The 142,164-nt window shown below is 50.0% G+C and overlaps 1 protein-coding gene across 7 annotated transcripts; it reads left to right on the top strand.

Moving 5' to 3' along the window:
• The first annotated feature begins 74,258 nt into the window (after nucleotides 1-74,258).
• Nucleotides 74,259-141,854, top strand: Nfasc (neurofascin). 7 transcript variants are annotated; one of them, XM_077802298.1, is made up of 30 exons: nucleotides 74,259-74,349; nucleotides 79,380-79,397; nucleotides 80,119-80,224; nucleotides 81,965-82,161; nucleotides 82,537-82,659; nucleotides 85,698-85,868; nucleotides 96,207-96,318; nucleotides 96,727-96,911; nucleotides 98,259-98,390; nucleotides 101,191-101,334; nucleotides 101,925-102,036; nucleotides 102,399-102,565; nucleotides 103,014-103,161; nucleotides 104,094-104,218; nucleotides 105,104-105,148; nucleotides 106,369-106,470; nucleotides 107,107-107,304; nucleotides 108,280-108,350; nucleotides 109,654-109,876; nucleotides 111,615-111,730; nucleotides 113,816-114,020; nucleotides 115,097-115,219; nucleotides 116,284-116,457; nucleotides 118,715-118,729; nucleotides 123,731-123,964; nucleotides 127,583-127,699; nucleotides 129,049-129,201; nucleotides 136,080-136,211; nucleotides 138,394-138,463; nucleotides 141,623-141,854. In XM_077802298.1, exons 1-30 carry the CDS (start codon nucleotides 74,259-74,261, stop codon nucleotides 141,852-141,854), a joined length of 4,041 nt encoding a protein of 1,346 aa, XP_077658424.1. The 7 variants fall into 7 exon arrangements, with proteins under 7 accessions (XP_077658424.1, XP_026243198.2, XP_026243199.2 ...); XM_026387413.2 differs by lacking the exons at nucleotides 111,615-111,730; nucleotides 113,816-114,020; XM_026387414.2 differs by lacking the exons at nucleotides 79,380-79,397; nucleotides 123,731-123,964; nucleotides 127,583-127,699; nucleotides 129,049-129,201 and adding an exon at nucleotides 90,144-90,194.
• Nucleotides 141,855-142,164: the final 310 nt, after the last annotated feature.

Here is a 142,164-nt window from a genome sequence, read left to right as displayed (position 1 = left end):
AGCACTTCAACGTATGAGTCTGAGGAGGACACAACTCAGCCCGGACTTGGTGACTAGAATAGCAAGCCTGCGTAATTATGAAGGTGGGGGGTGCCTGGAGGAGGCCTCGTGATTCTGCTGGACTCCTGCTGGGCCTTGGAGTCACTCTTTCAGGCCAATTCCGAACAGGTGGAGTGAGGGGGAGACTAATGATGGCAGCAAAGAGAGCACTGGGGGCTTCGGGAGGCAGGAGGAGAAGCAGTGTCCATGATCAATAATTTATTCCTGGGTACCATGCAGGAGGGCGTTGCCATGGCAACAGGTCTGCCTGGCAGTTACCTCTCAGAGCTGCCTCTCCTTGCTTGGCTCCGTCTCCCTCTCTCCCCCTTCCTTACTTTCTATTTGACACTTCCCTTCCCCCTCATTTTTCTTGTGTGTCTTAGGAGTCATTTCGTGGAGTTGAGCCTTCCTGCATCTGGCCTGACCTCACTGTATCTGCTTGGTGCAGAGACTGTTGGAGGGGGTGAGGGAGCCATAGCAGCTCCTTTATTGCCAGGGCCATGACCCTCGTTCCTTTTTCTTGGAAGTCTTAAGTGAGAGGTCCTCTCACTGGCTTTCCAACTGCCAGGCCTCTTGCCTTAGCACAAGCATTTAGGATGCTTCTTTTTCTTACACCCTGTCCGGTGATGGCCTTTAACAACTTGGTGGCATTAACTTATAACCATGCTGTGCTCACTGGCAGGTGCCCCTGAGCTCTGAGGGATCCCTCAAGCAGGACATCATCCCTTTGTCCTCCCTGCGACTGCCCATCACTAGCTGCAGCAATAGGTATTTCATTCCTTCCTCCTGGCTCTGAAAATGCTAGAGGCTGGTGGCTCATCCAAAGCTCCATGTCCCCCATCACACCATAGTGAGCAACAGGGGCAAGGAGTCTGCCCTCAGGGTCCCACAATAGGGGCCCAGGAAATATCTGTGCTCCATTGTGAAATAAATGAATAAATGGTCAGGAGCAAACTCTCTCCAGGGGGTCTCCCTTTGCAGAGGCTGGATCTTTAGTCCAACTGCTGCACTGATTGAGACCATTCAATTTTTAAAATTATTTTTCCTCCACATTAAAACTAACTGCTCCCTTGATTCACTGGCTGTCACAACCAATAAGGGATATAGACCTATAATAACCATTTCAGTCTTAATGTTATTAGTCTTGTAATTGCTGCTGTGGGTCTTGTCTCCTCTCTGAGTTGGTAAATCCTCAAGCACAGAGATTAGGAAGCATACCCCTAAGCTAGAGGCTGCCAAGGGGCTGATGGTTTAGACCAGACTCAGCTGCCTGCCTGGTGTGTTCACTTCCTAATAAAGCCTCCAGCTGGGGATGGAGATATGCCCAGGAGCATCTGTGAGCATCCCTAGGGAGGTGGGGAAAGAAGGGAGGAGGTGGCCAGCAGAGGAGTGAGGCCGGGTGGCCCTCATGACAAGCAGCTGCTGGTGAAGGGAAAGGGCCGCTCCTTCCCTGTCCCTTCCCACAGGCTCACTCCCTGATGGCCTAAAAGAGACAACAGTGTGGCTGTGACCCGATGGCCGTGGTGCTACAGGCAGGGACTAGGGTAGAAAGAACACCAGCTGTAATAGAAACGTCCCCCTCTGGCCCATCCCAGGCCCTTTTCCTGCCTCTTCCCACAGGGGATCTTTTCCCATACATGGCCTCCCTCGTTCTCATCAAAAAGGGCCAGAGCACATGGGCTGCTTGTCACTGACCTGTGGCCTGTGTTCCCAGCCCTGCCCTCCAGCTATGCCACTTGTGAGGGTCTCAGTGCTGTTACCTTTGAGAGCTGCCAACCAGGGCCAGCTGCTGCCCTCCTCATACCAAAGCTTTCCTGCCAGAATTTAGAATACATTATTTCCTCCCCTGGTACTGAGGATTTAACCCAGAAGCTCTCTACCACCAAGCTACATCCCTAATCTTTCTAATTTAATAAGCTTATTTATTTATTTTACTTTGACACAGGGTCTTGCTAAGTTGCTGAGGCTGGCCTCAAACTTGCAATCCTCCTGCTTCAGACTCCCCAAGTACCTGGGATTATACAGGTGTGCACCACCCCACCTAGCCAGCACAGAATAATGTCCACTTCTTTATTCTGTCTCCTTCCTTCCTTCCTTCCTTCCTTCCTTCCTTCCTTCCTTCCTTCCTTCCTTCCTTCCTTCCTCTGTATCTCTCTTCCTCTCCCCCCTTTCCTCCTTCCTTCCTTCTTTCTTTTTATAATAAATGCACATAGCATAGAATCTACATTTTTACCCTTTTTCTTTTTCTTTTTTTTTTTTGGCAGAGCTTAGGGTCAAACTCAGGTCATTTGATCATGTTAGACAAATTCTCTACTACTGAGCTACACCCCCAGCCTTAACTATTTTAAAATGCACAATTCAGGGGTATTCAGTACATTCCTAGTGTACTAAATGTGTAACCATTACCACAGTTTAGTTCTGGAACACATTCATTGCCCCCAAAGGAAACCCCCTACCAATTAAGCAGTCATTCCCATTCTCCTTTCTCAGCCCCAGACAACCGCTAATCTGCCCTGTCTCTGTGGACTTGTCTATTCTGGATAATTCCTATCAATGGAATCCTACAGTATGTGACCATTTATGTCTGATTTCTTACACCTATTATAATGTTCTCAAGGTTTAGCCACATGATAGTAGGCATCCACACTCCATTCCTTTCTACGGAGGAACAACATTCAGTTATCTATACAGACAGGTTGTCTATCCATTCATCGGCTGAGGGACCACTTGGGCTGTTTCTACAGGGCTATTGTGAATAGTGCTGCTATGAACATTTTTGTGCACAAGCTTTTGTCCCAACAGCTATTTTCGGTGCTTTTGGGTATATATCTAGGAATGGCATGGCTGGGTCATGTGGTCATTCAACCCTGAATGTATAGAGGAATTGCCAGATTCGGGCCACTTTATTTCATGTGTGGTCACTGCCTTCTTTGGAGTGAGTGGGCAGCCCGCTCCCTGTGCCCACTCCAGGCTCATGACCTTAAGCAGCTACTGTAGGGAGGTTTCTGGTTCTTAGTCCCGGATCAAGACAGAGTGACACGGGTGGACAGAACAAGGGACTGTAGTGATAGCAACAGGGTGATTTCTCATTCTTTTTTGTGACACTATCATGTCACCCAGATGGGTGCTATCTCCCAAAGCCACACCCTCTGGGGGCTGCACGTGTGTTCCTTTGATGACACTTGTGCTTAGAACCTTGTTTCATCCTCCCTCAGAGGAGCCCAGAGCTCTTTCCTTGATGATCATTCTTTGCTTTTGACACTAACCATATTCCCATGGGCAGCACCTCCATCTTTCCTGTTCTTAGTTCTGTCTTTCAACTTAATAAAAAAAAATATCACATCTACCTTGATAGAATAAAAATTTGCCACCATGGGGGCCCATCAAAAGAATACACTGCAGGCTTTGAAGGCCGTTGGAAAAGAGGAGATGCAGAAGTGTTCCAAGTCGGACGGGCGCATTGTTGGAATGTGTGTACAGCCTCCCGAGGGGACCTCTTTGAACGAGACAGCGCTCATTTAAATGTATAAATTCTGGTGTGTTCATTTAAAAGATCAGTCAGAAGGCTTTATAGGCATCCAATGAAACGCCAATGTGAATGGTTATTGAATTATGTATGCCTTCAGGAAATCCAAGAAAGATTTTTAGTTTGGGAGTTTTAGAAAGACGAAGTCTAAATTATCACCTGGAAGTGTGGAAGGATGGTTGACACAAAATAGCATCCACAACTGCTGGAGGGGAGCGGTCAGTGAAGAGCCCACGGGTGTATAAGAAGCATCCCCATCTTCCTAAGGTTTGGGTCACTGAGGAAGGGACCATGGAGGGAACATTACGGTTTTTGCTGATCCCCATCTTTGTGGGTGCTGTGTGAGGAGAAGAGTGGCTGATGACAAGTATAGGTGGCGCCTTGGTGAGTTGTTTCAATTTGGAAGCAGGGGAGACCAGGGTTTGAACCCAGAGGTGCTTAACTACTGGGCCACATCCCCAGTCCTTTTTATATTTTATTTTGAGACAGGATCTCTCAAAGTTGCTTAAGTCCTCATTAAGTTGCTTAGGACCTTGCTAAGTTGCTAACCTGTCCTTGAACTTGTGGTCCTCCTGCCTCAGCCTCCCAAGTCTCTGGGCTTGCAGGTGTACACCACCAGACCAGCTTAAGTTTTAAAAATTTCAAAATAGCGTGTCTCTTGCCATAGCCTAGGTTAAATATTTTGGTGAGCTTTGGAAGTCTGGCAAAGAAGCCTTGGGCAGAGCACCGGGGCCAAAGTACCAGGTATATTTTTGACCCAATGGTTGATGGTGATTTTCCTTCTCATTCAAAACACCAAAGTCATCAGTGATGGGCGTAGAAATACAGAACTCTAGAGAGAGGAGCAGGGAAAGTAAGGGGCCCGAGAAGTTCATTCTGGTTCTTAACACATTTCAGAGGCACATCGGAGGCTGGTGACACTGTCCCCATTTTACAACCAGGCCTGAAAGTGGATGACAAGGTCAGGGGAATTTCAGAGCCAAGAATAGATGCCCCTCCACTCCGTCACCACAGTAACTCACTCCAGGGCTTGAAGACCTCAGGGGAAAAGGCACTTCTGAAACTGTTTCATGTCTTTGTCTCATTTATCCCGGCAATCATTTATTCAGGGTCAGATATTGACAGCTTAGCAAAGCAGGGAGGATGCTGCAGCTTTTTTGAATTTTTTATTGCACATATGTGTGTGTGTGTGTGTGTTCATAAAAAAATACCTATATAATGCATATATATGGTATATATGTAGTACATATAATTTATATATTTTATACATATTATTGGCTTTATATATTTTTAAGTGGTATATACATTTCATATATACCATATGTATAATATATATACATATGTATATATATATTTATATATATATAAACATATAAAAGAATTTTGGCCTTTTAAAAAAAATTTTAAATTTTTTATTTGCAGGGGTGCTTACTGTCACCTTTGGTCTATTTCCAAAATGTTTCCATCACCCCAAATAGAAACTCTATTAACTTTGTTAAACCAGTAAGCAATAACCACCCTTTCTCTGCCCCTCCCAGCCCTTAGTAGTCTCTAATCTACTGTCCTCTATGAATTTGCCTGTTCTTTGTCCCTTTGTGCCCAATTTCTTCCACTTAGCATAATGTTCTCTATATTGTCCATCTATATTGTAGCATGTATCAGAACTCCATTTCTTTTTATGACAATAATATCCCATCATGTGGATATACAACACTGTGTTTATCTCTCATCTGAAAAGGACGCTTGGGTTTTTTCATGTTTGCGTTATTGTGAATAATGTCGCAATGAACGTCGGCATTTAAGCATCTGAATCTTTGTTTTTAATTCTTTGGGGTATATCCCTAGGAGTGACATTGCTGAGTCATATAGTCATTCTGCATATCACTTTCCAAGGAGCTACCCACTTTTTTCACAGCGGCTGAGTTGTTTTACGTTCCCATTTACAGTGTGGAGGGATCCTGTTGTGGTTTGGATAGGAAGTGTCCCCAAAGACTCTTGTGTTGAAGCCTTGGTATCCAAAGTTTGGGTCATGAGAACCCCCGACCTCATCAATAGATGGATCCATGGAGGGATTCATAATTGGATGGCATTAGTGGGAGGTAGTAGAAACTGGAAGAGGTGGGACCTAAAAGGAAGCCCGTCCCTGGAGGTATGCCAGTAGAGGGTTTATCTTGTCATTGGCCCTTCTTGTTCTTTCTCTGCCTCCTTCCTGCCACGAAATGAGCAATTCCTCCTCCATGTCCTTCTGCCACAAAGTTCTGCCTCATTTCAGGCCCAAAGCCCTGGAGCCAGCCTACTGTGGGCTAGATCCTTGGAAACTGAGCCAAAGTGAGTCTTTCCTCGTCTAAGCTGTTTTTCTCAGGTCTTTTGTCCCAGATATGAAAAGTGGATGAGCATGCTCATGGTTCTCTACGTCCTCGCCAGCACTTGTTATTTTCTGTTTTGTTGATTAAAGCCATCTTAGTAGGTGCTTTGAAGTGATAGCTCATTGTGGTTTTGATTTGCATTTAGTTAGTGATGTTGAACATATTTCTCGTGTTTCTCGATCATTTGTATGTCTTCCTAGTGGAGATGCCTATTTGAGTCCTTTGTGCATTTTTAAACTGGATTGGTGTATGTGTTGTTGCCAAGTTTCATGAGCTCTTTATATAGTCTTTATATTAGACCCTTATGAGTATTTTCTCCCATTCTGTAGGTTGTCTTTTTTCTTTCTAAATAATACCTTTTGACAATAGTGGTAAATTTTGATGAAATCCCATCTATTTTTTCTCTTACTGCATGCTTTGGTGTCACATTTAAGAATCTCCTACCAAACTCAAAGACATAAAGATTTATCTTTAGTTGTATCCTAAGAGTTTTGTTGTTTTAGCTCTTACATTTAGGTTATTGACCCATTTTAACCTTGTTTACGGTGTGAGGTATGTAGTGTAGGATCCAACTTCATTTTTTTTTTGCAGGTGAAAATCCAGTTGTCCCAGCACCATTTGTTGAAGAAACGGTTCTCTCTCCATTGAATGAACTTGGCAGTCTTGTCAAAAATCAATCAACTATAGATGTGTGGGTTTGTTTATAGACTCTTTGTTCTATTCCATTGGTCTAGATGTTTATCATTATGCCATTATCACACCTATTTGAATTTCCAGAGCTTTGTAACTTTTGAAATCAGGAAATGTGAATTTCTGACTTTGTTCTGTTTTGACTATTTGAGCTGCTTGCAATTTTACTTGAATTTGTGAACAGTTGTTCTCAATCAGGCCTTTTTACTAATGTAAGCCCTGATTTCTGTTGGGTAAATACTCAGGGACAAAACTACAGGGCCACAGGATTCGGGTGTGCTCAGCTTTGGTTCACATTGTCAGCTTTACAAAGTGATTGTGCCGGTCCACTCCTTCACCTGCACTCTGTGAGAGTTCAGGGTGATGAACCACCTCCTTATCATCATTTGGTAGGTAGCCCTCCTGTAAAATCTTAGCCTTTCTGGTAGGTTGTACTAAAGTTAGGACAAGGTGCATCTTCACGGTGCTAAAGCTCAGCCCTCCTAAAAGAACTTTGGACATGGAGCATGGGCATAGTGGTGGCAGAGAGAATGACCAAGGGTTGCTAAAGGAAAACAGCTAAGTGGACACAGCCTGGGCAGGAGTTGGGTGTGAATTCTGCTGTGGATGGGCCTTTGGAGCCATGCTGAGCTTTTGAGAGAGGTCAGTTCTTAGGTAACCGAGCTTCATGAAGATGGAGAAGCTGTGGAGCTGTTCTATTTGACCTTGAGGAGCCTCCTTCAGAATCAGATCCTGAGTCCAGAAGGGGCAAAAGACTTTCCCCAGCTCTTCAGCACACCAGGGCTGGCATCTCTCAGCCTATGTCTTATACTTGCCAGTTCTAAAGGATCCAGGACAATGGTTGCCCTTTCCATTTCCAGCTTGCCGTGTAGCCAAACTCAAGTCTAATAGGTCAGTAAGCATTTATTGCAAGCCTCTGTGTACAGACATCAGACAAGGAACCTGGGGTGCTGCAAAAGATGAGTCCCTAAGTCTATGTTCTGCATCTTACTCTAGCATGTAGGTAGGAAATATTTGCACGTATTATTGCAACAAAGGAACGGAATCTGGGCTTAGTGAGGGATATACCAAATAGGCTTAGGGAGCCAGGGGTGGGAGAAGGCAGGTCCAGCCGGAGGCTTGGGTGGCTGGCTTCCTGGAGGAATAGCAGGGCACAGGGGAACTGGATTTTATTTTGCAACTAGGGAGATACTGCAGGGTCTGTGGAAGATGCATGCAGTATTGCTCCCAAGTGGACAATGGGGAGGCCATAAGACTGCCCTGTCTTCCCCAGCTTCTGCTTCTACACACACACACACACACACACACACACACACACACACACACATAGGGAAACACAGAGATACAGTGCATGGATCAAGATAGAGGTGCAGCCAGACACGGTGGCTCATGCCTGTAATCTAGGCTGCGACAGGAGGATCGCAGGTTCAAAGCCAGCCTTTCAGCAAAAGCGCGGGACTAAGCAACTCAGTGAGAACCTGTCTGTAAATAAAATACAAAATAGGGCTGGGGATGTGGCCCAGTGGTTGAGTGCCCCTGAGTTCAATCCCTGGTACCTACCCCCTCAAAAAAAGGTAGATGTGTATACTCACAGACGTACATACATGAACTAGAACAAAAAAAAACATATTGAGACCAGGAGGAGACCCAATATCAAAACACACATTTATATGTAAGAACTCACCACGTACATACACACACACACACACACACACACACACACACACACACCATATCAACCTGTAAACCCTACAGTACACCCACCTACATACCCACTGAGACAGACCCACATACTAAGATAGCTCCACACACTGAGCGGGGGATTTGCGCACTTGATATAGGTGAGCACATACCTATATCAAGACAGACACCCTGGAACACAGGTACATAACACCCACAAGCCAGGCAGGTGCCCAGAGATACTTCACACATACAGAATAGGCTCACACTCCCTGGGCACACACACGGTAACTAAAGGCCCTCCCCAGAGATACCCACACACTTGCCTTCCATAGACTCACAGTTGCACGCTCACACGTAGGCATAACCACAGACCCACACAGAGTCACACCCAACAAAGCAGGGACAGGCCCAGGTGGGTGCCTCCCTGGCCTTGGCTGCCCTAGGGACTCTTCATCTGTCCTCGAAGGCTTACTTCCAAATGACTTGACTCTCGACAGCTGCTGCCCGGGCTGCACAAGCCTGGGTCTTGGTCCTGGACAGGCCCTCTGTGTGGCTGTCGCCCACCTGCCCCTCAGTGCAGCGATCTCTGTGGCTCTGACAGGGTCCCCTAGCTTCTGCTAAATACTTCTGACAGATTCCTTCCTGACTGCAAGTGCCTTATTGGAACCAAATTCACTTCCACACTGGGCAGTACCCACCGGATATTCGCCCTGACATGAGCAGTAACTAGTGGACATGGTTGGATGGAGGGCCTCTGGCTTGCCCAGCCCACCTGTCCCCTCTGTCCCTGCAGGCAGTCATTGCACTGCTGCTGTGTTCTGGAGTGGCAGGGCAAGTGGGCTGGACTTGGCCCAGCAGACCCAGTAGGCAAGGACCTGAAGGGGGCCTGGCTGGCAGGGGTGTGATCCTGCGGGGTGGGGAGTGGCAGGGAGCGTGACTCTGCTGCCTGACGATGGCACTCCCACAGGCCCTCCAGCTGTCATCAAGGCCATTCTGTATTGGTGCCTGCTGTCCTCCGCCAATGTGACCCACATCGAGGCCAGCCCTGACAGCTCTCTCTTTCCCTGCTACATTCCCCCACCCTGGCTGCCACCTCTGCCTGCTCTGGTCCCTCACTGGAGAGTCAGGCTCCCTGGGTTGAGACCGGGCTGCATCTACAGGTGGGTGGAGCCACTGCCTCTGTGAGGAGAGGAGCCAGGGGAAGTGCCCAGCAGGGGACTGAGCTGAGCTCCAGAGGACAGGAACAGAGTGGGGAGCGCAGCAGCAGCTGCCCTCTGGGTCTCCCCTACTCCTGGGCCATCCAGATGCCTGTCTGGATGCCTGTCTGGTTTTCTCAGACTCCCACCTCTTTTTAGTCCTCTGTAGTGTGGGCTGATTCTCTCCATTAGCCCTCTGCCCTGCTGCTGTGGAGGAGGGGCAGCCTCTGCATGGACCGGACTCTGCCCCCAGCCTGGGGTGCCCTCTGTCCCAGCTCTGAAGCTGAGGGCCAACCCTTGCTCTCTGGTGTGCCTTTCTTCACTGTGCTGACCCCACATGGCCACTAGCATGTCCATTGGAGGCAAGAGCCATGGGTGGGGGTAAGTCGGGGCTGAGGGAGCTGGGGCCAGTGTGCTGGGCTGTTGACCTGATGCTCAGCAGGGGCCAACAGTGGGCCTTGGTGGACAGAGAGGCTACAACATATGAGCTCTTGGCTCTGCCACATCTGGAGTCAAGAGCCATCCTGCCATCTCTGCTGCCCTGTACACAGACCCCTGTAGACACGTTTTCTTATTAACAAAAGCAACTTATACTCCTAGCAAATTTAGAAAATGTAAACACAACAGAAAATGCAAATAATTCATAATTTCATTACTCAGTCATTCTGTTTTTGTAGTCTGCTTTTCTTTTTGGTGGATGTACTGGGAATTGAACTCAGGGGCACTCAACTACTGAGCCACATCCCCCAGCCCTATTTTGTATTTTATTTAGAGACAGGGTCTCACTGAGTTGCTGAGAGCCTCGCTTTTGCTGAGGTTGGTTTTGAACTTGCGATCCTCCTGCCTCAACCTCCCAAGCCACTGGGATTATAGAAGAGTCTGCTTATTTTTTAATCGTCCATTTTATTAAAATATTTTTCTATTATTTCACCATTTTTATAACTATATTTCATTGCTTATGATAGTAAGAATTTAAACTGGTTTTTGTTTTTTTTGTTTGTTTGTTTGTTTTTTTAGCATTTACAGTATCAGGTACTGTCATTTATTGAGTCCTTGTAATGTCAGATGCTGTGATTGTCCCAACCATATAAATAAGGAAACTGAGGCACAGAGAGACTAAGTAACTTGCCCAAGGTAATGCAGCCAATAACAGGCAGAGCCGAATTTTGACCCTAGGTCCTCTGACTCCAGAACTCATAATTCCCAGTCTGTTTTCTGTCAAACCAGGGATGTAACACAGTTTGTTTTCATTTCTCCTACTCATAGATGTTTAGTTTTTTTTTACTATTGTAAAAAATACACTTAGCCCTCCATCTCTGTGGGTTCTGCCTGTATAGATTCAATCAATATTTAGAAAAAAAAGATGTTTGTTCTGAACTTGTCCACACTTTTTCTTGCCATCATTCTCTAAACAATACAGTATAATAACTATTTACATAGCATTTGCTTATACTTCTATTAGGTAGTGTAAGTAATCTAGAGATAATTTGAAGGAGGGTGCACATGGGTCATTTGCAAATGCTGCGCCATTTTACATGGGAGCCTTGAGCATCCGTGGATGTTGGTATCCTCGGGAGGCCCTGGAGCCATTCCCCATGGATCCTAAGGCACCTATGCCATCTGATGAACATTGGTGTGACTTAAGTATTTTGATTGTCTTTGATTGTATGCCCTTTGTTCCGTAAATTCAATTTCTAGAAGTGGGTCTTTGATTGTTTATTGAAGACCCACAACTAGAGATTGAATTTACGGACCAGAGGGCATACAAATTTTTAAGACATTTAAATGTTCTTGCCGACTTCTCCAGGCTGGTGTTAGGAAGCTGTGCTCCCACCAGCAAGTGAGGAGGGAGTCCCAGGGCCACTGAAGTTTGCTCCTCAGAAAGGAGATGGGACGGGAGCAAACAGAAGCAGGTCTCTGAGGGGCGGTGTCAGGGACAGAGCTACATTGCCACTAGATCAGGACAGGTGAGAGGTGGCCATGCCCCGCTATCATCAAATGTGTGATGGGCTGTCGAGTGGAGGAGATGCTGGTTCCCAGACCCTCAAGCAGATGTGGACCAGTGGAGCTGTGCAGAGCTAGCACACAGCCCTGGACAGGACAGGGAGGGTATTGATAACTGTTCCATGACAAATGCCATCCCTGGCTTGGGGTCGTGCAGGACATGTGTGTGGGGGACGGCCGATGCCACCCCTGCCACACTCTGCTCCCCCACAAAACATTACGTCTCTGAGTCTTAACTGGGGGGTCTGCTCCCCACCCTACCCTCGCCTTGGGGAGCCTGGCCCAGCCTGGTACCTCTCTCCATCAATCCCCTCAGAGCCTGAGGAGCACAGCCTGGCTGTGTCACAGGCCACACAACTCCTCCATTATGCATGAGGGGGACCCAGCGGTGAGTGAGAGCTAGGCAGAGGGAGGGGACGGGGGCCATGACTCAACCAGCGTATTGTGTGGCCTTCCATTCACACGCTCGCTGGCTTGCAGAGGACAGAGGACGTGGTGGGCTTGAGATAATAAAGCCCTGTTTATGCCCCCGAGGGCTGGGGAGGTGGCAAGTGGGGGCTGCCAAGGCGCAGGGAGACCAAGGATGGTTTTGAATCCACACAGGGCAGGGCTGCTGCCTATGCGCTGGGGTGGCATCCAGGGCAGAGGCTCTGGCTGGAATTGTGCTTGGGGCTATGTCTGCCTGTTGGGATGACCTGGGGCCTGAGAAATGCCAGCTTTCCATCCCCACCTGTCCCCAAGGAGGACGCCTGAGGAGACCCTGGGCCTCCGGAGAGAGGTAGGATGCTAAGCTCTCGTCGGCCTCTTGCCTCCTGACCCCTCCCTTCCTGCTCCTGCTTTGGCCTTGAGAGGCTCTGAAGTGGTGCGTCAGGATTGTGCACGGTGCCCTGAGCACACTGCAGGTGTATTATGTCTGAGGTCTGCAAGAAGCTGCCAAGCCCGCTGGGGGTGAATCTGGGGTCTGCAGCAGGCAGGCTGGAAGGCAGAGAGGTGGTGATATTCCACAGAGCAGGGACCTTAGGAGGAGTGTCCCAAGCCCTGCTGTGGGTGGCAGGGGAGCTTGGTCTAAGGGATGTCTGAAAAGCCGAGAGTGCGCTGCTGGAGGGAGCTTCCAGGCTGTGTATCTGATCACAGAGATTCTATTGGCCCTGGGCCTTGTTCTTTCCTGGGCCACCGCCTCAGTTCCTCTCCTTCAGCCCTTTCCTGTGGGTTCCCCCATCCCAAACCGGCCCCTCCTCCCACCAAGCCTGTCTGGCTCAGTCTTGAATGTCAGACTAGAAATACCCAAGCTGCTGGTTGGGAGGGGGTGAGAATGGTCCTTTCCGCCCTCACCTGGCATCTGGGCATGGAGAGCAGGTTCAGGTTCTGGTTCTGGGGAGTTTTGATCCCTGTCACTTAGTGCTGAACCAGGACAAGGTGACACCAGTGTCCATCCAAGGCTGGGTTGCCTGCCTCTAAGGAGATGTGTGCTGCTTTGGCTGTGAGATGGGAAAGGGCCAGAGACTAGTAGAGGGGACAGTCTCTTCCGTCCATCTCATAAGCTTCCGAAGGCAGGAGTTTGGATATAGCCACTTTAAAGTTTTGTTTGAGTTAGAAACTCAGTGACCCCATTTAAGGCATTAGGGCCAAAATGGCCTGACCTGAGGGTATTGGAGGAATACTGCATGCCTGGCTCAGACTAGAGGGTTCACTTCCTCAAAGACAGGCTGATTCTCCCCGCCCCCCGGGAGGCAGAGTGTCTGAAACTTCGAGCATCACCTCTCTGCACACAGAGCAGGGATCCAGGCCTCCCTGAGCACAGCACCCGGGCCTCTGTGCATCGGATGTCGGGGAGCCCTGCACAGGATGCAGGGACCCTGGGGCCACTGCTTTCCACCTAGAGAGGACGCAGGGATGGGTCGCACGGGGGGGCAGGTTGTGTGTGGTCAACCCTGCTGCAGGCATCCTGGAGGACACCTGGCCTGGAAGAAGGGCCCGGCTGCCTCCACCGCACCTCTCAAGGGACCCTATAGCTCTGTTGAAACTTTGTCAGTGGCTGTGCGCAGTTCCTGGAAATCCCAGGGACGAGACACAGGCCCTCTCCATGGAGGCAGGCCGCGTTGTTGTGGTCCGCGCACAGTCCTCTCTCTGAGGCTGATGCTCCTGGCGCACCAGGAGATATTGGTAAGAGGACCCTCCCCGAGATGGCAATGCCATCACAGCCGTGACAACAGTGGCCTCTGTTCATTGAGGGCTTCACCATGACAAGTCTGCTTTGTCCTCACAGAGACGCCCAATGACCTGCGCCACCCTTGTTTTAGAATCGAGGAAGCAGATGCAGAGAACTTAGCTTGCTGTCTGGTGTCGTACGACTGGGCTGGGTCTCTGCCCAGGCCCAAGAGTTTTGGCTATGCTGCCTTGCAGGACAAGGTGACAAAGTAGATTATTTTGGTGGCCATAGGAAGTCAGGTGCAAGGAAATACTTGCTGCTGGTGAGGGTCTGTGTGGAATGTTCTTCCTTAGAGATCTTTGAGAGGGAGCTTGCCGTTCCGCAGAGGGCTGTCCGGCAGCCTGTGCTCTGGATTGATGACTACTTGAGGGACTTTCTTGGGATTATGGCAGCTTTGTTTCCTGGACTCGAGACCAGCAGCAGCCTGCCCACTGACAGATGCCAGGCTGCAGCAAGCACCAGGGCACAGTCCCCCAGCAGCTTCCAGGCACCCCTGGCTGGGATTTGGGGTCCTGAGGAAAGGCCAGGAAGGCTGGATGTTTCCCCGGGGTCCGAGACCCCAGAGACCGAACACTCCTGGAGAGCTTGGGAGTAGCCTGTGGACATTTCACTTCTGCCCTTGAGTCAAATATGCCTGTTCACCAGAAAGAAGCTCCTGCCGGGGCGTCTGTTTCTTGCTTCTCACCAGAGTTCCGCATGCTGTGTTCTTGTGTGCGTGAGACTCAGGCGTCTCTAGTTGAAGTCTGCCAGGGACAGCTGCTGGGGGAGCTCCAAGCTGAGGCCGTGGAGGCCCCAGAAAGAGCCCCTCCCTGGGACCAGTGAGCCACCTGGGCTGCTCGGGGGCTTCTTCCCCCTCTGCCACCCGATCTGCAGCATGGCAGTGGCCCTGAGAAGGGTGGGCCTGGGTTGTGTTGGGGGACTTTCTCTCCTCCTCTGAGGATCTGAAGCAAGGAGTGAGAGCAGCCAGCACCCAGGAAGTCGCAGAGCATGGTAGTCAGGCGGATGCGGGGTGCCCCAGGCGGCCTGGGTTCCTGTCCCAGTTCCACTCCCAGCGGAGCGCCCTCCCAGTTGCTCATCGATCAGTTGTGACCTTACTAGCTTCTGCCTCTTGAATTTTGTGACAGCCACTGAACGAATCCATGAAATCACTAGTGCAGGGTGAGGAGGGAGAGCTTCTGTCCAGGCCCATGCGGCCACTGGGTTCTCTTTCCCTCAGCCCCAAACCTTCTCACACTGGGCACAGGCCCCCAGGGTGGAGGTGTTCTTGCTGTGCACCCACACTGTCACACGCAGCTTGGCTGGGCTTAGGTGAGACAGCACCACAGTCTCCTCCCTGCTTCCTGCTGCCACCCTTTAGTGCCTGTGCTGGGCCACATGCTCAGGGAACTGTTTTGCTGCATCCTGGGCTGCCTTTGATCCCATTTTGGGTCTTCAGAGGTGAGAGTTCTGGTCCCTGTCTTTGTCACAGCTCAGCAGTACTCAGCTGCCTGAGGTCCTGGTTTATTGCACCCCCTCTCTGCTCTGTGACAGGCTCTCCAGGGCACTGCCCCCAGTCCCTGCACTTCCAGCTCACCATTCTGGATCCACCCCCGGCTCTGCCCCGCATCCTCCCTTTCTCTGCCAGCACCCTTCTCCCGGTACCACCTCCGCCTCCCCCCTGGTCTGAATGTCATCGCAGTCTGCAATTCTCAGGGATTCTGGCAGCCTTTGCACGCCTCAAGCAAACTTCTCTTGACATTTAAAAGTACTTAAGGGCCCACATTTGCATCTCAGTGCAGACAGAGCATCCTCTGGTAGATTTCTGGTGTGGACACAGCAAGCTGTCCGTCTGGTACAGGAAACTGAAAGGAGTCCTCATGGTGGGATCAGCCCCTCACTTATAATCACTTCTGGAAAAGGAGAAGTAACTTCCCACATCGGTCTAGACTGAGTGAGGTCAGAGTGAGAGGGTGGGGTGCCAGGGGGTACCGTGATGCTTGCCGGCTGTCCCTAGTCACTGCTCCATTCTTTTGATATATGTCCTCATTTAGTGCCTTTGAAAACCTGATGAGGCAGATACCACAATCCTCCTTTTATAGCTGGCGAAGCAGAGAGGTTACGTGACTTGCCCTTAAGTATAAGAGTCAGGATTTGGGGCCTATATTTCCCTGGAACAAGTCTCTGTTTAGAAAGTGGGTTGAACAGGGGGTGTTGGTTTGGACACCTAATTTTTTTTTTTAATTGTACTAGGGATAGAACTCAGGGAACTCAACCACTGAGCCACATCCCCAGCCCTGTTTTGTATTTTATTTTGAAGCAGAGTCTTGCTGAGTTACTTAGGGCCTTGCTAAGTTGCTGAGGATGGCTTTGAACTTGCCATCCTCCTGCCTCAGCCTCCTGAGCCTCTGAGATTACAGGTGTGCACCAGATACCTGAAATTCTATTATTCTGGAACTGGATTTCTCTCTTTTTTCACTTTTTTTTTTTCTTGCAGTGCTGGGGATGGAACCTGGGGCCTCCCACATGCTAGGCAAGAGCCCTACCACTGAGCTACACCTCCCCACCCCCCAGCTGGATTTCTGAGTGTATGCACACCCAAGCTTCAGGTTCATGTTCCTTCTTCCAAACTCCCCCTCCTGTGTCCCTGGCCTCTCTCCCACAGCAGAGCCTGAAGGGAAGAGGGAAACAACAGCCTCAGCTGCTTCAGCCCCAGCTTAGACCCAGAGTGTGAGGAACTGCCCCCTGCCTCCCAGATCTCACACGTGCCTGAGCGGTAGAAAGGGAAGGAAGGACAGAGTAAGGAGTCTGGAGGTGTCTGAGTAACACACTATTAGACATTTAAAGTGTTCCCTTTCCTTAAAAACAGGCTGTGAGGGAACATTCTGCAGAATGTCTGCAGATCATCAGGGAGGCCCGGGAGCTCAAGACCTGTGTGCTGCAGCCAGGAAGCTCCCTTTCTCTGGCTGGTCTTTCTCCAGCTCTCCCCAGCCCCACGCCCTCTGCTCCCCTGCTGGGGCCTCTGTGTAGGGGAAGATGCTGTCTGTGACATGGTGACATGGTAATGGGTTTAAACACTTCCAGGAGCCACTGGTAGGTACCAGCCCCCTGTTCCTTCCTCCACAAATCCCCAGCCAAGACAGGATGTTATTAACTAATTTTTGAAGGAACATTTGGGACTCCGACTTCCATCAGAGTGAAGGTTCTCGTGGAATCTTTGTTTGCCTCGCTCTGCAATCCTGGGGTTGGTGAGAAGTGAGGGAAGAGGGGTCTGCAGCTCTCTTGTAGGCAGCACAGAGTTTCCTGGTAAATGTCCAGCCCTTGGGGGCATAGGTTGTCTTCTTCCTGAGCCCTTCATATCTGCCTCTTAAGTTACTGGTTTAGCATGTGACTCTCCTGTCCCATTTCTTAAGGAGTTTGTTAGTTTGTTTTCCTTTTAACTTCTAAAATAACCTGTATTGTGGTATAATTTACATTCAGTACCTATTTTAAGGGTGCAGTCAGGTGAGTTTTTGCAAATGTATACACCCCTGTGACTACTCCTACAATGAAGACAGTCTGCATTTCCACTGCCCCCTAAAGTCCTCTCATCCTATTTGCATCCAGTCCCCCTCCCGCCAGCCTCTAGACCCAGGCAACCTCTGAAGGGCTTTCTGCCTCTGTAGATTTGGTTTTCCACCTAAAGGGAACCATAGAGTATACAGTCTGGTTTTTGTGTCACTTCTGGACACTTCTGATAAGCTTCAGGGGAGAATAACAGTTTGGGGGGGACCTACAGTATAACTCCTGCAGGCAGATCCTCCATCTCTGCATCTTTTGGAACACTCTCTGCCCTTATCTATAAACATGGTATACCTTGGGTTTGTGGCAAGAGAAAGATCCCGTCCTCCACCCACTTCAGCCAAGAGCCTAGGGAAACTGTGGGAAGAGGAGAATTGAGGAAGTGTTGGCCTGTGGTTGAGGGACTCAAGGTATGGCGGATTGCACTGTCAACCATGAAGTGCAGGTAGGGTTTCAGGAGGGAAACCCTGTGGGAGCACAGAGGTGATTTTTTGTTGCTTGCTGCTGCCATCCTTGGCATCCAGGTGGGTGTGAGAGCTGCTCTCCTGGCACTGTTTACCTTGGAGTTCTGTGGTCCTATTGAGGAACTCAACTCCAGAGAACAGCCCTGGGTAGGGTGGCAGAGCTAACTGGCACCCTGAAAAGGTCAGCTCTTCACATGTTGGTCAGACCCAGCCTGAGACAGCGAGATGAATGTTCTAGCCAGCAGGGAGGTGTCAGAGGCCATGCAGCAGGGAGCTTGGGTGTTGCAGGTCCTGGATGGAGACCGGGGCTCAGGTCTGGAGCTCTGCCTCTCCTTGGGTGGGTGGGAGGGGCAATAGACAAGACTGATTCTGACATGGCAGGGTGATCCTAGGTAATAGCTTGGTAAAGAAGGACATGGAACTAAGGACTTGCTGCCGTCTGCCTAACCTTTCTAGGACCTATTTGACCCCTCGCTATGAGGGAGCATATTTTGAGGGTATTCTCAGCTCTTGGGGAAATGGAATGTAAATTGAAGCCAAGATGCTGTTATTATGTGGTTTTAAATTTTCTTCTTTTTGTTAGTATTACTATTTCATTGTGATAAAATATACCCAACATATGATTTACCATTTTAACTTCTTTTCTTCTTCCTTCCTTCCTTCCTTCCTTCCTTTCTTTCTTTTTTTCTTTCTTTCTTTCTTTCTCCCCCTATCATCTTTTGTTGTTGTTGTTGTGTTGTTTTCCTTTTGTGGTCCTAGGGACAAAACTCAGCATCTTGCATATACGAGAAATGTGCTCTACCACAGAGCTACATCCCCAATCATTTTTTCTTTTTTCTTTTTGGTACTACCAGAGATTGGACCCAGGGGCACTTAACCACTGAGCCACATCTCCAGCCCATTTTATTTTTTACTTGGATACAGTGTCTCACTAAGTTGCTTAGGACCTTACTAAATTGCTAAGGCTGGCTTTGAACTCGTAATCCTTCTGCCTCAGTCTCCCGAGCCACTGGTATTACAGGTGTGCACCACCACACCTGACACATCCCCAATTCTTTGATTTTTTTTTTCTTTTGAGATAGGTTCTCACTAAGTTGCCCAAGCTGAGCTCAGACTTGCAATCCTCCTGCTTTAGAGTCCTGAACTTTTGGGATTACAATTGCGCATCACCACACCTGGTTCATTTTAACCATTTTAAAGCATACAGTTCCTTGACATTAAGTACATTCATGCTGCCATATAACTATCACCACTACCTACTTCCAGAACTTTTCATCCCAAACTGAAACTGTGCCCATTGAATACTAACTCCCCATTCTTCCCTCCTGCCAGCCCCTGAGAACCACCATTCTTTATTCTTCCTCCATGACTTTAACTACTTTAAGAACCTCAGATAAGTGTGGAATCACGTGATACTTGTCTTTTTGTGCCTGGTTTATTTCACTTGGCAAAATGTTGTCAAGCTTCATCGTATTTCAAGAAGTATCAGGAGTTTATTTCTTTTAAGGCTGAGTAATGTTCCATTATATGTCTGTAGCAAATTTGGTGTACCTGTATATTGGTTGATGGACATTTGGGTTGCTTCCTCCTTGGGGTGATGATGAGTGATGCTCCTCTTGTACACAGTGACACCCATGCATCTGTTCAGGCACTGTGGTATTTAAATGCTCAGCACCTCCTAGCAGGTCCTCCTGCTTAAACCTGCTGTTGCCCAAGGGCCTGGAGGGGTTTGCTTGCCTGCTCCTGGTCTGCTCCCTGCCTCTGTGGCAAATGATGTGTTCCAAATACCTCACTGTGGATGGATACCGGTTTCCCAGGCAATGGAGGTTTGCCTATCTCTAGAAGTGGTTTTTTGTTTTTTGTTTTTTTTTTCTTTCAGTGTGTCTTAGTTACTCTTGGCCAGCAGCTGACTCCCGGAGTCTGATTCCAATAAGCCTCTTTAATACAAAAATACAATAGAACATCTTTGTTCACCAAGGAAAGGAACAAAATGAAATTTTATCAAGCGTCTTCTATGTGTTAGTTCAAGATATTATGCTAATTCGGGGCTGAGGTTGTGGCTCAGTGGTAGAGCACTTGCCTAGCATGTATAAGGCAGTGGGTTTGATCCCTGGCACCACATAAAAATGAAAACAAATAAATAAAGGTATTGTGTCCATCTGCAACTAAAAAAAAATTAAAGATATTATGCTAATTCCATAAGAGACACCTTCTTTTGTATGGAAGCCATGTGAGGAGGGCCAGAACCTGTTTTAAGGGTAGAAGAACTGAGCAGAGTCTCAGAGAGGTTAAGTTACTTGCCCAGGCTCACACAGGCCAACACTCTCTACTCTACCTTTCACTTCTGAAACTTCAAAGGCAAATTTTTCTTTTACGATGGAAATCCAGCCTAGAGTTTCCTCTGATTTGAAAAGAAAAACCCTTTGGGCCCCTTTGTCCTAGTTCTGGTAAAATTATAATTAAGGTTTTATTTTTCAGCATCTACAAAGGTTGACAGAACAGCATGAACCCCCCCTGTGCACATCACCCAGCTTCTTGGCCACCCTTGTTCCCTTTCTCAGGTTCTTCTCTTTGATCTGGGGTCCTCCTGACTCCCGTGGCAGGCAGCCGTTGGTGCTTTCTGGAGGAGGGAAGGGGAATGGCAGGTCTGGGCATCCTGGAGCTGACTCCTCCCAGCTGGAAGGGTGTTAATTGCCATGGGTTGGAGTCCCCTGGGGGTTCATTATGGGCTGCTGAACACCATTCAGGAGGAGGGGAGGGGGACCTGTCTTTGGAAAGGCCTGGCCAGCGCTGGTGGGGTGGTCTGCAGGGAGACTGCCTTTCCTAGAGCATTTTCTTCCTGCAGTTTGATTTTATTGGAGATTCTCTGGAGTGGAAGGAGGTCATGTGAGGATAACCTTCCCCTCCGGGGAGCTTCGCTGCACCAGGCTGGTCTTGGGGCAGAAGCGGGTACAGACCAGTGGGAATCAAGCCTGAGGTCTGCAGCTCGATCAATTGATTTACTTTTTAATTTTTAAATCAAATTTTAAAATATCTACAGTGTGCAAGGCACTGAGTGCGGGGAATGCGAGGTGGTGTCTGCTCTCACAAACTCTGTGGCCCACAAAAGTCATTGCTGATAACAACCAACTTCATGTACATTTGACCATTGGCTCATTTATATCTTCTCCTCCCCCCCCCATTAACCCCGCAAAATAATCTGTAAGGTAGGTATACAGCAAGCCCCACTCTACAGATGAGGAAACTGGGGCTCAGGGGGGCCCTCTGCACCCTGCAGAGCCAGCAGGACGGGGGGCCCTTGGCTTTGTGCTCGCCTATGCAGAACCTGAAGTGTGGGGCGGAGGCCCTAGGGGTGGAAGGTAGAGGTGACAGGCCAGCCTCTTAAGTCTCGGGAATGCGCTTTTGGAAAAGCCCCAGCAGATGTGCTTCCTCACAGCATTTGGGAGCAGCCAAGTGGCACATTTTTCTCTTGACATTATAGAGGACTGTCGGGTCCATTTTTATTTCGCAAATAGGGCGGTTCTTCTTCTTCTTCTTTTTTTAGTCATAGATGGACACAATATCTTTATTTATTTATTTTTGTGTGGTGCTGAGGATGGAGCCCAGGGCTTCATGGGTGAGAGGCAAGTGCTCCACCCCTGACCCCAGCCCCAGCCCAGGGCGGCTCTTTGGGAAGGGAGAAGGAACGAAGACAAGGACTCGAGGTTCTTTCCTGAGACTGCAAAAGGGGACAGAGAAAAGGGAATCTTGCTGAAGAGGGTCAGCTGTTGGTTCTGTGTTTATTTCAAGGAAAATTTAGCATCTTCGAGGGAGAAGGGGGCTGCAGTAAGGAGGCAGTGTCCAAGTGTGAGGGAGGGTCAGTTTCTGGTCTGGTTTGACCTTGTCCAGGGAGCAGATGGTTTGGGCTTCTATGGGGCGGGAGCAGCAGGGGGTGCTGTCCTTCTCATTCTGGGGGAAGCAGGTGTGCCATGCCCAGTACCTGCAGGAGGCCTGGGTAGTGAGTTTGACATATTTTCTAGTAGAAAGTAGACCCAGCTGTGTGTCGGTAGCAGGGGGAGTAAATGGCTTATGTTAAAGCAAACACCTGAGCCTCTTTTGTTAAAGCAAATATCTGAGCTGGTCCCAGGCCACCCCTCATCCTTGCTCATGTGGAAGAGGTATACCTGTGCAGACCATAGGGTTAAACTTAGCGGGCTCTTCCTGCCCAGGCTAAAAGGTTTGGGATGACAGTCCCAGGAGTGGCTGGGCTCTCTGAGGTGTGGAAGAAAAGGAGTGTTTATTGTTGGCATTTAATTTTTTTAATTTTAATTTTTAATATATTTCAAAAATAAAAGCTTGAGTTTTTCATGGTGAGATGGGGGTGAGGTTCAGTCTGGCTCAAACACAGGGCAACAGAACCTCTCTGGTCCCTCCCAGCTGTGAGATTTGGGTTCGGGTTGTTTTCCTGCTGGTTCTCGCCTCCGAGTTCCCAGGTATCGTAAAAGCAAGCTTTTGCGCAAGAGCGACTTCAGAGAGAAGCCAGGAGAAGGTCCCGGGTTTTAATTGACGCCCGTGTCCATGTGCACCTTGCTGACCCAGAGAGGAAACAGATGAAGGTGGACCAGGACACTGCTTTCAGGAATTGCGGGCTTCCCACACCAGCTGGAGAGATGCTGTCTCTTCACAGAATGAGCCGACACAGAGAGAGCGGCCCTCCCGCCCGTCTCCTGGGACAGCAAGGCACAAATGCTGGTTGCTATGGATACGGGCAACTGAGGCTCCCCTGGGGCAGTGGCAGTGGTTGGGGTGGAGGCTGCGGGTGGAGGCGGCAGGCTGTTTGTTGCACTGATGCGGGGCCTGGTGTCAGAGTGTCCCCCACGTTCCCCACAACAGAGCCTCAGCATGGGGGCGGAGACCAGCTTTGGCTGTGCTCCCTCTGAGTCCCCGGGACCCCAGGTTGACCAGCCCATGCCTGAGTCCAGACACCCTGGGGTGTGTGCACCTGGGCAGGTCACACCTGTGCAGAGCCACTGGGCATTGAGTTGGGACAGTGCAGTCCAGGATAGGGAAGCTTGTCCAGTGGTGGCAAAAGCGACCCTTGTCCTCTTCTGATTTTGGAGCCTGCCAGAGCTGATGCTAGCAGTTCCCGGGAGCTCATCTCTAGGCTGGAGGTGCTCCCAGTTCTGTGAGTGGGCCCTGTCCTGGATGCTGAAGGAAGGGGTCAAAAGGTAGAAATCGATGTCGCTCATGTCCTCAGGGAGCTGCTGTATGAGAGAGGACACAGCCCTGCCCTCAACGAGCTCCCAGTCTGATGGGGAAACCAGGGCACCTGAAAGTCACAGACAAGGCAGGCCGGGGAAGGGAAACACAGTCTTGGCGTGACCAGACCTCCGGCTCCCAGGCCTCCTCCGGGCATGCCTGAGCCCAGTGCACAACCCAGTGTCAGCAAGATTCTGCTGAGTCAGCAAGACCCCCCCCCTCCTGCCCCCCAATATCTGACCAGGTCCTCATCCCCTGGGTGATGTCACACTACCTTGGCCAGACTTCAGCAAGAATCCACTTAGGTGGGTTTAAGCCAGGATCTCACTCACCCCTGAGAAAGCCCCTTAGTAATTTCCATCCACTGCCGCCCCCACCCTGCCTCTTGACTATAAATTCCCACCTAACCCGGGTGATTAGAGGTTGAGCTCAGTCTCTCCCACTGCAAAGTCTCATGCTTACCACAGTGGTCCTGAATGAAATCTGTCTTGCTGTGCTTTAACAGGGAGGGTTGAGTCATTTTTTTCCTTGGCATTTTACATGCTCCCATTCAGGCTCCCTTCTGTACAGCCTCCCTCTGTACAGCCTCCCTCTGTACAGCCTCCCTTCTGTACAGCCTCCCTTCCTGCTTCCCATAAAATCAGACGCATGCGCATAGTGCACGAGGCACTGTGTGCCCAGCCCTTCCCACTCATTATTCTCATCTCCCATGCTCTTCCTCCAAGTTCCCCCTGTCCTGCCACCCTGGTCCTTGGCCTTTCCCTCGATATTCCAACCTTGGGGCCTTCCCTGGCTACTCTGTGTGGAGCTGTTTTTCCCGTGACCTCCCAGGTCACCCCTTGATCTGACCCAGGTCTCTGTTTTGATGTTGTTCCCAACCACCCCACCTAAAACCAACCCTTTCTTCTTGCACGCCTTGCTTCTCTTTTCTGGCTTTGTATTTCTTCTAGCACTTTCCATGGGGCCTGCACTTATCATTTACTCTCCATCTCCCCCAACTGGAAGGTGAGCTCCCTGGTGCCGAGACAATGTCTTCTTCACCCCCAATCCCACTGCCAAGAGCTATTTGTTGAATGAATGACAACCTCTGTGGTCCCGTGCCTCTCACTGAATTCCGGGAGAATGTTTACAATCTGCTTTTCTGTTGTTTTCCCTTTATAAAGATAAAACTGCTCATTTTCAATTCTAATTTGCAAGTGAAAGACATTTTTTCATAGAAATGCATTTGGGTTTAAGACAGTGTCTCTCACACTGGGGTATCTGACCCCTGGGGGGGGTTCTCAAATAGGCTCATGGGAATTTGGGAGATTTTCTTTTCCTTTTGGAAGATGTCTATATGTCAGTCAAGTTTGGGAAATCAGCAGAGAGCTGTTGGCAATCACACACACAAGGGCTGGAGTGGGACGCACGGGAGGTGGTCTCCAGAGGCCTTTCTGGAAGCAGTTCTTGAACAGTAGTTAGATGGAGGGGTGGGGCTTAACACAAGACAGGGGAGCAGAGGGCCTGGTTGGTGTGAAGTTGGAAGCCACGTGGGGCAAGCCCTCGTGGGCCATGGGGCAGCATGTGCCTGGTTGAGATGGAGCTGAACTCTTAGAGAACAAGGTGAAGCAGTTAAGTTGAGGGCACTTCATGCCCTGAAAGCCTGAATTTGAGTGACAGCTGCAAAGGGCTGGGAGTGCACGGGAGCAGTGACCCATAAACTCTGCTTTCTGGCCCCTTCGCCATCGCATCTCATTGAAGTCATGGTGGCTCCTCTAGGGAGCACCGGCCCCCCTCCTGTGGCCTGTGCAGCTGGGGCATGGAGCATGTGTGGGTACGGGAGTCAGCTGGCAGGTGGAAGATGACCCAGGCCTCCGGAGGATGGTCCCCGGCTCAGCAGCTTGCAGTTCTTTGTTTAGCTGGGAACCCACTAGGTCAGAGGTCAGTGTTTTCCATGGAAGACTGTCAGAGCTTGCCGGTGGCTGAGGGGGAGCAGGGTCAGGTTCCTGGGGAGCAGGCCTGGGTAAGGTCCTATCTCTGGCATCAGCTCTCCACTGTCTGCAGCCTGGCGGGTGCCAGCAGCACGTGATGACTGCTGCCACAGCAGCTTCCACAGCCTGTCACAGAGCAGCAGACCTGTGAAGCCGGGAAGCCCTTTATAAGGCACGGAGAGCCCTCCATGCAGGGATGAGGTGCTGAAGGCTGAGAGTTACAGGAAAGCTGGGACCCAGCCCGTCTGTGCTGATGCCCAACCTGTTATTTCCTCTATCTCTTGGCCAGGAGAGAGGACCCAGGTGACATTGAGATGTGGCAACAATATTCAGCACGCTGGGTTCCTGTTCTGCACCTCACTTGCAAATGCTAAGCTCTGATTTTGGAAGTTGAAATAAATTCATCCTGCTCTCTGCTGGAGTGAGCAGAAGATCCGTGTTTGAACTTCTTAACTTTGGGAGTGAGCAGTACTAGGATCAGTCCTATGAAGAGCTCTGCTTTGGGACTTAATAGCTGTCCTATTAAGAGCTTTTCTGCTTGAAAAGACTCTTTACTTAACTTTTTTTTTTTTTTTTTTTTTTTTGCTGGGGTTATTGATCCTAAGGGTCCTTTATCACTAAGCCACATCCCCAGCCCTTTTTATTTTGAGACAGGGTCTCATAAAATTGTTGAGGCTGGCCTCAGACTTGTAATCCTCCTGCCTCAGTCTCCCAAGTCTCTGAGATTATAAGTGTGCACCACTATGCCCAGCTTTACTTAACTTTTTTTAGCCTCAAGTTTGAAAGATAAAGTTAATTGCACACAGTGCTGATATGAGCTGAACTGAGGTGGCACACATCAGTTGTGCATTCATCTGAATGTCCAGCACACAGTAGGTGTACATGATGATGTCATCATTGTCCTCGAAACCACATGACAGCTACATGCCTACACTGTATCTAGTGCTTTGTTGGATGCTATGGAAAATCAAGAGAAGTCACATATATCATTGAACACTCAGTCTCAATTCTTTTTTCCTTTTTATTTATTTTTTCTTTTTTTTTTTTTTTTAGAGGATACTGGGGATTGAACTCAGGGGCACTTGACCACTGAGCCACATCCCCAGCCCTATTTTGTATTTTATTTACAGACAGGGTCTCACTGAGTTGCTTAGTGCCTCACTTTTGCTGAGGCTGCCTTTGAACTTGCCATCCTCCTGCCTCAGCCTCCCAAGCTGCTGGGATTACAGGTGTGCACCACCACACCTGGCTTAATTCTTTAAAAAAAAAAAATAAATAAATAAATATATATATATATATATATATATATACACACACACATTATATATATATATATATATATATATATATATATATATATATATATAAAATTGTAGATGGACACAATACCTTTATTTTATTTATTTTTATGTGATGTTGAGGATTGAACCCAGGGCCTCATACGTGCTAGGCAAGTGCTCTACCACTCAATTCTTGAGGGAGAATTATACAGGAAAGAGAGGCAGTGAAAACTCATGTGTGCCTGGAGATTCAGGCCCTATGGGATTGGGGGAGAAGCCCATAAAGTGATGACTTTAAAGGCCTTCAGAGGAGTGAGGGTGGGATTAGCAAAATACCTTGATATATTATCAAACGAACACTTTAGAGTAACACGGTGGAGCCATCAGGAAGTACCCCAGCCAGGCCAGCCAGGAGTTCCAAGTGGCCAGCAGCCCAGAGAACAGAGCCTTTGCTCTCGCCCGCCTCTTTCCCCTGGGCACAGTCCCCCGGGCACCTCCTTCCCAAAGACCAGAAAGTCTGCATGGCTTGATGGAGAAAGAATCTTCCAGTCTCTTTGCTCTTGCTGGACTCTGTGGGATGCTAGAAATATTTCAACCCACCAAAGGAGAAAGAATTGACCAGGGCTGGTGCCAAAATATTCAGTAAATTTAAAAGAGTCTTTTGTTTTATGAAGAAGGTGGCAGGGCCGGGAGCCTCATGTCTTCTGACTTGACATCACAGCCTGGCGGGTGGGGCCTTCTACTGGTCTTGTCCCCCCCCTCCCAGTTCAAAGGCAGTGAGCCGAATCAGGATTTTTTTTTTTTTTTTTTTTTTTTTTTTGGTACTGGGGATTTGAGCCCAGGAGTCCTCAACCACTGAGCCACAACCCCAGTCCTTTTTATTTTTTATTTTGAGACAGGTTCTCGTTAAATTGCTTAGGGCCTCGCTAAACTTGCCGAGGCTGGCTTTGAACTTGCCATCCTCCTGCCTCAGCCTCCTGAGCATCTGGGATTACTGGAGTGTGCCACTCATGCCCAGCTCAGGATTCTTTAAGTGAATTTCTGGCTCCCTGTATGAGTTCTGTAACCCTAACCACATTCCTCTGTCCCTCCAGCCTTGGTTGCTTGACCTGTAGAATGGCGAGACAGTTCCTCTCCCATTTAAGAGCTAGTTTCTATTCCCTGAGAATGACCTGCAGCGCCACTGTCAGCTCTCAGTTCTGAATCTCAGGGAAGCAAGTGCTGCCTCTTTCCAGATGGGCCTCTGAGATGTCACACATAGAATTTTGTCATTATACAAAACACATTTGAGAGGTGCTTTGGAAATTGCCTTTGAGCCTGCCGCACATTCTTAGAATCTCCTCAATGACGGGCAATCTTCTTCCTTTTAGAGAGAATTTGATTTCTGGAAGCCCAATCAGGACAGTAAGTCTAGGATCAAGCGGAAGAAGAGAGCTTTAGTTCCAAACAAATGAAGCTGATTTTATTCAGCCTTGATACTGACTCAGAAGTAGGTGGCAGATCGAATTTCAAAAGTGTTTTGAGCAATAAGTGCATCATGAGGACAACAGGTGGAAGGCTATTACAAATCCTAAGAACAGCACTCAGTTGGGAATATTATGAGTTTTTTGAAGTTGATTTGCTACTTTATATTTGCACCTGATTTTTTTTAAAAAGTAATGATCTTCCATATTTCTATTCATTTGCTAATGCATTTGTTTGATGCTTTTAGGATTTTGTACTATTTATTTTCTTCAGATTGTGGCTTACCCAAATCACTATTAGTTCTAAAAACATAAAATGTTCTATCTCAGCAGTTGTATCATGGAATTCCACTTGTGAAGGCCAGATTGCTGGCCCACACACAGAGTTTCTGATTGAGCAAGTCTGGAATGGGGCTCAATCATTTGCATTTTTCATATGCCCCCCAGGTGCTGCTTCAGGACCGTATTTTGGGCTAATTGAGAGGGGCTTTGTTCATCAGTCCAACCCCTTGTACAGATGAGTAAACTGAGGTCCAGAGAGAAGTGACACCTTAACTTAGTGTCATATAACTAGTTAGCCGAAAATCTGGAACTAGAACCCAGGGATTGGTGTGTGTGCTTCTAAAAATGATCACTTCTTAGCCGAATGTGGTGGTGCACATCTGTAATTCTAGCAATTGGGAGGCTGAGGCAGGAGGATCACAAGTTCAGGGCCAACCTCAGCAGTTTAGCAAGGCCCTAAGCAACTTGGTGAGAACCTGTCTCAAAATAAAAGTAAACAGGGCTGGGGATGTGGCTCGGTGGTTGAGGCTCTTGGGTTCAACCCTCAGTCCTAAATGAATAAATAAAATGGACATTTCTTTTTTGGAGACTAGTTAGTCTGACTTTAGAGTTTTATTTATTTATTTATTCATTTATTTATTTATTTTTGGTGCTGGGGATTGAACCCAGGGCCTTGTGCATGTGAGGCAAGCACTCTACCAACTGAGCTATATCCCCATCCCCCAACTAGAGGTTTTTAAGAGTTTGCAGGCCCTTTGTGATTCCAAATGATGTGTCCCGTTATCCTCCCCCTTTCGATTATTTTTTCATCACAGGAAGAGCTTCTCTTTGATTTGCTTTGTTTTAAAGTTATGGCAAAATAGTTGGGCACAGTGGTGCATGCCTGTCATCCCAGCAACGCAGGAGGCTGAAACAGGAGGATTGTTAATTCGAAGCCAGCCACCAGCAACTTAGCAAGGCCCTAAGCAACTTAGTAAGACCTTGTTTCAAAATAGAAAATAAAAAAACAAAATATATACAATCTAAAATGTGCCACTTGAACCATCTTAAGTGTGCAGGTCATGGCACTCAGTACATTGACAGTGTCATATACCTTTACACAAGGATCCCCACCATCCATCTCCAGAACTTTCTCAACTTCCCAAACTGACACTCTATTCATGAAACACTAACTCCCAATTCCCTCTCTCCCTGGCTACCAATTCTCCTTTCCATCTATGAATCTGGCTGCTCCAGGGACCTCATGTAGGTGGAGTCCTATAGCATGTGTCCTTCCTGTGACTGGTTTATTCCACTTGCATAGTATCTCCAAGATCTATCCATGCCACAGCCTGTATAATTACTTCATTTCTTCCCATTGCCAAATAACATTCCCTTGTAATGAATATGTGATATTTTGTTCATCCATTCGTGGATCAGTGGATATCTGGGTTGTTCCCACCTTTGGGCTCATGTGAAAAATGCTGCCTTGAACACAGAGGCACACATGTCTCTTGATTGTCTATCCAAAAGTGGGTATTGTTGGATCAGATGGTAATTCTCTTTTTTAAAATTTTTGTTGTTTTTTTTTTTTTTGAGGAGCCTAATTTTCTTTTGATTCTGGAAGTTTAAGCTTGGAAATATGGATCTGTTATTAACAGATTAATGGGTAAACAGCCTGGAGAGTCTGGCTCCCATGCACCTGGAGGTAGGGTTGGAAAGGTAGTCTTCTGTCCCAAGGCCTCGTGACCAAGTGACCCCGTTATCCACGGTTCACTACCAGAGGTCGCAAATGGTCTCTTGGGTTTTCTTCTGACTTCCCTCTCACTGGTGTCCATTCACATTTGTGTCCCTCTTTGCCCTCAGCATTCATCTGTCTGTACCCCTGTCTGCCAAATCTACCCAGGCTCTGGACTCCCCTCACTGTGGTGCAGAGCAGAGCCGGACACCAAGGGCTCCCACTCGTCACACCGGTCAGAAGACAACACGACAAGGAATTTAGTTTCAAGAACTAATTGGCTTTTATTTGGGATTTAGACTTGGGCAGTATTTCATTCTTTAAAAGAGAACGAGTTTCCCCTTGAGCCAAGGAGAGGAGGTCAACATGTTAGGCAGAAAATGGCTATAAAGAAAGCAAGAAGAGAACAAAAAGCAGATTGGTTGTTTCAAAGTTACTGTCCTTGCAGGGTTAAAACAGAGGGCATGTCCTTGTTACACTGACTCAGGTTGACTGGAATCTCCTGATTGATTGATTGATTGATTGATTGATTTTTCTTTTTCTTTTTTTGTAACCGTTTCTACCTTAGTGCATGCAAGTGACTCCATCCTGTGTGATCCGGTCTGCTGGGCTAGTGTAGGAGGCTAGACCAAAACAACAGCTTCCTATAAGCTTTAATGCATCTTAACTTCTTCAGATAAGATGGTTGTAATCTGTGGTAGCTGCATGCCAGGTGGTGATGGTGGTGGTGCTGGTGGTGCTGGTGGTGGGTGGCAAACCTCACATCCGGTGGAAATTAAGAAGTAAGAATTAATGACTAAGATAAAGGGTGGGGGTGCTGTCAGGCAGGGGCCTAGGGCTGCGCATTTTGCAAAAATAACCTGTCGGTGGATTGGTTTTCACCACAACTCAACTGTCTTTGGGGTTATGTCACCTCCAAATATTCTTATGCTGCCCCAGAATAAGAGGGGACAATTGGGAAGCCCAGCAACTTCTGCTTTGGAATGAGCGTCAGCTCAAGGTTTGGAGCACATGTCCTCCTGGGGATCCACCCAGGTCTGGCTGAGAGTTCCCAGAGATTGAGGGCATGACTCCAGGATTCATCAGAGCACTGGGGACTGAAGGTGAAGGCTAAGAGGGACCAGCCTCTGGATTTGTCATCTCACAGTTCCAGCCCAAGTCTGCAAAAACCCAAGGTCTCTTGAGCAACTCCAGGGGATATTATAAAACTTCAAAACTAAAAGTATTGTCTTTTTTTTTAGGGGGGAGGGTTATTGGGTATTGAACTCAGGGGCACTCGACCACTGAGCCACACCCCCAGCCCTATTTTTGTATTTTATTTAGAGACAGGGTCTCACTGAGCTGCTTAGGGCCTTGCTAGGTTGCTGAGGCTGGCTTTGAACTCACGATCCTCCTGCCTTAGCCTCCTGAGCCACTGAGATTACGGGTGTGCGCCATCGCATCCAGCAAAAGTATTGTCTTTTAAGTTTAAGGAAAATTATAATTATATAGCATTCTCTTCCTGGTTGATTTACAAAAATCACTATCAGTGAAGTTAAGCCAGTAGCAACCAAACGCAGAAATTCCAGAAAGCTTGTATCATCACTTTCTCTGATGCTCAGGATCTGTTAGCCAGGTAGAGAAGTTGCTTCTATATATATAAAAATACACACATATATGTATATATACACACACACACACATATATATATATATATGCATGTGTTATATACATATACTAATGCATGCATATACGTATACATTTTTTAAGGCAGCCTGATACCCATTATGGATGTCATGAGAAATTATTCTTTCAATCTGGTACAAGTGCTGCTTTACCCAGGATATCAAAGGACAAAGGCAGCAGATATGGTGATTAATCTGCAGAATCTCTGTTGGCTTGGAGTAGCATTCCATCGTTTTATTTTGTGGCAGCAGATGGTACTGCCCTTCTGGATAGAGTCTGATGGTTTACCATTCAGGTTTACCCACACCGCCTCCCACATGGCAAATGACGTCGAAGATGTGGGACTTTGTTTTTTTTTTTCTTCCTCCCAGGCCATTTTCCCCTGAAGAAGGCCATTCAGGCACCTGCCCCCCACCTGCATCACCCCTGGTTTCCTGCCTCCAGTGACACACTGGAGGCTTCTAGCGGTTCCCAGATCCCAGGAGCAACCAGGGAAGGCATGTGTAGCGGTGGTAATTGGCGATATTTATCTGGGGGCTGGGAGCTGTCATCAGTCTTCAGAGAACAAATTTGTAGAATCCATTAACGTCAATGCCTGCTGTTCATTGTAACCAGACCCCACCTTATCTGGGCGTCCTGCTACTGCTTAAAAGGCTAATTCCCCTCTGGCAGTGACTTCCCCTTCCCCCTGGCTCTGTGTGTAAAAATGAGAGGATGTTGATTTCCTCGAGGCTGTAAAAGAGGCAGCAAATGGGACCAGCAAGGGCTTCCTGTGCAGCCCCCTCTCTGAGAGCTGCCCTCAGATGTGTGCTCAGGGGTAGGCAGAGCACCTAGGAAAAATGGCTGACTCGGGTGGGTAAGGCCTACAGGAAGAGTTCCTCATGGTTTTCAATCCCCTGGGATGGAGGCCACCAGGTGCCTCCTTGGTAACATCCCCCCTTCCTCCCACCAGTCATTCAAGTAGTGTTCACTGAGCGTGTGCAGGCGCTGGAAGCAGCGTGGGGTCCAGAGCTGTGTGAGACCTAGCGTGTGCCTTCACAAGGCCCCAGCGTGACTGAGGAGACTAGACTATTCTCTGTGCGCGTGGAAGGCAGGTCTAGAGCAGGCAGCCTCTGCATTTCAGAGGCGAAGTGAGCTGTGAACCTCTTGCTCCTAAGCTAGCTTGAAGAAATATTAGGAGAGGGCAGAAGAGGGAGAATTTTAAGTAGCTTAAGTAAAGGAAGTTGAGCTAAATGATGCCTGTGTCCCTGGAAAGCAAGGGGCAGTGTCCTAGGTAGGGTGTAGAGGGCATGAAGGTGGCATGCATCCCCCCTTGCCAGGTCTGGTGCCCTGGTGGTGGGCCAGGAGAGGGGAATGGGCAGGGAAAACCAGGAGTTTGGGTCTCCACTGAAGCCGTTAGACTTAAGATGCCCAAAGCCCTCTTTGAGGGCAGAGCATGAAGATCCCTTCTGGGTCACGGGTTGCTTGACATCTTGGTCTGGAGTCCCTAGAAAGCAGAGCCTCGGGCACAGGGTGACGTGCTGCAGCTCTCTCAGGAAGCACAGTTCCAGAGAATAGAGTGAAGTAAGAGGCAAGGGACGCAGGGAGGGCGGATGAGCCGCCCGAGGATGCACTGCAGACCTGGTCACCTCTGGGTACTAAGCCCAACCCATGGCTGAGGCTTTCAGGGCTGTAAAAATGGTCATTGCTCAGAATGGTCCATCGACCTTTCCCCTTGGTCAAAGGTTCATCCACAGAGCCTCAATTTCTCTGCATTTCTGGGTTGCACATGCCTGGGCTTCCTGAATAGGACCCGCTTGGTCCCACCCCTCAGTCAGAATGAAGCCCTTGGGCTGGAAACAGGAGGTACAGGAAGTGAGCACAAGTCCAGGCACTTTTGGGTGATGCCTGTGTGAAGTGTGCATCTTGCACAAAACTGGCCGCCGCCGCCGCAGGGTCTGGGGCTGGAGGAAAGGGCCCACAGCCCTGGAGACACAAGGCTGAGAGGCTCTGAGTGGCGCATGAGCACACAGCTGCATCCCGCAGTGGACAGGAGTCAGAAGAGATTCTCTTTCAATATCATCAAGAATGTGGGGCCCAGCGTGGGGATGGGCAGGTTGGCCCAGAAAGCATTATTGGTCATCCTAGGGACGCTTAGAAGCCTGCTCAAATGCCTGGTAAAGCCAGGGCAAGGCAAGATGCCCAGGCTGGAAATAACAACAGTGGCACTGACCTGCTGCGGCCCAACATCTGGCCAAACTGAGCCAGTCCACAGGGACACCTGATGCCATCCATTATCTCCTCCTGTCCTGGCCTTCATAGAGCCTGTACCTAGCCCTGACCCAGGGGGAAAGGCTCTGGGGGTTCCTCTGCTGCTACTGGGTAACAAGGATGTGCCTTGTGCCCTGTAAGCTGTGACTTTTTTTTTTTTCATTGAGTAAATTAACAAGTCCCATAGCAAATAACAGATAAGGACAGAACGGGGCCCAGGGTTGGGCAATTGACGTCGAAGATGTGGGACTTTGTTGATGTTGAATGAAAGCGAATGCTCCCATAACTAGCTGTGCATTCATGGACTGCTTCTCTTTGAACAGTTAACCCCTTCCTTTCCTGACTCTTAGGAGCTCCGGTTCTTTAGTGAATGATGGCACTGGCTAGGACTGTTTTAGTTAATTTCTATTGTTGTGTCTCAAGCCACCCCAAAGTATAGTGACAACCGTATTGTTTATTTACAATTCTATAGGTCACTAATTTAAGCTGCGCTCAGTTGCAGGATTCTTCTGATGGTCATGCCACGAGTCACTCATAAAGCTCTGATCTGGTGGCTCAAAAACAGGGGTAGTCTAAGCTGGTCTTCTGGCATGCATTGCTATCAGCTGGTTGACCTGGGACTGTTCTGTCCAGTACAGTAGCCACTAGCCAGCTGATGTGACTCCTGAGCATTTGAAGTGTGACTGGACTCATAAGAAGTACTATAAATGTAAACTACATCTTTTGAAGACTTAGTAACTATGTCTAATGTAAACTCCCGATAATTTTTATGTACTGATGGTACATTGAAATGATAACGCTTTGAATATGGGGTTAAATAAAACCTACTACTAAAATAATATCATATTTCTCCTTTACTCTTTATATATGAGTGTTAGAAATGTCAAATTGCGTTTAAGGCTTGTATTATCATGTTTCTATTGGACAGTCACCTGGCTGGGCTGAAGCACACCCACTGGGCCTTTGCCCCCAATATGTGGTTTTTCAGGTTCCTATAGGAGAGCCATGTGGAGATTGTTAATAGGAACCCCAAAATATGGATTTAATTGTGGGAGACAAGGAAGGACATTAAAAATCAATAGGGGAGCGATTACTGAGTGGTTGAAGCCATTGGTGGCAGTAAGGCTGTGCAGGGCAGCTACAGAGACTAAGAAGAGGAAATAACTGAGAGGCCCCAGGAAGAAGCTACACTGGAAATGCAGGAGAAGCAGCAGAACCTACAAAGAAGACCAAGAAGCGCCCCAGCAGCAGGGCCTGGGACTCAATCTGTAATTGTGAAAAGGAAGGAGGAGGAGAGATTCCATAGTGGGCAAGGCATCATTCACCATTTTGCTCCCCCAGAGGGCTTTGTACACAGAAGATCCACCCTCAGTGTTTGGTGTTAGTTGGATTAAGTTGCACTGTGTGTTCTGCACTGAGCAGAGCTGATCCGGCAGCATTGCTTCGCAGCCGCTCCAGAAGTTGGAGACTGTTTTCCCCTCTGTCCAGCTTCTCCCCCTTTCCCTCTCTTATTCACTAAGTCCTATATACAGCAGGAATTGTGAAGCCCGGTGAAATATTGCAGGGTCTTGGTAAAAGCCGGTGTGGGTTTGTTCACCATTTCCTTCTTACCTGCCTTCAGACAACTAACAGAATTGGCTTCAGTAAAAAGACACTAATTACCTCTCATAACAAGCCGTCTGAAGGTAGCTGGTTCCAGGTTGGGGGCAGGAACTGTGTTCTAAAGGAACCAGCCTCTTTTTGCATTTCCTTTTTGGTATCTTTATCTTGTCAACTCCTTAGTCCCCAGACTGATCACCTCATTGTATGAGATGGCTGCCATATTCCAAGTATCGTGTCCTACAGTAGTCAAGCTCCTGGTGGAAATAAAATGCCAGGCCTCTGCTCTGTCTTTGACAGAGATAACAATATTTGTCTGAAGTTCCCCTAGCTGACTTCCTCTTGCTTCATTAGCCAACTTAACCATATGCCCATCCCTACATCAACAACTAGCAAAAGGAGATGATATTACCATGCTTGATTTGGCCGAATCATGACTCATGTCTTGGGAGCTGGAGGAAGAAGATCCACCTTCCCTGAGTATGGTGGCACCAGAGGTGGGCGGAGGTGGGGAAAGAGCCCTATAACCCAGGGAAGAGGAAGGGACTATTTGTTGGGAAAGAAACCAATGATGTCTTCCATGTCCAATTTTTTGGTTTTGTTTTGGTCCTTGTAATTTAGGTTTGAAAATCTTCAGTTCATAGTATTTACTATGAATCGAGAGCAGCTACTTTGCCACTGAGGTAGATAACTGCTCAGATTTTAAAATACCGAACAGACCCTTCTCCCCACCACCTCTTGGTGGCCTCTGTCATTCCGAGGGACTCTTTTCCACATTGGGGTGCTGAACTAGCCCTCTGGGTTCTGCTCAGTTCTAATCTAGTGTTGTGGCCAGTTCCCTCATCCTCTTGGGTGATGCTCTAACCCTGACTTAGAAAATCCTATATTCCCATCGTCTTCGTTGTGTTTGTTCTTTGCCTTTGCAATTCTGGGCTCCCCTTCTCTGCAAAATGCTTGCCATCTATTCTCCTTTCTATTTCATTCGATCTCCCTTAGTCTTGGTTTCCACGGTCCATCTCAGTGTCATGTCAAGCTTGTTGGCTTGTTTTCTTCCCACGCCATTCACTCTCTTCCATATCATTCCTTGAATTTCTTGGTTTGCAGGAGTCACCTGCTCACTTCTGCTGACTATATCCAGTTTGGACACAGTCCTTGTCCCAAACTCCAGTGATTTCCCATGGCCTGTTGCAAACAGTCTCTAGCCTTCCAGAAGGGCATTTGCCAGGCTCATAACAGTGCTGCCTCTGGAGGGGACTCCTGTGTGCAGGAGAGTGTGGAGAGGCTCATTTGCTTCTTCTACGTCACCCCCGCCTTTCCTGCAAGAATGCATTCTGTATTATTTGCATAATTTAAAAAAGGAAAAAAACCCTCTGTCCTGGCTTTCAGAGCTTCCCAGTCCTTTCCAGTGCTCTCCATCCAAACCAGGTCCTTCCCAAGACCAGCCTGGGTTGTTGCTCAAGCCACACCCCCTTGTAAAATGACTGATGCCTTCTTTCTTAGCCTCTCTACTGCCTCCTCAAGCATTCGGGACCCTGGCTGTCCACCGCCACTCCTCCCCGGAAGCCTCCCCAAGGCTCGTCCTCCTCTGCTTTCTGTGGTGCATCAATCAGGCTCCGGCTGTCCTTTATGCTGATGGCCTCTGCTTCTCGGGAGCTGCCGAGTAAAGGACGTGACTTGGTTCTTGCTGCCTTTGTCCTTTAGCCTCGACTTTGGCTGATGACACTCAGCATGGCTCACGTGATCATGATGATGGGCAGACAGAATTCCAGCTCACAGAGATGGGCTTTCAGATGCACTTCCTAGAAATGCGCTGACTGGAACCTGGACCCCTTGAGCCGTCCAGTTGGCTTCCAGATGTCTGTCCCCTGGTAGTGGCTCTGATACTGCAGCCTTGGGACATCACCTCAGTGCCACATGGTTATTTTTCTTTTGTTAAATACTGAAGACCCCATGTTTGAACTTGAGCATGGATGTTCTCAACCCCTTTTGTGGGAGCAGCTCTCCGGACCCCGTAGCCACCTGGTCGGAGTGTGCGACGCCTCCCCAGGTTTCTGCTTTCCTCTCTCAGCTTTTGGAGGTTGAGGATGAAGGACACGGGTTCCGCAGATGGGACAGATGTCCTGGAACCAGCCCAATCTCTCGGTCCCCTTGTGATGATTTTGTTTAGAAGCTTCTGAGCAGCACACGGCCCTGCCCGCTGTGTGGCCTGGAAGCCATAGCACCGAGTAGGCCAAGGGAACAATATGGAGGAGGGGGACAGGGGCGGGGGCAGTGGTAATCCTGAATGCAGAGAGGCTGCTGCAGAGTTGGTGGGAGGGGAACATTGCAGCCCCCACATGTGGCTGCTGCTTGTTGGGTTTAGTAATTGTGTTCTGAGCAGCATTCAGACTGGCATTTAGACGGGTTTAGAATGTGAATTCTTGCAGGGGAGGCAGCCAGCACAATCCTGCTTTGTTCCAGTTCTTTGAGGACTAAGGAAATAATTTTTAAAACAATAACCCTCCTTCCTGGCCTGTCACTTGTTTTCTCTGAGTTTTGCTCAGTAACTCTTTGGTCTCTGGTTTTTTTTTTTTTTTTTTTTTTTTTGTGTGTGTGTGTGTGTGCTTAGATCCTGTGCTACTGGCCCTAGCTAGGAGTTGGTAGAGGAAGGATTTAGCCTGTAAGAAAGGATGGCGATGGGTTAATCATGCCATTCCTTGTGTGATGTGTCTTCGTACAGAGCCATGCACCAGAGCCCCTTGTTTGTCCCTTTATTCTCCATTTAGCAACTACTTCTGAGGTCTTGGTTTAGTGACCAAGACCTGATATCAAAACAAAATAATCAGTTGCTAATATGGGGTGGAAAAGAAGTAGAAGACATGAGTCTTCCTTGAAGAAGCCTTGATTAGGATATATTATTTTTATTAATGGCCACTGACACTGTTTATTGATTTCCTATTGCTATCTATTTCCAGATAGATATTGCTCAGGTGAATTATCAAATATTTCTTGGGTACTTCTCATCCGGGTACTGTGCTAGGGGTTTGGACAGGGCAAAGAGCTGCCAGGGCCTCCAGGCTGTCAGGAAAGACCCATAACATTAACAGAGATGGTGGGTGTCTGAGGGAACTTGCACCCTCAAGGATGCTCCTGACAGCAGCAACATGTCACCTGGAGCTTGTTGGAAATACTAAAGTGGGGCCCCACCCAGACTTCCAAATCAGAACCTGCTGCATTTTAATGAGGTCAAGGCTGACTCTTGTCCACCTATTGAAGTTTGGGAAGCTCTGGTGAGCAGAGTGGGATTTAGCCAGGCCTAGGTGAGCCCACTCTCAGGAAGTGAGTTTTAAATTGAGATGTGAAGAATGCGTAGGGGCCAGCAGGAAAGGCGAGGACAGGTGGAGGGTGGGGTAACAGCAGAGGCAGGGCTGGCTGGGAAAAAGCTTTGTAAAACCAGGGTGAAGACTTTAGATCCAGGGTGTGGAGGATGGATTGAACAGATAGGTTGCAGTTTGCCCAAGGTCACCCAGCTATGAATTTACTAATAAATTAATAAGAGCTAGAATGTTATACCCATGTATCTAATTCCAAAGCTTATTTTCTGAATCATTACATTAAGGTCATTAAGAAGACAAAACATATACATGATATCATTTTAAGTACATCTCTATTAGGATTTGAAGAATCTTATTATAACATGGCTTAAATAATTCAAAATAATTAAATTTGGAATAAAATGATAAAACCCATGAACTGAGAGGAGATACAAACCCCCCCTTTTTGGTGGGGAGGGTACCAGGGATTGAATCCAGGGCCACTTAACCACTGAGCCACATCCCTAGCACTTTTTGTATTTTGTTCAGAAACTTAGGAAACAAATTCTCTCTGATTTGCTTATTAGCACCTCGCTAAATTGCTGAGACTGGCTTTGAACTCGTGATCCTCCTGCCTCAGCCTCCTGAGCTGCCGGGATTACAGGCTTACACCATCTGCCGGGCTCTATAAATCCCATTCTAGCATGGATTTCCTTCCTAAGTTTCTCAGGAGATATGGTATGAAATACTTACTGTAAGGTATCTAGCTAGTTCTTGTTATCTAAAAAATAGATTCCTTTCTAAGCAAGAACCTTATTATTTTTCCTGTTATTACACAGGAAGAAGAAGCATGAAATGGTTAATGTGAGGGCAGAGTGCTTGGTGATTAACCCAGGGCTGTTTCCTCTTGCTGGCTCTGGGTGAGGCAAGCCCCGGTGCCCTTCCTTTCTGTGTGCCCTGGCACGGGCAGGTATGGGTACCAGTGCCCATGGGCTAGAGGGCAGGGATCCCGAGTACCTGTGTCCTGCATGTCTCAGTGCAGAGATGCAAGCACCTGCTCAGACACTCGAACTGAGATGCCCCTGCCAGATCACCTCCCAGGAGATTCACCAGGTCCCACACGGTTCACAGACTTCTAAGAGGTCCACTTGGCTAGTGTGGCCACTGCAGGGGAGGGATGAAAGGACACCTCTATCTTTAGTGTTGGAGGGGGTTCAAAGAGGAAATAGGAGCTTTGGGGCTCAGGGCATTCCCACAATATTGGAGAGTATGACCTTTGATCTTGGAGAGCTTCCAGCCTGATGGCATCTCTGCCTTCAGACAGCTCAGTGTGACAGGGGAGGCCCAGCTCTGCTGCATGAAGACCAGGCTGAAGGGCAGAATCAGACCTGCTCTGGAAGCTCCCAGGCTGACGGGAGAGACAGAAAGCACACACAGAATAAGAAAAAAAAGCACAAATATCAAAAAACAATATAAGCCAGGTACGGTGGTGCATGCCTATAATCCCAGCGACTCGGGAGGCTGAGGCAAGAGGATTGCGAGTTTAAAGCCAGCCTCAGCAATGGTGAGGTGCTAAGCAACTCAGTGAGACCCTGTCTCTAAATAAAATACAAAACAGGGCTGGGAGGTGGCTCAGTGGTCAAGTGTCCGTCCCTCAGTTCAATCCCCAGTACCAAAACAAACAAACAAAGCCACAGGACTCCTGGCTCTACACTGCCATCACAGGACTTTGGAACTAACCATTTGCTTCTTCCCTTTTCTGGTGAGGAAAAGCAGGCAGTGCTCACTCCATCTGCAGAATTAGAGACCCGTGGGGACAGTGGAGTCCGAGGCGACCCTGCTCTTCATGGTCGTGGTTTATCTGCCCAGGGTTTATTTTTGGTTGCCAGAGGGAAGCGGAGGCTGCAGCAGCCCTCGGGCTTCTTTCCCTCATCCGAGGCCAGCTTTGTTCCCGGCTCTGTTCCAACTTGGACTCCAAGGCACAGCCAAGGCGGGTCACCAGGGAGCAGCACATCTGCCAGGGCCCACCTCTGGAGAACAGCTGGGCCTTCCAGAGCACAGTGGGGCATAGAGTGTATTTGTCTGGTCTCGGTAAAAATGCCCTCCCTCCTCCATGCCTCCTCTGGCCACCATTGACAGCTGATGTCAGGACAAGAGAGAAAGACAACTTGAGGTCTGTTCAAAGGGTGGTGGACTAACCACGACCTTGGTGATTAGTGTCACACATGAGTTACATGTCACCTTGAGTGAGTCCTCCACTTTGCCATTAGAATCAAACTAAAGGAAGGCACAGAAGAAAGGTCACAGGATCTGACAAAGGTTCAGCTCTTGAATCCAGGGCTCCGGGCTGTGTGGCCTTGGGTAAGGTGAGATCCCGTTTGCCCTCGGAGAAAGGATTTTTTTTTTTTTTTAATCACTTGAGGGTTGGGGCTGTAGCTCAGTGGCAGAGGGCCTGCCTAGCATGTGTGAGGGCCTGGTTCGATCTTCAGCCCTGAATAAAAATAAATAAATAAAATAAAGGTATTGTGTCCATCTACAACTATAAGTTGATTTTTGAAAAATCACGTGAGCTTTGGTTTTCTCACTTGTAAGCTGAGAATGATGATACCACACCGACTGCTTACGAGGTCGGTTCTGGAGAATATGTTGGAAGGCTTTGAAAACTGGCGAGCATTTAGCAATGATGCCAGTTTTGAAGCGGGGAGGGACACCCCTTCCTGTCCTCCTCACATGGCGTGGCACCGATCATATTGAAAACAGGATCAGAGGCAAAAACAAGACATTTATTAGAATGAGATTTCACACTAGCCCAAATAGATAGCCTGTCTGAGCCTGAGCAATAGAAATAGCTAATTCACGATCCATACTGTGCTTGGCCAAGGAGAATAAAGGATAAATGGAAATCCAGAGCACGGGTTCAGAGAACTCAGAGTCTACTGGGAGAAATCAGACCTTGGAATGGTGACATTAATACACAATATTAACGGCTACATTTCAAACCCGGGGACCAGGGGAGCCTGGATGGAGGAAACACTGTGTTACAGCTGCCGATGTAAAATGTCCTCATTTATTTAACAAATATTTGGGGACCACCTTCTCTAGGCTTCGCATTTTTCTAGATGTCAGGGATGTAGCAGTAAACAAAACAGATGAAAAAAAATCCCTGTCTTGATTAGAGCTTATATTTTAATGGGGAAAGTCAAAGAGTCAGTAAGGGATATAAATTAAATATGGGGCACATTAGGTAAGTGCTCAGGAGTTAGGAGACAAAGCAGGTGGGGGATGGGGAGTGTTGGGGGGAAAGGATTTCTGATTTCAGAGAGAGTGGCCTGGGAAAGGGACATGGGGACAAAGGGCTGAGGGAGAAAAATGACACAGCAGGCCAGAGGTTTGCTAGGACCCCTGGAAAGCAGCAGTCAAGGGAGAGAGGAGACGGCAGATCCCTCTCAAGGTAGAGGCCGATGATTCGCTGATGGCTGGGGTGTAAGGTGTGAGGGAAAGAGAGAGGTCAGAGAAGACACTCAGGTTTGTCATGGGCTAAAGCAGGACAATCTTTAAGTGTGGTGGGGCAGGGAGAAGGTGACCTTTAGACTTCCTAGATGTAGAGGCCTGTTAGAAACACAACTGGAAGCTGGGCACAGTGGCTCATGCCTATAATCCCAGAGGCTGAGGAGGCTGAGGCAGGAGGATCACATGTCCAAAGCCAGCCTCAGTAACTTAGCAAGACCCTAAGCAACTCAGCGAGACCCTGTCTCTAAAAAATATATATATAAAGGGCTGGGGATGTGGCTCAGTGGTTAAGCGCCCTTGGGTTCAATCCCTGGTACTCCCCGCCCCCCCCCAAAAAAAAAGAAAGAAACAACTGGAGATGTCAAGCAGGCAGTTAGATATGAATCTGAAGCTCAGGGAAGAGATCTGGGCTAGAGATTCAAAATTGGGAGTTTGCAGCATAGAAAACGTATTCAATTCTAAGACACTCAATGAGATCACCAGAAGATGTGCATAGAAAATTGTGCCTAGAAAAAAGGAGAGATCCTAGGATGGAGCTGGGCACTCCATCATCAGAAGTTGGGGACAAAAGCCAGGTGTGGCAGTACACACCTGCAATCCCAGCGACTTGGGAGGCTGAAGCAGGCAGCTCACAAGTTGGACGCCAGCCTCAGCAACTTAGCAAGATCCTATCTCAAAATAAAAAAGAAAAAGTGGTGGGCCAGGTATGTTGGCACACACCTGTAATACCAGCAGCTCAGGAAGCTAAGGCAAGAGGATCGAAAGTTCAAAGCCAGCTTCAGCATCAGTGAGGTGCTAAGCAACTCAGTGAGATCCTGTCTCTAAATAAAACACAACAAAGGGCTGGGGATGTGGCTAGTGGTCAAGCGTCCCTGAGTTCAATCCTGAGTACCCTAAATAAATACATAGATAATAAAAAGGGCTGGGGATGTGGCTCAGTGGTAAGACACCTCTGGAAGCAACCCTTAATACAAAAAAAAGAAAGAGAGAGAGAGAGAGAGAGAGAGAGAGAGAAAGGGAAGGAAGGAAGGAAGGAAGGAAGGAAGGAAGGAAGGAAGGAAGGAAGGAAGGAAGGAAGGAAGGAAGGAAGGAAGAAGTTGGGAAGAAGAGAAAGAACCAGAAGAACCAGTATGGAGATTGAGAAGGAAACGAGGGAGTAGGAAATCCAGGAGATTGTGGTACCCCAGATGCCAAGTGAGGAAAATGCTTTAAAGAGGACGGAGTGATCATTTGTGTTAGATCAACAAAGATGAGAACTAAGAATCTCTGTTCACCACTGGATTGAGCACATGGAGGTCATTGGTGAGGGCTATGGTTTGGAAATTTGTCCCCTCCAGAACTCATGTTGAGATTCAATTGCCGGAATGGCGTACTGAGAGGTGGGGCTAATGGGAGGCCTTTAGGTCACAAGGGCTCCACCCTCAAAAATGCATCAATCCTGTTATCACAGGAGTATCTTGGTTATAAAAGGGACGAGTTTCCCCCTCCATCTGCTTTAGATGCTTTTTCTGCATGCGGTGCCCTCTGCCATGTCATGAGGAGCAAGAAGGCCCTCTCCAGATGCAGCCTTCCATCTTGGACTTCCCAGCATCCAGAACCCCAAGAAATAAATTTTGTTTCTTTAAAAATTACCCAGTGGTCTTTTGTTATAGCAGCAGAAATGGACTAAGACTTTGATAAAAAGCCACTTTGGGTCGAGTTGTGGACAGTGGTAGGGAATGTTGATTGGAATGGGTTTAAAAAGGGTTTGGAGGGGCTGGGGTTGTGGCTCAGCGGTAGAGTGTTTGCCCAGCATGTGCGAGGCCCTGGGTTCTATCCTCAACACCACATAAAAATAAAATAAAGATATTGTGTCCATCTACAATTAAAAAATAGAATATTTTAAAAAAGGTTTGGAGAAAATAAAGTAGAGGTCAGAAACATGGGCAACTCTTGTAAGGTGTTTTCTTGTAAGGAGAGAGAAGTAGGCAGCAGCCCGAAAGGAGGGTTAGGCTGGGAGAAATCACAGCCTGCCTGTAAGCTGATAGGAAATACCCAGCACTGGAGGATGAGGCAGGAGGAGGAGAAGGCTGGATTTCCTCAGTGGGGACAGTCTGGGCTCAGCCTACCAAACAGGAGGAACTGCAAATACCATTCTCACAGCACATTGACAAAGTTTTTGAGGACCAGGTTTGTTTCTCTGTTTCAGTGACTTTAAACTAATTTGACTAGCTGGTTCTCAAGTTCTTCCAGAGGTTTTGACCAAATTGAACACTCTACACACTACTGATAATGATTTACTTGGTTGCATAAGTAAGAAAAAATGGGGGATAGGAAAGAGATAGAAATGGCTCCGATTACCTTGTTTCTCATTCTCTTATTACCTTTTGTCCCAAAATAGGGGGATGATAGTGGTGTATTAGTCAACTTTCTGTATTATTACAAACACCATAAAAATCAGTTTATAAAGAAAAGACTAATTTTGACTCACAGTTTTGAAGGTTTTGATCCATGATCTTTTGGCCCCATAGCTTTAGGGCCTGTGGCGAACAGCCCATTGTGGAAGAGTAAAATCATTCACCCCATGACTAGGAAGAATGAGGGAGAGGAAGGGGCATGCCCCCAATGACCTGAAAACTCCCACTAGGCCCCACCTCTTAAAGGCTCCACCACCTCCCTAGAATGCCAAGCTGGGGACCAAGCCTTTCACACATAGGCCTTTGGGGAACATTCTAGATTCAAACTCTAGCACTTGCTTTGTGTGGATGTGGCTGGGGCAGGTGAGGCCTTAATACCTCCCTTGAACAGTGACTTACCTGCCATAAGCTTGTCCTGTGGAGGAAATCTAAGAGGCAAGGTGTTTCCTAGGGCTTAGCCTTTGTAGGGTGTTCCCCAGAGTCCCTCCTGTCCATCAGTTTGTGACCGTCCCCAGGACTGTTCCATCTGAAGCAGAAGCTCATCTGTTACTGGACCCTTCCCCATCTCAGATCCTAGGTAGGACTGAGGGCCCCATGCTATGATCTGCCTGCTTAGCTTCCTGGAGAGCGGCGTGTTAAGTCAAAACATTCTCTGCCTGGTCCTCTTGACCAGTGCAAACGTGCCTCTGATTCATGGTATACATTAAAACAAAGACACATTGAACATGTGCAACATGGTTGTACACCTTCTCCCCCAAGGCATTACAGGCATGCCCCCCACCTAGCCCAGCTATTTATATATTTTTGAAATGATCACAAAGGGAACTTTTTAAAGAAGTCCCTATGCACTCTGCTCATATTTATATCTTCCATGGGGCCTGGCACCAACTACTAGTTGAAATTTTGCCAGACTGTGGTAAGCTCAGTTTCAGCTTGGTTCAAAAGGAGCATGAGCTTTGGGGACAGCTGTTTGATATGTGGCCCTGCCACATATATACCGAGAAACCTATCACTAGGCTTCTGATGTGTGAAATCAGGATGACGACATCTCCCTCGTAGCAATGTCATAAGGATGAGAAGGGACCGCTGGCGTAGGAATGCATGTTTGCAAATATTCAGTTTTTAGGGGGTAATGTGAAACATTTTCCAAAGTGGTCACACCTTTAGAAATATGTAAAAAAAAAAAAAAAAAAAAAAAAAACTTGGTTCTTCGTCCTCTTTCAGCAGTTGGTATCATCAACTGGAGTGATTTTTGCCAATGGAATGAATGTAAGTTGGTATCTTGTTATGGTCTTGATTGGCGTTTGCCAGACCACAGATATGCATTAGCCATAGGAATATTCCTGCTTGTCTCCTGCCTGTATTTCATACACGCACTCACACACAGAGGGGTGTTTAACCACATTCCCAGCCCTTTTTTATGTTTTATTTAGAGACAGCGTCACACTGAGTTGCTTAGGGCCTCACTAAGTTATTGAGGCTGGCTTTGAACTCATGATCCTCCTGCCTCAGCCTCCAGAGCCTCTGGGATTACAGGCATGCCCCCCACCTAGCCCAGCTATTTATATATTCTTGATAGCAATTCTTTATCAGGTGTGTAAATATTCAATCCCTTCTCCCAGGTTTGTGTTTTTGTTTATTTTCTTTTGGGTTTTTGTTTGGTTTGTTGGTTGGGATTTTTTGTTTTGTTTTGTTGGTTGGTTGGTTTTGGTTTTGGTATGCAGTTAACCTGGGGAGCTTCACTACTGAAGTACACTTTTTTTTCCCTTTGAGACAGGGTCTTGCTCAGTTGCTTAGGGCCTTGCTAAATTGCTCAGGCTGGCCTTGAACTTGGAATTCTCCTGGTTCAGCCTCCCAAGTCACTGAGATTACAGGTGGGTGCCTGGCTCTTCTCCCAGGTTTTAGCTTGTATTTTCATATACCTTAAGGTGCTTTTTCCCCCCAAGTCAAGTTTATTGAGTTTTACAGAATAAGATTCACCTTTGCTAGATGTACATTCCCTTGCATTTTGTAAAACACACATCTTTATGTGGCCATAACATAACAAAGATATAGAACATTTCCATTATTCCAAAAAGTTCTTGTGTGTCCCCTTTTGGTTAATCCTGTCCCTCAATCCCAGCCCTGGGAGCCATGGATCTCTGTTCTGCCTCGGGAGTTCCCTTTTTCTAAAAAGTCGTATGAATAAAATGTCACAAGATGTGGTCTTTTGAGACTGGCTTCTTTTACTTATCACAATGCATTCAAGATGCCTCTGCCTTGCTACATATATTAATAAATAATATGCTGAACATATTTATCCACTTGCCATTGGTGGCTTGTTATAAGGAAACCTGCTATAAACATTCATATGAGGGATTTTGTGTGGATGTGTATTTTTATTTCTCTTGGGTAAACACCTAGGGGAAGGATTGCTCAGTCATATGTTTAACTTTCTAAGAAATTGCCAAACCGTTGGCCAAGGTGAACGTACCTTTTCTCATTCCCACCAGCAATGTGCGAAAGGTCAAGTTGCTCTGCATCCCCACCAGGACTTGGTGTTGTGTAGTTTGTTTATTTGTTGTTGGTTTTAAGATTTCTTTTTAATATTTATTTTTTAGTTGTAGGTGGACACAATACCTTTATTTTATTTTTCCGTGGTGCTGAGGATCGAACCCAGTGCCTCACACATGCTAGGCCACAAGCCCAGCCCCTTAAGATATTTTCACAGGTACCTAATGGTATTTCAGTGTGGTGTTAAATCAATGTCCCCGATGACAAATGTTGAGCATCTTTCTTTTGGATTAATTTGCCATATATATGTCATCTTTGGTAAAGTGTCCGTTTAGCTCTTCGGCTTGTTTTTTTTAATTGGATTGTTTGTTTTCTTATTATTCAGTTGAAAATTCTTTTTTTGTGGTGGGGGAGGGGACCAGAGATTGAGCCCAGAGGCATTTAATGACTGAGCCACATCCCCAGCCCTTTTTATATTTTATTTTGAGACAGGATCTTGCTGAGTTCCTTAGGGCCTTGCTGAGTTGCTGAGGCTGGCTTTGAACTTGCACAATCCTCCGCCACATCCTCCTGAGCTACCGGGATCACAAGCATACGCCACATGCCTGCCGAGAATTCTTTATATATTTTGAGACCAGCCCTGGATCAGATTTATGTTTTTTTCATAAATTTTCTCCCAGGCCTTAGCTTGTCTTTTCATCCTCTTAGCAGTGTCTTCTGAACAGCCATCTGGCTCCCCAGCCTCTATGGCCACTCGACCCTCTACCTGTGTGGCAGGCAGAGCCTCCGGTGCTTGGGTCAGGTTCCCCAGGTCACCAGTAACCATCCTGGGCCTCTTGTGGAGCTATCTCTTCTCCACATTGTTCACTGTCCTATTTGAACTGGTCTAATTTTGCTCAAGCTGTGGATAAGAGGGGCTGCTCACATCTGTCCTGAACTTCCAAAGAGAATAGCCATATTCCCTGCATTTGGAAAGCGTTTCTCTCTCGTTAATGGCTTCTGAATGGAGGTCCAGCTGTGCTGAATTAACAATGTCCCATTTTTAACTGAGGGCTTATTTTTTTTAATGCTAGGCAGGCATTCTGCCACTGAGCCACATCCCCAGCCCTTTTTATTTTTTATTTTGAGACAGGGTCTCGCTAAGCTGCTGAAGCTGGCTTTGAACTTGCCATCTTCATGCCTCAGCCTCCCTAGTTGCTGTGATTATAGATGTGCACAAGTTTGCAGGTCTTCTGGAGGGAACATTCTTTTGTTTTGTTTTGTGTTGTTTAAATTTTTATTTATTTTAATTAGGTATATATGACAGCAGAATGCATTTTGATTCATTATATACAATTACAGCACAGCTTTTCATTTCTCTGGTTGTATATGATGTAGTGTCACACCATATGTGCAGCCATAAATGTACCTAGGGTAATGATGTCCACCTCATCTCACCATCTTTCCTGCACCCCCCTTTGCCCCATCAAAGTTCCTCCATTTTTTCCATGTCCCCCCATTATGGATTAGCATCCATGTATCAGAGAGAACATTCGACCTTTGGTTTTTTGGGATTGGCTTACTTAGCTTAGCATCATATTCTCCAACTCCATCCATTTACCTGAAAATGCCATGATTTTATTCTCTTTCAATGCTGAGTAATATTCCATTGTGTATATATGTCATAGTTTCTTTTATCCATTCATCTATTGGAGGGCATCAAGGTTGCTTCCACAGTTTAGCTATTTTGAATTGAGCTGCTATAAACATTGTGTTACAATAGTATGCTGATTTTAACTCCTTTGGGTATAGTCAGGAACATTCTTTTTTTAATATTTTTTAGCTGTTATTGACACAATACCTTTATTTTACTTATTTATTTATATGTGGTGCTGAGGATCGAACCCAGGGCCTCGCACATGCTAGGCGAACGCTCTACCACTGAGTCACAACCCCAGCCCTTAGGCAGGAACATTTTTAAAGAAGACAAAACCAATTCAAAAACGACAATGATTTAAATGGTATGTCGGTGCCAGCATGAAGAAATAAAGAGATGAGTGGGAGACTCTACCTTCCATCTTGAGTGAATCTCTGTGGGGACTTAGGCTCCTCCTCTGCCTCCCCTTCTCTTCCTCTCCCTCTTCCTTTCCTCTTCCTATGGATCTCAAATTGCTCTAGCACAGAAGGGATTAAGTATATGCTAAAGATGGCGTCTAAAACCAGAAGGTAAAAGGTGAATTCTTCAACAGATGGTGTTGGGAAAGCCATTTTATATAACATTAGGTTCCTCCCTCACATGATTTCAAAGGAAGGTCCAACCGGGCAGGGCGGTGCACACCTGTAATCCCAGTGAGTCTAGAGGCTGAGGCAGGAAGACCTCAAGTTCAAAGCCAGCCTTAGCAACTTAGTGAGACCCTAAGCAACTTAGCAAGGAAATCCTGTCTCAAATTAAAAAAAAAAAAAAAAAAGAAAGAAAGAAAAACAGGCTGGGGATGTGGCTCAGTGGTTAAGCATCCCTGGATTCAATCCCTGGTGGAAAAAAAAAAAAGTAAATTCCAGATAAATAAAACATTAAATCATTGAAAATTAAACATGGAAATAGTTAAAGATAGTATTGAAAGAAGAAGGCACAAAACAGTGTGATAAAAGAAAAGATTCACTCAACAAGGAAAAAACATTTTGCATGGTAGAAACACATTTTTTAAAAAGCCAAGATAATTTCTTTAATAAGCAGCAAGTTGCTTTAAACTGATAAGAATAAACCAGCTACTCAATAGAGAAACTAGCAAAGAAGAAGAAGAATTCAAAGAAAATGAAAATGTTCAACCTCACTCACAGAAAGAGAACCGCAAGAGAGATGTGGATCCGATTGTCAGGGAAAGAAAAGAAAGAAATAAACTAGCGGTGGTGCACACCTGTGATCCCAGCGACTCGGGAGGCGGAGGCAGGAGGATCAAAGCCAGCCTCAGCAATGGTGAGGCGCTAAGCCATTCAGTGAGACCCTGTCTCTAAATAAAATACAAAAAAGGGCCAGGGTATGGCTCAATGGTCAAGTGCCCCTGAGTTCAATCCCCAGTACCAAAAAAAAAAGAAAAAAGAAAAGAAAGAGAGAGAGAGAGAGAGAGAGAGAGAGAGAGAGAGAGAGAGAGAGAAAGAAAGAAAGAAACTAGTAACACAGCATTTTGGAGAAGAAGAAACAGAAACTCTTATACATCTCTATGGGACTGCAAGTTGTCACACATTCATGGAAAGCAATTTGGCCACATTTTTTTTTTTGATCCAAAAATTCTGTATCCAAGAATTTATCCTAAAAATAATCTTGCAAATATAGAAATCACATTTCTCCAAAGATATATGTTACAGAAATTTCCCATATCATATGATTATTTTGAAAAACCTAAATTTCTATCAGTAGAGGATTGAACAAATAAATGATGATATGTTGTTAGGTTGGAGTATTATGCAGCTGTTTAAAATAGTAAAACAATTTTATATGATGAAATATAGAAAGATATCTAAGATATTTGTTAACTGAAAAAAGCAAGCAGGAGAAATGTGTATTCTATTATTTTTTTTTTCTTCTTTTTAATCTGTGTACACATAGACTCACTCTGGAAGGATACACAAGAAACTGTTAACAATGGTTGGCTGGGGACAGGGCCTGATTGGGACTTAGGAAACTGGGGCCAAGGTTGAGAGGGAGATTTACTTATAAATATACTTTTACTGTATACTCCTTTGTATCTGAGTTCCCTGTCAGGTGGAGGGATTTGCTATTCAAGACTAAGGTGATGCACAATTGTAACCCCAGCAGCGTGGGAAGCATAGGCAGGAGGATTGTGAGTTCAAAACCAGTCCCAGCAAAAGCAAGGCCCTAACAAAATCAGTAAGACCCTGTCTCTAATAAAATATATATATATATATATATATATATGGCTGGGGAATGTGGCTCAGAGGTCAAGTGTCCCTAAGTTCAACCCCCAGTACCCTCCTCCCCAAAAAAATAAATAAGTAAAACAATTTCTTAAATAGTTAAGGATCCTAATGAGAGAGGAACACTGATAGGATGATCTTTGTTCCCTGAGCATAGACAGAATGTCCAGGGAAGAAGGCACATGAATCAGAAGTCAGGATTTTGTACTTGTTGAGAAGCATACACTTGGGGAATCATGGAATCTCAAGGTGAGAAAGTGCTAGAGATCCCCTAGACCCGCTTTTATTCTGTGGGAGATATGATCAGAGGGATCCCCCAATCAGAGAACCTGTTGCTGAGAGATCTACAAAGAACCACCGCACCCTGCCCTCCAAGAAGATGTGAACAATGGAGAGAGCTGTTCTGGGGCGGGCAGCAGCTCCTTCCTGTCCTCATCTGACATGCTGTGCTCTCTCTTGCTGCTGGGAGCATCTTTCCTGCCCTCCTGCAGCGGGGAAGAAGCCCATAGGCATCCGCTGCCTGTTGTTCCTTCTGCCTTCTGTAATCTGGGGTGGTGCACCCAGCACAGGAGGCCAAGTCTCCCCCCTTCTGTGACCCAAACCCTCTCCTCCGGCAGCCTGCAGGATATCAGGTGTCTTCCGGGTCCCTGCTCTCCCCAGAGTATCAGGTGTCCTTCCTGCAACCCGCCTGTCCCTAGGTCAGGTGGAGAACCTGTTCCCTGATTCTAAGTCTTGCTTCTCATTTGACCCTGAAGCCCCATGAATGAGGATAAAAGCCTTGGTGGTGAGTGTCATCTCACCCAGCTCTAAGGATTTGCTGTCTGTCTGTCTGTCTTAAAATCACAGCTCTCATTGGATCCTGACACCAATCCCATAGAGGGTGGATCGGATCTCTGGTTTTCAAGGGGCAGTGAAATGTTTGTACAGAGATTTGTTTTCCAAGTACTTTCCTATATGTTACCTCATTGCAGCCCCCTGAGACCATCATATGGGCCAGGAACGCTTTATTAACCCCGGATGCAAATGAGGACACGGAGCAGGCAGCTGTGGAATACGGCCTTTAGGGTGAGGGTCTGTGCACCTGAGTCCTGACTCCATGGTGCTTCACACCTCTTTCCTCCAGTGCAAAGTACACACAACAACATCCATATCATCTGTCATACTTGGATCACTGTTAGGATTAAATGACTGTGATTTGGAATCATTTCAAGAACTGGCATTCTAATGATTGCATTTTCCTTGAGCTGTTCTGTCACTTTAAACTGTTTTATTTTAGAAATATTTTACAAAAGAGGAGCAAATAATGCAACTAAACCAATGTATCCATCACCCTCTTCAGCAATTATTAATACAAAGCCAGGTATACCCCTACTTACCCACCCACTTCTTTTCCTTTATTGTATTGTACCAGGGATTGAACCCGGGGGCGGGGGGGGGGGCCGCTTAACCACTGAACCACATCCCCAGCCCTTTTTATTTTTTATTTAGAGACAGGGCCTCACTAAGTTGCTGAGGCTGGCTTTGAATTCACCATCCTCCAGCCTCAGCCTCCTGAGCTGTGGGGATTTACAGGCATGTGTGTGCCATTATGCCTGGCTCTTCTTTTCCTTTCCTTACCAGTTTTCAAAATAGTAAGGCATTACCCTAACATCCCTGCAAGGTGACTAATGATTTATTCAGAATTGTTTTTAATATTGTTAGGAATTCATAGCATTAGACACATTTGCTATATCTCAGTCTATGATAGTTAATATCCTCATCGATGTTGCCCTTGACCGGGGAAGCCCCGTGACTTCTGAGTCCTTTTGACAGGACACTTGTAGGCTTGGACGCCTCGTTTGCTTTTTTGGTATGACGAGGTATCCTGGGCTGATCTTGTACATTTACTCTTTTAAATTTGAAATCAGCCACTTCCCCAGGAGCCTTTCTAGAGCCCATAATCTGGTGGCCACCGTTCATACGAATGTGGTCCTTGTTTCTAAAGCTTACAGTGAGTATTTAGGACAAGAATAAAACACACAGAGTCCACAGGGATGCTCCCAGTTCACAGTCAGGACCTCACCTCATGCACCCTGCGTTTGTATCTCAACCAGAACATTTTGTTTCTGAGACACACTCATATTATTAGTCATTTGCTATACCCCACAGAGACACATACAAGTCTTAGAATAATAACTGTGATATCATAGTACCACCAGTAATGTAAAATTTTAGATGTGATATGGGAATTGAACCCAGTGGCACTGTACCACTGAGCTACACCCCCAGCCCTTTTTATTTTTTAATTTGAGCAGGACCTCACTAAATTGTTGAGGTGGGCCTCCAACTTGGCAGTCCTCCGGCCTCAGCCTCCCAAGTTGCCAGGATTACAATCGTGCACCACCACACCTGGCTTAATAATATAATTACTGAAAACAGTTTAGGGTTTTCTGGGAAAATGATGGGTGCGTTCTTTTTATCCTTTGGGTACATCTACTTAATAAGGATAATCAAAGTTACCATGTTATAATTTCTCCACGTAGAGCCTGCCTACCAATTGAACTCATAGGTCATTTGTCTCAATTTATTTTTAATTTTAGGGACTTTACAAAAAAAAATTTTTTTTTGGTACCAGAGATTGAACCCAGGGGCTCCTAACCACTGAGCACATCCCTAGCCTTTTTTGTATTTTATTTTGAGACAGGGTTTTGCTGAGTTGCTTAGCGTTCGCTAGATTGCTGAGATTGGCTTTGAACTCACGATCCTCCCCCCTTAACCTCCCGTATCTCTGGGATTACAGTCATGCACCACTGCACCCGGGGGACTTTACAAAAATTTTAATTGTATTTTATAACTATGTCGAGTATTTGTCTATTCCAGAGTCACACAAGAAAGGGTATTCCAAGTCCAACTTCTACCCCTGCCCCTTCATATAATTCCCCTCCTTTAGCTTACGCTTGAGCCTCTTATTGTCTTTTAAAAAATGTGAGCATACACATATATACTTTAAAATTTTTGTATTTGTTTTAATTAGTTACACATGACAATAGAATGCACTTTGATATGTTGCATATAATGGAGTATAATTTCTCCTTCTTCTGGTTATACATGATGTAGACTCCCACCAGTCCTATAGTCATATGTACACAGGATAATAATGTCATTTTACTATCCTTCCTCTCCGCATACGTCCTCCTCTCCCTTTACCCCCCTCTACCTAATCTAAAGTAATTCTAGTCTTCCCTAGCCCTGCCTCCTTACTGTGAATTAGCATCTGCTTATCAGAGAACACATTCAGTCTTTGGATTTTATGGGATTGGCTTAGCATGACATTCTCCAGCTCCATCCATTTATTGGCAAATGCCATAATTTCATTCCTCTATAAGGCTGAGTAATATTCCATCACATATATGTATGTCACATTTTTAAATCTATTTATCTGTTGAAGGTCATCTAGGTTGATTCCATAGTTTAGCTATTGTGAGTTGAACTGCTATAAACATTGATGTGGCTGTGTCACTGTAGCATGCTGATTTTAAGTCCTTTGAGTATAAAGAGTGGAATAACTGGGTCAAATGGTGGTTCCATTTCAAGTTTTCCAAGGAATCTCCTTACTGCTTTCCAGATTGGCTGCACCAATTTTCAGTTCCACCAGCAATGTATGAGTGTACCTTTCCCCCCCGCACATTCTCACCAACATTTATTGTTCTTTATATTCTTGATAATTGCCATTCTGACTGGGGTGAGATGAAATCTTAGAGTAGTTTTGATTTACATTTCTCTAATTGCTAAAGATGTTGAACATTTTTTCATATATTTGTTGATTGATTGTATTTCTTCTTTTGTTAAATGTCTGTTCAGTTCCTTAGCCCATTATTGATTGGGTTATTTGGGTTTTGGGTGTTAAGTTTTTTGAGTTTTATACTGGAGATTAGTGCTCTATCTGAGGTGCATGTGGTAAAGATTTTCTCCCATCCTGTAGGCTCTCTCATCCATTATTGATTGTTTCCTTTTCTGAGAAGAAGCTTTGTAGTTTGAATCTGTCCCATTTATTGATTCTTGATTTTACTTCTTGTGCTTTAGGAGTCTTGTTTAAAAAGTCAGATCCTATGCCAACATGGTGAAGATTTGTGCCTGCTTTAACTTCTATTAGGCACAGGGTCTCTAGTCTAGTGCCTAAGTCTTTGATCCACTTTGAGGTGGGTTTCATGGAGGGTGAGAGATAGAGGATTAATTTATTTGCTACATGTAGATTTCCAGTTTTCCCAGCACCATTTATTGAATAGGCTTTCTTTTCTCCAGTGAATGTTTTTGGTGCCTTTTTCTAGTATGAGATAACTGTATTTATGTGCATTTGTCTCTGTGTCTTCTATTTTGTACCATTGGTCTACATGTCCATTTTGGTGCCAATACCATGCCGTTTTTGTTACTATGACTCTGTGGTAGAGTTTAAGATCTGGTGTTGTGATGCCTCCTGCTTTACTCTTCTTGCTAAGGATGGCTTTGGCTATTCTGAGTCTTTTATTTTTCCAAATGAATTTCATGTTTGCTTTTCCTAGTTCTATGCAGAACGTTGTTGGGATTTTAACTGGAATTGCATTAAATCTGTATAACACTTTGGGTAGTATGGCCATTTTGACAATATTGATTCTGCCTCTCTAAGATCATGGGAGACCTTTCCATCCTCTAAGGTCTTCTTCAATTTCTTTCTTTCGTGTTCTTTAGTTTTCATTGTAGGGGTTTTTACCTTTTTTGTTAGATTGATTCCCAAGTATTTTTTTAAGGTATTGTGAATGGGGAAGTTTTCCCAATTTCTCTTTCACATATATTTTTGCTTTCCTTCCCCTTTTCTTAAATAAATGGTAGCATGTTACACACACTTTTTTTCCTATTGAATTTTTTCAACTAATAGCCCTGGAGATCACAGCACAGGCTTATAGGATGTATTTCTAATATATCTCTAGAACTGAGACTGCCAAGCCAAAAATGCTTATTTATTGATTGCTTGATTGATTGATTGATGCTAGGGATAGAACCCAGGGCCTTGTGCTTGCAAGGCAAGCACTAGCTGAGCTATATCCCCAGCCCACTGCATATGTATTTTGATAGATAATTGCCACATTCCCCTCACTCTGGTGAATTTCACTATTTTGTGCAGACACACTTTTATGCAAAGCACATAATTAAAGGAGATCTATTGTCTGCACTAAAGGCTAAATGATTGCTCATTTAAACCTTGTGGGACTTGAATCCCCCAAATGCTCATTAATGACTGACCTGCTCTGCCAAACTTTATCCCCATTTTACAACAAAGAAACTGAGACACACAGAGACCAGTGACCCACCATGAGTGACATAGCAACCTTCAAATTAAAGTCCACATCTCCTGACCCTGAACTCAGATCTCCTTTTAGTGTGTTATACATTTGTTTATGGTGAACTGGGTTTGCTTATCTGGAGATGGGGCTGGGAGGAACAGTAGTTCTTCTAAGGAAGTTAAGAAGTTAATGAGATAATTACAGGTGAATTCTCCCTTGGGTGTGGGACAGATTCTTCAAGATATGGCTGAATTGCTTTAAGTGAACAGGACATCAGTAATGAGTCTGTGGGGTGAGGGCGCTAAGACAGGATTTTATGGATGGGAGAGTCAGTCACCCCCTCCCCCAAACCAATATGTTTAAGCACCTTGCTGAACCTGCCTGGTTCTTGCAGAGTTCTTTGAGCTTGGAGCAAAGATGCTGTTATGCTGTGCAAAAATTTACAAATGGACATGAAGGAGATGTCATTTTCCTGTTGAATGAACAAAGCTGCAAAACACAAAATCTTTTTTTTTTTTTTTTCGTTTTTTCCCCTTTTCCTGGAGTAACCCAGGGCTTCTCCTCTGTGCTTGCAGGTTGACTGACTTATGTGCACCCTGGGACACTGGAGTGTGCTTTCCCTCCACAGCCTGGAGCCGAGCCTCCTCCGGTGTTGCAAGGCGGGGGCTGAATGAGGCAGAGGAGGTGAGTGGGACCCCAGCCTGGGGTGGGGGTGGCTGCCAAGATGTGCGCCTCAAGCCCTTCTCTTTGATGACTGAAGGCTGTTTGCCTGGCCCCAGAAATCTTCTGAGGGATCTCCTTCCATCTCCCAGAGTCAGAAGCCCAGGCCCTCCCTGGAGGAGGCTGCAGCTGAGGAAGCACTGGCTCCTCCCCCAGCAGGTGCAGTCAGCCAGCGTTAGTGTCCCCATGTCCCCGCTGTCCACCTCAGTTGAAAAATTAGCCACTGGCTTTGTTTGTGACCTGCATCCCCCCCCACCAAGCCTGGGCCTCCACAACCGGGGAGCCTCCTGAGTGACAGCCCTGGCAGATGGGGCACGGTCCAAGAACACCCCCTCTGGGCGGGGCATTGGGCCCTGGCAGATGGACAGCTGCCCAGGGTGCAGGAAGCAGCCAGGCCCACATCACGGAGCCGCACCCTGCATCCTAGCCTGCATTGTTCCATTCTGGGGTAGAATTCCCTCCTGCTCCAGCAGCTCCTGCCTTGCTCAGGCAGGATGCAGGGAGGCAGGCAAGACGCAAGGGCTGCAATTTTATCAGAAGAGTAACTGGGGGTAGACACAAGCTGGGTGCCTGGAGGCTCGGGGATGGGAGAGTCTGGCCTGGAGGCCGGGATCCTCTTTTTCTTGAAGTTTGAGCATCTCTGCCTCATTGTGGTGTCTGGTGTTTTCCAAGAAAAAAGTTGGAATGGAACTGGGGAAGCAAGTAGAGTTTAAAAAGAAGAGGTAGCATGCCCTGGAGACACCAGTTTGGGATCTGAACAGGTTGTCCAGCCCCATTTGCTGTGTGACCTCTGAAAGCTTCTTAATCACTCTGGGTCTCTCAGTTCCTGGCTGACACAATGGAAATAGTAATGGAAGAGCCCTACACAATGTCCTGCATATAGTAGGTGTTCAATAAACCAAAGTTTTTAGTAATCATATCAACAGTAGACCTTGTATCAGGGTCGTCTCTCTATGGGCCTTTTCAGGGCAAAGCCTTGTCACAGAGCAGTGCCAGGTTTCAGGAACCCCCTGAGAGATTCATCTGACCGTGGTTTTTCACCCTGTCAGTGTTACTATATATCATACTTGAACATGCAGATAGTTGAGGGGGAGGTTACTATATGTGGAGGACTCTGATCACAAAAGCGGTGTGCCGGTTTATTGAAATGGGCACTTTGTATATGTAAAACCGAATGGGGACAGACCCCAGGTTTGCCACAGAATCAGGGAGTTAGTCCAGCTTCGCGCCACCAGGCCCCTCTCCCTGTATTTTTTCACAGACCTGTCCTATCCCCACCCTCCCCGGGCCCATGTAGTATGCTGGGTGGCCCAACCAGGCCCCGCACTGGGAAGCTGCGCCCCCTGTCTCTGATGACAGGCACTGCACGTCCACAGGAACACTTCCCACCTAACCTGCACAGAGCTCAGATCCTTGTCCTTTGTGTGGCAGGTCCATTTCCGTTAGCCATGTCTCCTAGCGCTCATCCAGATTCTGGGAGGTGAGCAAGGCTGGTGTTGTGCCATTTGATGGACCAGCAAACTGAGGCCCCAAGAAGTTATTCCCCCAAGCTCCACAAAGCTAAGGAGCATGAGAGCCGCCGGGAGAACTCTGATGCCCTGAGCAGAGGGATGTTTTTCTCTTGCTGTGACATCACATGGCCACATGGCCACCTCTAGCGTGGGGTGCCCCATAAGAAGGGGAGCATCCATCAGAGCCTTTTGGACACATGGAGGAACCTAAGACCAGACAAAGAGGGCAGAGAACATTTGCAGGCAGGGACAGCTGGCCACTGAGGGAGCAAGGGGTTATGGGAGAAGGGAAGCTCTTCTAGGTTTCTTGAGCTGGTGACATTGATCACCATCTGGATAACCCACATCAAGGGGTCCCCGGGCACCACCACCACGCAAGCAGTTCCCAGGCGTCCCTCCTCACTGCAGCCCTACAAGGTGGGGCCACTTGTCACCTACACTTTACTGATGAAGCAAAGTACATGAAGCTTCAGGAAATTCCCCAAAGCCCCATCGAAGAAAGCCGGCCCCTGGGTTCGAATCCCAGCAGTCTGGCTCTGGGACCTGAGCAGTTGACCCTCTGGGTTTGTGGCCACATGTGGTTTTCGGGTGGCTTCTTCCAAGCTTCATCACAGCATCGTATGATGTTTCTGAGCAAGTGCCAGCCGGGCTCCGGGTGTGATGTAACTTCGCTGCTCAGGAGGCTGGGAAGCCTCCTAGGAGTAAGTCCTCCATTTCTCGGGCTCTCCCCGCTTTGTTCTGAGGCCCCTGCCATCTGGAGCGGCCTGGGCATCTGCTCCTGAGCCTCGCCCTTCTCCCTTCTCCTCCCACCCCAGCATGAGGCACCTTCCTACACTCAGCCTTGTCCCCACCCCCCAGGGCTTCCACTCATTGTCAGCTCAGGTCACCAGGAACAGACACCTGCCTTCTGTCACATGGCAGAGAAACCAAACAGCTTCCCAGGCCTTCAATTTCCCAAATGGATCCATTTGTTTAATTGCACTCACCCTCCCCAGCATGTCAGCAAGACACGGGGCCTGCCCTCTCCAGGCCACTGCAGGCCAGACTAGGCTCCAGGGGGCAGGGCTGGGGATTGATTGACAGGTGCAAGGTTGCAGCGCTCCACTAAGAGCTGTTTGGTTTGCTCCTCCATCCCCAAGCCAGTTCGGGCCACAGAGGCCGCACCTACACATAGGCATGGATCATAGGGGTAGAGATAGGTCCAGGTTGGAGGTGGCCACAGTGAGAGCCGGTCCCCTCCCTGGCTACCTCTTTTCTGTGAAGTGATGTCTTTCCTGTCCCTTGGCCTTTCTGCTCGACCTTTCTACCAGAGCCTGAGCTGTGAGCGCCTGGACAGCTGGTGCCTGTCCTCGTTTCTGATAGATACAAGGACCCCAAAGGGCAGCAAACCCAAAGCCTTCTCTACACCCCCAGAGCCAATACGTCTTTGGCATCAGCCCGCATCACTGCCAATGCGCCGCAACCAGACTCCCAGACAAACAGTACATCTTAAAACTCAGAGAAAAAAAAACCTGTCCCTTCTGTTGCCACCCCTGTCGCTCCCCTCCCCCTCAGCCCCTGCTTTCACAGCCCCTCCAGCCCTCGGATCCCGCTGCAGGATAGCAGTTGGGTGCAGAGTGCTGTCATACTGGGTGGAAAAGCAGAAGGCAGAGGAGGGAGGGAAGGAACAGATGTCGCTCCCCCCTGCGGCTGAGTCCTTTCCTTCCCAGCCCCACTTGTCACAGCAGACAGGAATTTAAAAAATGCCGTCCTTGGAACATTAGCAGCCAAATCACCATGGACAGCAGGATGGCAGGCACTTCAGAAGAAGTGACCAGCTCCCTGTGGACGCCTAGGTCCTGGGCCCTGATGGGAGAAGCCGGAGGTGGGGAGCACTTTGGGGAAAGAGAGGCAGGAGAGTGGGGAGCCCAGAGGTGCTTTGGCTGGCCTGGGATCTTGCAGGAGCCTCCCTTTCTTTCTGGCCCAAAGTAGACAGTCCCTGTGAGATGCCTGTCCTGGGCACCAAGAATAGAAACAGCAGTCCCTTGGCCATCCAGCCAGGTATGGAGATCTGCACAGGCAGTGTCTACTTGATAGGGGACAAAGTAGATTTGAAAAACCAGCTTGTCCAAGGCCGTGTAGCAAAGCAGCCCACCAGTTGTGATTTAAGGGAAAGGAGAAAGGCCCAGTGATTTTTGTTTTGTTTTGTTTTGTTTTGTTTTTGGTACCCAGGGATTCAACTGGGGGTGCTTAACCACTGAGCCACATCCCCAGCCCTTTTTTTGAATTTTATTTAGAGACAGGGTCTCCCTGAGTTGCTTACGGCCTCCCTAAGTTGCTGAGGCAGGCTTTGAACTTGCAATTCTCCTGCCTCAGCCTCCTGAACGCCTGGAATTACAGACAAGAGCCATCGCTCCAGGCTCCAAGTTCTTATGTGATTGTTTTCTTATTAATAATTTTAAGTGCCAGTTTTATTGAGGCATAATTCACATTGTACAAATTTATCTATATCGAATATACAACTCAATGATTTTTAATGTGGATAGTGAATTGTTAGCACCCAGAGTTGGGTAACCACCCGTGTAATGAATTTTAGAGCATTTCATCACCACTCCAAGACCCCCCAAAAAAACCCATAGCATTCAATTCACTCCCCTTCCCCACCTCCACCTGCTAAGCAACCACTAATCTGCTTTTGGTCTCTGGGATCTGCCTATTCCGGATATTTCATATAAATGGATCCCACACTCTGCAGCCTTCTTTGTCTGGCTTCTTTTACTTCCCAAGATGTTTCCACGTTTCATCCACGTCATCATGCTCATCGTGGCTGAAGAGTCCTGAGGCATGGAGGGGCCCATTTGCTTGGCACGACGGGGCATATGGTACCTCTATGCTGAACTCTTGGAGGATCCCTGGGTTTTCTGGTCCCAAGCCTCCCTTTCTACCTGTTGTCCTTAGTCTCCATCTTCTGTCCTGCCTGAGTCCTTCCTTCTTACCCTTTCTAAATCTTGGGCCCCACCCTCGGGGACCTGCCACACAGGATTATTGTCACTGTCCTGCTTCAGCCCTTCCTCTGAGCCACTCCCCTTTAATGACAGAGAGCTGGGGAGACAGCTGCTCCTCACATGGTCCCCTGAGGCTGGGTGCCTTCTCCGCCCACCTGGAGAGGGGGCTGGGAACTTCCCAAGCTTCTCTCTCCAGCTGTGAAGGAAGATTGTCTAATTGCTGTGAAAACTTTCTCCCCTGAGGGTGGAAGACAGGGTGCCAAGGCAAGGGGGGCAGGGTGCCAAGGCAAGGGAGGAGCCCAGGCTTGCGTGCTCCAGCGGTGGGCTCTGCTTCCTGTCGTGGCAGAATCTCATCCCTCTCAGGCGGCCTTTCCTGGTGTCTGTGGCAGGCAGAGACTGGCACACACCCTAGCAGGCTCTGTGACATCTTAACTTCTTCCTTGACACTATGCCCCCCACCCCCCCACACCCCCACACCCCCGTCACCATCAGGGCCTGAATAATAGACATTCACCGGCAATCCCCAGCCTGAATTAAGCCACGGGTCACATTCAAGGTGTGTTAGGTCAGCCCATCAGGAGGGAATAGCAACCACCTGTGCAAGTCTTTTCATCCTGCACATTCTCAGAGGATAATCGAGTTTAAGTCATAATGAGAAAATGCTCAGCCCCTGGAAAAGCCTAGAACACTCACAGGATTGTAGAACTGGCAGTGCCTTTCCTGTGACCCAGTGGCTGCTGGCTTGTGTGGTAGAGCTGTCAGCCAGGCCAGGCTGAGGACCCGGCCCACCTGTATACCCCGGGCTTCCTCAAATGCCTGGCTGGGATGGGTCAGGATTGGGTCAGAGAGAAGCCACGAGGCAGCAGTCTCACTTCCCACGTGGCTGGGGACATAGGCACCAGGATGTCCCTCTCAGCATTGCCATCATGAGGAGAAAAAGAAAAAAAGAAAAAACAACTTAAAGATCACAGTAGGTGGATGGTTAAAATATTCGTGGTGGACCCAAATAATGCAGTTATGGCAAAGAACAAGAAGTCTCTGTGGCCAAGCTCTGGGGCTTAGCCCCACCTGGGAGCATCCAAGTGGCCGCCTGCTAGTGGTGGGTGCAGCTTTCTTAATGGGGCTCTGGTCCTGCGGTGGCTTCTGAATGGCATGAGCATTCCTTTTGCCCCTAGAAAGGGGGTGTGGACACTCAGTGTTCGCTGGAAGCTCTGGCAGGCAGTCACCTGGAGGCAAAGGTCTCTTTCTGCTTCTTTCTTTCCCCTTGCCCCACTCTCGGCCCCAACTTCATCAATAACCAAGTGGTTCGGGTTTCAACCTATAGATTAGTTCTGGGCCCCGAGCAGGAAACAGCTGCTCTGCAGCCAAATCCCTAATCCTACACCCAGGTGTCCTCCTCCACCCCTTCCCCGGGAGGGAACCAGGACCACCATGTTCCATTTCCCCCAGCTTGTGACCTCTGTGAACTTAGCGGAGGCTGGGCGCGGAGGCCCGGCCTGCTGATGTGTGCAATGGTCGGACACAGCCCCTGGTTCCTCCTCATCTCCCCCTGACAATAAAAAGGAGCAGATGGGGGATCCCCCACCCCCACCCCCGCACCCTGAGAAGCCAGGAGGAAAGAGGGGGGGTCCATCCCCTCACAAGGTTTCCTTGGCTGGGTGAAAATCCTGGGTGACTGGTGGAGCCCACTGCAGGCAAGAAAAGTCACTCTCCCCCAGGCAGGTGGGGAGAGGCGCAGGTGTAGAGGCAGGCAGGTGATTAGCTTTCCCCACTGCCAGGTGCTTGGGCCCCATGGCGGTGTTTGGTGTGGTTCAGAAAGGGAGATGGGAGCACTGTGGGCAGGCTGACTTTTTTTTTCTCTCTCTCTCTTTCTTTCTTTCTTTCTTTCTTTTTGGCACTGTGGATTAAACCCAGGGGTGCTTAACCACCGATCCACATCCCCAGCCCTTTTTTATATTTTAATTAGAGACAGGGTCTTGCTGAGTTGCTTAGGGCCTCACTAAATTGCTGAGGCTGGCTTTGAATTCAAGATCCTCCTGCCTCAGGCTCCCAAGCCGCTGGGATTCTAGGCATGAGCCACTGTGCTTGGCCCAAGACATGGATTCTTGAGCACAGAAGTTCAGAGTCTGATGTGGAAGATGCTAATCCCACAAGGCAGAAGGAAATGCCCATTGGGGCGCAGAGGAAATTGCCACCTACCTGTACTGGGAAAGCTAGACAGTGTCGTGGAGGAGTGGCCGGCTGAGGATCTTGGCATAGAAGGGAATCTGACCATTGGGAGAAATGGTAGGAACCTGGGGGCTGGATAGGGACACATAGATCCTGTCCACATGGGCCCCCCCCATCCCAGTGTGGGGTGAACCTGAGCTCAGTGCACATCTCCAGGGAACCCACACGCGCACCCTCTCCTGCCTTGGATGTGCCTCTGATTCCTCCTGTTCCAGCCCCTCTGATTCCCCAACAGGCTGCTTCCTGGCAGCCATAGTAATGAGCCCTGCTGCGTTGTTTTTTTAAATCAGACGCAGGATGGCAGGGTTTTGCGTTGGCTCCGTGGGCTTTTATTATCTCTCTGTTCCCCCACAATTTCCTGTGGCAGTGATGTGTGAATGTGTTCCTTAGTTGGTTCTTGTAGTACTATTCTAGTCGCTTGATTAGTTTATTCCAAGAACTAATTGCTGGCACGTGTCCTTAGTAGCTCTAATCTGTTGGTGTATCCCTAGGCGTTGATTCAGGAGCACAGCCTGGGAGACGCTGTGGAACTGTTTAATTCATGGCTCTCAGGCACTTCAAACTGAACACATTCTGTGCCAGGCTCCTGATCCCCCCGAGCACCGACTACCAGACTTACTCCTCCATCTGTATTCTGGACGCCAATCATCAGCATCTCAGTCCCATTTCCCAACCGAAAAATCTTGGTGCCCTCTTCTCACATCTACTACCAGTCAGTCATCAGAGCCTGTTAACAGTGACTCAGAAACAGCCCTCCCCAATCTCAGGGAGGCCGTGGAGATCAGACAGTGTCCTTCTGTTACACCATCCCCCCTCCCCCTGTGCCCAGCCCCCAGGCAGCTGTGGATCAGGAATCTGGGAGACGGCCAGCAGAGGGAGGAGGGGTGCCGGCTACGCACCTCACCCCTGGGCTGCACTCCCAGGGCTGGGGGGTGTTGTAGGGCAGAGAGCAGCCTGCAGTCAAGCCCCAGACCCACCACCCAGTGGCCTGTCTTGGATTAGATCTACTCCATCTTCAGAGAAAACAGAATGGGTCTTGCTTTTAATAGAATCAGTTGAGCACCAAAAAAGGAACACAGTGGAAGAGGGAGAGCAGCTTGTGCCTTCCCGGTGCCACACAGTCCAGCACAATCTCTCCATCTGATTCTCACAACAACCACCAGACTCTGGAGGCTAAGGCAGGAGGATTGCAAGTTTGAGGCTAGCCTCAAACTAAACAAGACGCTGTCTCAAAAAATAAAAAGGGCTGGGGATGTAACTCAGTGGTAAAGCACCCCTAGGTTCAATCCCCAGTACCCCACCCCCACAATTGGAAGCTGGCAAAACAGGAAAATGTATTTCCATTTTCATTTAGAGACAGGGTCTCACTGAGTTGCTTAATACCTCGCTGTTGCTGAGGCTGGCTTTGAACTCATGATCCTCCTGCCACAGCCTTCCAAACCACTGAGATTACAGGTATACGCCACCACTCTTGGCTATGAGGGTTCACTCTTGGTGCTGAATATTACATTTTTGAGATTTAACAAAAGGCTTAAAGAACAGAACATTTTAATAATCATAATAATCATAATAATAATAATTAGCAGGATTGAGATCTTTGCTTGGATCCTCCATTCCATCAATGTTCCCTGTCAGCACTGAGATACAATGAACAGGGCACGGTCAGAGCCTCAAGAATTTCACAAGGAGGAGAAAAAGGTTAAGCAACTACAGCCCTTGGCCAATTCCAGCCTACTGCCTGTTGTTGTAAATAAAGTTTTATTGGAACATAGCCACATCCATTCACTAGGTGTCTAGAGCTACTTTCACACTCCCAAAGGTCAAGTTCAATGGTGGCGACAGACCACACCCTGGTTAGTTGAAGGCAACTGGCATTCCCTGTCCTCCTACCACCATAACCAGCATAGTAATGGCAACTACTTTCTGTCTGGACCTTTATATAAAAGGTTTCTGGCTCTTACTTTAAACAGTTTTCCCACAATGTCCTTAGTGCCCAGAGAGCGGACCTGGGTGCCCAGCTCTGCCAAGCTGGGGGATGCACCAGAACCCACAGGGTGCCTTGGGAATGCTTTGCCCTGCAGGTGTCTGAGCAGGATCTTGAAGACTGAGCTGGAAATAACCACATGGCAAGGAGAGCCAGCATCCCAAGCATGGAGGGTGGCTCTTGGGAAGGAAGGAGATGGCAAGTGATATGGTGTGTCATGCAGTTAGGGAACAGTATGTTTGGGTGGGGTTGGAGAGGCCGGCAGGAGGCTGATCTCCAAGAACCTCATATGTTACACTTGGAAGTTTGCATTCCGGGGATTGAACTCAGGGGCCCTTGAGAACGGAGCCACATCCCAGCCCTATTTTGCATTTTATTTAGAGACAGGGTCTCACTGAGTTGCTTTGTGCCTCACTGTTGCTGAGGCTAGCTTTGAACTCGAGATCCTCCTGCCTCAGCCTCCCAAGCCGCTGAGATTTCAGGTGTGCGCCACCACTCCCAGCTATTAGGGTGGGTCCACTCTTGGTGCTGAATATTCCACGGGTTTGGACAATTTTATGATGCCATTAATCAACAATTCACGCATCATACAGGGTAGTTTCATCACTCCCTCCCCCAGCTGCTTGGAACCACTGATCTTTTTGCTGCCTTCACAGTTATACCCTTTCCAGAGTGGAATAAGAATCATACCATCAGTAGCCTTTTCCGACTGGCTTCTTTCCCTTCGTAAAATGCGTGTAAGTTTCCTCCATGTCTTTTCACAGCTTGGTAGCTCATTTTCCTTTCAGCACCGAATAGTATTTCACTGTCTGGATGCACCATAATTAATTATCCAGTTACCTGCTGAAGGACATTCCTGTTGCTGGAATTTTCAGCAATTACCAATGAAGCTCATATGAACACGTGCAGGTGGACTGTAGTTTCTTGCTTGTACTTATTGCCACCTGCTTTCTGGCTTTCTTTATTTCCATACATTTATTCTCTTTCTTCCCTCCTGAGACATAGGCTCTGCGAGAGCAGAGAAAGCCGTCTGTCCCCCACACGGGTATTTCCTAGAGCAGAGCCTGCCACCAGGTCAGCCCGCTGCATGAATGAAGGCCCCAGACAGCTGCCTGCGACCCTGCGGCAGCTTCCGATCCAGGAGAGGAAGGGCTGCCTGTCTTTTCTCCCCATCGCTCCAGATCTGTTGTGACCACCAGCACAGCCTGCCCAGACTGGGGCTGTGGGAATGCGGGGAGCTCCCCAAAGCAACAGCTTGTGGGAGGGAGCCGTGGGCATCTCGTCCGTCTGCTGGGGACAGCTTGTGGAATCAACACCACTACCCCCCACCCCGCCCCAATCTGGGAAAAGCAAGCAAATCGGGAAAAGAAGGAAAAAGAATTTTCTATTTTTGTGATCATAGACAAAGGATTTCTATAACTCCTTACTACTAATAGTGATAATGTCACGGAGGTAACTAGAATATGTCCTTTTGTCTCTTGTGAGCTCAAATCCTGCTCCGTGGCTACAGCTAGCATTTATCAGGCTTTTTGCTCTGGGCCTTTGCTTCCTGCTTTATGTAGGAATTATGCATCGAATCCTGGCAGCAGCCCTCTGGGACAGGTGCTGGTGTTATCTCCATTTTTCAGATGAGAAGTACAAAGCTCTGAGGGGTCAGTCTTTGCCCAGGGTCCCCCACCTTGTAGGTGGGGAGTAGCTTCAAACAGGCAGTCTGGGCTGCACAGCCAATGTCCTCAGACTGAACCAAGAGACTGTTACATCCAGCAGCCTTTCCTGTTCCCTGGTGGCAGATCATGACCCAACTCCCCTACGCCCCATCTCGGACATTTCGAATCTGATTCTCTCACAAGACTTGCAAAATGCCGAGGCTCTGCGCTCCGGCGGGTTGCTAGAGTGTGTGGGCCTTCCCTGAGTGAGATAACAGCTTCCGTGGGCATGCAGATTCACCAAGCTAAAAGGAAAAAAAGATCTGCAGCCGGATGTGGCCCCTGCCTAGAAGGGCGAGAGTCTAGGAATTTGCATGTTTAAATAGTGCTCAGGTGATTTCTGCCAAGTACTCTGCACGTTTGGGGATGCTGTTAGTTAAGACACCTTACCAGGTGTCACTTGGATTCTTTAAACAGTGAGCTAACTACTTAATGCAACAAGGTGTTTTGTGTCTTGGTGTCCCTGTTCTTTTTCTTTTCTTTGTGTGTGTGTGTGTGTGCAGGGCAGGGATCGAGGGGACATAGGCAAGATGTCCCCCAGTTCACAGTAGCCCATCCAAGCCCACACAGATTTGGCTTTAGGATTTATTCATTTTTGTTCTTGGACTTCCTCTGTCCCCGAACAATGGGCCCGCCTCTACTTATTTTATATGTATTTTATGTCCTTAAAATCCGCCACTCATCTGTTTGATTAGATATTAAAGGATCCTTCAAATACATATTTGTAGCATGAGTGGGTAGAGTGTTTAATTTTCTCGAATGGTATTATGGAATGGATGAGATCATTCCCATGTACCTCAGAGAACCACCTCCTCTCTGGAACTTTCTCCTGCTTGGACCTAATTTTGCCCCTCTGAAGCAAAAAAAAATTCCTCCCCCTCTTGCAACATTCTGTGACATTCTTGATGGCCTCTCTTCTTCAGCCTCAACTCGCCCTTTCCCCTCCGCTCTTTCTCCTAGGATATGGGATTCTCCTGGTCCTCCCCAGGACGTAGTGCTTTACCCCTGGGCGTTAACCTCTTGCAACATTGGAAGGGTCGGGAGAGGACCCTGGGAGGTGGTGTGACTGGATCCACTGGGAGATGGACTGGGCTGAGTTGGGGTGTGGACCTCATGCTGTCGGTTAGGAGCCCCGCCCCATGGCCCTTCTTCCTGGTCATCAGGATGGGGGAACTACAAGCCCTGCTGATTGGGGGGACCCTCCTGCATGGTCTCTGCCTTCCTTCTGCCGTTCCTCGGCACCAACACCCCCACGCCTCCCTTCCTCTGACTACATGGAACCTCCTCTCCGTGTCTGGGAAGGGTTGCTAACCACACCTGTCCTCCACGCTGAGGGCCCTGTGTGTCCATGTGGAGTAGCCCACCCTCCTCTTCCTTGGCCCTGTCATCTTCATGAGCACACTGGAGAGACCACCATTATACCTTTCTTTTTTTTTTTTTTGAGGTGATACTCACATAAATCCTATTAAAGTGTATGATTCACCAAGAGCTTGCTACTGTCGTGTATAACTGATTAGAATAAATAAATAAACAAAGTGTACGATTCAGTAACACATTCACAATATGTGCAGCTACCACCGCTGTCTGGCTCCAAAACATTTCCCTCATCTCCAAGGAAACTGTCTCCTTTAGGCAGTCACTCCCCAGTCCCTTTCCCTCTGCCTCTGGTCACCACCAGTCTGTGTTCTCTCTACATATTTACCTATTCTGGATCTCTCTCTCTCTCTCTCTCTGGTATTGGGTATTGAACCCAGGGGTTCTTAACCACCAAGCCACATCCCCTGCCCCTTTTTATATTTTAATTAGAGTCAGGGTCTCACTAAGTTGCTTAGGGCCTCGCAAAGTTGTTGAGGCTGGCTTTGAACTTGCAATCCTCCTGCCTCAGCCTCCCGAGCTACTGGGATTACAGGCATGCGCCACCATGTCCGGCCAATTCTGGATATTTCTATATGAAATTCAGATAAGGGGTCATTTAGTAGGTGACCTTTGGTGTGTGAGTTCTTGCACCCAAAGTGCTTTTGGAGTTCATCTGCAGTGTCACCTGTACTTCGTTCCTTTCCATTGCTGAATAATATGCCACATAGGTTTATCCTGAAGTCTGCATTCGTCTGCTGCTAGACATCTGGGCCGTTTCCATCTGTTGGCTGTTGTGAAAGAGGCTGCTGGGGACAGGCATGCACATGTACTGGTTTTAATCCTTCTGAACACGTACTTAGGAATTGAGTGTCAGGTACATGTAGCAATTTTATGTTTGACATTTTGAGGAACTGCCTGTACATTTCTTTTTAAAATAGCAACTCCATTCTAGGCTTTCCAGTATATCAAAATAGATATATATATATGAAAACTGGGTGGACTGGGCTAGGAGTCCAGCCCCTCTGGGTTCTCTTCCCAGCCTCACCAGTCGAGTGATCTTCAGCAAGTCACTTCCCCTTTCCAGGCTCTTGCTTCCTCATCTGAAAAGTACGGGCATAGTGTGAAACTAGTGAATTTTTTAATTCTCTTCCTCTTTTAAGATATGGTTAAGAAAATCAAGTTCCAGAGAAAGGAGAAGAGGATCCTTAGGCAGTTAAGAATGATCATCTCGATGATCTTTCCCTACTGTACTGTGTTGCTAGATTGTAAGTTCAAAATGTCCCAAACAACTGGGGCACTTGCCAGTGTGTTTCTGGGTAATGAATAGATTCTGGCTTCCTAGTTCCATCAAGAGGCCCAGAATAACATATCCTCCCTTTCCTATCACTTCCTAACTGCTTGGCCAGTCTGGAGCAGAACGTGGTGGTCCTGAAGCCAAACCTGGAGCCATCCCCACCAAACCCTCAGAAGGAAGGCTGAGCCTTCCCCTAGTGCAGGCTCCCTCACTGGGGAGTCTGGTTCTGGTTGGAGATGTGTGGGCCAAGGAGAGGCATCAGTGGGCCCCTGGGGGACAGTGTGAGGACCATCTTAGATAGCTTAGAGGAAGAACCATGACTCCCATTCTACTCTCTTATCCCTCTTCCAACCTGTTGTTTCCCTGGCTGGATGCATCATCTTACCTGTAGAGAGGGGGTTTCTCCTCCACCACCTGGTAGCCCTCACAGGATGCCCCCAGGTCCACCGTATGTGCTCTCTTGCTCCTCCTGGTGGTTTTCTAGGGAAAGATGAAGTTAAAAAAAAAAAAACAACATTGAAGTGATTCCTTATTTCATTCAATCATTCATTTGTTCAATTTTTTATGCTTCCATATACCTATTATTTTGGGGGAGGGTACCAGGGATTGAACTCAGGGGCACTCAACCGTGGAACCACATCCCCAACCCTATTTTGTATTTTATTTAGAGACATGTCTCACGGAGTTGCTTAGCGCCTCACCATTGCTGAGGCTGGTTTGAACTCTCAACCTTCCTGCCTCAGCCTCCCCAGCCGCTGGGATTACAGGCATGTGCCACTGCACCCAGCTATATCCACTATTTTTGAGGTCCTTCTCTATCTTTGGATCTGTGATCCATCCTAGGAATAGAACAATAAACCAGACAGGGCACCTTCCCTTATAGAAGGTTCACTTCTATAGGGGAGACGACAGACAAGTGATTTTCTGAGTGAATACAAAGTGAAAAGTGTCTGAATGCAGGGGCTAGAGGGGGTATGGGAGCACAGAGGAGGGACATATATGTTACACTTGACAGATCCTAAGAAAGGACAGACTCAGTGAGTGTCAGGACAAGGTTAATCTGTACAGAAGTCAGTGGTCAAGACAGAGCATGGTGTTCCCACAGAGCCAAGCAGGGGAGGGTGATGAGAGGAGCCAGAGGGGACATGTGATGCGGGGTCTCTGTGCCTATCAAGGAAGTTGGCGTTAACTTTCAGGCAGCCTGAGCTATTGAGAGGTGGACGAGGGAAGTAGAGTGTTTAACTTGCACTTTAGAAAGAACGGTTCTGGTCATGGGTGGAGAAGGGGTCCAGAGCAAGGGCAGAAGCAGGAAGACCACTTAGGAAGCTCTTGCAGAAACTCTGGCATGAAATGATGATGCTCAAAACCAAAGAGATAGCAGTGTGAAGGGGGGCTCTTGGAGGGAGCCCACAGATACACAGAGCTTGGGAGCTGGAACTGGGCTCAGCTCCCAGGAAAGAAACTGTGACTCAGAGTCCTTCAGCCTGCTCCACAACCAGGCACAGGAGGGCATCTCATCCTGTTTCAGTGATCAGTGACCCGCTTCCTCTTCCGGGTCTCCAGAAGGATGCCCCCTGACCCCCCCAGCTCTTTCCCTGCCCCGTCCTCTACCTCCTCCATCAGGATCCTAGGTTGGGTGGGTGTATACAGTTGACAGTCCATGTCAAGTTGATGCAAATAAAAGAGGAGCAGAAGAACTAGGTGCCCATTTAATGGGCAAGGAAGCTGAAGGAGTTCTGGAGATGCCCCCTCCTGCCTTCCCCTTTGACTTGACCCCGGGGTAGAACAGCAAGCTGGATCAATGTTCAAGACACACAGCAGAGCCTCAGGCAGTCTCAGTGCAGTACTCGCGTCTCGGATGCAGACCCTTCTTGTGCTTCTCTCAGGAGGAGGGGAAGGACGGTGAGTGTCTTAAGGATCTTCAACGGCTCCTAGGACAGTGGTTTTTTTTAATCCTTACCCCATAAGCTCTGCTGTGACTTCTTGTGCTTGTGAATGTGAACTCTGAGCTCTGGTAAATGTCGCTCATTCTACTCATCACACAAAACCTGTTTCTTCTGGGTCACTGTCTCATTACCTTTAAAGGTACAATATTAAAGGACCACTACACCTTAGCTGCACAAAATATCCACAGAAATCGCTCATTGAAATGAAATGTCTCTAAATGAAAATATAAAAAGGGCTGGGGATGCGGCTCAGGGGTTAAGCTCCCCTAGTACCAAAAAAATACAAATAAATAAATAAAATAAACAACACATTCTTTACTGGGGAATGATGCTAGCCAAATATATTTTTTTATTATATGACTATGTAACAACAAATCCCATCATTACATACAACTACGATGTCCCAGTAAAATATGGAAAAAAAGTTTTAAAACAAACACATTCTCATCAACTTCCTTAACAAGACTCCTACAGCTCAAGAAATAAAGCTGAGAATCAATAAGTGAGATCGCATCAAATTAAAAACTTCTGCACAGCAAAGGAAACGAGAGTCTCCAGAATAGGAGGTCTTTGCCAACTACTCTTCTGACAGGGAATTAATATCAAATGGCCAAAAAAAAATATGAAAAAAATGTTCACTGTCCTTAGTAATCAAGGTAGTTTTGCCAATCAAAACTACACTGAGACTTCATCTCACTCCGGCTAGAGTGGCAATCAACAGGAATATAAATAAGAGTAATTGCCTGCGAGGATGTGGGGGGAAAGGGACATTTATATATTGTTGGTGGGCCTGTGAATTGAAGAAACCACTTTGGAAGGCACTGATGCACTCCTTGGTATTTATCCAAAAGAACAAAAATCAGAGTACTATAGTGATATACACCAGTGTTTATAGCAGTGCAATTCATAATAACAAAGTTATGGAACCAGCCGAGGTGCCTGTCAGCAGAGGAATGGATAAAGAAAATACAGTATATCCACACTATGGAATTTTACTCAACCATAAAGAAAAATGAAATTATGTCATTTGCTGGTAAACGGATAGAACTAGAGAACACTGTGCCAAGTAAAATGAGCCAGATTTAGAAAGTCAAGGGTCAGATGTTTTCCCTCGTATGTGAAAGCTAGTCATTGAGAAGAAGCAGTAAAAAAGGATTTTTTAAAAGGGGGGGGGTCTCAAAAAAAATAGAAGGCAGATCACTTGAAAGGAGGAGAATCCAAAGGGAGGCAGAGGGGAGGACATAAGGAAATACTGGAGAATGAAATCTACCAAATTATGCTATGTCTGGGTACAAATAAACCACAGTGAAGCCTGCACATGTAATTATAGTGCACTAATTAAAATAATAATAATAGAAGGGAGATCAGTAGAGCAGAGCAAGTGGATTGCGAGAAGAGGAAGGGAAGAAACTAGGGAATGAGACTGATCAAATTATGTGTCTAGGCTGGGCACGGTGGTGCACACCTGTAATCCCAGCAGCTTGGGAGGCTGAGGTAGGAGAATTGAGAGTTCAAAGCCAGCCTCAGCAAATTAATGAGGCCCTAAGTAGCTTTGTAAGACCCTGTCTCTATAAAATATAAAAAAGGGCTGGGGATATGGATCAGGGGTTAAGCGCCCCTGTGTGTAATCCTGGGCACACACACACACAAAAAAATATGTGCCTATACGAATATGGCATAATGAATCCTACTATTTTGTATAATTACAATGGAACGATAAATTGTTTTAAAAAATAAAATAGAAGGTGCACAGAAAAACAAAACACATCCTTTGGACAACCAGGTTTTCACCTATCTAACCTGCAACCCCTGGTGCTGCCAGTGTCACCCTGCCTCCTCACTGGGGTCAGAGGTCATCACTGTGATCTTGTCTCTGTGCCTTACTGTAAACACAGTCCCAGGCACCCTGAGCACACGGTGCAGGGAGGCCGTGAGGTTGGTGTGTTTCTTATAGTCCGGTGCCTGGCATCTTCTGGATGCTGGACCCGTGGACCTGGTTTGTTTCCATAATTGATCTCTGCAGTTGTGCATTGATCCTTCCACAACAATGGTTCTCAGTTGGGGGTAGCTCTGCCCTCCTGGGACAGTTGCAGTATCTGCAGACACATTTTTGCCTGGTGGCAGAGGTGGGCTCTCCTGGCATCCATCAAGCAGAGCCCAGGGATGCTGCTCAACATCCTACAGTGCCCAGGACACTTCCCTTCACCAAGAATTGTTGGATTCCAAATGCCTGCTCTAGGACCCCCTGCTCTATGACCAAGGGGACCCTCAAGTCCTTCAAGGGTCTGTAGGATCACAGCAGCAAACCACAACTTCAAGAAAAACTTACTTGCTCTCTTTTTTTTTTTTCTTTCCACAGCTGAGCTCTGCCTGGGAGGCCCACTTAGAGCCACTCGAGGCACCAAGACCCCAAGGGCTGGGGAGCAGGGAGCGGGGCCTGGTGCTGAGGATGGCCAGGCAGCAGCCGCCGCCCTGGGTCCACGCAGCCTTCCTCCTCTTCTTCCTCGGTCTGGGCGGAGCCATCGAGATTCCTATGGACCGTGAGTTCTGCTCCAGCCTCTTGTTATTTGTTTCCTCCTGGTTTTGGGAAGAGGAGAGAGAGGGAAGGGAAGGTCAGGGAGAGTTAAGTCCTTTCGAAGGTTGTGGAGAGGTAGCAGCGTACTGTGGGATTCAAAGCAGACTTTCTCTTCAAAGAATCGACTGGGGCTCTTGCTCGGTGGTCTAGGCTGGTCTCAGGGCTGGGGCTAGGTGGATGCTTGGGCAGCCCCAAGCCTGCTGAGTGGAACCCAAGGTGGTAGAGTTTGGAATTCCCACAGCCACATGGAATTCTTCCCTCTGCTCACCTCCGTGGCCCTCTGTGGTAGTGACTTGCCTTAAAAGCCATTTCCAAGGTCAAGTGTAGTGGGTGGCTCTTTCTTACCTTACTAACCACCTTACATCCACAGCAGAACCCTCAGGCCCTCTTGGCTAGAGTGGTCGGGAGGACAGATGCCCTGGGGGCCAGTTAGGAGGGGAATTATCTGGCTAAAGGAGACATTCAAATAAAGCCACATGATAATGCTACCTTGGGAGGGCCAGGCAGGGATTCCTTCTGTTTCTAACCTTGCCAAAGTAATGTTGCAAAGTAAAATCGGTATGGTTCTGCTTCTCATGGTGGGGGTGCTCTCTGCCCATCAGAACCATAAAGTAAGGGGCTTTAAATGCTGATCCCACAGCTATGTCTCCACCTACCTGTTGCTGTGCTCGTAGATGGCCTATGATTGGCAGCCATCCTTGCCACAGTTCTGTCACTTCTGCTGGGATATCGTAGCATCCCAGTGCTAAGGTGTGGGCAGACCACTTCAGACCCCTGTTCCCTGCATCAGGGAATACATGGGACCTGCATGATGTCAACACGGACTTTCTCTCCAGTGGACAGACACCTGGGGAACAGTTAGGAGAGTAACATAGCCCCTCAGATGTCCCCAAGTAGACCCTCATCCAACTCCACACCACCATTAACAGCTGCCCCAGAGGAGTGGCACCTCTGGAAGACAAAGACCAGTGGGGACTGTTAAGTTGGATCCAGAAGCAAGATGGACAAGGCCCCCACTGCCCTGGGTGTGCATGTGTGTGCATACACACAGGGAGGGAGGAGAGGAGATAGAAAGGACCAGTTCCCATGGCGACCGCCTGCAGCTGGCTCCAGGAGCATTTCTCATTAACGGTCCCAGGCGGACATCTAATAAGGAGCGTGATAAGGCCACGTCCCTGGAGAGGAGAGGGGTGCAGAGGAAACTGGGTCATCAAGAAGGTGGTGAAGGCTCATTTCTCTCCTGCCACTTGTCCTCACTCACTCGCCTGCCACTCCAGGCTTCAGGGGCCAGAGGAGGAGGGGTTCCCTCAAATAGATGGCTTCGGTGTCTGTGCTCAGGATCTAGATTTCTAAACTCTACTGCAGACAGAGACAGGGCGAGCCAGTCAGTCTCTCTCAAGTCCCGCCTGTGGCGAGAGTGGAGAATGCCCCGCCCTCCCTGCCACCCCCCACCCCAGCGTCCCTCAGGAGGCCAGGAGGAAGCGCCCCTGCCATGGTGCGTTCATGGAAACTCAGGCCCTTCCTTGCCCGGGGTCAAAGGGCAAATTGGTGGTGGAACCAGGAAAGGGCCTCTGTTCTCTTGACCTCCAGTTTGGCACTTGATATGCCCCACCCCTACTTCATAATCCTGCCTCGCCTTGGTCCTTCTTGGAATTCTCTGGAATCAGCTGAGAGCTAAGTGCTGCACACATCTTACCACGTGTGATTCCCACAGCTCACCCAGGAAGCAGGTCTAACCTTAGCTTACAGGTTAGAGCACAGGCAAGGGGCAGAGCCAGGCTACCAGGGCAGCACCTCTTCATGGAGAGGTGAGTCCTCGGGTGGCCCAGGCTGCTGGGAGCGCGCCCCACCCCTGGATGCTGCAGGGGCCTATGTGGCCACCGCAGCATCTCCAATGAGTCTACAGCAGCTGAACACAGTCAGCAGCCAGGCAAGCCCTTCCAGGAGGACCTGTGTATCCGGGAAGAGGGCTCAGTGGGTTTCTCCCTGGGTTTCTCACTCTCCCCATTGCTGAGTGGGAGGTACTGAGGAGCCAGGGGTGACCTACTCAGGTGAGTGCCACTCATGTGCACCTTGGGGACGTTCTCTGTGCCCTGAGGCCAGGGGCACCACTTCTGCTCTAGGAGTTCGGGTGCTCTAGGCTTCCTGGATGAGAGCCCTGGACTGCCGCACAATCCCTCATTCAGGCACCCAGCCTCCAGCGCCCACTGCCTTGCCAATGAAGTCACACGCACCTCCCTCCTACCGCCACCTCCCTACCCCCAGCTCCAAGGAGAACAGTGTGACCTTTGAAAAAAGCGAAGGGTCGCCTCATCAGCCAGGGTGGGTTGGCCAAAAAAGTGAGTCTGCTAAAAGTCCTCCTCCCCACAGCAAGGGGACTCCACACGTCCTCCTCGGAACCCACAGAGGGAGGTAGAGTGGGAAAGACACTCCTCCCCACAATGCTCAAGGACAGCCTCAGCAGCACGCTCTGTCCCCTGAGAGGTGGGTGCCAGAGGCCTAGCTAGCAGAGCCAGGGAAGGGAAAGAGGCACATGAAGAGAGAGAAGCCCAGCCCCGGCCGGCATCTGCCTCCCCCACAGGGCAGGGCTGGAAGGGGTCTTTCTCCCCACTGAAGCCAAAAGAGCGAATTCATTCTCCACTTGACATCATCAGGCAGCAAGTTCCACAGAAGGAGAGAAGGGCAGGTGGAGTGATCCTGGATAAAGGCTTGGTCGTCCTTGTCCCTAAACAGGCTGTCCCCACTGTCTCCTCCCAGTGGCAGCTTGTCTTCTGGGTTGATTCTGTCCCTGTTAATAAATTCCTTGGGAACACAGTAGTGACTGCAAATGTCACTGTCCTTTTCGGCAAGTAGATTCTCAAGAGGCCCCTGGCCAGATAGGCAGCAGCCAGCCAGCTCTCACTGCCCTGGGAGTCTCCACTTGCCAAGGTTCCCCCACTTACCCTTGTCCAAAACGTCTAGGAGAACAGAGTGCCGAGGCCCCCACCTGGCTATACTTCTCCAGCCAAGGAGGGGCTTGTACGGAGAGCTCTGGCCAGGACTGGGAGAGCTGTGCCCATTCTCCTCTGCGGCAGAACCTTCCCTGGGTAGGAGAGTCCCTGAGCAATGTCTAGAGCTATTTCCACTGAACCAGCTTCAGTTCTATAAAGAGAGGCTTGGCGCTCTGTGGGCAGGAAGGACTTTCATTAGGCTTTCCACTGGGGTGAGACCCGAGCCCACGGTGGCCTGTGAGGACCCAAGAGACCCCAATTGTGTCTTGAAAGGAAGAAACCAGAGCCCAGGCTGGTGGCCAAAAGGGTGGGCCCCAGTGTCAGCCCTGTCCTGAGAATGGACCCTCCCCTTCCTCATCCCTTCCCATGCCAACCCCACTAGCCTTCATTCTTTCCAGAACGACCTTCCTCGTGCCCAGGGCAAGAAAGTTATGTACAGGTCAAGAGGCTGCAGTGGGGGGCTCCCTAGAGCATGGGTTTAGGAACTAGAACCCTGACCCGGCCTTTTCTTTCTTGACCCCTCTTCTCTTCCCTGTCATCTCTGCTTCTGTGACTCTTCCTGCATCTCTCTGTCCTAGCTTAACACTGGCTCCCCCTGCATGGTGTCCTCTCTGAGCCCCTGGGGTTCCTGTCCATATCTCACTCTCTACCAAGGTGGGAAGACATGTGCCCTGATGCCCACAGCTTCCTGCTCCCCCAGGAGGCACCTGCTCTGAAAGTCAGCACGCAGCACCCGCACAGTGTGTGACATGTCCCACCATGAGATGAGAATGTCATGCTGCTTTCTGATGTCATCGTAAGAAAGGACATTTTGAAAAGTGACAGTAGCACATGTTCACTTTTCTCCAGACACATTTTAACTAAGAGTGTCTCCCCACAAAGAACACACCATCTAAAGCCTTGTTATCCAAAGCATGATCCGCACACCACCAGTCTCAGTGTCACCTAGGCAATGGGTCAGAAATGCAGAATCTACACTGCAGGTTTGGCTCAGTGGTAGAGCTCTCACCTAGCATGCACGAGGCCCTGGGTTGCATCCCCAGAATGCCAAAAAAAGAAAAAGAAGGAAGAGGAGGAGGAGGAGGAAGAAGAGGAGGAGGAGGAGGAGGAAAAAAGAGAAAGAGATGAAGGATTCAGGTCCTATCCCAGACCAACCCAATCAGACCTGCATTTCAACCAGCTCCCAGCAGATTCATATACGTATTAAAGTTTGAGGAGCTGGCCTTCAAATACATGTACACACACCTGTGTGGGAGACACCTGTGCAGGAGCATGGGCACGTTCCAGGTCAGTACTTGTGCCACTGACCCTTTACCCTCTTTATGAAAAACACAGAAAGAAGCAGCAGGCTCTGCCCCTTGCCTAGAACCTCTCATTCAGGAGCAGGGTTTCACATGGCCATGTATACCTGCCAGGAATAGGGCAGCAATAATCCACCTGTCCCTATGTTTTCCAAAGGAGGAGACAGTGAGCAGAGAGAATGTGCTTTTGTGTGTGGAAGAGAAGAAGGTCCAGGGGGAGCAGCGGGGCCTCGGATCTTGCCGGGCCCTTGGGGCTTCCACCCAGGACTTTGCCCTGTGGCGGTCATTCAGATCCATCCCTCTCCTGGTACCTCTGTCCTGCCTTCAGCCTCCCCTTGGCACTGTCGATCAAGGAATCCACTCCTCTCAATGCCAGGAAGCATCTTCAGAGCCTCTTTCAAGCGGCATTGTCACTCCTGGATATGGGGACTTCTCTGGTCAGGAGCAGGTCTTTCTGCTCCACTCTGTGGTTCTGGTCCCCCAGGGAAGGCATGGCCTTCTCTACAAAGCCTCCCTGGGTCTGCTCCCCACTCTGCTTGGCTCCTCCAGCCAAGCTCTGTAGCTTGGGAGGAGAGAACCCCGTGGCACAATGCTGTCCCCAAGTCCTCATCACCTGTCTCCCTGAATGCTGGGCAGTTTGTCATGTGTGATAACAATGTTCTTCTTTTCTCCCCCTCACAATGCTAACCCACCGGAACTAACAGCAAGCATTCAGAATGAGCGTAAGTCCCTGTGTGTCCCTCGGCCCTTGTGCCTCTGGGAGGTCGGAGGGGCGGGAGAAGACCAGGTCAGGAGACACCTGGGGTCACAGGCCTCTCCACTGGTCCTGCCAGGACTTCTGAAACCAGAGTCCTGTAGGGAGGTGCCTTACCACACAGCAGGGAAGAGCTTACCTGGAGCGTCCTTTGCCAGGTAAGGCAGAGGAACAGGTAGTCAGAAGAGGGTCCCTAAATGGAAGTTGAGCTGCTCCTACAGACTGCAGTGGCTGTCATGGGACCCCAGGTAGAAAACTGACCTAGAGTGGAGGATCTGGCTCATGGGCACCCAGACAAGTCCCCGGGAAGCTCTCTGGGACTAAATTCCCCTCACCATGGTTTGGCCATTGGTTGAGCTTTAGGGCTCAGCTGCAGTGACCCCTGAATTCTAACAAAGTAGCCGCTTTTGTTCCTGTCTTCATTCAACACATTTATCAAGACGCGTTGTTCTTTGCACTAACCAAAACCGGGTTTTCAACTTTTGATGGGAAACAATGGAATCTTTTTGAAAGGATTCCTGTGTTTAGCCTTTGACATCACCTCCTTTCCTGTAGAATTGGGGTCTCTAGAATAGGGTCCTTTCCACATCTGCTTGCCTTTTTGCCCCATGGCTCCTGAAGCCATTCCCCAAGCCAGGACCCAGGCAGGTCCCTGCAGCTCTGACCACCCACTGTGTGCCTTGTTGCAGTGACCCAGCCCCCAACCATCACCAAGCAGTCAGTGAAAGACCACATCGTGGACCCCCGTGATAACATCCTGATTGAGTGTGAAGCAAAGGGGAACCCTGCCCCCAGGTGAGTGGATGGAAAGGGGACTATAAAGACTGTGCTTACACCACACCTGGCCTCTGGGCCTGGTAATACTTAAGGCAAATGAGGCAGCTGAAAACTTACATTCATCCATTGAAAAAAATATCCACTGGGTATCTACTAGGTGGAAAGTACAATTTAGGTAACTAAATTTGATGAGGAAAAGGAATAGAAAAATTTGAGTGGCTTGTCTCTATTCACACTGAAAAGCCAGGACTAGATATTAAGTTTTCTGGCTTTCATCCTAACAACCCACTGCCTGTGTTACTGTCACCTACTCCGTGTTCAGCTTATGGGAAGTTCCTCTTCCTGGCTAACTGGAGACTTTCCTGCTGAGCTTGTCTCTAGTGTGCTCATTAGGACCAAATGAAATGTCAGAAGATACAAGTCAAAAGCCTGCTCTGTCCAGCCTCTGTTGGGTGTCGTGACTTAGGTTGGCTTGTTCACCCTCCTGGCTTTCTCTTGGGCAGGACTGATATCTCCCGAAGAAGAGAGAATAGAGGGGCAGAGGGTTTTAAGTACATTTTTCACGGATACCTGCTTGAAAGGGGAAGGACCCAGTTTTAAACCCATTCCTCCTACCCCCAAGGCCATACCTCTGACCCCCAAGGCCAGATTTGTTTCTGCCAAACAATAAGGGTTAGAGATGGAGCAGCTGTGAAGTTATCCATCCCCCTCATCAAACTAGCATCCTCAGACTGGACCTAGCAGGAGGCTCCTGCAGGACTCAGACCCAGCATGACAGTGCCCACCTGGGGTCAGCAGGACAGGCAGACAACCTTGTTCCAGTCCTTAGGTTTACAGGAGACAGTCTAATCCAGAGTGTTGAGCCCGGAACCAGCAGGGACTTCCTCTCCCAGAGGGGCAGCCAGGGTTCTAGTGACCGTGCCTCTGAGATTTGGTCTTTTCCCCTTTGGTTCCTTTGTGAGGACAGGGAGCAGCCATTGCTGCTCCTGTTTCTCCTCTTGCTTTTCCTGGTTCTGACCTGGGCAGCTGAGTGCTAGCTTCAGCAGACATGCACGTCCTGCCTGGAGAAGCACAGGGACTTTTTTCCTCCCCCCCCCCCACTTTTTTTTTTTTTTTTTTTTTTTTTTTTTGCGGTGCTAGAGATGACTCCAGCCTCATACACCACCCGGGCAAGAAGCACTGTACCACTAAGCCCCCTCCCCAGGCCCAGAGGGGCTTTCTAGTGCTCTTCACCAGCGCTCAGCGTCATTAAGCTGCTCCTCCAGGGCACCATGGTGTGGCCAGTGCTTCCTCTGTGCTCACTGAGCCGGACACGGATGGGCTAAGCCATTTTCCTTTTCTTTAGAATGGATTATGCAATTTCAGGGCAGGAGGGGCAGCACTAGCTCCCATTGGGTAAAATGTGAACCTGAGTTTGCATTCCTGGTCGGAGGTTAGGAATGTCCTGGGTGGAAGGAATAGCCGACTCTGGATTTTTAAAAAATCAAAATTGCTACCCACTTCTCAATTATATATTAAAGAGCGGAATCCCCTAAAGTCTAGTTGAGCATCCACCATGATTCCCAGCCTCGGCCCGGTGACAACACTAACGCCAGGCCCTGCCCTGAAGAGACCTGTATGGGTCTTGGGACTTTGCACTCTCAGGAGCTCCCCAGAGGGTGCTGGGACAGGAAGTCTGGCCCTGAGTCGGGGATCTGGGTTCATCTGGAGCCCAGCCAGGTCCATCCACCTTGCCCGCCTCCCCCGCTCTGTCCACAGCTTCCACTGGACTCGAAACAGCAGATTCTTCAACATTGCCAAGGACCCTCGGGTGTCCATGAGGAGGAGATCTGGGACCCTGGTGATCGACTTCCGCAGTGGTGGGCGGCCTGAGGAGTACGAGGGCGAATACCAGTGCTTCGCCCGCAACAAATTTGGCACAGCCTTGTCCAACAGGATCCGTCTGCAAGTGTCCAGTGAGTTCCATGGGGCGGGGCTCACATGCCTGCTCTTGAGTAGAAGGGAAGGAATACGGACGGTCATTCAAAGAGGGTTGCCCTGCCCTTGGCCTTGAGGGTGCCCTCCATGGGTCTCCCCCCGTGCAGAAAGATTCCCTGGAAGGGAAGCTTCCATACCAGAATCTGCCACAACTTGACCGGCCACTCTGTATAGGAAGAGGGGAAAGGGGAAGACATTTGAAGATGGGCGTCCACTCTGACCAAAGGCCGCTCCTCCTCTTAAGGGCCCCATCCCCCCTCTGGCCTCCCTCATTCTCCAGTTTCCCCTGCTCACATGCCCGTCCCAGCCCCAGCCCTCAGCCTCACTTCCACCCTCCTTGTCTTTCTCCCCAGAATCTCCCCTGTGGCCCAAGGAAAACCTGGACCCCGTGGTGGTCCAAGAAGGCGCCCCGCTGACGCTGCAGTGCAACCCCCCACCTGGCCTGCCATCCCCAGTCATCTTCTGGATGAGCAGCTGTGAGTCTCGGGAGCCTGCTGTGTCTTGGGGAGTGCGGTAGGGGTGTTGGATTGAAGGGTTTGCCCAAGCTGGAGACCCGGGACTTGGGAGAGGCAGAGGCAGAGCTGCCACATGGCTGAGAACACGGCTGCTATCACTCTGTGACATTGAGCAAGTCGCTTCACATCTTTGGGCCTCAGTTTCCTCTTCTAGAAAAATCAGGATTAGCATCATACTTATCTGATGGGATCATGGTGAGGATAAACACATCTAATGTGCTAGAACCAGGCCAAACACACAGGAAGTTCTTGGTAATACTGGTGATGATGAAGGTGAGGAAGAGCAAGAGAAAAAGGAACAACGAGGAGGAGAACCCATGTTTCTTCTTCTTCTTTATTTTTTATGGTACCAAGGATTGAACCCAGGAGTGCTTAACCACTGAGTCACATCCTCAGCCCTTTTTATTTTCGATCTTATTAAGTTGCTTAGGGCCTCGAACTTGCAATCCTCCTGCCTCAGCCTCCTGAGTCCCTGGGATTACAGGCACGCGCCACTATACCCAGTCCATGTTACATCAATAGGCAGCTGAAGGCAGATGATGCTAAGTCTTCTCTTTCAATCTGGTCAGTGTGGATTTACTCCAAATCACACCTCCAGTAGAAGGGAAAGTGGGGAAATGAAGGCTTTGATAAAAGGGCGATGGGGAGATAGGGTGTTTGTATTAGTGAACTGGGTAACAGAACTCAGAGATGATTCTGGCTCAGTTTTGGACAGAGGCTCATTTCACCTCTCTGGACCTGTTTTTCCCACATTTTCACTTAAAACTCCAGGGGTTATTATAGAAGTGAATAGAGGACTGATGTCTGTGTATGTCCCTGGCTTCCCCTCCCCCTGTCTTCCTGTCCACCCCTCTGCCTCCTCTGTCCCTCCTTCCATCCCTCCCTTCCGCATCCATCCATCAATCCATCCGTATATCCATCCTGCTTGCCCATCATCAGTATTGGTCCATCTCACATTCTACCAGCCTGTTGCCAGGAGAGGCTGCCATGTCAAGGCAGCAGCATTGCAAGTTTCTTTGTGGGGTGAGGATGACCTTGTGCTCAGTCACTGTCCCTGTCTCTTCATGTCAGTGTGGTATGGGGGGCAGGCTGCCTGGGGCAGGCGGGTGGTTCGGCTTGTCCGTTCCCTTTTCGGACTCTCCTCCCTCATCCACCACGTCACGATCTTCACCATGATTGTGTCCATGCCACCTCCTGAGGAGACCTCACAGCCTGCATTTCTTCCAGACCACCATCAGCTTTCCGTCACCTGGTTGCAACACTTCTCCTTATCGGCCTCCCTCATCTTCCTAAGACTCTAAAACAGACGGTTTCATTCAAATGCTTCAAGCCACCTCAGGAGTGCAGGCTCCTTTCCCCAGCCACTCAGTCCCCTCCCTGACCTGGTCCCTCTGCCTCGCTATCCCTTCTCCTACCCTCCTCCTTGTACCCTTGAACCTCCAGATAAGCTCCTGTATCCTCTTAACATTTAGCACATTCTCTTCCTGCTACTTGGAAACCGCTAAGCTCCTGTGTCTTTTCTGCCTGGTGTAAGACACATAGCATTCAGGGTGCAGCTCTAGACCCGCAGGGGATTGGCCCTTTCTGCAGTTCATCTCCTAACCACCCCGCCCCCAAACGTTCCACTCACCACATTACATAGCAATTACTCATTTACCTGCTGTCCCAACTGTTAGACTCAGGGTTCATTGATGACCTCTCTCTTTTTCACCAGCACCTAGCACAGCAACTACACATAGTAGGCCTATAGCAAATCTCCAAGGAATAATTCAAGGAGCTCACCATCCTACTGTGCAAAAGTTGGTATCACCTTGTGCTTTTTGTGTGTGGTAGTGGGGATTGAACCCACGGGTGCTCTACCACTGAGCCACATCCTCAGCCCTTTTTATTTTTTATTTGGAGACAGGGTCTCACTAAGTTACTGAAGCTAACTTCAAACTTGTGATTCTCCTGCTTCAGTCTTCAGAGTCTCTGTGATTATAGGCCTGCACCATCATGCCTAGTTTGACCTTGTGCTTGAAGACATGATGACTTGCGAATCAATTGTGGGGATAAGAAGGAGCTTGCTATGAATAATCAGCCTTAAGTATATGTTAACAGATCTCACCACCTGGAAACCTAGTCTTTTGCTTTTACGTCAGTGTATCAAAAAGATATAGATGGGCTGGGGATATAGCTCAGTATGGTACAGTGCTTCCTTACATGCACAAGGCCCTGGGTTCAATCCCTAGCACAAAAATATAGATAGATAGATAGATAGATAGATAGATAGATAGATAGATAGATAATCAAGTCTGAATGTTGAGCTGAATTCTCTGATGTCATTCATTCAAAAAAGTACACATTTTTGTATTTCAACATCTCTAAAATTGGAAGACCTCTTAAAATCAAGAGACTATATCTGTTGGTACACATCTTAGTTATAATCAGAAGTTGTTTTTTTTCTGAGGAGTAAAAAATTTTTTTAAAAAAGGTATATTATAATTGACTAAATGGCTAAATTTTTATTAAACAGCATAGCTAAGATCAACTTTATTTAATTCCACAACCCATGGAGCCCTGGTGTACTGTGTTCTAAGATGGGACATAAAGATGAGTGAGTTGTAGTCCCTGCCCTCAAATGCTCTTTGTTAGTGTGAGCATTTGAATCCTGATTTGAGGACATCCAGTGGCTTGTGTTCCCTCCCTCTGGCCTTGGGGTCAGCCAAATCGTTTGTGGCATGAACAGGAGTTTGAGAAGCATGGCCATAGAGTATGGGCATGGTAGGCAGGCAGGTCTGGGTCTAAACTTCTGCTCTTCCCTCCCTGCCATGCAGCCCAAGACTCTCAGTCCTCTACAGGAATAAGCCCTGCCTCAGAGGTGAGAGGATTGGACCGAGCAGTGTCAAGCTTCCGGCCGTCACCTGGCCTTCTGTAATGCTCAGTCGTCCAAACCGTGTTGCTCATTATTGCTGTTATCATTACTACTAACCTCGCCTCACATCTCTGCTTCCTTACAGCCATGGAGCCCATCACCCAGGACAAACGCGTCTCCCAGGGCCACAACGGGGACCTGTATTTCTCTAACGTGATGCTGCAGGACATGCAGACTGACTACAGCTGCAATGCCCGCTTCCACTTCACCCACACCATCCAGCAGAAGAATCCCTTCACCCTCAAGGTCCTCACCAGTAAGTGTAGGCCCCGCCTGGGGCTGGGACTGGGGCCAGAGGAGGCAGCTCACTGAGCCCACCAGCCCCGGGTACCTGAGTCTGTGAGGGAGACTCATCCCCAAGGCCGACCTAGAAATCATTCTGCTCCTTGTGCCTGAATGACTGCAGCTACCCTTAGACAATGTCTCTTGATTCTGAAGCCTTGAATAAACTTGGCCCCACTCCCAGCTAGTGCTTCTCAAACTTGGCTGGGAAATAGAATCACACACCAAGGAGCATCTGTCCTACCTTGACAGCCCCGGGCCTCTGAGTCCTTAGCTCTCCAGGTTATTCAATGCTCCCAGAGTTTGAGAATGACTGCTTGAGTGATAGTCAGGCATCCCTATGACGCACTTGGCTTGTTTCTTTTCTTTTTCTGTTATTATTATTATTATTATTATTATTTTAGTTATTGATGGACCTTTATTTTATTTGCTTATTTATATGTGGTGCCAGGAATCCAACGCAGTGCCTCACACGTACGTACAAGGCAAACATTCTACCACTGAGCTACAACTCCAGCCCCTATTCTTTTATTTCTATTCATTGCTTGATTATCTTTATTTCTAGAAGAAATACAGAGTATACGATATTAAATTAAGTGGAAACACCACTATAGATGGTTTGATTCTGTAATATGTGTTTACCGAACCACTTGGATTCTCTTGTGTTTACAAGTTACAGATTTGTCTTAGCTTTCTTTGTTTTCATTTTTATTCCATGATTCTGCTTGGCTGATACAAAACAAGTCAGCATTTCCTGTCCCGTTATGCTGGTGGCCCTCCAACACAGGGACGGGAGAAGCTTAGTAGGAATGACAAGGTCAAGTCAGCCTGGAGTTGTTGCTACAAAGTCCCCAGCTTGCTCAGGACACTGGAAGTTGACTCGGTTGGTTTATACCATGGCTGTGTGCCACATGCCTTTCCCAGAAGAGCTCCCCCAAAAAGAGAGTTTTGATTTGTCGGACTCATGCTGTGAATGGTGCTGGCGAGGCTGTGGATGGCGAGGCTCGTGGGGAGGCCAGAACACCAGTACTGAGAGTGCTGGCACGTTCCACAGGTCGGAGGAAAAGGGGAGAACGTTGGCTTCCTGCAGCCCACCAGGAAGAGGCTGAGGCTTGGTGGGTGCCCCTGGGGAAAGGTTTGCGTGGGCTCATCAGCGCAAGCAGGGTCTTAACCCCAGAGAACTCTTCCTTCCTCATGAGTCCTGCTGGTGATGGGACAGGTGTCTGATCACACAGCCACTTCCACCGTGACAGAGTGTGGGATCTGTCAGCAAGCTGCTTCATTTTTCAGCTTCTCATAATTGTTTTTTCCTCCTCTTTTTCCCTTTCTTTCCTCAATTTCTTCCTTTTTCCTTTTTACATTGTTCCTCTCTGCTCTTCCTCTCTCTTTCTTCCCACCCCCACCCCATTCTTCCTTTTCTTTGAATTCCATTTCCTCTCTTCTGATCGCCTCCTGCCTCTGCAGGGTCCCCACATTTTGTTCCCAGAAGGCGTTGATGGCCTGTGCTGTGTCAGCCCACAGAACTGCCCGAGACCCAGCAATCAGCCCCACGTGGTCCTGGCAGGGTGGCCCAGCTTTGCTCTGCTTGCTCCCCCGCCCCCTGCTTTCTCATTTCGTATCCAGGCCCGGGGGCACCCTCTGGAGAAGAAAGTTGGTTTATCTGCAGTGTCTTCTTAATGCGCCTTGGGTAACTACCTACCAGGGGCTGATCTGGGAAGCACTGTGCAGTCTGCCCAGGACCTCAGAGTGATCTCAGTAGCCAGAACAGGGCTGGTCATGGAAGGAGCCAGGGGAGGAGAAGAACCATCAAGAGCACATCACTTTCTGAGTTGACCCTGCACCTCCTTTTTCTCCTTGCCCCAGCAGGGCTGGAGGTCAGCCTGCTGCTCCTGGGCCAGAGTTAGGAGCCTTCTGCCGTCGGAGATGAAAGTGACGAGGAACTCCACTCTGTAAAATTAAGCACTTAGAGGTTTGAGCAACATTTAGAAGTGGAACTTTCCACAAATACCCTTTTCTCTACCCAAGGATGTAAGGGATGTTTCTTTCTGCTTCATCTCTGGGCCCCCCATTCCATTGAAAACTCTTTCCTCCCAATGATGGGAAGCCCTCGAGGTGACTGGAACAGAACCATGTCAGCTTCCTGGAGTTCTCCTGGGGCAGCTTTGGCGAGAAACAAGTTCCGGGCATCTGAGCCAGCTCAGAATTTGGCACAGTTGCTTAAAATAGCACAGTTGAGCTCTCTCGACTTTTCTGTCTGGGAAGGACACAGGCTTTTTCTTGTACCTTCAAAACCAGGTCTGGGGGTGGGAGGCAAAACAGTCTGCCCACAGTTTGCCCATTTGGAAAGAAATAAATCTCATCACACTCTTTTTTTTTTTTTTTTTTGTATTAGTTGCATTAAAGGAAGGGAAGAAAGATATATAATACAAAATGCTAGTCTATCTAAAACTCCAGGTCTGAGGACATAGCTTAGCGGCCGAGCACTTGCCTAGCATGTGGGAGGCTCTCCAACACTGCAAAAGTAAAATTAAAAAAAAAATTAATCTATTTTTGGATGCAGTCAAAGATAGCCATGGAGTCAAGCTAACAAAGATACACCTGTCCCTCTTTGCCCTCTCTGTGACAGGCATCTAAGAGGCACCGTGATGAGGGAGAAGAGTCCCCCGGAGGCAGACAACAGAGTGCATTCGAGCTCCCTCTTAACGTCTAAGTGACAGACTTAGGGGAGTCAGAAAGTCTCTCTGAATCTCTCATCTGTGCTGCAGAAGCCACAAACGATAAGGCCATTTGTGAATGTGGGTCACTCCTCTGGAAAAAAGAAAGGCTGGCAGTTTTACTCAGTGGCATGGGATCATGAAAGAAGGGGCCTTTTCATCTGTATGTGCCATCATTTCCCCCCTAGAGGAAGGGAGTGTTCCCTCCCAAGACCAACCACAGCTCCCACCTATCCTGGTACCCCCGATATCCCATCCCATGGCAGATCCCTTTCCACCTTCTGCTCCAGATAGACCCAAGCCCATCTCCCAAGAGGGCTAGATCTTTTGTCACCAAGCCCATATTAAGAGATAGTTCAAATAATGAAAATCTTCCTACCAGGTGTTATGCAGATTGGGGATGCAATGCCAGTCCTAGAAAAGAACTCCCAGACCCTCTTATAATGAGTTGTAACGGGATTTGATCTGTCTTCAAATATGCAAATGTTTTGGCACAGCACCTGGCCTCCCCCAGGCGGTTGGACTGGGTCCTGGGCTGCTCAGGGCTGTCTGCTTAGCTTCCAGTCAGTGGCACACCCCCACCCCCTGCTGGGACTGTCTAAACTTGAATCCTGGAAGGGGATGGAGGGTGATGGCAAGTAAAAAGCTCCTTAGGGACATAGGAGTGTTTGTCTGTCCTATTCCAAAATGTCTTTTCACTGAGGATTAAAGGCCTCAGGGTTTTAATGACCGCACATTACATCCAAAGCTACTGATCTTGCTCCTTAAGAAATGTCTTCATTCCCAACGCACTGACAGAGCTCCAATCTGTAGTGTAGCCCACGGTGTAGAACTTGGAACTCCCAACCTCACTGTCCTGTCCTGTCCCAAGCCCCCCTTTCAATCCAAGAGCTGGGACCTCAGCCACACTGGAGCACTCCCCAGCAGAGGAATCCCAGAGACCATGGCGTGCCCACCTGGCCAGATTAGGAGGGTGCTTGTTGCTAGGCATTGCCAGGGTCCCTCTGTCGACCCTCCCTGTTGATGACTATCTTCTTCCCCCATTTACCTCCTCCCTCCTGCTGCAACTTAGCTTCTGCACCGGCAGGACTTGGCTCTTTTCCCCAGAGCTCACTAACACGCCTTTTTCTTCAGCTGCCCCAAGAGCTGGCCTGATCCGGAGTCCTGGGAAGTGAGGACTCAGACAAGAAGTTGGTCCTGAGACTGCTGCAGAATGCCACTAACCCTTATCTCATCTGTTTGAAATATAGTAGGACCAAGCAAAGTTCAAACCTAATTTCTTTAATTAAAAACAAAACTTTATTTTACTCTTGCCTTCTTTTGCAGGATTTAACCTTTCTGTTCCTTTGTGAGCTGTTTTGTGTTGCTTGTCCAAACACGTCCCCTTCCCAAGTGCGCGTGTTTTCCTTTGCACACATCGCAGGCGCTCTCCTCGGTTGTTTTGTAGCTTCGCTTTTCTGTTTCTCTCTCCCCGTGTATGCCTCCATGACTTCTCCGTGGCCTTCCGTTTGCTCACCCTCTTTTGTTTATTGCAGACCACCCCTATAATGACTCGTCCTTAAGAAACCACCCTGACATGTACAGTGGTGAGTCGTGGCGGTAACCTTGGGAGTAACCTTGCCTGTCCTAACACCAGTTTGCCTAACTTGACTGATACCATGTCATTAACTCCTGCTGGGTGGCAGGTGTGACAGCTGGCCAGGCCAGGGTGCCAAGGTGACACGTCAGGATGCTGCCTGCCAGATCAGTGCAGGAGTGTGAGGCAGCTCACGTGGAAGTGGTGTGATCTCCCCAAATGTTCGAGCCTCCAGCGGCCTCCAGTGGCTGTCCTAGCAGAGGGGCTCACCCCAGGGTAGGGCTTCAGAAGAGCTCCTTGGAGGTGCCAGCAGAAGCATAGGCATCAGTGTCGGATGGATGGAGAGGACCTGAGGTGCATGCCCACAGTGAGGAAGAAACAGGAAGTCTGGTTCCTGCAGGCAGTTAAAAAACCGCAGACAGCTTTTAGGGTCTGCATAGGAAGAGTCTGCTTTGCAGTGTAGCCTTAGTTCTAGGGAGTACTGCTTTATAGCTAGACCCCAGGTCTCTTCTAAATCCACCTGGGAAGTGGGAGTAAGTCAGCTCAGCATGGCAGGTGAGTATAAATGAAGCTGGCCCGTCCTCGGTCCTCTTGTGTTTCTTCTTGCCACTGGTTCAGGCAAATCCCCTGTCCACCAGCCCACATTTACAAGTCACAGAACAGTTGCATGAAACGTGTGTCTTACTCATCCCACAACTGGTTGCTGAGTCTGACTACTAGGGGAATTGGCTATTTTTGCACCTGAATTTCACATCACTGGGGCCCAAGAATGTCTTCTTTACCTTGAGCAACCAGAGGAATCATCATTTGATGGCTCTGGCAAGACAGCTGTGCCCCATCATCCATTATGCCTCAGAAGCTGAGGCTCCAGGTCCCCAAGGAGGTCACTGGGGGCTCAAATAGATAGAAAGTGTCCATCCTGAGGTGTGCTAATATAAACAATAATGGGTGTCTAGAGTGGGGGATGGGAGGAGGGTGGGAGAGCCAGTGGGGGAGGCCGAAGGTCCAACTTGGCACCAGGAAACTAGAACCGCACTGAGATTCTGCCAGAGAAATTGACTGCCTAAGGAAGCAGGGGACCTTGGTTGGATTCTGAGAATTGTTTGTTTTCAAGCTAACGGGGCCAATCACTATTGTGTCAAAAGCCCCCGAGCACTAATACAGAATATGCCTTTTTCTAAATTCCAATCGATTTGAGGAAGTATTGTGAATGCCAGAGTACATCAAAGTCAGAAGGGTCACTTAGAGACCATCTGGTCCAAGCTCCTTGCTTTCTATAGACTCTGCAAGGAAACCTGTTATTTTATCAACGGCATAAGGTTGAGTGATGCCAGCCACTTCAACCAATTTGGAACCAGTAGTTGAGATTATTACCAGAAAAATCAATGGAAGTTGTGAGAATCCCCCAGGATGCTGGCACCTACAGAGCTCACATGAAGACTGACCCGAGCCCTCAGTCCAAGGTGGGTCAGGGGTAACCCAAGTACGAAGCTGCTGGAAAAGACATCAAGTCCACATGAGGCACACGTTGAACACAGGACAGCTAGGCTGATGGTTCTAGAAAGGAACAGGAAGTACAAAAGGAAGGAAGAGAAAGTTCCTTCCTGAGTGCAGAGAGCTGGACAGAGACATCATCTATGGCGACTGCCCAGAACTTCTCTCTATTGGGCTTTGAAGTCAGCCTGTCTCTTGTAGTGGTAGGGCGACCCCATACTTCTATTTTGTTCTGATGAGCCAGTGGGTTGGAAGCCTCTGAACATGGACCAGATGCCCCCTGACCTGCCACAGTGATACGGAGGCCACTTGGGAGGGCAGGTGGCTGAGAGTGGGCACTTAGAGGGAGACCACCTCGAGTTAAACCCAGGCTCCAGGACATGTCACTGAGTGACACTGGGTAAGCCCTTTAATGACTCAGAACTTTAATTTCCTTACCTGTCAAATGACATCCCAGGATGGTTATGGTTTTTTGTTTGGTTTGGATTGGTACTGAGGAGCGAATCCAGGAACGCTTAACCACTGAGCCACATCCCCAGCCCTTTTTTTATATTTTATTTAAAAACAAGAGCCTCGCTGAGTTGCTTAGCGCCTCACTAAGTCGCTGAGGCTGGTTTTGAACTTACAATCCTCCTGCCTCAGCCTCCGGATCGGCTGGGATTACAGGCGTGAGTCACCACACCTGGCCCAGGATGGTTGTGAAGGTTAATCAGGATAATAGATGTGTGATTCCTAGCCAGGTGTTGGACACATCACCAATGCTACATCAATGACATACGTTGCTGGCTTTAAAGGGAAGGGAGTCATATTGACTGTGTCATGCATAGCTCATCTGTCTATAAAGTTAAGAAGGACACAGAGAACTTGAAAAGAAGACAGGGAGAGACAGGCAGGCACATGTAGGAAGAAAGTATACACAGAGGGAAATTTTAGGGCAGACCAAAGAAATAAAAATTGTCTGAGACTGAGGGGGAAAAAAAGCCCCAAGTGCTGTGTGAGGGAGTTGAGTTAGATTTATGGAAGAAATTTCCTGGCAGTGAGAGGTATCAAATGTTACTAGGCAAACAGTTTTCTCATCTCGTGGAGTTGCCTGGTCAGCCATTCCTAGAGCCAAAGAGTTAGACGGATGCCAGCAACACAGCCCCAGGAGTCCCTGGTTCTCAGTTCTCAGAATCAGAGGCAGCAAAGCATGTGGGTATAGGATCCAGCTGCCCCTAAAAGCTGTTTTTGGCCAAAGTCCTCAGATGTATCTGATTTGTTAGGCTCTCTCGTCCTGCTGCCATGCAGTGACACAGGGAAACAATTATGTCAGCACTCTTGACCTTTCTTCCTGTGGGACACAATCGGAAGCCATTTTTCACTGGACCTTTAACATCAATATGGCTGAGGCAGCAGCAGCATCTGATGTCCCCTGGCTGACCATGTGCCCCCAGAGACCCATGAGCCCTCTCTGACACAGCTTTTGAGAGAGCAGGAGGGGACCGGCTGTCCTTGGGTGGAGGTCAGAGGGGCCCATGTGGGAGGCTCTTCCTGAATCCATGCAGATGTGAGCTATAGTATCTGGAAGATTCTGAGATTTGTTAGGTTTTAGGTGAGACCCCACTCCCAAGATCAGGAAGAGTAACAGGAGCGTTGTGAGGACAGACGTGCTCTCGAAGGATCCATGCTTCCATGAAGAGACACTCATCTGCCACCACTTGCAACTTCATACAGTAATTTACATTTGTCTTGGTGATGACTGGCACCTGTGTCTACTCCGGGAAAGAAAAAATAGGTACCCTGGCTTGGGAACAGTGGCTCCCAAAGCCACCAACTGGATCATCATTCCTAAATTTTCTTGTCAATTCCTCCCGTTGCAACTGGCCACATTTCTTTGTAACGTTCCATTTAGCGCCAGCCTTCTTGATCCTAAGGATCCCGTGTGTCACCCTGGCTCTTCGGCAAGCTTTCCATGCCCTTCAGAATCCAGCTCAAATGCCATTGTGGGCCTGAGGTTACCTAACACCCACGAGGAGAGACGGAAGCTTAGCTGAGACCGTGAGAGGAGTAAAGCGTAGTGGAAGAGTCCCACCAAAGCAGCTCACAGACAATAAGATCTTTCCCCCTCACCTCCTTTGCCCTCAAGGAAGATATTCCAAAAATTGTCCATCAGAAGTAAGGACAAGCGGGGTCTCCGGCTTTAGACACAGTGGCAATTTAGCATAGGAGCATGAGTTTTGATGCTAAATATCCAGAATATAACGAGCTTGTGACCTCAGGCAAGTCTGTTGACTTCCATTTCTTCTGATAAAAGATGGGGTAATGCCCCCACATTTATAGCGAGGTTCCACATGATGCTGGCTCAGATGGAGTCGCCGGCACCGTTGACCCCTAATAAATGCTTACCAAGTGGTGGCCCTGATTTTTACCTCTGATTTTTTAGGGTGTTCTTTCTTTTCTTTTGAACTTTGGCCTACTTCCCAGTAGTGTCTCCGTCCCTGAGATAGTTCTGTGTTGCTAGCCCACATCCTACAGGGCGGTGTCGTGACAGCCTTTTTATAGTCACAGCTGTAGTGTCATGGCACCCAAAGTGGGACTCTGTGCTGGTCTCCCTCCTCCCCGTCCTCACTGCTTCGCTGGTCATGCGTGTTTGTGGTGCCGCCTGCTCTAGTGTGATGAAGTGTCCACCGAGTCACAGATTGGTTTCTGCACAGGGTCCCCTCATGGAATGAGTATAACGACTGAGCTGGGCATCTTCCAAATCCTCACAGGGCTCCCAGCTCCCACCTGATCTGAAAGCCTCCTGCCCTGCCATGTCCTCCTTGTGGTGCCCTTGACCTTGTGTTGCCTTGACTTGTGTTGGTGACTCTGTAATGATGGGTGGGAGGAAGCTCCTGCTTTGGGGTCGGCTTCCTTGGGGCTGAGAGCTGGATGCTACCAGAGCTGTAGATGTAGATGGTAACCCATTAACCACATAATGGATTAACCCCTCGGTAGCCACGGTTGTGTATATGTGTGTGCTGGTGGGACAGAGGAAGGCATCTACAGAAAGAGAAAGAATGTTCAGGGTACATCATCTCCTTCTTTTTTTTTATTCCCTTCACCCCCTTTAATTCACTCATTCTGAAACATTTAATGAGCATTTGTTATGTGCTGTGTTTGTGCCAGCAGCCTCAGTACCTCAGGATATGTGTCATCCTTTTTTCCCTTGACAGAAAGATAAATTAGAAGCAAACCCCACAAGATTCACTCCCCAGTGGCTAATGGAGAGAAGCTGAACACTTCTAGGACAGGAAGCCCCTGGTCCAGCCAGGCAATGGCTACCCCGGAAAGCTCCATTAGGAAGCACCAATTATACAGAGACAGAGGCGCCCGCCATCTATCCTCACTCTGCCAGTGCCAATTAAGCCCTAGGATGGATGCCTTTGTTCTCAGTCCAGGCATCTCTGGGGGCTCCCAGCTCTGGGCAGCTCTGCCGTCCCCCCACCTCCCACTTCCCAACCAAGCCTAAGACCCATTCAACCCAGGTGCAGGCTCAGCTTATAGCTCCTTTATAATCACACACCTTGGGGCAGAGGGTCCCTCCTCCCGTGTCCCTTTTGCCTTGGGGCTGCCTGATTGGGAAATCCTTGCTCTTCTCTCTCCATCTTACCCATCTCCATGGAACTGCACAAAGAGCTGTGGGGGAGGGGCAAGGCCCAGGTCAGATGGGGCCCACTCTGGAAGCACCCACACCAGCCTGACCCCTTCCACAGGGAAACCAGCTTCCTGATAATGTCAATCTGTGAGCCACGTGGCCTTTAAAGTGTGCGTGAATTTCGTTGATTTCAGACCCCTGGCTGCCCCAGCCTAGTTGTCCATTCGGGCTGCCTCTCCCCCTCCCCCCAGTATCTCACATGCAATTAACACCCCCCCAAAGCCCCCTTCCAAAGTCATTAGTGGGGAGGCAGAATGGTGTTGGCCTCAGAGTGATCTCCTGTCATCTCTGCTCATTAATTCTCTCCATGTCCTTGCTAAGCCATTAATAACCCCTCCCTGCATGTCTGACTGTTTATCTGGGGCTTTGTGGCTTCGTCCCAGCTCCTTGTCTTCAGGGTCCCAGAGAGCAGTGTGTCTGTCCTGTGGCCCCAGTTCATGCCTCCTCTTTCTCCCACATCCCAGTCTGGGGAGGAAGGACTACTGCTGAGATGGCCTGCCCTGGGGGCTACCCGCAGTGGCCTCTGGGATTTCAAGATGCTCCTGGAGTGGACCTCTCGCTGTTCAGTCAGCCCCCTCCCCTTCCAGGGAAGGGGGGGTTTCCTGGGCTGGGGAAGATGGGCTCCTCTTGGCAGATCCTTTCAGAACTTAGAGCTGGTCACACCAATGTGCTGGTGTGGCTGAGGAGCCAGAGCTTCCTAACCTCTCAGTGATGCCCTGGTCCTTGGGGTGGTTTGGGCGGGGAGGATCCAGCAGGGGTTGTGGTGACATTTCTCTAGCCCGACAGCTTTGGCCGACCCAGGTCAGCCCTCTGGGCAGAAGGCTCACGGGAGCTTGTTCCATCCTGTTTCAGCCCGAGGAGTTGCAGAGAGAACACCCAGCTTCATGTATCCCCAGGGTACCTCGAGCAGTCAGATGGTGCTCCGCGGCATGGACCTCCTGCTGGAGTGCATCGCTTCTGGGGTGTACGTACACTTGGCACCCCGCTTCCAGCCACCTTCTGGAGGGTGGGATGGGAGTCTGTCCCTGTTCTCTTCTTGCCTCTGTGGGGGACATACCATTAGTGTAGCGAAAGTGGGGACAAACAGTGAGCAGAGCTTGACAGATCCTGGTCACTCCATCTGCGTAGTCATTCTGCCATCCCTGTTTCTGAAAAGGAGAAAAGGAGATGGTCAGGCATCCCACGTGTGCTTTAAGATTCCAGCTAAGTCCCTTGAGCTCTCAGGAACATTGCATCCTCCTCTGAATGGGAAGGATCAGCTCTTAGTGGACATGTACCCTCCTTTTAGGACACCAGTTGTCCCAGGCTCTCTGGAAGGCAAGGGTCATGTTTAATGACAATGTCTCTATTTCTTGCTTGGTTCCTTTACTAGCCCAACACCAGACATCGCGTGGTACAAGAAAGGTGGGGACCTCCCATCTGACAAGGCCAAGTTTGAGAACTTTAACAAGGCTCTGCGTATCACCAATGTGTCCGAGGAAGACTCTGGGGAGTATTTCTGCCTGGCCTCCAACAAGATGGGCAGCATCCGGCACACGATCTCGGTGAGAGTGAAGGGTACGTTGTGTGTATTTCTCATTATGATTATTTTGCCAACCCTGAACACCATGACCACCCTTCCCTCTGAGGGTGGTTGCGGGGATGGGGCAGGGTGAGTGGGGAACCGTCAGTGCACTGGTTAGTGGCAATTGTGACCTGCCACAGGAGTTGCCATTCCCTGGATGTGGGGCTTGTCTGCATGCATAGTGCTTGTGTGTGTGTGTGTGTGCACATGTGTGCATGCACGCATGTGCAGTGGGGGTTGAGGGAAGGGGATCCACCTAGACCATCACCAACTCTCCCTGGCGCCGGGGCTCCCTCAGCAGGTGACTTTCCTCCCATGGCCCATTTGGATCATTCCCAGAGCCTTTTCTTTCTTTCGTTTTGCATTCCCGTTTGTGACGTGTCGTCTTAGCCTGTGCTTGTCTGTGTATCTGTGCATAATGCTGTGCTTCTTTTTAAGAAGGGGGAGTCACATTGTAGTCAAAAATTATTATTTTTATTTTAAATTGCTTCCCTCTCCTAAAAACAGAGATGGCCCGCCTGAGCTATTGCAGGCAGTAGAGCACCTGTCTTCATGGAGCCCAGCCACGGGCGGTGGGCTGCAGGAGTCAGTTCTCAGCCCTGGGCTGCATGGATGATTGGAATGATGAGATTGGAGGCCAGAGAACAAGACCTTTCTTAGCACACAGTTAGTGGATCTCATGACTCTGGCTTGGCTTCAGCCCCACAAACAGACTAGGAGGTTGTTAGCATGGGGGAGTGGGGAGGATGAAAAGATCTTTGAGAATCTAATGCAAAGATCCTCTTGCTCACAAAAATCCACACATGCCCTCATTCTCAAAATTGTCCAAACAATTGAAAGGGGTGGCCAACTACTCAGAACTGCTCTCACCAAAGTGCAGTGCCTGAAAGAACACAAGGCCTTTCCTAAACGGTCTGACTTGGCAACAACAGAAATACAGAGGGACAAACGCAGGGCAGTGGATCGAACCCTTGGGTGCACATCATAAATATGAGTGATCTCTAAAAGCATTGCCACTTGAGCCTCCCCTGAGGAATATGGTCTGGTAGCCTAAAATGAACCCAGTAGCCATTAGGTTGTCCTGATGGGTTTTTAAAAGTGCTCCAGGGATTTTCATGAGAAGTACTATTCTGTGAACTCCTATAGATGAATTGGCTGGTGCAGCCAAGCCCACCACATGCAGGCTGGGCCGCGCCACTGCAGTCATAGTGCACCTGGGGCAGGTGGTGCCGCCCTGCAGCTGGGCCTCCAGCTCCTCCTTCCTTTAGGGCGCCCACCTGGTGTCTCCTGCCTGCCCCTGCCATCTAACTCCCCCTGCCTGTGCCCGCCTTGTCTTCCAGCTGCTCCCTACTGGCTGGATGAACCCAAGAACCTGATCCTGGCTCCTGGTGAGGATGGGAGGCTGGTGTGTCGAGCCAATGGGAACCCCAAGCCCACTGTCCAGTGGATGGTGAATGGGGAACCTTTGCAATGTGAGTAGCAAGTTGGTGCGCACCCAGTGCTCCTGCCTGGCCTGTCCGAGGTTCCAGAGCCCCCTCCCTGCAGGCCAGCCCGGATGCTGTAGAAGTGGAGGGAAAGAGTAACCTTTGGCTGTCCCTGCAGCCTGTTTGGACATCTGGAGAGGCAAGAAACCTGCCTTATCTGTTTACAAGAGAGAATGGGAGCCCCATGATTATTTCCCATGTTTAGGGGATTTCATGGGTTTTTCTTAAATTTTTGCTTTCTGCCCCGTATCCACTATAGGGTCCCAGTTAGGGTTTGGGAACTGCAGCTTCATCTCTGAAGGTTCAGCTGTGAGTGACAACCAGGACATGGAACATAGAGGGGAGTCCAGGAGCCCCTTGTCATTGGTTAATCAAGTTCCATCTCTGATAAGGGCAAAATAAGAGGCAGGGTATATGAAAATGTGAAAGACTATGTTGGATATGAGGAAGAACTTTCCCCAGTGACAGGAGAGTTACACAGATGCAGTTACTGAGTAGGCATAAACTTTAGGAAATTTTAGTCCTACTGAGATGGGCAGAGCGGGAACTCCAGGGCCCCTTCCAGCTGGTCATCTTGGTCATATTCGCACATCATATTCCCTTCAGTTGGTTTTCCTTTTTTGTTGGGGGTGGGGAGTACTGGGGATTAAGCTCAGAGGCACTCGACCACTGAGCCACCTCCCCAGCCCTATTGCATTTTTTATTGAGAGACAGGGTCTCACTGAGTTGCTTAGCACCTTGCTTTTGCAGAGGCTGGCTTTGAACTCGCGGTCCTCCTGCCTCAACCTTCCGACCTGCTGGGATTACAGGCATGCACCACCACACCTGGCCAGTTGCTTTTACTTTTTTAAAAATATCCAGTCATTGCTTTCTGTAAGGGGTCAGAGGAAACGAAAGCAGTGATAGCAACCAGGTGGGGCTGAGAACTCTGAATCTGACTCGGGAGCAGCAGCTGACAGGAGCAGGGGGAGAGGCAGAGGGGACAGGTGGATGGGCGAGCTAAACCCCTGTAGACATTGTGTGTCTGGGCTGGGTGCTGCACCTTCTTTTCTCTTTTCATTTCACACATTAAAGGTGAGGAATCAAGGTTCTGGTTGGTGCAGGGAAGGATCCCAGATCGCTAGGCTAGTCAGCGGGGAAGCTGTGGGTTGCCATGAGGCTGCTACCCCTGCACCAGCCTAAGAAGTCTCATTGCCCTGGTCACAAGCAAAGACGGACACAGCCTGTCCCCCGTGGCCCTTTCTGTCCTTAAAGCATTTGAGGGCAAGACAGGCAGTGACACTAGGTTCCACAGCACTGTTATATAAATGCAGCCCAAGACTGCCCCAAAAACATCACCTTTCACCCTCTCCAGGAGTTCCCCAGAGGAGTGTCTGGGAGGAGAGTTGGCTTCCTAAGAATGGCCTGCAAGGAGGCATTCGGGTTCTGGCATGGCCTCCCTTGGTGCCCATTTGCTGAATGGGGCTGGGACTGGCTCATAAGGATGCTGACCTTGTCTTTATTTACCTTCTGCTGATTCCCCAGCTCTGGGCCCAGACTCACTGTCTGTGGAGTGGCGCCCCAGGGCCAGACTCCTGCAGCCTCCTCTGCCTGCTTCCCTTGTCGATCTCAGTGGTCCTGAATGAGCTCATGGATTCTGCCAGCCAAGTCATTGCTCTCTAGTCCAGAAAGCTCTAGTGGTTAAAGTTCAGAAAGGTGTCTGGGCACGGTGGTGCATGCCTGTGATCCCAGCTACTTGGGAGGCTGAGGCAGGAGGATCGAAAGTTCAAAAGTAGCCTGGGCAACTTAGCAAGGCCTTGTCTCAATATGGAATCTTAAAAGGGGCTGGGGACATAGCTCAGTGCTTACATAACATGTGTAAGGTTCTGGGTTTCCCCAGTACCAAAGAGAGAGAGAGAAATGGCCATTATTTACATTCCTAGAAAACTTTCACTTTTATAGCTGATTTTTTTTCTTTTTTTATCTTATTCTTCTTTAAAGTAGGGGAATGATGGGAGTAATGCTTAGTTCATTTTAGAAGTGAGGGAAATGAGGCCCGGAAACATTTGTTGATTTGCCCAGGCCCCAGAGCCATTGTCAACAGGATCAAGACCACAGCTACTCCGCAGCCTCTGCTCTCTGCACCCCAAGCCAGCAGAATCTGGAGAACTGTGGGCAGGAACGTACTCTGTCTGGGAAGACCTGGGGCCTTTGGCAAACAGAAGGACTTTCAGTTTGATGATGGGTTTAACTTTGTGCGTGTTTGGAGATGCCCCTGCTTAGGGGATGGGAAGGTGGTAGTTCCTGTCCATTTGTGAATGGCTTTATCCTTTTCAAAACATACTTAAGTTTATGTGTGTTGAAATTAAATGATAATAGCCATAATAATAATTAGTTACTGCTGGAGCGCTGCTCCTTTATACACGAATACATCTCAGGCTACCTTCACAAAAACCCCGCCAGGCAATGTGTTATCTCTATACTGCAAACCAGAAAACTGAACATGAAAGGGTTGGAGAACAAGTTCTATTCCCAAAGCTTATATTCTCCAGCACACCTGCCCAGCTGTTATTTGGGTTGAGCAGGGCTATGTATTACCGCTGGATGGATTGAGAAGCCTCTGTAGGAGAGTCAAGGTCACAAGACTCAGCCATAATGAGGTCAGAAGCCATGTCTTCTCAGTCCCATCCAGGGATCCCTCTTCCACGTCACCCCAGTGATGCTCAGGAAGGGCAGGGGGACAGAGTCCCCGTGCCCTTGCTCCAGTCATTTCCAAATCTCACAAGGAGCATCCCTGTCTTATCTGTAGCGGCACCACCCAACCCAAACCGTGAGGTGGCGGGCGACACCATCATCTTCCGAGACACCCAGATCAGCAGCAGGGCCGTGTACCAGTGCAACACCTCCAACGAGCACGGCTACCTCCTGGCCAACGCCTTCGTCAGTGTGCTGGGTGAGCTGTCCCCACATCTGCTCATTCACAGTGGAGGCTCCCTGGGGCCCAGTCATGTCACGGGGTGCACTTTGTTCTCTGGAGATCAGCCAGGCTGGGCAGAGTAAGAGGAGAGGGGTGGGGGAAGCGTGCACCCCACAGAGCTGGACGGGAGCAGTTAGTTCATCAGAGAAATCAGCGTTGATCCCCCCGCTCCCCGGAGGAGGGAGGGCGAGTCCGTGAGTTCGCCTTGGGTCCCAGCTGGGACGTGGTACTGAGAATGTTTGCTGCACCCCCAGCGGGAAGAGGGCAGTGGAAATGGGGAGCTACCAGGTGCCTCGGAGCTGCAGAGGGGCAGCTGCAGATCCTACTGAATAACTCAAGGAAACTTCGCAGAAACTGGTCAAGCTGTAGGGTCGACGAGGGTGGCAGGTGTATTAGCTTACTCCCTCCTCACCTAATCCTTAGAGGCTTCTAGGAGCCTCTAGAAGGAGGAGATGTTGATAGAGGAAAGTGTCGTGGGTTCCTCGAAAGCTGCTATAGAGATAGGACCAAAGAAGGAGTGGAAGAGTGGGACTCCACACCCAAGATCGGTTCTCTGGGAATTTCAGATGTCCCACCTCGGATGCTCTCACCCCGGAACCAGTTCATTAGAGTTATTCTTTACAACCGGACACGGCTGGACTGCCCGTTCTTTGGGTCTCCCATTCCCACACTGCGATGGTAAGTCCCAGGAGACCTCTGCAGCAGAGGTCATCTCTCTCACCTTTCTGAGTCCCCTGCAGCCCATACTAGGTATTCAGCCAGACCTGGGAAACTTAAAGGGTCAAAGCTGGGAGGAACATGGCAGGTCATCTGGTCTGGGTCAACCCACTGCTTTTATAGAGAAGGAGCCCAAGGCCCAAAGAGGGGCCGAGAGTTTCCAGGGCTGCCAGGCGATGGGAAGCAGACCCTGCAAGGCTTTGGGCCCAGGCTCCTAGCCTGGGGCTCCCTCCGCTGCCACCGCCATCTCTCCCAGCTGGTGGCTGCCCTGCTCCCCTGGCCGGTCCCTTCTCAGATGCTCTGTTCCGCTGCTCTGTTGTGAGGTTTAAGAATGGGCAAGGAAGCAACCTGGATGGTGGCAATTACCATGTCTATGAGAATGGCAGTCTGGAAATTAAGATGATCCGCAAAGAGGACCAAGGCATCTACACCTGTGTGGCCACCAACATCCTGGGCAAAGCGGAAAACCAAGTCCGCCTGGAGGTCAAAGGTAAAGAGTTAGTAGGGAGGGGCTCGGAGTGAGGAGGAAAAGCTGTGCTCACGGTTACCCGCATGTGGTGTTTCAGCCCCAGCGGGCTCCTCAGCGCGCCTCTGCACGCCCTCCCCTGGGCTTCCAGCTGACCCGGGCGCTGACAACTGAGTGGGCTTACTTCAGCCTGGTCCAAGGGGCATGGGGACAGGAAGCCTGCTCTTCACACCAGCTCTCCTCGACCACCAGAAATCACATCTGTGTTCTTGAGTCAGAAGGAAAGGATTTGGGGGATTGTTTGATTGCCCACACTGGACCCCCCTCCTCCTTTCTTACAAGTGCATACTATTCCCACCACCTTCAGTGGCCTGATCCGAGGCCTCAAGGTCAGGCATGCCACACTGTCTGTCCACGTGGGGGTGGCGGGCCGAGGACTGGCCAACCGTGAGCACCCTGGACATCTCCACAGATCCCACCAGGATCTACCGGATGCCCGAGGACCAGGTCGCCAAGAGGGGCACCACGGTACAGCTGGAGTGTCGCGTGAAGCACGACCCCTCCCTGAAGCTCACCGTCTCCTGGCTGAAGGATGATGAGCCGCTCTATATTGGAAACAGGTTTCTGTTCCTCCCTTCTCTCCTCCTGCTCTTAGTTAGAGGGGCATTTTGTCTTCGCTTGTTATGCTTGTCACCAAGGAGCGACTGAGGAGGGGGAGATGGCCTTGGTGACTCCCTGTCCTTGGGGGAGACCCCTCCCCCACACCCTTCTTCCTCTTTTCTCTCCCTTCCCCCTTCTTCATTTCTTCTCTCCCTCACTCCTTTTCCTTCTCTTTTCCCCCCTCCCTGTCTGCTGCTGAATCCCAACCTCTAACCTTTCAGCCCTGTTTGCAGTGCTCCTGTTCTCCAGGAGAGGGCAGCACTGGCCCCAGCCCACTAAGTTCATTGCAATAAGTGGCAGGGTTTTTTGTTTTGTTTTGTTTGGGTGTGGTTTTTTTTTTCTTTTGGGCGGGTAGGAGGGTACCAGGGATTGAACTCAAGGGCCAATTGACCACTGAGTCACATCCCCAGCCCTATTTTGTATTTTATTTAGAGACAGGGACAGTGGGTGCTGACAGCTTTATAATCCTGTCCTGCTCTGGGGGCCCCCTCCCTTTGCAGGGGACAGTTCAGAGGAGCAGGGTGGTGGGGAGAGGCCTCCAGGAGCCTGGGTGCAAAGGAGACAAAGCCCCAAGAAGAGGAGGACACCTACGGGTGTTCAGGGACCTAATGCACCCTGATGCGAGAGGGCTGTGCAGTACAGGGATGCACAGAGACAGGCCAGGTGTGGACTAGGAGGGCAGTGGACAGAGCTCAGCAGCTCCACCCACGTCTTCTCCCGCTCTGTGGAATGCTATGAGTGCTCCCGTGACTCTGAGACCCTGCCTCTTGCAGCACATGGAAGCAGAGCCCCACAGCCCTGGCAGCAGCCGTGGCCACCCAGCCTGGCCTTGCTGCCCCACTCTTCCTTCCTCCTCAGTGCCCAGTGCCCACCCCTCCTTGGTACCTTGCAGGATGAAGAAGGAAGACGACTCGCTGACCATCTTTGGCGTGGCAGAGCGGGACCAGGGCAGTTACACGTGCGTCGCCAGCACGGAGCTGGACCAAGATCTGGCCAAGGCCTACCTCACCGTGCTGGGTAAATGCTGCCACCTGCACCAGCACTGATGTCCCCTCCTCCCTGCTCCCCAGCAGCCAGAGAAGCAGTGGGCCCCAGCAGTTCTGTGGGTGACACCTGAGGTCGGCATGGTAATGTCTCACCTTCTGGTCTCAGGTTGAGGAAGCTGCTACCTTGGGAACAAGCTGTGATGGACAGTTTGGATACTAATTCCCCTGAACCCCAGTGGCAGGGTGCTAGGGTGACAGAGAGAAGTGCAGAGGGGGCTTCTTCTCATGACCCTGGTCACCTCTTACAGCTAACATCACACCACTAAGTGCATTAAAATGACCCAGCTCTAAAGCCACGCTGGGTTTTGTGTTTGCCCTTCAGTAACTTCTGCTAGCCCTCTCCACACCCATGCTGTTCCTGGTTTTTGGTGGCATTTCAGAGCATGCCACACACTCAGCAAGGTGATGCCATCTCTTCCTATCCTTGTGTCCGACTGGACAGTAGATACTAAATCATCGTAAACTAAGGGCAAATGACCTCTCCCATCCAGGGAAGTAGATCTCTGCTGGCCCTCATCACCTCTGACCTCTTTTTTTGGACATCCTACCACCGTAACCAGGGTGTATTCCTGTCCCACAGTGGAGGAGCACCTTTGCTGGTGGTGGTGGGTGCTGGAACATTGATGGGACTGGGGCGGGAAGGAAGCACAGGTTCCACCCCCAGCCATGGAGGATACGCAGTTGACCTCAATGAGGGTGGGGGGGTGGGGAGCCTCCATGACAGGGATGGGGAAACCATGCCTGAACACCTCAGCCAGGGGCAGCTGGTCGAGCCTCTGCTGCCCATGCCCGTCCTTCCAGAACACCTTTAACCCTGATAACCTGCTAACCCGGATAACCTGTCTTACCGTTGCAGCTGATCAGGCCACTCCAACTAACCGTTTGGCTGCCCTGCCCAAAGGTAATTCTTACTAATCAGGGGCCCTCACCAGTGCCCCTTCTAGGCCCCTCCAGAATGGAGTCTGGGAAGCAGAGGGTGCCTCAGGAAAGGATGGCTGCTGGGGATCCTGGCCCTCCACACGTGGCCTCCTTTCTGTGTCCACGTCCCCCTGCCTCCATTATCCGCTATCCAGCCCCACTCTGGGATCCTTGGCCAGCTGAGCTCAGAAGCTCTTGGCTGCCACTTTCCCCCCTTCTCTTACCTCTGGCCACCCTCACCTCTCCTTCAGGGTGGCTCGTCCTCCCCCAGCTTGGTCTCGGAAGTGTTTAAAGTTGGAAAACCCACTGCTACCTGTGGGCCCGTCATTTTGCAAGCTCTCCACACCTGCTACTGTATATCCACTCACAATCTGGACACACGTGTGCACACACATTAATGAGGGCTCACGTGACACACCTTCCAGCTTCTTCCTGTAACCAGCCAAAATATGGCAATAGCTGGCTCAGGGAGCCAAGATGGCAGGGTTGGGGGGATCTTGCCTGTTCCCCACCAGTCGGTGGTTCCCACCAGTAGCTGGATGGCTTTATCCCCATGCAAGATGGTGCTCATCTCACTAAAGCCATCCCAGGGAGAGTGAGCCCCAGGAGGTGCTGCCCACATCCTGTCTGGAAGCCTTTGGGGCTCCTCTGTCCCACATGTTATCACTGAAACTTCTAGACCAAGTTTCCATCACCTCCCTGCCAGTGTGTTCTCCGCACTTACCTAACCTGTCTGCCCTGCCCAGCTCACCCCTCCTGGGCTCTGGTCCCCTCTGAGCCCTGGCACACAGAGCAGAGGGTAATTATTGTGAGAAAAAGAGACAGAACCCTGCACCTCCTCGTCAGCCTTCCTAATGTGGCCGCGGCTGGGTGAAAGGACAGCCTTCTCCATGAATGCCTGCAGAAACGGGATGGGCTGGTCCTGGTTCTCTCTGTGCCCTGCCTGAGCCTCTTTATTTCCTTGCTCATATCCTTTGACGTTGGGGGAGGGGGGTAGAACTTGAAATCTCCTCTTTGTTCTTCTTTGGCCCCCGGAGGAAATGGGATGGTCCCCATGCTGGCCCTCCAGGGTTGGGGAATTGGATCCCATTGGTGGCAGAGACCCTAAGTCCATCAGGGACCTGTCCAGGGCCGGGACCCCCACAAGGAGGGGCCGGCTGTCACTCAGGAGTCCTTCGTGGTGTCTTCTTCCTCTGCTGCCAGGACGGCCAGACCGACCCCGGGACCTGGAGCTTACCGACCTGGCCGAGAGGAGTGTGAGGCTGACCTGGATCCCGGGGGATGATAACAACAGCCCCATCACAGGTCAGCCCAGGGCCCTGCGCGCTCTCCAAAGCCAGAAAAGAGAACTGGTCCCAGGTGCAGCAGAGCATGCCTGTCATTCCAGCTACTTGGGAGACCAGGGCAGGAGGATCCCAAGTTTGAGGCCAGATTGGGCAATTTAGCAAAACCCTGTCTCAAAATAAGGGGCTGGGAGTATAGCTCTGTGGTAGAGTGCTGGCCTAGCATGTGTGAGGTTCAGACCCTAGCATCTCACCAAAAGAAACGGAAAAGAAAACAGAAAGAAAAGAGGGCTGGGCTGGGGATGTGGCTCAAGCTGTAGCGTGCTCGCCTGGCATGCGTGTGGCCCGGGTTCGATCCTCAGCACCACATACCAACAAAGATGTTGTGTCCGCCGAGAACTAAAAAATAAATATTAAAAAAAAAAAGAAAAGAGGGCTGGTAACAGCCTTGAACCAAGAGGTTCCCTGGTGTCTGGTCCCACCTCTACCCACTTGGCATGGGCCCTGGCTCCCTTCCATGACCCAGGAAGGATTCTCCATGTACCACTGTCCACCTGGGAGAGGATAGGGATTAATGGAAGGCAGGGAAGAGGTGTTTTTAAAGCAGGACATTGCTGACTCAGCTCCTGAAACAGCTCCGTCCTCCCTGCCCACTCAGACTATGTGGTCCAGTTTGAAGAGGACCAGTTCCAACCAGGGGTCTGGCATGACCATTCCAAGTTCCCAGGCAGTGTCAACTCAGCTATCCTCCAACTGTCCCCATATGTCAACTACCAGTTCCGGGTCATTGCTGTGAACGAGGTTGGGAGCAGCCACCCCAGCCTCCCATCAGAGCGCTACCGAACCAGTGGAGCACGTGAGTACTTGAGGGCTCCCCAAGACGGCCCAGGACCTGGTGCTCTCAGTACAAACTGAGTTCCCCCAGTTCCCAGCCCCGTGAACTTGGATGAGCTACTTGACCTCTCCAAGGTTCAGCTTCCTTATCTGTGAAACAGAATAATAATAATACCTGCCTCCTGGAGCTATGGTGAGGCCCTCATTAGAAAATGTATGTCAGGCCAGGCATGCCTGGAACCCCAACCGCTCAGGAGGCTGAGGCAGGAGGATTGCGAGTTCAAAGCCAGCCTCAGCAACTTTGCGAGGCCCTAAGCAGCTCAGTGAGACCCTGTCTCTAAATAAAATATAAAAAAGGGTTGGGGATGTGGTTAAGCTACCCAGAAAATAGAAAAGGCATGTCACGTGCTTCCTGTGATACCCGGAGTGTTGTAAGCACACAGTGAATATTAACTGCTCCTTTTATTATTAATATTAGTGATTCTTGATCATCCACTCACAATGGGAGAGCTATGGCAAAATATGTGCGGCACAAATATATAACCCACTGTTAGATCCGATTTCTTTTCCTATTGCACTTGGGTAATGTTTAGATTTCTGAAATTTCACCGGCTCATAGAGGTTGGAGATGCTCCCCCCAAAATGTTAAATGCTGGGGATAAAGCAATCTGGTGTGAAACATATTTAGTGGATAATCCATGAACAGGATAATCCGCATTGAATTGGCTTATTGACCACCCGCAGTATGGAAAGCCTTATGCTAATTGCAGTCTGATAAGGGATTAAATTTAAAAGAAATAGCTCTGCTTTAGGAGTTTAAGCCTTAGTTAGGAAGGCATATCATACACGAGAAAAAGACGGAGTGAGTTCAGTGTATAAGAGGCTGAGAAAAGCCGGAATGAAGAAGGGACCAGTCGGGTGGGAGGGAGGGGGGTGGCTTTCTGAGCCCTGGTGAAGTAACAAGTTAGACTTGAACTTTGTGTCTGTTTGGTTCCAGCTCCTGAGTCCAACCCCAGTGATGTAAAGGGAGAAGGAACCAGAAAGAACAACATGGAAATCACGTGGACAGTAAGAACCTCTCCCAACACCCCCGCCCCCGTCCTTGATGGGCCAGCTCACCTGGCCATGTACACCTGGCAGCCCCTTCTCCATCCCCCTGAGACCAGAGTGTGGTTCAGAAGATAGAGCTGGAGTTGGCAGCCTCTCTTCTCTGAGAAACCAAGCTCCTCTCTGAGTTGAGCATCCAGAAACCAAACAGGACAAGTGTCTGGGAGCAAGATTTCAAAGCAGAGTCAGGATCAGAGGTGACCAAGTCCTGTAGACCGCCAGTCCAGGAAAAATCAGAGAATCCAGCAAGATCAAATGGGTTTCTTTTGAAGAAGGAGGGACTCGAGTTAGACTGTAGGAAAGATCTAGATGAAACCTCAGCACCCAGCTCTGATGTGTTCTGAGTCTTGGCCGTGGGTAGATGTGCAGGGGAGACCAGCATCTAAGGTGCAGTGTGTTAAGCCCTCTTCTAGCCACAGCATGGACTAGGTCACTCCAAAGACTCCCACTCCTTGACCAGCTTAGGATGGTCAAGTACTATCTTTATCTTGACTCACTGACTGCATTTTCAAACCCCAAATCAAGATATGTGATCTCAAAATGATTTTTTTTAAACGGCTTCCCAGTTTGGGGGATAAAGATGTAGCTACTGAAACATGAGCATCTCTGAGCTGCTGCCCCCTGCAATGCAAATAGGATGTCCCTGCGCTGGGAATGGTGATCCTCCCTGCCTCCCTGAGGGCTCCTCTCTAGGAGGTTGGACCCAGGTTCAGGACTCCTGGGCCTCCTGCTCTGCATGGCAGCCTCTGGGAACCTGATTCCTGCACCAGGTCCTTAGAGAATAAAGAAAGGATGCACCCATGTTTAAAGAACCCTTATCTGTTGGGAAGGTCAGGATGAGCACCTGGATTTGGTAGATCTAAAGTCAGTTTTGTAATTTCAGGTTCATCAACAAGGGACAGGCACGGTTAAACCCCGTGTCCCTTTCTCACTCTGGAGATCCTGTTTCTGTCCGTCTTTTGTATTCTTGCTGCTTCCGTCCTAGGATGACTTCTGTTGATAATAAAGCTCTCACTCCCTTTGTGCCTGCAAATGTGGTGACTCTCAGAGTCAGAGTGACTGAGTCTCAGGGAAGGGTTTTGTCATAGACCATCAACATGCTGCAGAATCTCTAGGACTCCTGTCTTTGGGGGAGCTCTGGAGGGGAGGAGTGTGTGCTCTCCTGATCCAGGTCGGCCAGGAAGGGTGATTGGCATAGGAGGGGACCAGGCTCCTCACCTGCACCTTCTCCACCCTGCCCGCCCATCTTTCTCTCCCTCTACAGCCCATGAATGCCACCTCTGCTTTTGGCCCCAACCTGCGCTACATTGTCAAGTGGCGGCGGAGAGAGACTCGAGAGACCTGGAACAATGTCACTGTGTGGGGCTCTCGCTATGTGGTGGGGCATACCCCTGTCTATGTGCCCTATGAGATCCGGGTCCAGGCTGAAAATGACTTTGGGAAGGCCCCTGAGCCCGACACCGTCATCGGGTACTCCGGAGAAGATTGTGAGTACCTGCCCCCTCTCCCCTCCCCAGCAGGACCTTCCCAGACCGGCCCCCTTGAGGCCAGGAACCTTGAGGTGGGTTGTGGGAGGGCAGGTTCCTGGGAACCAGCTGCAGTGGCCCAGATCATGCAGGCACCCAATGACATCAGGAGTGGAAATACCACCATCGAACTCTAGTTGGGATTACCTCCTATCCTCACTTATTCCAGCTCTCACATTTTACGGATGAGAAAGCTGAGGCCCTCTAGAGAGAGCCAGCAGTATGTGATAGCAAATGTCGGGCTTCAAACTCGAACCCAGGCCTCCAGATCCCCAGCCAGGCTGCTGTGTGGACGTGCCATGGAAAGACTTGAGGACTATCCCAAAGAACTGGAATGAACACCTCTGAGGAGGCAGGCCAAGGGCCAGATTCTCCCCACAGGCAGGGCAGGGTTGGGGAAGTCTACAGACCTGAATGTTTCCGATCAGCCAGCTGCCAGCATTCCCAGGGCTGCTCCCAGCTCTTGGAATTGAGCATAAAGAGAGTTCTTTGGAGTTGGTGCTGGGTAAATCCAGATTCTAGACAGGTATGAAGAAGGTTGGTGCCTCTCTGGACCCAGCACATCAGTCCTGCTGGCTCCCAAGCAAAGCAGAGGATCAGTGGAGTCTCCTCCGGGCTCATGCTGCAGTTTGGTCGGTGTCGGATCTGAGCGCATGGAGGTGGAATGGGGTGAGCAGAAGGGAGGGAAGAAGGACAGTCCTGAGGAAGTGGACCCAGCAGGAGCAGTACTGGGCCCAGTGTAGGGCCAGTGGTCTTCCAGCAGTGCAGTGGAGAGAAGTGAGGGCTGAGCCCTAGGGGACATGATGGATCAGACCCACCGGAGATGAGCAGAGGGTGGCAGACACTTCCAGACAGAAGTCCAGTGGGGACTGCTGCTTGGTAAGTGTGAACCAGGCAGCTTCTGTGGTTTCCACTGTGCTGTCTGCACTAGGGCTTGTGCTCTGGCAGATTAGAGGGGGCGGGGACAGACTTCCTTGTGTAGCAGAGAACAGAGGCAAAGGAGTGGTCCTGCCTTTCCAAGGGGCTGCAGGATCAGAGTCCCTTCCCAACTAAAGTGAGATCACCTCCAGCCTGTGGCAACATTTCTTGCTGGTAGAAAACAGATGCACACCCCAAAGGAACTACTGATTATGGGGGACAGGATTAGGGGCCAACAGCAAGGTATGTGAACCTCCTTGGAGACTAGCAACATCAGGAAGCCATTTTGCCACTTGAGCCTTGATGGCATAGGGGATGAAGGAGTCACCATGACTCTCAAGGATCCCACCCTCAGGAGCTTGGGTAGAAGAGTACAGTGCTGCAAATCTGCAGCCCAGCAAAGAGGAAGCCACCCTCCCTTTCCTCCTGCTCTGGGACCTCCTATTGGCACCTCCTATTGTCCAGACTCATCCAGAAGCCCAAGAACAAGGAGCTCAGCTGATATGTTCCAGAAGCATGGCTTCCCAGGCCCCAGAGCAGGTGGGGGAAGGTGGAGAATGGAACCGAGGGGCAGATGAGCCCAGCTCAAGAGCCTCACAATAGTTGCCCTCTAGACATAGAGACAGAGTCCCTCCCAGCCTGAGCCTGCTCCTGCTCCTCCTGGCAGTGTAGTCTGATGGAGGAACCATGTCCTTGCCCTCCCGCAGTACCCAGTGTCCAGACCTAGAGTCCAAGGCCAGCCCTGCCTGTATAACTTGCTCTCTGTCCCAACACATTGCAGATCCCAGGGCTGCACCCACCGAAGTTAAAATCCGAGTCCTGAACAGCACGGCCATCAGCCTTCAGTGGAACCGCGTCTACTCCGACACGGTCCAGGGCCAGCTCAGGGAGTACCGAGTGAGGAAGCCGGCTCCCAACTCCACCTAACACTCGCACAATAACCAGGGCAAGGGCATAGCGGAGGCGGGGCATAGACTATTTGGAAGGGGTCCTGGGGCTGTCTGTTGGACCTAAAGTTGATTCAAGATTAGCTGCTCAAAAATACATCCAGAGGGGCTGGGATTGTGGCTCAGAGGTAGAGCACTCACCTAGCATGTGTGAGGCCCTGGATTCTATCCTCAGCACCACATAGAAATAAATAAATAAAATAAAGATATTATGTCCAACTACAGCTAAAAAATACATCCAGAAAAAAAAAATATATATATATACACACAGTCATATGTCACTTGACAACAGGATATGTTCTAAGAAATGTGTCATTAGGCAATCTTGTCATTGTGCCAGCATCGTACAGTACTTGCACAAACCCAGATGGTATAGGTGAGACTCTCAGTATGGCCTCTTAATGCAACAAAGAAGTACAAAAAATACAAGGTGTCTGAAAGCGCTCTTGCCAGTGTAACGTGGCTGCTGTCTTACAATCAACTTTCTTTTAATAAATGAAAAGGATAAAAAGTATAAAATAATGATAAATACACAGTAAATACATAAGCCAGTAACAGCGGTGTGTACTGCTCATCGAGTCCTTTGTACTGCACTTTCACGTGCCTGGCTGGCAGTCGATTCTTTTACCCCAGCATCCCCACAGACACACGAGAGGGAACTACAACAGCTAGGACAACACTAGGTGATGGTACTGTGCCAACTCCATCATCACCTCAGGGGGCCATCGTCACACACACGAGGCCTTTCACTGACCGAAACACTGTCAGGTGACTTATGACTGTACACACCTACCCGGATGTGTCTTGCAAAAGATGTGCTGAGAAACTCTACTGAGCAGAAATCCCATGAAGGATGGCGGGTCTGGGTTGACACTGCACGGCACCTGTATCTGTCACATGTGTGAGTGGACACAGATGTCTCCGTGTGCAGTGTTGAGGCACCGCTGAGCTACACCCCTCCCCTCCCGGTGGCCCCCTGCCTTGCCCAGACTGGTCTTGGAAAGTCGGCACTAACAGGCAAAGCCACTGAAAGGGTGCAAGTGCCCTCCCTATTGTCACAGCCAACTCTGGGTTCCCCAGAGGTCCTCAAGAGTTGGCTGGTGAACAGTTGGGGACAGGCAGAAGGGCTTAGTCTCTTCCTGGGAAATGAATTTGGCAGGTCGGGTAGGAAAGCAAGATGACGTTCCCAGGAGAATGAGCTCCTCCCTGACCATCGACTTGCACCCTTCCCTGTCCTGCTGCATATTTATCTGGCTAAAGCTCCCATCAGGTCCCCCTAAATCTGGATTTCCTCCTTACTTTGCTGTGGGCAGCCTGGGTGACACTGCTGTGACAGCCTGACCTGTGCCTTCTTACCTGCTGTTAATAAGACCTCTACTGCACCTTCCAACACTACCACCTTCCTTAGCCATCCTGTCCCATCCAAGCCACCTCGCGCTCCACTGACTTGGACCTGCAGCTGTCTCTTGGACACCTGTCCGTCTCATCCCTAAAGCCTTCAAACAACACGGAAAGAAACCTGTTTGAATTCAAAGGATTAAATTGCCCTCTGCTTACATTCAGATTTCCAGGTTTAACCTGCTCTTTGTCGGTTCCTGCCTGCTGCGATCTAAACTCTACTAATCTAACTCGAGGTGATGTGGTCTTCAAGCACAGAGCAGAACGTTCCCTGCCTGGACCCCCCAGCTCCTCTTGTGGTTCTGGCATGGATTCCTTGAGCAACATGTTACCCAAGTTGGAAATAAATCTCCCAGTGAGGCAGCCTAGATATAAGTTTGGCCAATTTACCCATTCCCCCGAATGGCATGGCTCAGAAATTGAGTGAAACGCTACTTCTTGTTCAACATAAATTCATATTCATGGTGGCCCCCGAGTGGGGACTCTAAGGTTGCTTCCCCAGGCCTCTGTGGAACTGATGAGGCCATTGGGGACTTGGAGCCTGTGGCAAGCAAAGGGAAGACCGGTCACTACCACCACACTAACCACTAACCCGCTCTGAGGCCTGCGCCCTCACCTGCCTGCCTCTGTCCCGAAGGCCTACTACTGGAGGGAGAGCAGCTTGCTGAAGAACCTGTGGGTATCCCAGAAGAGACAGCAGGCCAGCTTCCCTGGAGACCGCCCCCGGGGTGTGGTGTCCCGCCTCTTCCCCTACAGTAACTACAAGCTGGAGATGGTTGTGGTCAATGGGAGAGGCGACGGGCCCCGCAGCGAAACCAAGGAGTTTACTACCCCGGAAGGAGGTAGGTCTGCCCTGCCACTCTTCGGGGTGGGCAGAACGAGGTCCGCACACCCCAGAGGACCCAGAGCAGCTCCACATGGCTCCACCCAGGACAGCACAAAGTGACCTGCGTGGCCTCAAGGAGCTGATGGCCTGCTGGCCGAGCAGCTCTGCCACTCCCACATCATGGAGGTGGCCTACCTTGACGAGAGGGTATGTCTCAAGAGAAGCCCGGAGTGGTCAACTGAAGTGACTGCAGATGGACTCTGCAGATGGACCCAAGGGCACTGCGAGGCCTGGGCTTTCCCAACACCTGCCCAGGCAGAAGGAGCATGAGCATCCTGGCCACCTGGACCACTTGCTCTCCAGCACCCAAGACGCTCACAGTCACTGAGAGCCCGCCTAAGTGTGGAGGCCCTGGGGGCAGCCCCTCCCTCCTGTAGCCTGCATCTGGATCCAGTCCCGGGTTGCAGACAGCCTGGGACGCGCTGGCTCATCTCTCCATGCCTACCAGGCCTCCTTCCACTGTGCATTTGCTTTGCCTTCTTCTTATTCCCCATTTTTCTTCTTCTGTTCCTCCTTTCTCTTCTTTGTTCTTCCCTCTCATTTTCTTTATTCCTGTCTTTCCCGCTGTCTTGGTTTGGTTTCATCATCCACCTTGGCCCGTCACTCCCGCCCTTCCCAGGTGCTGCATCCTGGGTTTCTTTCTCTTCACCCATGAACCCAGCCTTCCTGGGTCAGAAACCTGGACCGGGTACTGAGGACCAGGAACTGCACCCTTCCTACAGATCAGCTGCAGTAGGCTCCCTGCCTGGGAATGGCTCTGCCTGGTTTGGTATCTTTGCGGGACTGGAGCCTAATGTGTGCTGAAATCCAGACTCATTGCTCCCCATTTCAACAGCAGAGTCTAGCATACTTGTCCTCACCCTTGGGCGAAACAATTTCCTGGATGGGGCAGTGGGCTCTGGCCCCTAGGGTTCCTTCCAGCACCCTGGCTGCCCAAGGTCAAGGCTTTCATACTTGTGCTTTGTTTTTTTTATCTTCCTCATCCTCCCTCCCCCTCCCCTTATCTCCCCTGCTCCCTCCTCCTTCCCCAAGTACCCAGTGCCCCCAGGCGTTTCCGAGTCCGGCAGCCCAACCTGGAGACAATCAACCTGGAGTGGGATCATCCGGAACACCCCAATGGGATCCTGATTGGATACACCCTCAAATACGTGGCCTGTATGTCCTGCCCCTCTCTTTCTCTGTGATAATCTGGGAGTCAGAATCCATTCTTACTACTTTTCCTAAGGAATTGAGATAGGACGGCTGAGTACAGGGGCCTTTGGGGAGGATGGAGGGGCCAAGGAGAAAGTTCTGGAAGGGATTACAGGAGGCAGGTGAGACCCAGTCCCTGCTCTCCATGCACAGATCTGCTGCAGGGAACTTCTTACCCGACAGGTGAGGTGAAGGGAACTCATCTAATGAGGGAGACAACCCCAGCCCTTAGGATCTTGTCCCCAACACCTACAGGTCTAGGAGAGAGAGTTCCTTACCCAATAAGCTGCCGTGCAGTGGGGCAGACAGTGTGTGCACTGGAGTCCACAGACCCCCTGGAGACATGATAAGAAGGTGTCATTTAAGATAAGGTGGCCATATATAAGCAGCCAAGTGACTGGAGTAAATTAAATCAGGACCTGGTCAGGAAGACCTCACCTCAAGAGCTCGGCGGCGTCACCAGGCAGGGATGGCAATGTCATTGCACTTGAAAATCATGCAGTCTTCTACTGGATTCGATGCTGTTTCTCCCTGAGAAGACACAAAGGGCTGGGTGTTGTGTTGTTAACAATTGCAACAGCCAGCTGTGCTCTTGGGTGCTTTCTGTATCCATCTCTGGACCTGACCCTTCATCCTTGTGGCATATTGAACCTGCTTTTCATAAAGGAGGCGGGAACAGTCAAAAGCCCTGTGAATTGGCCCCAGCTCTGTTTAAACAGAAGCAAGGCACTCAAGAGGTTTATGTCTCTTGGGAATTATAAACTGAATCTTCCAGAATCAGCCACATGCCTTCGCAGTGAGCTAGGGACAGTAGGGTGGGTGAAGCAGCACTGGGGTGTAGTCTAGGAGCTGGGGGGGAGTTCTACCTACCTACCTCTCTGCCTCCAAACCACACTTTGAAGGTTACCAGGCAGGGGCCGCCAGTTCCCTTTCCAGAAAATTAAGACTGGGTTCTTACAGGTGCAGATTACATAAACCATCACGGTAAGCATTGCTCATCTTCTATTCCGCTACCTCTTTCTCCTCAGTTAATGGAACTAAAGTAGGAAAGCAGATGGTGGAAAACTTCTCTCCCAATCAGACCAAGTTCTCCATGCAGAGAGCAGACCCTGTGTCACGCTACCGCTTTACCCTCAGCGCCAGGACGCAGGTGGGCTCCGGGGAAGCAGTCACAGAGGAGTCTCCAGCGCCCCCGAATGAAGGTAGGTCTGTGGTGGTGGTCCTTGGGGTGAAAGACCCCAGCTAACTCAAATGCCTAGAAAAACAAACTGAGACCAAGAGGAAGCAAGACCACAAGTCCCCAAACCCCCAGTAGGAGACAACCTGTCCTACATGTTGACAGAGAGGCCTGGCGCTGTATCTGGAAAACTGATCTCCTTAGACTTGCGGTCAAATCTGGGCCCCACTTGGCCTTGACTTGCTCAGCTGTTTAACATCCACCATCTTTCCTCCTTGTAGAGGAATAAGGAAGAGAATATAAGTGGAGAGGAGGAGAGGAGGGGAAGCCTGTTGGAAATAAATATGCTAATGAACTCCAAAGAATAGTGAAACTGATTACCTATTATTTGGAGAGGAAGGACTATTATGGAGGGTGCCCCAGGAAAACTGTGGGACAGGCCTTCCTTTCCAAGGACCAGTGGGGCCAAAGAGGCAGGGGAAAGCACCAAGACTGAAGCCAGTTGCCCAATCCTGTGCAGAGCTGCAGCTGAGATAAGTTGTCTGACTGCAGAGAGGAGGGAGAGATGGGAAGCACCCTGTCCCACACCCGCTTCACAAAGAACAAATGAGCTCAGCTCCTGCGTCCTGGTGCAAAGCATCCCTACCCAAGTTGTACCTGCCTCAAGACTCCACTAGAGGGAGCTCCAGGCTCACCCACACAGTACTGGCCAGAGTGGGAACCGCCCAGGGATGCCAGACCCCACAAAGCCTGGGTGTTGGCAGGCCCCTATGAAAAGGGACCTCTCCAGAGGTACAATTGTCTATGCAACCATAATTACTTGAACACCCATAATGTGCCATGCCAGACTGCACAAGAGGCACAAAGGTAACTTGAAATCCATACCATCTAGAGGCATCCACGATAATATCTGATTGTGTATCTAAACAAAAGGAGCGCAAGCAAAGGAGAGAGTCCTTCTGCAAGGAGTGACTCCAAAGAAGAGGTGATGTGAGTAGGCACTCTGAGGCCGACATACTGTCATGTCTAGTGTTGTCCCCAGAAGGCTGGGTCCCGGCCTGACCCTGGCCTAAACAGGGTCTGCTGAGCCCCTCCCCTCCCCTACCCCAGGACAACATCATACTTCCTGCTGGGGCTGCCAGGCCCTGCTGTGTCTGCTACCCCACCCAGGCTTCCTGGGTAGCTGCATCAACAGCCCCTTGTCCCTCACTGGCCAGCAGGCCTGTGCTGAGCCCGGGGAGAGGGACTAGGCAGGCGCCAGAGGAAAATCTGCAGTCTCTCTGGTCTTTACATCAGGAGTGAGTCACATAATAATAACCCATCCTCAGGTACTTTTCTAAGCCCAGACTCAGGGCGTTTTCTAGGCTGGGGATTTTAAGGTAAGTAACTGTTGTAGCCTATTACCAAAGGCCAGACCATAATGCACTTTCTCCACAGTTGCATTTGGAGCTGTATTGGAGCTATACTGGGGAGAGCCACTCCCCAACCCACACTCCCATCTCTACATAGGGCAGCAAACAAAGCCCCATTGTCCAGCTCCAGGGAAAGTTCTGCAACCCCAGGGGACAAGAGAACAAAGAGAGACTTTCTTCTCAACTTGGGAGATTTGCAGAAAATTCAGGGATTTGTTTTAGGACTCTCAGTCCATGCTTGGGTTTCGGATTTCTTAAAATACAACTGTTGGGAAAGAATTACGGCAGCAGAATTCCAGGACAGAGGGTCCATGACTCCCTGTGCTTTGCAAGATTGAAATGGAGAGATGGGAGTGGTCAACCAAATATGCTCCCCAACTCCTGTCGACCCTGAAACTATGCAGCATCTTCCTGAGATGATATAGAAACCATCCTTTTGACTGGGGTTGGTGCCTGCTGCACCACCTATACCTTATGCCCTCGATTCTTGGCATCCTAGTGTCCCAGGAAGGGCAGGACATATCCTTAGAGAAAAAGCTGGGGACATAGTATTCTGAATGGACTGTCCCTATTGCCACCTCTTAGATGACTACTCATAGAACAGGGGGTAGAAACAGAATGTATTAGAAATGTCTCCAAGACCAAAGTGGGAAGGTAGGAACATGCCTGACTCTAACGGGGTTGACCATGACCCCCACATGCCAGTTGGCATCCTCTGGGCAGCAGCTACTGCCTGGCCACACCTTCTGGGTCAGGTATGAACCGGACTTCTCTGCTTGCTTGGCCTGTGGTTTCACCTGTACTCTGTTTTCTCTTCCCTCTCTCATCCTCTCTCCCTCTCTCTGGCCATCTTGGGTGCTGTGTCTGAAGCTACTCCAACTGCAGGTACCGTACCAGCAGCCGAGGTAACGGGCATGGCATGGGGCAGTGCAGGCAGAGCCTAGCCCAGCCAGGGCAGAGCAGGAGGGAGAGGCTGAAAGCATGCTGCAGACTCACCCTTTCAGGGGTGGGGAAGCCAGACTTGAAGGAGCATAGGCCAGGGGAGAGCTCCATGTTTCCCCTTTGCTTCCTGTTTGTCCCCTCCTGGGAAGGCAGGGCCCATGCAGGCTCCCAGCCTGCCCTCTGAGCTGCACTGTTCTCTGAAGCTGAGTGATTATCTCCCATGAACCCCCTGAGCCCTTACCTGGGCTTGGCATCTGAGAGCACAGAGATGGCCCTAGAAGGCAGCAGGATCGGGGGCAGCTGGCTCCTGGCTCCTGCTCAGGTCACCCACCATTCCCTGAAAGGGTGAGCACGCTGTGCATGCCCGTCTTGCATGCTGCATGGGGGGCCCAGCACCAGTTCTGACAGCTACCGCGGGTTCTGGTCAGTGAGAAAAAGCGAGCGTGTCCTTGGATAGGGCCCAGTGCTCCAGGACCTGGAATATACTGGGCACCATGGGCTGATCACCCCTCAAACAACAACCTTCTCAAAGTCTTGAGCAGCAAGAACAGCCTCCACTCTCGGGGTCTGGGAGGTAAGACTACAGCAGAAGCCAGGAGCTGACCTGCTAACCAAGCTCCTCCTTGGGTCCTCATGTCATGGGTTTGAGGACCATCACAGGGCTCTTCACTATAGGAGGCCTGTCCCCAAATTGGAGGAACTAGGTAGGGGACACCAGGGTTTCTTTCCTGGCCCTGCTCTGAGCCTGATTTGTATCAGGTGGAGCTCCAGGCAGCTGGGGAGAACAGAGACTCAGGCAAGGAATCTGAGGCTTGGCTTATAAAGAGAATGTCACCTTTCCTGATTTGATTTCCTTCCCACTTTGGTTCACTTATTCCCCCACCCCCTTTCTAGGTTGGTTCTATTTCTGTTGCATATCCCGCTTCCTTCAGTTTATGTGTTTTGCCAGCCAGATCTGTAGGTGGGGACCAGCCATCCATCATCCCTCCCCTCCCTGAGTCCTCTCCACCACCCTGTCCCCAGTAACCTGGGCCAGCTGGGGCCCAGTGCCTTCCCACCAGGTCTGAACACCTCTGCTAGCATGCAGAACAGAGGTTTCCAGGGCGTGACAGAGCCATCCTGGCCACGCTAGGGGTTCCCCTGACTTTCAGATTCAAGTCCATATGTGAGTTTCTTTTGTGACTATGATAGCAGGTGCTCAGGGCAGCAGGGAGAGCCGGGCAAGTCAGCTCGAAGATCATTGGTCAAGCCGCTCCCCATCCACCTCCCCAGTTCTGGCACCAGGACCCAAGGCAGGTGGGTCCGGCAGCAGGGAGTCTGCCCTGGTCAGTGGACATCTGTGCTAGTCCAGCCTGCCCTCTTGTGAGTGGCAATTGTGAAGGGGTGGAGAGGTGTCCTTCCCAACACTCCAACTTCTTACTTCTGTTTAGAAAAGACCCAAATGCATGCATTATGCAGAATGAGCTCAGGGTCTCTGTCCGTCAATCAAGTGTGTTTCCTAGGCTCCGGTTTCCACATGAAGTGGTGGTGGAGGCAGATTGTACTTGGTTGCAAATGCGATATGCTGATATCAAATGTTCTCAGCTTTACATACATAAGAACCTTCTGCACCATCAGTAGGTGCCAAGCAATAGAGCTCAGGTTCTAAATTTTTATGTGGGCCCGGCGTCCGGCGCACCACCCTCTTGTCTCTCATCCTCTCCAAACCTGGGCGCTCTTCCCCAAAACTGATCTGTTCCTATCTCGCCCAGTGACGATAATCCCTCTCATCCACCTGTATCTTCAGTCTGTTAGGATTTCTGCCCATCTGTCTGACAGTCTGTGATTTGGCCAGGGTAGTTTGCACACCATGTGGACGTTTTTGGACTGAACATCCACCTTGGAATGTCTGGAAACTGCTGTCCTTGTCTTTGACTCTTGCTCAGATCTGCAAATGTTGGGTGGGCTCCTAATGGGTGCTCAGCTCCATGGCAAGTGTGGGCACAGAAAATGAATGAGACATGGCATTTCTTCTCAATTTTCTCCATCTCCTACACATTGCTCCCCAAACCTGGTAGAAAACCGTGAGTCATAGCTGGAGTGTCTTCCAGTATACCAGAGGCCACCCTTGGGGTTGACACTGCCTTGGTTCTGGTAGGGGACCTGTGTGTAAGCTCCAGATTGCCCTAGGGTGCCCTTAGGTAATGGAGGGTCTCTATTCCCTCTTCTTGTTTGCCAGTCCAGGTGGTCTCCACTGAGCACTGGTCAGGATGATTTCCAAACCCACAGTTTCTCTTGTGGCTAAAAAATGGCATCCAAACCAGGGATGTGCCTGCCTGGCACTTGGTCACTCGTTTTATAAGCCAGCCCCACTTCGGGGCATCATTGCCCTTCCATCCTCTCCCCTAGCTCCTCCCAGTGGTTGAAGTGGACTGAATTCCCTTTGACCTGAGCAGTGGACGTTTTTCCCCATAGGAAACGTGTCTCTTCTTGCCCACCTGTCCCAGCCCTCAGACAGCCCGTGCTCCCAACTCTGCTCTGCCTCCCTCAGCCTTTCCTTCTTGCCTCTGCTCTCCCTGTCCCCAGTGGCCCTGTCCAGTCTGGGGACAGTAGACAGAGGAATGGATGGATCAGAGGTCACTTTGATCGCCAGCTGTGACCTCAGCCCACTGAGGGTGTGTCCTCACAGTAACAGAGAGCAGGCATCCAGGGAGGCTGCCTGGGCAGTGGCTGCCATCCCCTCTCCCTGTGTATTCCCTCACGAACACCCTGGGAAAGCAGCTAGGTGGGCATCAGCAGAGAGAAAGTGATGGCAGAAGTGGACATTAGAGGGTGGACACAGATGGTGTGGAAGCTTCCCCAGAATCATGACCTACCTTTGTCTCTGGCCAGCGGTGCCAAGTGAGGAACATTCTCTGGTCTCTCTCAGCATCTCTGTCCCCAGGGCTCTGGTTAGAATGCCCTGTGGGAGCTGTGGGGGTGTGAACGTGGATGTCTCTGTACAAGAGCCAAGGACCGTGTGTGTGTGTGTGTGTGTGTGTGTGTGTGTGTGTGTGGCTTTGGGGGAGGTTGAACTTAGTTTCGAGGGCCTGGGAATGTACAATCACTGCACCTGTCCCTGAACTACCCAGCGTGGGGTCATTCAAGTTAAAAGGTAGCAACCCTAAGAGGGTCAGCCTCGTGGGTCCCTCTGGCTTGTGTGTGTGTGTGTGTGTGTGTTTGTGTGTGGGTGTGTGTTTGGGTGTGGGTGTGTGTTTGGGTGTGGGTGTGGGTGTGTGTCCCCATGTCCCTCCTCCCATGTGTTCCTGAGTTGACTGGACTTGGGGACCATAGTGTTGTTGGCTTTGAACCTGCCCAGGAATCCCTGGAATGCAGGGGCATAGTCCGCTCCCCAGTGTGATTCCTGTGGTCAGTACCCTCAGCGCCTGTGACACCTCTGATCTTAGAACAGGAAAGCAGTGGGACCCCAGGAGCATTCCCCCACTCTCTGCTGAGAACTTGTAATACTGAATACCCAAGGGAATGAAAGGGCTTTTGTTGGTCAGGCCCTGGTTGAAGAGTTTAGGGTCACTTGATTCTCGGCACAGAAAAGCCCTCCGGCAATTCTTGCTCTGGCTTTCCCCACCCTAGCCCTCTTCTGTGGGGGTGGGAGAGACCGGGGTTATTATTTTCCTGAACTTCTAGAGATACAAGGGAGGGAGGGAAGTCACTACTCCTTGAGAGAGTTACCTGTTTATGCCTAAGTTCTCTATCTGCTGCCCCATTAACATCGACACTATTAAATGGGCCATGGTCAGATCACAGGAGATGGAGTGTAAGGCAGATAAGTAGATCTGTGTCTTGGATTTGCCCCCATCATTCTTCTTACACTCTCAGTTTTTGAATATTGAAATATTGAAACTGGAGAGTAAGGATAGGGTAACCCTTTGTTAGCTTCCATGGGCCTTCTAGAGAAGGAAGTTTGATCCTTGAAGAAGTAGTCACATGTATATAATGTATAGATGTAGGCCCCCAGCACTGACTGATAGCCAAGGATTGCTTTGGATGGGATCTGGGGGTACTAGAAAGTGAGCCCAGGTTGAACCATCCTGTGCCCCCACCTTGTGCCCCAGAGGAAGACTTAGAAAGAAAGGACACCCCCTGACGGCTGGGATTTGTGTCTCCTGCAGGCTGGGAAGGTGGTGCTGCCCAGGACAGATCCCACCAGTGCCCTTTTCCCAGGTTCTGACATGAACAGGAGAGACTTGGGGTACCTGTACCCCAGATTTCCTAGAAAGAAAAGCAGTTAGCTGAAGTCAGAGTAATTGGGGTCATAGGGGGAAGGGTCATCATTAGGCAGAGGAGGGAGAGGGGGAGAGGGAGGACAGGCCAAGGACAACAGGAAGAGCTAAGCCTGGTGGCTGAGAGCAGGGGCAGGCTCAGGGAGCTGCAGATGGAGCTTGCAAGGTTCCTTCGCAGAGTGGGGACTGTTCTCTGTCCCGTTGGCTCTGGGTGGCTGTTTGCACTAAAGCAGGCGTGACAAAGGGTGATTTGGGAGTAAAGGGCTGGGAAATGGCAGGCTGCCCTGTGCCCCTGCAGGACAGGGCCCAGCCGCCTGCACACCTCAGAGGAGACTGGGGCTACAGGGCTGGACCCAACTGGTGCTGCTTGGTCGTGTGTCTGGATGGCGTTTGGCCTGGGACTCTGTGCTACCCCCGGGTCTCGACTGGGTGCATGCTGGGTGCTTCGACCACACAGACCATGAGAAGAAAATGAAACGCACCCAGGCTTCATTCTCTTCCTTTTCCATGGTTGTGTTTCCGCTGGCCAACCCGTCGGGGCTGCGGGGCTGCTCGTTTCGCTTGGGGAGGCTTCGATCTCTAAGCCCCTCCCCTGGCACCCTGCCTCACGTGCACGCGGGGGGCCGTGCGTGCAGGGGGCGCAGCCAAACCAACCGGACTCGGCTGTTCTGCATTTCCCTCTCAGCTCCTCCCACGTTGCCCCCAACTACCGAGGGCGCCACAGGCGCTGTGAGCAGTACTGATGCTACTGCCCTTGCCGCCGCCACCGAAGCCACAACAGTCCCCATCATCCCAACTGTGGCGCCTACCACCATCGCCACCACCACCACCGTCGCCACAACTACTACAACCACTGCCGCCACCACCACGGAGAGTCCTCCCACCACCACCACCACCGGGACTAAGATACAGGAATCCGGTACTGCTGCGCACTGCCCCTGCGCCTGCCTCGTCCCCTCGGGCCCACCTCCCTAGTTGTCTTAAGAGACCAATCGTAGCCTCCTCCAGCTGGAAGGTGGGGTCTGGGGCAGGGTCTGCCTGTAGCCTAGGGGCCCAGAGCCCCCACACACATACTGCCCCTGCTTGGGTGGTCCTGCACCCGTGGGGCACTCCTCATTCTGCCTCAGCTCCATGCACAACAGAGGCCACAGCTCCTTATTCAGGACCCCACTTCGAGCTCTCCAGAGGGAACTTAACACCCTGCCCTGAGAGCTTCTGGCTCCCGCCATATCTGTGCCCAGCTTTGCAGAATTGAGGCCACGGAGCAGAAAGTGACTGGTCACGCCAGGCAGCTCCGTTCCTAGAATCCCACTTTCCTCCTAGCCTCTCTTTCCCCAAGGAACTCTTAGAGACATTTATTTTTTAAAGTCAGAGCTTCCAGGAAATGGTATTGCCAGGTTGTCCCATAATGCCCAAAGTGGGCTCCATGTCTCTTCCCGTCCATGTCTCCTACACCCCCAGATGCATGCCTCGAAGGGAAACTGCAGCCATTCTGGGGGTCCCTGGTCAGGATGGATCCCAGGGCTGGATGGTGGAGCCAGGAGAACGTGCAACTCTGCATCCCTCCGCTAGCCAGGAGGCCCTGCTCTCCAGCCTAGGCGACCCTAGGGGATGTAGCAGGGCTTCTGAACTTGAGCATCGGTCTTTCCTTAGAACCCAGGGGAGGGTCTCTAGGCTCCTGAGCCCACAGGCCAGCTATCAAATCAGCACAAGGCAGTTGATAAGGCTGGCCAGACGCCCCCAGAACTCTCCTCCAGCAGTCCCAGGCTAGCACATCCTCCACCCTGAGGCTTCACTGCCTCCCAACTGACCCTCTTCTCTCAGCCCCCTGAAAGGGCATGGAGGCTTGATGTGCGTGTATTTGTTTCAGTTCAATTGCATGGTGTTAATGAGCAGTGAGGAGAGACAGGTGATCTTGAAACCACCAATTCGCTCAATCCACGCAATATCTAGCATTTAAGCAGTACTCACTTGAGGAGAAAGTTGCCTGAGGAGAAACTTGCTAGGCTATTAGAGGTTGTGGTCAGCAACTTAGTGATTGTTCTCTGGTGCCACATTGAAGCATCTTTGTCATTGAGTGCTTTGAACTCACAGAAGAGGTGTGCCAAGAAGCCGGGGAACAGTGAATCTTGCTCCTGGGCAGTTACTTGCCTTCTGGGAAGATAGGCCTGCCTCCCAGACCTGGCCCCACGACTCACACCCAAGTTTTTAACCATGGTCTGAGATGCTGCAGAGGGCATGGCCATGGTGCTGATCTTATCTCGAGCTCAGGGACACTCTTCAAGCATCCCCACTTCCCTTGATGTGGCAGAACGGCTCTGCCACTCGGGATGTTTAAAATCAGTTCTCATCTTTATCTAATCTTACATCCTTGAACAAAATTTCTCACTAAGTTTTCTTTTTTCAGAGTGAAAGAGGCCTTTATATTTGTTCTTAACATGTCTCTTTTAGATTTCAGGGACACTCCCTAACTCAGGCCAGGAGTCAGAGGAAGGATGTGGGTGTCTCCTCTCTTGCCCTTTTTCCTCCTAGTTTGTTCTTTTAGATAGATATGTCAGTAGAGTGTATTTTGACATATTATGCATACATGGAGTGTAATTTATTCAATTAGGATCCCATTCTTGAGGTTGTATGTGACGTGGCGTTTCACTGGTCTCTGGGTTTTGGTTATTGAGGGCTTGCTTTCTTGGTCCTTCTCTTTGAACTTTCCAGTTCTTTAGTGGTCAGCATCTTGACCTCTCTGTGTGCAATGCCTTACTTCCATTCCCATCTCCGAATCATTTTGTTTCCCACTGCGGGATCTTTCCTAAAACCCGCCCCCGACCCCATCTTTGTACCCTGGAAAATAGTCAGATTTAGGTCAATGTTATATTGGGACCAAACACAAATATTCTATCTATTTTACAGGGTCCCAAGCTAAGAAGGAAAAAACTCAGTTCCTTAAAACATGGCTCATCATGAATTCATTCCCACTAGCAAGAACCATCAAATTCCAAAGAGCTGGGATTTGAGGGGGCTTAAAGCAGCCAGTACAATTGAAATATCTGGCAGACAAGTGGCGAAGCCTACCTCTGCCCTCCCTATGGAGAGTACCCTCAGGTGTCTTCGTGACACCTCTTTTTTGGTCTTCACCTAACATGCCTCGTGTTCACCTGGGGCAAGCCGCCACCTGACAGGGTTGTAGTAGAAAAGAGACTTCTTTGAAGTGAAAAAAACCAGGAAGTCTTTTATCACTTCTCCAGCCCTGCAGACTCAGTCACATGTCAAATAGATAATGAATAAATGCATCCCTGATGTACTCTATTCATTTATTTTTGACAAGTGAGTTGGTGACAGTGCCCCCTTGCATGCTAATAAAATATACAGAAGCCACCCTTGTAAAGTCTTTGAAATACAAGGCTTCATGCTAGTCCTCCACTATTAAATCTTTGCTGGAAAATGGGGTAATCAGACTGCTGGGACTCTTGAAAAGTGATTGCATTTGAAGATTAGTGCCATTCTTCTGTTCATAGACTATGGTTTCAGACAGCGCCACGGCTTTGATAAAGTAGCTCCCAGCTCATAGGAGCTAGATAATTAATGTCCTCTGTGTTTCAGAGAGATCAAGCCTCAAAGACTGTGGGGCTGAGAAGCCAACCGAATGGTGTTCTTCTAGTGTCTGGATCACCGAGGGTTGGAGGGTTGGGTGTCATGTCTTGGTCCCATCTAGTCCCTGACAGAGAGAAGAAGGATTCATACTGTCTCTGCTTGGGACCCAAGGTTCTAAGCCCCCAGTCACCATAGGCAATCGGGGGTGGTTGTGTGTGGCATCCAGGGTCTCACTGACCAAGAACAACTCCAGGTCTCTTATCTGGATGATCCTTGTCCTACTCCAGTTTAGAAGCCCAGTAGGGTTTTCCCATATTTGATCTCGTCCTTCCTACACATTTCATTGAGACTCTTTCTTGATTTGGGGGGCAGTAAATGCTAGGGATTGAACCCAGGGAGAACTCAAACCCACACACTAGGTTAGTGCTCTACCAAGGAGCTGCACCCCCATCCTTTCTTGCTGGACTTTCGAAGACAACCCTCACCTTCCTGTAGAGCTTCCATGGTTGAAAGAAAAAAACCAGCACGTCTCCCACTCTTTTGGCATCCTGACCAGAGACCTCATTCCTGGCCTCTTTCCTGGCACTGCTCAAATCCATGACAAGGAATGTAAAAAGGAAATAAGCCCAGGTTACAGTCTCCAACAGTGTGGATCAAAACCCACTCTTCCTGCCCAACCCCGCCGGTGTGGACACATAGACAGCTCTCCTTCCCATTCAGGTCCTCCTCACTGCTCCCGCTCGTTCCCGGATGGCTGCCTCGGGCCTGGCCACCAAGGCTGCAGCTTGGAGCTCCTTTGGGCCCTGTGCACAGCCATGTTTGACTCTTTCCTTTTCCAGCTGTGTGTGTGCGTGTGTGCGCGTGTACATGCTGGTGTGCATGTGTGTCTCGGTGTCTCCCGCGCTGCCAGCCTCCTCATCACTAACGCCTCTTCTAACCTGCCCACCAGCCCCCGATGAGCAGTCCATATGGAACGTCACGGTGCTCCCCAACAGTAAATGGGCCAACATCACCTGGAAGCACAATTTTGGGCCCGGAACTGACTTTGTGGTTGAGTACATCGACAGTAAGCATTGATGTGTGGGGAGGTGGTGGCAGCGGCAGTGGCTCTTAGTGGTAGATGCCATTAAAGAGATCCTGTGAAGTCCCCCAGGCTCAGAGAGGCCTTTTAGCCTGGCTTAATTATAGCTTAATGAAATCGATATGCTCTCAGGCGGCAGAGAGGTGGGAGGAGCGGACTGAAAGAGAAGGTAGGGGCTTCCAAAGCCATTAGTGAAGGCCTCCAGTTGCAAGTACTATGGAAGACCCGGGCAGCCGAGCCCTCCATCCATTTCCTGCCCAGAATGAGGGTTCTCAGTCACCCCAAAATAAGCCAAAGCTCACCTCTGTGTTGATGTCCTAATGTGTATCCTGATGGCTTCACCAGATAGACCAGGCCAGTTCACAGACTTGGGCTCCAGCTGTGTTTTGTTCACAGCAGAATGTCAGAGGGCCACAGTCCGAGACAGGAGCCAGAGCCCTGTGTCTCAGAGAGCTGGTGACAAGCTGTTTGCTCTTCTTCCTAGATCTTAGGACCAAGGAACAGATTGGTTAGACTACAGAACACGGTCAGGACATCCAGCCTCTCTGAGTGGAGGCCCCTGGTCCCGTGGGGTCAAACCCTACACCTTGGCTTCTCAAGCATGTGCGCTAAGCAGCTAAGCCACACACCAGCCTTAAAACCCACCTGGGATGGCCCACCCAAGCTCTCTTGGGAATGCCAAGCCAACTCTTCACTCTCTGTATCTGGAGGAGACGTTGTGTCCACAGTATCTGGAATCCTCTTGTTTGGTCCATATAATTTTTCAGCTTGGCCCGTGCGCACCCCCCCCCACACACACACACACACCAACACCATTTGCCTTGCAGCGCAGACACAGGTGCTTTACCTGGTGTGTGATTTTGCCACTTGCTGAGACATGAGAGGTGAAGCCAGGAGTGAGAGCCAAGGAGAGTCAAGGACTCTTCCTGTCCCATCTCCAGTAACCATGAGGGATGCTGACTGGCTCTCTGGCCCTCACCAGAAAGATCCCACTTGGGAAGTAAATCACTTCCAGGGCAGTGGAGTGTCCACCAACATGCTGAAGATTTAAGCAGGTTCTGATATGTTTAGCGCTAAGACTGTGGTGAGGAAGGAGAACTATAAGAGGAAACAGTGTCCTTTGTGGAAGGGGCATCATGGAAGAGAGAGAGCGCTAGCATTGCATGGACAAGCACTGGGGAGCTAGCTGTCTGGTTCTCTCCTGGTCTGTACAGTGGACTGGACCCGCGGTCCCCTCGCCCTTTTCTACCTTTGACAGGTGACCAGGAAACTAAGCACTGTCTCTCCAGCTCCCGGTGCCTGGCTTCAGGCTGACCAAGATTTCTGTTCCCCAGGCAACCATACGAAAAAAACTGTCCCTGTTAAGGCCCAGGCCCAGCCTATACAGCTGACAGACCTCTATCCTGGGATGACGTACACATTGAGGGTTTATTCCCGGGACAACGAGGGCATCAGCAGTACCGTCATCACCTTTATGACCAGTACAGGTGAGCGGGGAGCTGGCCTGGCCGTCCCCTGCAAGCATGAGGCATTCCATCCTCATCCTCTGCTTCCGGCTTGCCTTTTCTCCCTGGAAAGAAGACTCATCTCTGCCTGATTCCCCACCTTGCATGGCATGTGTAAGTTCCCCAGGAAGCCAGAGGAACCAGGTGTGCATGCACAGCCAGAAGTAAACTGATTCTGGGCCCCTGGGGCTGATCGGGAGATCCAAGGAAACAAAGGACTGTATAATGAAGACAGGGACTGCGTGGTCCCCCCTGCTAAGTCCTAAACAAAAGGGCTTAGTGTATATGCAAACTGTGGTGTGCTGGTCTGGGGGCTGCTGGGAGTCAGGCCGCCTGCCCCAGGTGTTCAGGGGCTGCTTCCTCCATGGGGGATTAGGGAACAGGGCTGTCACAGGGACTTGATCCAAAAATCTCTCCAGGAACCCAAGCAGGGATCAGCGTGTATGTTTACTGTCTTGCCACCATCATCTGTCAAGAAAAATTCCAGTGCGTGACACAACTTGTTTAAGGCTTTGTTTTGATTTCATTTTTGTCCCAATTTTGTCTTACCTAAAAATAGGTGACTTTTTGTCCTGCTAGGGGAGGGGAGGAAGCTCTTGCTCTGTAGAGGCTTCTGCTGTGCATGGAGAAGAATCTTTGTTATGTCAAATGAACAGGGTGACGGGTGGCTCGGGGAAAGGGCTGGGGTTCAGAAGTCTGTCTGCTGGAGGGGTGGCTGGGAGCCTGGTGGCCTTGCGGACTCTTGGGTTGTGTATAGTTTTCAAATCAGCCTGTATGCTAAGCTCTGAGAGGAAGGGTATTTGTGGGGGTGGGGGGAGAGATTAAGAGAGAAAAGGATCAGCCCCTGACTCTAGGGATGTTCTAATCAGATGCAGGTTATTAGATGCATAGGGGGGGAAATCACAATGATTTATATGAATTTCTGAACATTGACTTGAATATTCATTACCCTCCCCGTGCCTGGCCCAGCAAGGCTGATTTTGCAAGCTTGCATCTTGGGAGTCACTGCCCATCTGTATATCTGTCTCCCCCCACCCTTTCTAGCCTGGTCCCTCCAGATCTGTCCTCCTCCCTGTGCCTCTGCCTATTATGCACATTTCCATGCCACTGAGACTCAGGGAGTCTGGCTCCTCGCTTGGGGCTAGCTGGGCCAACTCTGGCAGGATATCTGAGCAGCCAGGCTGTCCTGTCACAGGGAGCCAGGCAACTGGACAGTTGACCAAGCGGAGCAGGTGGCTGGACTCTGACCCAGTTGGGGTCCTGTGCTCTCGCTCATTGGTGCATGCATTTCATTTCATCGTACTTCATTATAAATTTGAGTCCAGAACAGGGGCAGGAAGCAAAGATGATAGTGAGAATAGAGGCCCGCCCTAGGGAATGCTTCGAAAGCCAGCGCAGCCTGCTCTTTCAGAGTTTAGCCTCTCCGGATGCTAAGCTCTGCCACTGTGGGTGAGGTTAGGGAGAGAAATCCAGAGAGGAAAGGACCCAGCAGGTCCTGGCTCTGGGGGTGTCCTGCTCTGTGTCCAGGTAGTAGGCAGACAGTACAGAAAGAAATTACAGCAACTTCTTCCACAGCCAAAGCCCCTATTTCTGAATGTTGACTTAGAGACTTATTTCTCTTCGCCTGCTTTCAGAACAACTACCACATCTTCCAGACTCTTCCCCATACACCGGAGCAGGCAGGCTCATGACCCTAGCTCTGAGTTCGTATTGCTCATTTCCCTCCCAGGCTTGCTGGAAATTACTATGTGCAAACCGCATGGGGAGAGAAAATATTTTCACTTTCCAAAGTCTGTGTGTGCCTGTTAGTGTGTGTGTAAATCCTTCAGAAACGCATACTGTTTCCTGTGGGTGGACTCCAGAAACAAGTCCACACAATCCCCCAGATCCTCATGTTTCATCAAAGCAAATTTACAAGCATCTCTGGGCCCCAACCACTGGTCATTTAGGCAACCGCAGGCCATCGTCACTTTAGTCAGCAGAAGCAACATTCTGCAGTAGTTCTGGAAGGAAATGAAAGGAAACCACTGGGAATGCTACTGGGCTCTCCAGCCCTCACCAAAAAGATCCCATTGGGATGTTAATCACCTCCTTGAAGCTTTTGAAACCAAAGAGACGTGAGGTGTTGCAGACACATAACCTGGGACCCTCAGAGGGACCCTTAGAGACCCATTGGCCCTTTGCAGCTAGGTGTATGTGGGGAGGGGGGGAGGCGAGGCAGCCTTCCTGTCCTGTGGTGGTTGGTGGTGATGGGCCAGCAGTCGGGCCCACTCTGACCCCAGGAAGGCAGGAGGGACTACAGAACAGGAAAGGAGGGCATGGAGGGGTATACAGTGGTGCTTACGTGACCTCAGCCAAGCCACATGTATGTGAGGAAAGGCTATCTGTTATATTTGTTACTTGACCCCTGTTCCAGAATTCTGCTGACTTTGGCTGACTGGCCTATCTTCTGTAGCCAATCAAATTCCTCCCAGCTAGACACAGGAGTCAATGGAACCGCCTCTTTTGCAGGTGTAGTGCTTGTGTCTCACGGGGTTGGGGAAGTGGTGGGCCTTGACACTGAGGCTTTGGTCCAGAGCGAAAGACATTTGGGCCTACATTGGCTGGGTGCTATTCAGGCTCCCATCACTCCTGGCTGAAGGTGGTGGTGTACATGCACCAGCTCCTTGAATGTTGAGAGCATTGGCCCCCAAACCAGCATAGCAGATTGATTGAGGATAGCCTGGGCAGTCAAGTGGAACTGCCTGGGAGCCTTGCTAAAATCCTTCCTCTCACAGCCCAAGCCATGGGGTCACCTTCCAAGTGAGGTCATTAAATCCTAAATTTCTTTTGGTTCTTGAGAAATTAACTCATTTTGATGGGGTGTGGTTGGGCCCACATACCCCACTTGGGGTATGTGAGGCATCTGCCATCAGTGCCTTCTATGTCATAGGAAATTCTTTGACCCTTCAGTAAGGACTGAAGGTATGCTTGAACTCACCTGGTACTGTCTGGAGTGGAAAGGTATGTTTGCTTTCTAAATTGCCCATGTGGCCACTTTGCCTTGGAATTGTGACTTGGAATATCATGGAGATGGCAGCCAGAGGATAAGAATAGGCACCAAGAAGATGGCAAAATCAACTTCTCTGCAAAAAATATGTGCCACTGTCCAAACACAAGTGAAGTGATTGGTCTACTAGGGCCTCATGTGTGAGCAAGCCAGCATAAATGTGACCCCTAGGTGGCATTAGGGGTAAAACCTAGAGCAGGATCCCAGGTTAACTGTATTACATTAGGATTACATGTAGTCATTGATCTCTTTTATTTGACCAGCATCATGCTAAATACTAGGGGGCTCAAGAAGATCCCCTGTTCTCAAGACTTTAATAGAACAATTAGGATCCAGCAAACAGGACAATCTAATGTTACATTTGTGTGGAATAGTTGGGAGCCATGTCAGAGTCCAGAGATGGTATGAGTTGGAGTAACGGAAGGTTCAGGAAGGAGGTGGAGAACGTGGAAAGCTGGTGAGCTGGAAGAGGGCGGCCCAGGCTCTCTTGGGTAGGATGGGCAGAAGCACAGAGAGGGAGACTACACAGCACCCTGAAGGCCAGGCTGGGGTGGAGAAGGCAGGTGGCATTACCGTGAAACATCCTAGAGCACGACATAATGCCTCACTGTCTCCACTGGCCCTGGGGGCGTGATGTGAGGGGACCCCTCTAGAACAGACAGTGAGGTGGATGGGAGAGAGCACCGGCAGCCATTAGACGGGGCAAGAGTGGCAAGTCACTGGCGGGGGCGGGCAGTGAGGCACATGCCATCAGTGCCACCAGGAGGGAGCTTTGGGCTCACAGCTGTGGAGTTGGCAGCAGGGACAACAGAGAGATGAGTAAGAGGGCTGCCAGTTGGGAAGTTGGAACCAGTCCCGTGATAGGTAAGAGGCAGGGCATGGAGGGCGGCTGGGGAGAGGCGGGCTTGGCGACGGATGCTTGAGTTCAGCTTGTGGGGTTGAAGAATGGACTGGGCAGGAGCTGGCCCCATGGGAAATGGAGGAGTTCCCCTAAACAGGGCCGTGCATGAGCTGGGGCTCTTAGGCCTAGCACGCTCCTCAGGGTTGTTAAGACACAAGAAACCTCAACAAGTTTAACAGACGGGAAGGAAACGGCGAAGAGGAAGACAGGGAACGTGATACCAGGGTGTTCAGAAGTCTGCGGGAATGAAGGACCAAGGAAGGCAACACTGGGTCCCATTTATGTGGCAGGGGAGAGAGTTTGGGGGAGAAGGGAGAGAAGAGGGTCCTGCCTCTGGCGCAGGAGGAGGGGACAGCTGCAGAGGCTTCAAGCTTCCAGGGTCCCCAGAGTGTCCGTGGAATACGGGAGGTCAGCGCAGATGTGGGCAGATGGCAGTCAGAGCCGCACGAGGGAGAGGGAGGACAGGTTCTGGACATACAGCTGTTGGGCTGGCTGGAGGGACAGAGAGAGGAATAAAAGGATTGCCAGGTGGCAGCAAAGTCCAGCTGAAGAATGTCAAGTGAATCCCCAACAGGCCTGGGCCTGCGTCTCCCTCCAGCTGGGCTCCCTCCAGCTGGGCTCTGGAAGAGCTGAGGTAAAGTCAGAGACCCCCTGCCAGGAACTGGGAAGGACAGGGTGGAGTTTAAGGTGGACAGTGGCCCCTCAGACCAAGGCGGGGTGGGGGGGGCTGAACAAAGGCAAGAAGGTCAAGGGTTCCTCTTCCAAGCAAATGGCAGTGGAGCTCCCCACACACACTAGGCTCTGCCTCCAGCCCTGGGGAGACCAGGCTAAGCCCCACCCCTGAGCCTATTTTCTGGGGAGAGGGACAGGGTGGAATGGCAGAGCACAGACTCCCAGGGCCAGACAGCTTGGGGTCACATCTGAACCCTGACAGTTACTAGCCCCACAATCTTGAGTAAGTCATTTAAACTGTGCCTCCATGTCTACCTCTGTAAAATAGGATAAAAATTAAAACCTGCCTAATGTATGAGGTTGTGGTGGGATGGATAGATAATGTGTGGGAAAGTGCCCAGAGCGGTGCCTGGCCCTTGAAGTGCTTATCAGTATAAATGAATAGTAGTAATTTGTCAAATAGTTGTAAATGCTACGGAAAAGATAAATTAGAGCTTTCTGATCAAGAGTGACTATGTGGGGGTGGAGGAGGGGGCCTTTGCCTAAACTGGGGAAATCCAGGAGGGCCGTCCTTAGGGACTCTCCAAGGCAGAAATGACCAAAGCCAGTGTGGCTAGCGCATGGAGAGTGAGCAGAGTGGGACCTAGAGAGGGGTGGCCAGGTTCAGCTCTGACAGAGCCTGTAAGGATGAGGAATGCAGCTCTTTCTCCAAAAGCAATGAGACTCTTTGGAGAGTTAAAGCAAGGAAGAGATCTGATTCTACGTGGGGCTTGGGGAAGATTTTTCTGACACTGTGTGGGGAGTGGTCTGCCAGCCGGATGGAGCTTTTCTCCACAGCACACACAGATCAGGGTCATCACAAGTCGGGTTCTTACTGGACTCAACTGCTTTGCTGCAGGGCTACTCTGGACCTCCAGAGCAGTCCATCTGGAGGTGGAGCACTTATCTGTCAGTCTTCAGCATTTACTAAGAGCCGTCCCTTTGCAGTGCCCTGGGCTGGGCACTGAAAAACACAGAAAACAGTCGTAGCTCCCAAGAACAGCGGAGGATGTGATTATGCCCAGATATTGGCCCACAGATGGCATGTGGTGGGAGTGGGGGGCGCACAGAGCCCTGGGGGCCCCATGCTTTTCCCATGCGCCTTCTGGGAAGGCGTGGTGCTGTGGTCCCATGACTCCTCCTGCTGTGTGGTGCTCCCAGGCCTCTCTGGATGGGGCAGGCTCCAGAGCTGCTTGGCCGTGTCCATTCCTTGGACCTCTCCCTACCTCATGCTTCAGTGTCTGTGACAGGCTGTGTTTCTGGAGGTGTGTTTTCTTCTTTAGTCCAGAGATAGGGAAACAGAGAGGGTCCTGAGCATGTGCTCCTAAGCCCCAATCCCACCCATTGTGGACACCACCCAGGCTCCTGTTCTTTAGGCCCTCCTGTGTGCCCTTCAAAACCAAAGGGATCTTAGGCAGGTCTCCAGGCATAGACAGAGGGCACTGTCACAGGGACAAGAAGAGGGTGAGGGGATGTGTCACAGGCCACCAGGGCCCTCTCATGGGGCAGTGTCTGGAAGTGGGATGGAGTGAGTAGAAGGTGCAGCCCCAGCATCAGCGCCATCCTGTCTGGGGGAACCTTGGCCTGGACCGTCTGCTGCCGGCTCAGCCCAGCTGGGCAGACATGAAAAGGCACAGGACGACCTGTTCCTCCACCTGGCCCAGGACCCACTGCCAGGAAGACAGCTGGCTACCTTGGCACCCCGCTGTGGGCAGGGATATGGCTCTGCACCTGTGCAGGCCCGCCAGGCCTCTGGCAGCGGGTGCACGCAGCATGACCTCAGCTCGCGCTCCCATGGGTGGCATGCAGAACCATTCACAGGACTTGTGCTTCCACAGACAATCCCTGGCCTCCTCTGAGCCCCCACTAGGCTGTGGCCATCCCTCTGGTTTGCAAGAATGCCCAGCCTCGTCCCGAGGAAATGCCCTTCCTAAAGCACCTGTTCAGCCTCCTGCCGCTTCTCCGCTCCCTGCACGCCTTTCCGCCTTTCTTTTGCGTTTTTTCTGATCTTTTGAACTTGGCTCTTTTTAACTGTTTTCTTTTTGTCCCTTTAGCCAGATAGTTTGGGCCAAAGAGTGGCTAGATGGTAGTATTAGGCTCCAGGAGAACCATCCATGTGCCATAGCTGAGCCTCGGGCTCCCCTCCCCCCACACACCATGCATTCACTCATGGATTTGCTTCTGACCCCCTCCCCCCAGCTTACACCAACAACCAGGCGGACATCGCCACCCAGGGCTGGTTCATTGGGCTCATGTGCGCCATCGCCCTCCTGGTGCTGATCCTGCTCATTGTCTGCTTCATCAAGAGGAGTCGCGGTGGCAAGTACCCAGGTGAGACCCGTGAGGGAAGCAGGTGAGGGAACCTTCCCACCAGTCACCAGGTCACCCGCCTGATCTGCCCAGTCCGAGACTTGGAACCGTGGCCCTCTCAGCCTGCTCTTTGCATTAGTGCCACCGGCAAGAACTTGAGTTAATTATGTCCACCGAGGTGGGCGGATGGTGAGGTCCAGGCCGTTCCAGAGAGGGATGGAAGGAACCCTGGCTCCTGCTGAGGTTGACCTTCCCTGGCCTTGACTCACCACCCATCTGCTTCACAAATTGGCTTTTTTCTAGCCTGAATCTCATTAGGACCCTGTGTCCCAGGGAAGGAGGAAGGAAGAGAGGCATTTTAGATAACATGGGAAGAGAAGGGGTCTGGGCAGATGGGCACACCCATGAAAGAGGTGGCAGAGCTGGCCCCTCCGCGGGACAAAGGGGATCTCAGATAACTGGAAAGGGGGAGCAGGGAGAGGCTGAGGAGTGGATGGCACTGATTGAACCCCACAGCACTTAAAGGGCTTTGAGTCCCAAAGAGGCGTTTTTCTTCTATGGCCAAGATCCTCCAGCCCAGACAAACCAAGGTCAAGAACAAGGACCTCTGGCATTCTTGTTTCTGAAAATATTGATTGTTTTTCAAGCAGGGGCAAGCAAGCCATCTGTCTATGACGGGGTGGGTGGGGTGACAGGAGACAGGGTAATGGATGACTCTGGAGCAGAACTCCTGCTGGGCTGCAGGATGAAGTCACTCCCTGCTCCAGAGCCCCATGACCAGACCACCCCACACTCCCCAGACACCCCCTTCTCCCTGTCACTATACAGAGGTCCTCGCCAAAGCTCAACACAAAGGATCTGGAAGGGAGAGGAGGTTCTGTCTTATTTCCTTCCCCTGCCCTCCTACACTCAGACCCTAGGGCCCTGGGGTTCTGCTTCCATTGCAGTGAGGGAGCTCAGGAAATTGTAATTCCTTACCAGTGAGGGATGCTTTTTCACTTTGTTCTTGCAACTCTTTTCCTTCCATAAGAGAAAAAGCCAGAGTTAGGGAGAAGTCCAGCTTTCCACGTAACATCAAGACTTGGGAGGACTCACAAAGTCATTCCCATCCCAGTGGAACTCACCAAATATACTCTGAGCCTATTCAAAAGTGCTCCATCCTCCTCCCAGAAAGCCCTCCAAAGCCCTCCTCCCTGCCTCCAGCTCCAGGGTAGGTCCCTGGCATGTTAAAAACACGGAGACCCAGGAGCCCAGGGCCAGCACCAATTGTCCTCTCAGCTTCATATGGCTGCTAATTAGTTATGTGATCTGTTCTTCACCACTCAAGACCTCAGTTCCCCTCACTGAAAATAGGAGTGATTGTCCTGACTTGTATTTTTAAAAGAACACATAAAGCATCCCTCGTGGGCCTGGGGGTATAGCTCAGAGGTTGAGTGCTTGCCCAGCATGTGCAAGGTCCTGGGTCCAATCCCCAATAACTACCCCAAAAATAAATAAATATATTAAAAAGGAACCCTCAGGTAAGTGCCTGCTGCATGCCAGCCTGTTTTAGGTGCCAGGGATACCAAAGGAGAGATGTTTGTCCTTGACATTGCAGCTGACTCCTAGGGAATGGCCACAGCACAGCAAGGCAGGCCTAGGCTGGGTGCATAGGAAAAGGGCACCTCAGTAAAGACTCAGATAGGAGAGCCCCTCCATCCCCAGTGTGACAAGTGTCTTCCCTGACCAGGGCACTCTGCCAGCAGCTTTGGAGAAACACACAGTCCCCACCCTGAGGAGAGAACTGCATTCTGTTAGGGGCACAGGAACTGTGCACAAAGGATTCTAATACAGAGCGGAGGAAGGGTATGAACAAGGGAGGATGTGCCTTTGGTGAAGGAAAGGGTCACATTACCAGGGTGTGGGGAGGAGCCCATGCAGAGGCAGTGGGAGCTTGGTGGGAGGGCATTTAGTTGTTAACAGGGATGTAAAGAGAGCCCTTGGAGTGAGCAGGAGGAGGCAGAATCAAGGGATTGACTTTGGGAAGAATTGATGGCATCTTATTAAAAGTGGCTAGATGGTAGTGTGGTGTCTTATTAAAGAGAGTCGAGGGGTGGGAGGTGAGGGCAGGCCCAGGGCGGTGTCCTCTGGCCCCACCTGCCGTAGGGCCTTGGAGAGCAGGGGCCTACTCTTAATCAGTGTCTGTCTTCTCTTACTGACCAAGTACGAGAAAAGAAGGACGTTCCCCTTGGCCCTGAAGACCCCAAAGAAGAGGATGGCTCCTTTGACTACAGGTGCGGGATCTCCTCCCCCTGACTGGCAGCTGTCCTTCCTGCCCTGAGGCAGCCCACTCCCCTCAGAGCTGCTGGGCCACAAGGCACTGTGTCCACATCCTCACCCACTGGGCTGTCACCTCTGACTCTCTGGCCGTGCCTGGGCAGAGGACGTGGTCAGAGAGGTTGTGTGTCCTGACCAAAGAGGACGAGGCTGCTCCCCCACCCCCAACACACTCCATTCACACAATTGCACAACTCAAGCTGCTTATATGTTTCTTTCTACCATTTACCTCTAAAAATGAAGCCTGGGCCCCCGTGCTGTGAAATGAGTTCCACTCTCAGCTTCTCTGCTGACAACCACCCCTAACCCTGAGGATAAGGACCAGGGGGATGTAGTGTCTAAGCCTCAGGCAGTGACGGGGCGGGGCAAAGAAGTCTAGGTTCTTTCCTCTCGAACCTGGTGACGTCTGTGGGCTCTAGGGTAGATGGGCCTCGGAGAGGTCCAGTGCCCTGTGTCCCAGGTGGCAGGGCTGAGGCCCATCTGGGAAGAGACCTGCCCAAGCCCCCACATTCATTTCCCAGTGGCAGAGCTGGAGAGGACAGGGGCCGGACTGCCAGCCAGTGCTGCTCTCCTATGGATCTGAACAGGACTTTGTATCTCAATTTAACAAAATCGTCAGCTGTCCCTTTGAATGGCAGGTATATTCTGAATTCAAGAATGAGGCAGAAAATCCCCAGCACCACCAAAAAAAAAAAAAAAAAAAAAACCTTCAGGAATGGTGCTGGGTGGGTCATGGAATCTTATTCTCATACCAAGTGAGTGGAAAGGTCTGTTCAGGGCCTTCCTTCCCCGCCCCCACCTGGTTACTAGCCAGTCCAGGTCACCGCTGCTCTCTGGCCTCTCTTTATCCTTTCTGGGCCTCCACCTCTCTGCCCATCAGCAGCCTGGCAAGCCTCAACAGACCAATGGGAGCGGAGTCACTGCCCACATGGGTGCCGGTCTGGCAGCTTAGGAGCCACAGCCAGCCAAACAGTTCCAGCGTCCTTCCCGAAGGACAGGCACAGAGATGCAGCCCCTTCTTCCCAGGCTCCCCTGGCAGGGTCCAACTTCCCTATGAGCTGGTCTTCATTTCCAAGGCCAAGGTGTCTTTTCTCCCCCAGACCCTCAGCATAGCCAGAGGTGGACATACAGGGTGGGCATCCTACACTAAGAGAAGCTGCTTCCTCACGTGCCTCTCTCCTCCCCTGGAAAACAAAGCTGTTGGGCTAAAGCACCTGCTGCGCGCTGTCCCCAAGGCCCACTGTGTTCAGGAGTTGCATGCCCAGCCAGCATGGGCACACGTGCTCACCTTGAGCACAGGCCCTGCAGCATCCATCCTAGAGCCCCAGGTGCATGAGTCCAAGCGTCTCAGACTGGGAAAAGTCCCAGATAAGTGAGAGGAAGAACTAAGCTGCTCGAGTGCAGGCCGGAGAGCCAGGAGGTGTGTTCTCCCTCCTCATCTTCCTCCATCCTGTGGCTGAGTTCTGATGGGGCTCTCTGCCTCTCTCCCTGCAAATCTGTCCTCTTGGATATTGAGGGTCTGCGGAGGCCAGGCCAATAGGTGACTAGACCAGGGCCACTCTTTTATTCAAGCTTCCTTTAAGTGAGATCTGCTCTTCCAGACTTAGGTCCCCTTTATCCTCAAGAACCTCCACCCTGAACCCTCCCCTTTGGGGCCACCTCTGTCCAGTGGATACGCCTGAAACTGGGACAGGAATTCCCCCCAAATTGCATAATAATTCTCCTGCTCCTGCGGTGGGGCAAAGGGCCTAGGGAAGAGTGCAGGGTGAAAGACTGGCAAGGGGGCTGAGGAGCCTGGCAATGAATTCTGCCAGTTCGCAAAGAGAGATCCACTTCCTGCACAAACTCAGCGCAACCCTAGAGACCCACTGGCTTCCCTCCACCGCTGTCCCTCCTGTAGCACTGCCTGCAGAGCACCGGGAAGCTGTGTTAATGGGCCACCTTCACTCGGTGCCCTGGAGGGACTGGGCTAATGGCTTTTCTTGTATCTTGCTCAGCTCTGGCTCCAGCTTGAGGCCTTCCCCGACGGCTGTCTTTGCCCAGTGCAGTTATTAGAATGCACTGCCTGCTGTAATGGCACCTCAGCTGGTTGCTTTCCCCATATCCAGGAAGGACTTAGAGTGGGCTAGGAGCAGAGAAGGGTGCGGCATGTCTGCCTAGACTGCCTGGCACCACTGTGGTCCCCCCTGCTGGGCCCCCCAGTCCCTACCGCTGGTCCACATCTGCTGTGTGCCTGGGAGCCCAGCTCACCTCTGAAGTGCAGCCAGCAGCACCTGGTCCCCCCTCTGAGCCTAAAGGGCACACAGAGTTTTCCTAGCCAGGGGCAGAAATGGCTCAGGGTGCAGCTATTCAGATCAAGCATCTGGGCCCCATGGGCCAGTGCCACTTTACCAACCTGCCTCCAGCTCTCCGGGGAGAGAGCTGAATAACAGGGCTGGGGGCTGGGGCTGGCAGAACCCTCCAAGCCTTCCTAGTGCTCAAATTGCTGGTCTCGAGTGCTTCTCTGTATGCCCCTGTCTCCCACGACCCCGCCTCTCTTACGTGCTAGGCCCAAAGCAGGAGCACCTGTTTGTGGATGAGCCAGATAACCAAGGGAGCAGCACAGAGACAAGGAGGTGGCAAGGTGGGGGAAGGTCTGATCCCAAAGCAAGACCCTTGCTTTGGTCAAGGGCAGAGCCTTGCCTTGCAGAGTCATAGGAGGTCCACCTTCCATGGACAGGTCACAGGAGCATACTCAGGACTAGAACTCCTTGTCCTGACTCTTGCCACCCCACATGATCTCACAAGCTAAGGCTCTGCCTCTCATGGGGTGGCCATCCTCTACCTCCTCCCACTGTGATAGTGGCCTGTCATGTGGGAAGGATCCCACACCAGGAATCCAGAAGCCTGCTCCCCAATCCCTGCCCTGCACCCATGCCATCTCCCCTTAAGGAAGATGCTTGTCCTCACTGGGCCTCTTAGCTTTCCTTTTGCAGCACCCGTGGGACAAGGAGGATGGGGCCTGGCTGATCCCCAGGGCCTGTGCTTGGCAGGAAGTCCACTGCCCTGTCCCACCCTACCTGGTTTGGGTTGTGCTGGACCCACTAGGTCCTGATTTTCTGTCTCTCTCTGGCCAGTGATGAGGACAACAAGCCCCTGCAGGGCAGCCAGACGTCTCTGGACGGAACCATCAAGCAGCAGGAAAGTGACGACAGCCTGGTGGACTATGGGGAAGGCGGCGAAGGGCAGTTCAATGAAGATGGCTCCTTCATTGGCCAGTACACGGTCAAAAAGGACAAGGAGGAAACAGAGGGCAACGAGAGCTCAGAGGCCACATCACCCGTCAATGCCATCTATTCTCTGGCCTAACGGAGCCCACCGGGGCACAGCCACTACTTTAAAAGTGGGAGGAGGGGAGAGGGGAAGACGAAGCCACTGCAGACCGACCACAAAGCCTCCACCACCTTCAGGGACAAGGGTACAAAATGGGGGTCTGCCAAGCTGTGAGGATCAGTGGCCACCCAGCTACCCACAAGCCCCCTCCCAATGACCCCCCACACCCCTGGGTGCCACCAGTGTGGGAGAGCTAGAGCCGTGACTAAGCTCACCTGAGGGAACCCTGGTCCCTTGCCCCATCTCGCAGCCACCCTGAGCATCCATCCCACCGCCCGCCTTGGCC

This window comes from Urocitellus parryii, chromosome 9, assembly GCF_045843805.1.
Source record: "Urocitellus parryii isolate mUroPar1 chromosome 9, mUroPar1.hap1, whole genome shotgun sequence".
Lineage (NCBI taxonomy): Eukaryota > Metazoa > Chordata > Mammalia > Rodentia > Sciuridae > Urocitellus > Urocitellus parryii.
The sequence above is the reverse complement of the archived record's forward strand: the minus strand, read 5'-3'. Positions and strand labels throughout refer to the sequence as shown.

What these genes read in the sequence shown, in the direction of transcription:
- Nfasc (XM_077802298.1), top strand. Translation starts at nt 74,259, where the DNA reads ATGGCCAGGCAGCAGCCGCCGCCCTGGGTCCACGCAGCCTTCCTCCTC. An exon ending in CATCTTCTGGATGAGCAGCT is followed by an intron (nt 82,660 to 85,697) that starts GTGAGTCTCGGG and finishes GCTTCCTTACAG; the next exon opens with CCATGGAGCCCATCACCCAG. An exon ending in CCGCTCTATATTGGAAACAG is followed by an intron (nt 103,162 to 104,093) that starts GTTTCTGTTCCT and finishes GGTACCTTGCAG; the next exon opens with GATGAAGAAGGAAGACGACT.